This window comes from Dysidea avara, chromosome 9 (assembly GCF_963678975.1).
Source record: "Dysidea avara chromosome 9, odDysAvar1.4, whole genome shotgun sequence".
Lineage (NCBI taxonomy): Eukaryota > Metazoa > Porifera > Demospongiae > Dictyoceratida > Dysideidae > Dysidea > Dysidea avara.
In genome coordinates, this window is record NC_089280.1 from 20,632,689 (window position 1) to 20,776,867 (window position 144,179).

General features: G+C 37.8%; 9 protein-coding genes, 1 long non-coding RNA gene and 1 pseudogene across 15 annotated transcripts; 6 read left to right on the forward strand and 5 right to left on the reverse strand.

Moving 5' to 3' along the window:
- Positions 1-8,221: 8,221 nt before the first annotated feature.
- Positions 8,222-9,037, reverse strand: LOC136265893 (uncharacterized). The gene is made up of 2 exons (XR_010705792.1): positions 8,935-9,037; positions 8,222-8,885 (listed from the first exon to the last, which is right to left on the reverse strand). It is a non-coding gene; the product is annotated as an uncharacterized lncRNA (long non-coding RNA).
- An 11,133-nt stretch (positions 9,038-20,170) lies between these two features.
- On the reverse strand, positions 20,171-40,480 carry LOC136265433 (uncharacterized; annotated as a pseudogene).
- A 31-nt stretch (positions 40,481-40,511) lies between these two features.
- LOC136265434 (gamma-tubulin complex component 5-like) lies at positions 40,512-70,887 on the forward strand. 2 transcript variants are annotated; one of them, XM_066060278.1, is made up of 31 exons: positions 40,512-40,644; positions 40,694-40,746; positions 40,796-40,849; positions 40,901-41,006; positions 41,059-41,161; positions 41,466-41,542; positions 41,826-41,888; positions 41,937-42,026; positions 42,958-43,097; positions 43,936-44,025; positions 53,444-53,543; positions 53,659-53,826; positions 58,888-58,936; positions 59,009-59,127; positions 59,362-59,442; positions 59,497-59,606; positions 62,514-62,628; positions 62,680-62,727; positions 62,895-63,184; positions 68,759-68,879; positions 69,037-69,105; positions 69,216-69,278; positions 69,353-69,444; positions 69,633-69,720; positions 69,773-69,893; positions 69,949-70,064; positions 70,110-70,154; positions 70,213-70,293; positions 70,344-70,432; positions 70,483-70,583; positions 70,634-70,887. In XM_066060278.1, exons 1-31 carry the CDS (start codon positions 40,579-40,581, stop codon positions 70,699-70,701), a joined length of 2,976 nt encoding a protein of 991 aa, XP_065916350.1. In that variant the 5' UTR covers positions 40,512-40,578; the 3' UTR covers positions 70,702-70,887. The 2 variants fall into 2 exon arrangements, with proteins under 2 accessions (XP_065916350.1, XP_065916351.1); XM_066060279.1 differs by lacking the exons at positions 40,512-40,644; positions 40,694-40,746; positions 40,796-40,849; positions 40,901-41,006 and having other exon boundaries at positions 41,096-41,161; positions 41,826-41,883.
- LOC136265435 (integrase/recombinase xerD homolog) lies at positions 46,524-51,896 on the forward strand. 3 transcript variants are annotated; one of them, XM_066060282.1, is made up of 2 exons: positions 46,524-47,225; positions 51,568-51,896. In XM_066060282.1, exons 1-2 carry the CDS (start codon positions 46,570-46,572, stop codon positions 51,569-51,571), a joined length of 660 nt encoding a protein of 219 aa, XP_065916354.1. In that variant the 5' UTR covers positions 46,524-46,569; the 3' UTR covers positions 51,572-51,896. The 3 variants fall into 3 exon arrangements, with proteins under 3 accessions (XP_065916354.1, XP_065916353.1, XP_065916352.1); XM_066060281.1 differs by having other exon boundaries at positions 51,572-51,896; XM_066060280.1 differs by lacking the exon at positions 46,524-47,225 and adding an exon at positions 49,874-51,186.
- A 23,811-nt stretch (positions 70,888-94,698) lies between the features above and the next one.
- Positions 94,699-100,709, forward strand: LOC136267202 (alpha-L-fucosidase-like). 2 transcript variants are annotated; one of them, XM_066062282.1, is made up of 10 exons: positions 94,699-95,035; positions 96,389-96,495; positions 98,236-98,366; positions 98,421-98,554; positions 98,625-98,722; positions 98,928-99,072; positions 99,186-99,271; positions 99,346-99,430; positions 100,084-100,217; positions 100,508-100,709. In XM_066062282.1, exons 1-10 carry the CDS (start codon positions 94,701-94,703, stop codon positions 100,615-100,617), a joined length of 1,365 nt encoding a protein of 454 aa, XP_065918354.1. In that variant the 5' UTR covers positions 94,699-94,700; the 3' UTR covers positions 100,618-100,709. The 2 variants fall into 2 exon arrangements, with proteins under 2 accessions (XP_065918354.1, XP_065918355.1); XM_066062283.1 differs by having other exon boundaries at positions 98,928-99,057.
- Positions 100,710-101,757: 1,048 nt separating this feature from the next.
- LOC136267203 (alpha-L-fucosidase-like) lies at positions 101,758-109,321 on the forward strand. Its single transcript, XM_066062284.1, has 10 exons — positions 101,758-102,113; positions 102,254-102,360; positions 106,773-106,906; positions 107,377-107,510; positions 107,581-107,678; positions 107,858-107,987; positions 108,039-108,124; positions 108,232-108,316; positions 108,689-108,819; positions 109,081-109,321. The coding sequence occupies exons 1-10, from the start codon at positions 101,776-101,778 to the stop codon at positions 109,185-109,187; spliced, it is 1,350 nt and encodes a 449-aa protein (XP_065918356.1). The 5' UTR covers positions 101,758-101,775; the 3' UTR covers positions 109,188-109,321.
- A 1,145-nt stretch (positions 109,322-110,466) lies between these two features.
- Positions 110,467-125,132, reverse strand: LOC136267201 (tyrosine-protein kinase-like). Its single transcript, XM_066062281.1, has 8 exons — positions 124,860-125,132; positions 124,532-124,661; positions 123,599-124,362; positions 122,635-122,897; positions 116,543-116,727; positions 113,443-113,595; positions 111,667-111,747; positions 110,467-111,616 (listed from the first exon to the last, which is right to left on the reverse strand). The coding sequence occupies exons 2-8, from the start codon at positions 124,653-124,655 to the stop codon at positions 110,661-110,663; spliced, it is 2,526 nt and encodes an 841-aa protein (XP_065918353.1). The 5' UTR covers positions 124,656-124,661; positions 124,860-125,132; the 3' UTR covers positions 110,467-110,660.
- On the forward strand, positions 124,946-128,790 carry LOC136267205 (phosphatidylinositol N-acetylglucosaminyltransferase subunit C-like). Its single transcript, XM_066062286.1, has 8 exons — positions 124,946-125,107; positions 125,159-125,228; positions 126,595-126,740; positions 127,456-127,568; positions 127,624-127,685; positions 127,749-127,896; positions 127,994-128,160; positions 128,225-128,790. The coding sequence occupies exons 1-8, from the start codon at positions 125,014-125,016 to the stop codon at positions 128,304-128,306; spliced, it is 882 nt and encodes a 293-aa protein (XP_065918358.1). The 5' UTR covers positions 124,946-125,013; the 3' UTR covers positions 128,307-128,790.
- Positions 128,436-130,703, reverse strand: LOC136267206 (probable peptidyl-tRNA hydrolase). The gene is made up of 5 exons (XM_066062287.1): positions 130,533-130,703; positions 130,170-130,386; positions 129,306-129,405; positions 129,207-129,252; positions 128,436-128,700 (listed from the first exon to the last, which is right to left on the reverse strand). The coding sequence occupies exons 1-5, from the start codon at positions 130,542-130,544 to the stop codon at positions 128,491-128,493; spliced, it is 585 nt and encodes a 194-aa protein (XP_065918359.1). The 5' UTR covers positions 130,545-130,703; the 3' UTR covers positions 128,436-128,490.
- On the forward strand, positions 130,122-134,020 carry LOC136267204 (deoxynucleotidyltransferase terminal-interacting protein 2-like). The gene is made up of 6 exons (XM_066062285.1): positions 130,122-131,100; positions 132,468-132,609; positions 132,672-132,767; positions 132,821-132,985; positions 133,677-133,786; positions 133,838-134,020. Exons 1-6 carry the CDS (start codon positions 130,739-130,741, stop codon positions 133,950-133,952), a joined length of 990 nt encoding a protein of 329 aa, XP_065918357.1. The 5' UTR covers positions 130,122-130,738; the 3' UTR covers positions 133,953-134,020.
- Positions 134,021-138,765: 4,745 nt separating this feature from the next.
- On the reverse strand, positions 138,766-142,380 carry LOC136266509 (uncharacterized). Of its 2 annotated transcripts, none has more exons than XM_066061524.1 (2): positions 142,293-142,380; positions 138,766-141,634 (listed from the first exon to the last, which is right to left on the reverse strand). In XM_066061524.1, the coding sequence occupies exons 1-2, from the start codon at positions 142,355-142,357 to the stop codon at positions 138,961-138,963; spliced, it is 2,739 nt and encodes a 912-aa protein (XP_065917596.1). In that variant the 5' UTR covers positions 142,358-142,380; the 3' UTR covers positions 138,766-138,960. The 2 variants fall into 2 exon arrangements, with proteins under 2 accessions (XP_065917596.1, XP_065917597.1); XM_066061525.1 differs by having other exon boundaries at positions 138,766-141,254; positions 142,293-142,356.
- Between the last annotated feature and the right edge of the window lie 1,799 nt (positions 142,381-144,179).

Genomic DNA, 144,179 nt, shown 5'->3' on the forward strand with positions numbered 1-144,179 from the left:
TAATCTGTGTAGTTGTCGTAAGGTGCTCACTTAAAGCTAGCGACGTGGAGTAATGATGGATCATGACTCTGAACGGCTCGGAGTGGCAGGAAAGAGATGTACCCGAGTCTTGACAGCCGTATAGTTCGTCTGCAGTGTATAGTCTAATTACGCTAGCCATGTGGCTGGCTCAGTGTATTGGTTGTTTACTGCATGTAATGTCTACGCGTATGTGGGAAAGCTAGTTAATTACAAACTTTCTGAGCCGTTTACTATGCTTCGTCGTAGCTGTAAACAATGTCTGACCTGGATGACATACAGGGCTTGCTAACTGGTTATTTTTTCCTACGTGTGTAGCTGCATTGTGTGCTTTCCATAACTACTGCATGTGATGCCATCAGCTGTATAGCTACTAACTTGCTGCAAGCCCATACAGTGTTTGATGGGTTCATTCTGTGCTGGCTAACTGCTGGAGTAACCAACCAAGAGCTATAGTGTATAACCCAATAAGTTATATTATAGGCTTTAATGTTTCATGCATCCCCAGAGGTTGCAAATTTAATGTTTTTATAAATTACTTACAGCATTGTGTTGCATTTTACTATGCATGCATGTAAATCAAATTACCTTATGAGTCATGGTTAAGAAAACTTGGACTATATTCTCTTTACTGTTGACGACAACGAGGGGATCCAATTGAAGTTTACAAGCTTTTACACGGTAATTATGATATCAACTGGTCAAGGTACTTTGTACCTTGACCAGTTGATTGGATCCCTCGTTGTCGTCAACAGTAAAGAGAATAGAGTCCAAGTTTTCTTAACCATGACTCAAGGTAATTTGACTAGTTCGTTCACAAGTTTATTTATCAGTAATAATTTTCATTGGTATACTGGTAGCTATATGAGCTATTATGACATGTACATTTGTAACTACACAATTCAGTAACGTTATGCATGGTGTGTGATTAAAACTAAATGGAGCTTCATATTCAAAGTGTTGCAGGTTTAATAGTGTATTATAATTAGTAGCTAATGGTTAGTTCTTACATGCACAGCCAATACAACTAATCCTATTCATCAGTGATCTCTTTGATACTGTTATATGGAGATGTTGTTGAATAGCAAAGTAAATTTATTTCCAATGGTATAATTTTATGGCTAGGTGGGTTGGGTTTGGTTCCACCCATGGGTGCCAGAGGTGTTGCTACTACCCATGAGAATACATGAAATTTATATCAACAAATGCACTCTCACCCTCCACCATGCAGCTATAGGGATATGTTTGACAGGTTTTAACCTAAATAATGTTGACTTGTGTATTGTGCATGCATGTGATCAAGGTAGCTATTATTGCATTCTTTTCTCTGGCATCATCAGTGTATTTATAAGCTGTATTGCCAGTGTACTTATTTTTAGTATTGTTTTGGGGATGTAAAGTTGCACATCAATGTTAATGAGTGTTGGTTATGTTTGTGTACCTGTGTTATGTATATATCATACAGGTGTGGATGCATGGCTACAATAGACGATTGTGGAGTGTTTCTTTTACAACATGGTTTAACACCAGCAATGTTGCTGTCAGATAATTCATCTATTTCTGCTACAAATGTTACTAATGGACTTGTTTTAGATCTATATGAATTCATGAACAAACATCGTAGTTGTAATTATGATTCTTTTAGAAGATGGCTGGCTCTTTTAATGGGCTATGAATGGCCTGTTAAAACTTTCCCAACAAGTAAATCACTCAGACAAAGTGTGATCCGTCTTTCTAGCAGATTAACCAAAATTAAAAAAGAACGCAATTCTCAAGTAAAGGATGCACTTATCAAAGGATTTTTATGTGAAAGTTATTGCTTGCCCAAATACATGATTCATGGCAAGTTGCACACATTATCCAGCTCAAGTTCTAATGCCAACTCCAGTTCTACATCCCACTCATGTAGTGAATTAGTAAGTGACAATGAACTTTTGAAATCACAAAATACCCAATTATTATTACAGATTGAAACAGACTCAAAGATAATAAAGGAAACTAGAGAAAAATGTAAAGAATCTAAGCAAAGGCTGTATTCAATACATAGAAATACTAGAAAAAAAGTTTTACGTAGGAAAGAAGAAATCAAAAATAAAAAGATGGAACTTACAGAAAAATGTAAATTAGTAAACCATCTAGAGAAAAGGCTGATTGAAGCTGAAATGACAATTGAAGAATTGAAACAAAACGTTGATAGAGTTTGCCGCAGAGTTTCATATTGGAAAGTAAAATGTAGCACCCTACAAATATTAAATGAAGGAAAAGAACTTGAACTAGAATTTGACAAGGAAAAAGAACAGTTATGTTTGCAAGAGGAAATCACTCGTTTAGAGCAAGAAAATTCCGAGTTACGTGACACAGTTGAAGAACTGGTTTCAGAGGAAGACATTAATGCTTACCAGGATGGCAAATATACAGATGATGTACGAGTATGTTGTTATGAGTTACTGTCACTCAATGTTGGTATACAAAACATCAGGGCTGTAATAACATCAGTACTAAAAAATATTGCTCATAAATCTATTGACCGCTTGCCCCGTAACACAGCATTATGTGATGTGATGGTTGAATCTTTGACAATTGCTCAAGCTCAACTAGCAGATCAACTGACCAAAGAAGAATGTGATTACCTAACTCTACAGACTGATGGCACAACAAAGTATGGCCAACATTTTTCTACTTATGACATAGCCACTGACAGTGCTGTTTACCATTTGGGTTTACGACATATTTTTTCCGGATCAGCTCAAAGCACATTGGATGTTTTCACTGAAATTCTTGATGATTTAAACATAGTAAGCAAAGAATTAGGAAGTAATGGTGTTTCTCAAAAACTGGTAATGAAGCTCAAAAACACAATGTCTGACAGGCACTCTGCAGAAAAGTTATTTTCACAACTATTGCAGGAGTATAGGAAAGATATACTACCAGATGTTGTTTCTGGGTGGGATGAGATGTCCCAAGATGAAAAACATGTACTAACTAGAATGAATAACTTTTATTGTGGCTTGCATTTTATTGTTGGGCTTGCTGACACTGCTGAATCTGTGCTTAAGGCATGGGAATCTACCATTTGTGAGGTTGGAGACCAGGGAAGAACATCAGGCACGCAACGCTTGATCCGAACAGCCTGTAAGGCTTTCCATCATAAAGGATCAGAACAAGCGGGTTGCTCTGTGCGTTTTCGTACCTATTGTAGAAGTAATGGTGTGACAAAAATTCCATTAGCTGCATTTCGTGGCAATCGATTTAATATCATATTTTATGATGCTGCTGGGATTTATTACTTGAAGTCGCACATGGAAATATATTTACTTCAACACCATCATTCTGCTCTGAATCGGCTTTTGCAAGCAGTTCTTTCTGATTTAAAAGTTCCTCAGTATATTGCAGGAGTAAAAGCACTTGGAATTATTGATAAAGTAGTAACTGGGCCATTTTGGAGGTACCTTGAGTCTTCTTCCGTGTCAATCCTGAAAATGAGTGAAACATACAGCAAAATGAAGGAAAAATTTGAAAGTTGGAGTATGGATGCTCAAGTTGTTATGGAAGCAAATGAGCTATTGTTTCCTGACTACACCAATTTAGATGATCCAGTTTTCAAGGTTTTGTCACAACAATCATCTGATGATGTAATGGTTGAGGAAATACTCCAGTTGTTATTCAAGTCATTTGCATTAACTCTACAAAGGTTAGTAATAGACCATTTACCTGGTGGTGTATATAATTCTGTCCAAGACCCTCAAATAGTTGTAGAAACAAAATCAGTACCTGTTACTAACGTTACACCAGAACGTGACTTTGCTGTGTTGGACAGGTTAATGTCCCAGAAGCCCAATGCTTCTTACATTGCAATTGAATCACTACTTCTTTTTTCTCACAACAAAACATCTGAATGGCTGGAGAATAAAGCAAGTGAAGAGAAAAAAAGACTGTTGAATGCAGCCCGTACACTGACATCTGTTCACAAAGCAAATTTTCACAAACGCAGACAAGAAATTGAAGTGAAGAGGAAAGAAATTTTTGAAAGTAAAGAAAGAGATCGAAGAAAAAAGAAAGAGAAAGAAATAAAAGAGAAAGAAAGTTTGACTAAACAGATCAGCAGTGCAGGACTATGGACAACAAAGGAAGAAGTTCACAAAGGATTGGATAAGATGAGGACTAAAAAGGAGAAGCAAGATGCCTTGAAATTGCAGATAAAATTTCGTAAAAGGGTTTTGTGTCAGTCTACAGATGATCAAGCTGTTTTTCATTTCTCACATAACCACAAACCGTTTACAAATTCTGAACTTTTGCACAATCTTTTTAAATTGTTGTCCTTAGACAACGGTCAAAGTGTCTTGACCAGCAGAGATATTAAGGAGGATCCAGAGTTGCTTATTTACCGCCGAGTAGAACACAGATTTAACTGTGATGGAAAGCTTTTATGGTATAAAGGAACAGTTTTGGGTTTCAATAAGGTCACAAATGAATTTAGAATTTTATATGATGATGAAGAAGAAGAATGCACCTTTCAACTGTTGGAAGACTTAGAGAGAGATGACTTGCGAATAGTGGGATGACATATGAATTTAGAGTGGGTACGTATAGTGATATTTATAACTACTTTTGTAAACCTAACACCTTTTTCAGTGATTGATGGTCTATATTATGTAGTTCAGTTTTGTAACTCATTCAGTAGTTGTATGTGTTTCTATTACATTTTGTATGAAAGTGGCTTGCTGCATGCATACTTGCACTGATTTTGTTTGACAAACATGAACTATGCATGGTCTTAATACAAAGGTGGTCTTAATTACAGAGGTGGTCTTATTCAGAGTGTCAGCGGCCTCGAGTGTAGGCTTCCAGGGATGTCTGTCATGAGTATTGAAAATATTGATCCAACACTGTAACATGACCATTTGCACCGTTGTGCCATATTTTGGGGCTATTATAATACAAAAAAAAGGAGAAAATTTAACCATTTAAAAAAAATTCAATTGCCGATAACTCCGTGAATTTGTAACGGATTCTTAAAAACTAAATGTTGCTGAGATCCTTGAAGAGTACTGAATAAGGCTATACTAAATAGATGTTATTTGCTGCAATTATAAAATTCGTCCGAAATCGCTAATTTAATAGATACTTAGTGGCACGGCGCTGGATTTGCTCGAGAGTTAAAATGTCTTTCATCAGGTGTGGACGCCATAGTTGGGTGCAATAGAGCAGCTGAGATCGAACCATTGAAATATATAATGTGACCAATGTAGAAGCAGAATGGGTAGAAGCAATAGTACGACGTCACTAGTATTAGTCCCAATACCTTGTATGCACGAGCAGAGATTGATTTGTAGTGTTTGTCCCAACTTAGATTCTCAGATAATATGAGCCCTAAGTCCTTGTGTGAGTCATTATGTGGTATAGTAATATCCGAAATGGTGTAGGTGGTTTCAAACTTGCATTTAAATGATAAATGTACGATTTTTTTTAGAATAAAATTCAGATCTGTCTCTCTGGACCAAGTAAATAAAGCGATGATATCTTCTTGCAGAGCGATGTAGTCAGATGTAGTACAGATGTGCATGAAACATTTGGTATCATCGGCAAATTTTAGGAGTTGGCTTTGGTGTATATATGATGTCATGTCATTTATATAAATTAGAAATAGCACGGGGCCAAGTATGCTGCCCTGGGGCACACCTGAGAGAACTGGCAGTAAATCGGAGTAACAGTTGTTAATGCAAACACGTTGATATCGATCAGTCAGATATTCCCTGAACCAAGCCCAGAGTGTACCAGTTATTCCAGCAGACCAAAGCTTGTTGAGCAAGATGGCATGAGATATGGTATCGAAGGCTTTACTGATATCGAAGTACACCACATCAGTTTGTGAGGGGCTGTTAATTATGTAGTCTAGGAAAATTAGCATTTGTTGTAAGGTTGAACAGTTTTTAGTGAAACCAAACTGAGAACAACTAATATATTTACTAATGTGAGTGATAATTTTGTTGTAGATTAGTCTTTCAAGAACTTTAGATGTGTTGGATAGGAGCGAGATGGGACGATAATTTCTTACAGAACAATGGTCGCCAGCTTTGAAGATAGGTATTACTTTGTGAATTTTCCAGCTAGAAGGTAAGGTGGCATGACGTAGTGACATGGAAAACAGATGATGTAGTGGCTCACACAGAGGTCCAGCACAGCTGTGAAGTACTTTAGGAGCAATTCTGTCAATGCCGCAAGATTTCTCAACATCTAATGAAATGAGAGCTTCAAAAACATCAGTGACAGTAATAGTTATGGAGTTTAAGGATTCATGTGTGGCTGGGTAATTGTCATGGTTTGCTGGTGAAGATGAATTGTGAAAAACAGAGTGGAAGTATTGATTAAACAAATTGGCCTTGCTGGTTTGTCTTTGCTATGGCTGGCAGCCCTCTTCCCTGCCTTCTAGTTGTGTTTGCGGGAAACCAATGACTGTTGAGCATGCTTTTAGTTTTAGCTGTTGTTTTCAATTGGTGGTAATGAACTGTGGGATATGATATCACTGCTACCTTGCTGTCAGAAGTCTTCCACAATGTTAGCACTGAACCAATAGTACAACCTTCATTGGGAGAACAATTCCACTACAGATCTGCTAACGGTGCATGGCTTGATGTGAGTGCTGAGAGATTTGGGAATAAGATATGAAGATGGCCTTTTTGATTTAATCCTTTGGCTACCTCTTATGCCTCCCCTTTGGCCCAATGCTGTAATATATATCGTCGAGCTAAACTAGATAAGAAGAGAATGTATAATGAACTCGAGTGAGTGTTTTCCTGCTCTGGTGGGCAGGGCCGCCCAGAGAAATTAAGGGGCCCAGGGCAAAGAGTTAAAGTGGGGCCCTTCACCCAAGCTGTATATTGAAGACAAAAAAAAAAAAAAAAAAAAGTCACAACCTACTAACAATGACAATAACTACCCATCACCAACCATATCTCCTTATCTATAAGCTTGCTACACTGCTCCTCTGAAGAATACTGTGACTGCTCTATTAGAGTATTTAGATCTGACTGTTCTATTAGAGTATATCGATCTTTTAAACAGGTATTCAGGGGGCCCTTCACGGGGCCTCCTGGGGCCCCTCTCAGGCTGGGGCCCGGGGCAAAATGCCCCAGTTTTGCCCCCCCTGTGGGCGGCCCTGCTGGTGGGATTGGTCCAGCTGCAACTGTTGTCTACAAAAGGCTTGCAACACTGATCTCTGAGAAACATGGTCATCCTTATAGTCATGCAGATACTGTTTTGGTAAATTTTCTTATTCATTACTTCGTTCTGCAGTGATGTGTATAAGAGGATCCAGATCAAACCATCACAGGTGTAAGTTACAAGATCCAGCTATTGACTTGGCCTGTTTGGAATTGGAATAATTTTGCGATGTAATTCTTTTTTATTTGTAATGGTCAATAATAATAATACTTATAAAAAACTGTACACCTTTTCCAGCAGAAAGCATGTGATTATCAATGATGAAGTTACATGGGTCTTTTCAAACTCAGAACATTGGTACACATAGAATCAACAACGACAAAGAGTACTTTTCACAAATCCAGTCCGGTGGAATACCAGAGTTCAAATGAGGGACCTTCATACTAAACACCCAAATCCTTAATCACCAAGCCACCATCATCATGGTTGTTCGTCTTGTTTAATTTCTACTTTGTAAATGAAAACATTAGCTTAATGGTAAGTTTATATTTTATAATTTCCAATGGAAATTCTAGAATATTCTTTGTATGTTCCATTAGAATTCCTCAAAAATGTGCTCTTTATCAACATGCAATGCAATTATAACTTCTGTCTAATAATCATCATTGTGTCTGTAGAAATGTGCAAACCCAAAGCCATCTGAGCACAAAAAATCACAAAAGCAGTCAAGCTGTAAGGAAGAGTGCAGCCTTCAAAAGCCTAGTGAAAGAATAACAGTGGTGGCAAAGAAATGACTGCAATGATGTTAATGCTATAATTTATCATAAATGTTGTGGGATATACCTATATTATAAATGTTATTAGGTAAAGTATTTACCCACTGTTGGTGAATACAAATGGTTGAATTACAATGTATTGTCAATCATAGTCTTCAATGTATGTGGTGCTGCCTGCCAAACTAACGATGTATCAATTGTATATCAGTACCCAATTGATTGTAATTCATAACAATCTACTATACACTGTATGATTTCACCATTACTTAACTAATGAGACACATTGTATGACTTTTTGTTAAATCAAATGAATACAGAGTACATGAAACCTGAAGAAAATATACAAGTGTACAAAATGTTGTGTAGAATGAAGTCCATATCAAATCAATGCCACACTGAGCTGTTCTTATTATTTTAGCATTTCCAATAACATTTTCCTTGTTTCCTACAGCTGTACTGGCTGCTGTAGGAGCTACACACATTGTAGTAATAACTGAAATAAGATGAACAGCAAGACTTCCTTTCTCTCTGTGCTACACAGTAACACCGGCTCCTATCCAGATATGTGCCATAGGGACATTGACGACTGCAAACACACTGACACTTGTAGGGATCAAGCTTGTAATAACGAGGACACTTGCGATCACATGAACATGAACATTTGCCATAGTCAAGGCTGTAATACTGGGGACACCTACGGTCACACACACATTGACATTTGTATGGATCTAGCCTGTAATAAGGAGGACACTTGCGGTTGCAGGTACACGAGCACTTGCCATAATCAAGACTGTAGTACTGAGGGCATTTACGAGCACATATGCATTTGCAGCTGTCCCAATCATAATAGTATGGACTTTTGCATCTGGAGTAACTGCTGTATTTACATTTTCTTCCATAGTCATCTTTATAAGTAGCTTCTGAAACCTGCTGAAGAACAATAATATAGGCTTAGGTTAAAGTATAGGATAATACTTACCCAAATGCAGCAGAAGACAGCAACAATCATCACCGCAGCTTGCATTGCACCAGCCATATTGCACTGTACCAACAAGAGTTATAAACCCTTTTACCAGTGTACATGCATTCTACACAGAGCATACGGCTTTTATAGATCACAAGAGATGGGGCTTCATAACAAACCATAGATATGCAGGAAATATTTGTTGCTAAACAGTCACTCCATTTAGGACTGTGATATTACATGACAACATGTTGTGTTCAGGTGTGTACATGGTTTTATTTACTATAAGACAACTCCTTGATTTCAAAATCCTAATGTGATTTCTGTGTTTCACTGAAATGTTCCTATCCTTCCAGCTCTTTAACCACTAGTAGCCAGTGCTATAACATGATGTCATGTTTGTTGGTGTTGTGAGTGCATTAGGTTTATAAATTTGATTTGGTGTCAGGCAACTCCTTGATTTCAACATCATTATTGTGATACTGGCTGGTTTCATTAAAGTGCCCCTAACCCTTGCAATTGGCAGTCCCGACAGGGTACTAACTACCAATCTAATCACTGTAAAGCTGAGTAGAAGTTTCTAATGCCTTATTTTAATTATAATTATTCCAGTTGTAATATGGCTGATTTTCTGACATCCAGTCACATGACTCACATTTCTTATAGTGATGAAAATGTTTGGGATGCGTATGTATGTATGTATGTGTATGTATGTACAGACAGAGGCAAGAGATCATAACTGACATATTGAGGTTTCTATACATAATATATGTCACACTATCTAATAAGCCTTTCAATATAATATCTGCTAGGACCAAGCTCATTACATTCTATAGTTTTGCCATTTTGTGGCACTTTAGCTATAAGTGTGTAGTGAATGTGTGAATCTATGTGCATAATGCCATTGGTATACAGTTGTGTACTTAAACACATTGACATTGCTCAATGCTTTTGTCAGGGAATATTGTGTTTAGTTTTCTTAACTGCACCTGTTGTTTTTGTTTTGGTTCAAGGATTGGCATATTGAACTAAACTAATAATATAATTATGTAGTTATAATAAAATTGGCATATAAACTCAGACTAATATGATTATATACACTCAGTTTAATAGTGTATAGAAACCTTATATGCTTTTCAAAGGTAATAACAGAACAATTATATATAATAGAAGATAATAAATGAATTCAGGTTTCATCTGGTATGAGTAAAGCTAGAATTTCAACATCTAGTGGTATTCTGCAGGTATCCTTATAATAGAATAACAATTTTGAAACTGCCTACAAGTAGCTATACGTATACATAGATTTTAAGTAGCTACACCAGGCAATCAATCAAATAACATGGATAGTTACTCACATGTAAATTCTTTAATAGTATTAGTTCAGATTTAAGATATTTTCATACTGCATGGCTACAGCTGATTATAATGTACAAAATAATAATAATTACCGGCTTAGTTAGGTCACTGCAGTATTAAGATAAATAAAAGTCTAGTTGACTTTTACTGAAATAGTCCAATAACTTGTGGAGGGAGGTCATTCCATTCTCTTATTGTTCTAGGGAAGAAACTATATTAATGCAGGCATCATTCTGACATGTGTGAAGTGTTAGGGATTGATGGTGATTTGTGGAATGGGGATAAAGTAACTAGGAAATTTTAGAGCCATAATACCTTTTACAAAGATGTTTTAGCATGGGGGCATGGGCCAATTAAGAGTACACTATATAGCATGATGGTACGTAACACTATGACTGTAATGATAGTCATTGAATATTAGAGCTCTCCTGTGAATATGTTTCTAATTTTGTATGTGTTTAGCCAATATAAAAGCAGAGTTTGATATCAAACAGCTGTAGCTTGTAGTTATATTTGATAAGGGATTTCTTTAAGCTTAAGGGGGCAAGCAACCATGTCCTATGGCTTCCATGAATAAAGTTATGTGTTTTATATGAAGCTGTAAAACCGCCACAGATATTGTTCTCCACCTGATGAATAACACATGTTGTAGTTGAGACATTAAACATCTGTTTAGAGCAAATCTGATTGAAATCCTATAAATTATGTGCAAATTATGGCATGGTTACAAAACAATGGAATTTTAGCACTAAAATCAATTCTCCTCCAACAGCTAATTGTGAAACTCCCCAAAAATTCTTATAGTAACATTATCTTTAAAAGTATGGAAACAAATTTTTAGGAATGACTGCTATGGCTTCAACAGAGAAGAGTACTGTTTTTCATAGAAAATTTAGAGAGTTCAATAGCTCAATTGATAAAATACTTCGAAAACTTACTTCCGTACTTTTGTTACAAACATACTTGGGTAGCAGCTAGATGACAAAGTTTAAGAAGCGTAGAATTAAAACTGTGAGACTAGATCCAAAATTTGTGGAATTATCATTCTTTAGGTCTAAAATACTAAACTGAGTCTTAAAGTTAGTACTTCTAACTGGAGATGGTGATTTTAATTATCACAAACACATCTGATACAAAAGGGGACGGAAAGCAAGCACAGATCAATGAAACTAAGACTTTACATGTGAAGCCATAGGAATTAGTAGTGTGCCCCCTCAATTGACAATAGAACAATTATTATTTTGTTAATTTGATTGCTCTATACCAAATTAACAAATTATATGATTAAACAACTTGTTTTGTTTCTGTACATGACACATTTTCAGATAATTTTGTTTATAATAACACAATTAGCTAGTGGGGTCATGTATTGAAATTGTTATAGGTGTACATGTAATTCGGACTTGTTGTAAATAAAAATTATTACGAGGACTAAAGGAGCCAGGTCAAATGGTCATGCATATGCTTGACCTGAGTTTCTTAAGAGTATGATACACAATAATATTGGTGAACTTCCTCACTAGCATGCATGTCTGTATCAAATGTACATTAATTTTCAAGAGCTATAGGACAATATATACAAAAGCAATAATAAACGTATACATTTATGTATGCACACATGCATAACTTCTATTTAGGTAACTCTTTGAAATTCATATCTCTGTCATATTACTCTACCATGGCATAGGATAGGATCAGACAAATGCAACTGCTTGAAGTTTCTTAGTTTACTAGAGTGGTATATCCCCAGTATATGGAACAGTTAATTGTTTGTTATTTTAGTAGTTTTTCAGTAAACCTGCATTCACTGATGTTTTACTGAGAGTTTAAAACTTAGTAAAACAATTATGTTCCATATACTTAAAGTTACTGACATTTTACTATCAGTATAACTGGATACAACTACAGTAAAGCAGCTTAACAACTTAGTAAACTAAGAACTTTCAAGCAGTGTGCATGCTCACATGCGTGCTCACACACACACTCATTCTTTCATGTGTGCATATGCATTATGTACAGATCAAGTACCATTAAAAATGTGTGGCTAATCTATTGTCTAGCTATGGTCAAATGCATAGATGGAGTTGTGTGTTTGTGTTTGTTTGTGTAGACTGATTGGTATGAAGAGTGGACACGTGTGCTTTGATTCCAGAGGGTCGAGTATAGCTACAAAGATGCCAAATTTCAAAATGGTTTGTAGGCTAGCTAATTTCATTTCTGAGATATGGTTTTTGAGGAATCAGTTCCCAAAATGGTTTAACAGGAACGTACTATAGCACCATGATCATGAGTTACATGTTTGTGACTCCCTATAGTCACAGGCTTCTCACAGGTCCCTAGTGGGCCGGGTAGCATTTACAGAATTAAGAATGAGTAGTGCACAGGTGTCCCACTGTTGCAGCATGGATAGGTGTGACCATGCATAATTATGACAGTTGAAGGTTTATCTTTTAGAGAGTGTGTGTATTCATGTTTGTAACACATAATAATAATAGTTGAAGGCCTGTCTACTATCATGTTCGGTGCATGGAGCCAGATCAGGTCTGTACCACACATCAATGCATTGTAGATATGTACACTGTGACTTTTCTGCTATTGTGGGTATACACTAGCCACATATATGAAGCTGCAGTGTAAGGTGAAGCTAGTACAGGTAAATAAATAAATGCCATTACACTTTGAGTAATCTATGCACTCTAAAAGAGCTGTTACAATATATTTGGATCCCCCCCCCCCAAAAAAAAAAAAATTGGACCCCCTGGTCCACTTTTTCTTGAAATAGTTGAACCCCTCTGAAATATTTGAACCCCTCTGAAATATTTTAGCCCCTACAAAATTTATTATTAACATGATTTGCATGCATTCCAAGGGGGATCCAGATATTTTCAGCTGAAATAATTGATCTCCCCATCTATATTATCCTTGCCCTTAACTGTTGCATTCAGCTAACCATACCAGTTTCTTTTATTATGAAAAGTGACAATCATAAAGTGTCTAACTATACTATTTCTCTTATGGGCTGCCTCTGCATGCCGACACTTTGCCCACTGCTGTCAGTTTTCAACATTGATCCATGCAATGTGATGCAAAGTGCTTACTATGTAATTCCACCTGTCTTACTACAGCAAAATTAATGTTTAAAATGGTTGTTTGAAGTCAGCAGAGATACACTTACCATCACAATAAAGTGCTACATATATTCTAGCTACAAAACTCATTAAAATGTTTGTTAATTTTTTAATAAATGCAGACCTACAGAACTTCTGAGCTAGTTATATTGAAGCACCTTAAGCAACAATTCCAATATCCATACTAACAACGTGCTATTGCCCAAATATTATTCAGTTCACTGCTATGAAAATGTGATGGTAGAATTGACTTGTCCTCTGGACTTTGTACATCATATACAATCAGCCCTTTCCAGAAAATAATTCAAAGTAGAGTACTTGCAATTGCTGCAGAGATTCTAATTCAAAAATAGCTATTAAGTTATAATTACTATGAGGCAATTGGAATTACATTGGCCACTATCACCCAGTCTCCTTGAACAATCTGCTGGATTAACAGCTTCTTTCATGTTGTTTGTCAAGAAGATGTTGAATGATGCTGCCTATATAATAGATTTCATCTTCTGAAAGAATTTTCATCGCTAAATTATGCAAAGAGTGGGTGGACTCAGCCAACCATACTGCAGGGGCGGATATAGGATTTTTAAAAGGGGAGGCTAAGCTTAACAGGGATATAGGCAACTAGCCAGACGTTAAAAGATACCAAGCCTTCTCACAAGGCCCTATAGTGTTAAGATTCGGCATGTGTATATAGTATCCATGGTCAACTTAACTATTTGGAATATTGACTAGCACACTAGGCAATCTAGACATGCTCCCAGGAAATTTTTGAAAATTAGGCCCTCTAAAGGTATTGTTTTTAGCAGTTTTTCAGTGGAAAATAATGGTTTTTATATCATTAAAAATTACTTTTCCATTAAACCAAGACTGATTGCAATATGCATTGAGTAGCTATCATGCATGCATGATAATCTTTTCATTTGTAGCTACCAAGCTTTTAGATAAAGCTATATAGCTATATGCCATAATGCATCAGCTACTCTTAGCCTTGCTCTAATCAGCTAAATCTGTGAGGTAGAAACATGTGTAGCTAATAGTAGTGTTGTTGAACGTCACGATTATCAGTATGCATGCTCCTTAGCCTATAAACTTTGTTAGCCATACCACCAATAAAGTGTACTGAAAAGCAGAATGCAGTAAAGGGTACTAGTACCTATTAGCTAGTCCACTGGCAATCCTTAGCAAAGTGCAACTATATTTGCATTTATGGGCTTTCTGAATTTGCTGTCGTGATAGTCACTTATTTCTAGATCTGCCAGGTTAGAAAGACTGATCTATAGCTAGCAACAATTGCCAGCACCATAACCCACAACATGGGGTCATATCAGAAGGTAACTGTTACATATTTTACATTCATAGACAAAAGTGGGTGAATATGCTATATAGCTGCCTTATGAGACTGTAAATTACCAAAAGACTACAGTTTGCTAAATGGCTGAGTTGGTAGCTAAATATTATACTGAAGCTGATAACTCTAACCAATTAAACCAACTAACCTTTTGAATCATATAATTCATTTTAAAATATAAAAACCACACTAATCACCTCTTATAGCTACAGTGGAAGACACTGCTAATTATCGAAATAAAACAAAACTCACAATTAAACTTGACACAATCAAAACCTGTTTCATAGAAGAACTCTTGAGGAAAAAGAAGCTATACTCTCCTGGAACAGAGATGAATAATAGATATAGTTACTTAGACATTATTTAATTGGTAGCGATGCATAGTTCCTGAAATAAGTCTGCTTTTGATACACATAGAAGATTTAAGGTTTTATTAGCCAAGTACTAACTTGGAAAGGAAAGGGGGGCTACAGCCCCCTTAGCCCTCCTAAAGTTATTATCATATCAAGCTTAAACTTTGCCAGAACATGCATTTGGTCAAGTAGATTATAAACAGGAGTTCAAAAAAATGCACAATTGTGTCAGGTCATCACTGATCTGGTTACAAAATAATGTAAACAACCAAGTATAAGTTTGAAGTAGTACAGTGGTCCTCTCCATTATCCAGTCACTGATTATCCGAATGATCTGTTATCCAAACTGTATAAGTGACTGTTCTATTACACCATTTTGCCTAAAGTGTATGTTCTGTTAGAGTATTTTAATTCTGTATACAAATCCGCCCCTAAATTACTTAATATAATAACTGTATTTTACTGATGTATCGAAATTTTATTCTAACCACACCATGCCCACACAGGTCCTTTACATTGTGGTCCTGTTTGGTCACATGCATCCAAAAATTTACCCGTTATTTAATTCTTTTTTTTGTATTTGTACACATTCAGCATCATTAATTGTGACCGGATTTGTGAATGGTACCTTTTCCACACATTTTACATGTAAGCAAACAAAATCTTATAGTTCAAAACAACAGGTCAAAATTTGTGTGTGAAAAAGGTATCGTATTTGCAATGATGGCATCATTTATCAATGATGGTTTATTCCCTTATATGTGCTGTGGGAGTATGGGAAACAAATAATTTCTTATGAAATGTTTTATTCCCCCTTCTATTGACTTCATTGACTGTAGGGGATTTCATTTAAATCCCCTTTTAAAGGTAAGGTTATTCAAGTGATATAAGCTACACAAAATGTAATTGTTATTGAAATCATGATCAGACAAACGTACACTCATGTAAATAAAAGATATACTCCAACCCCATGCATGCAAAAGCAGCCAATTAATAATAATAGTGAATTTTTGATATAACTAAAAGTACATATCCCAGTGTAGTGGTCATACATCAGTATATAGGTATAGCAACAGCTAGCTATATGTTATGAAACTTAAATGAATTTTGAATTCTTGTATGTGGTATAAATAGTGAAGAGCAACAATATATAGTGCTTGAGGTGACTGTGATTTTATACAATAATCATTAGTATACACTACTTGAAGGTTCTTTGTTTACCAGGGGTGGATCCAGGAGCTGGCAAGGGGAGGGGCACAAATAGGCTAAGTTGTAGGTGGTTGGGGAGAGCCAGATTAGTTGCTGCATTTTTGAAGCAGCAAATAATCACCTCTTAGTAGTGCCATTTTGGCCTTTGCAGATGGTTGTGAAGTCTTAAAAGCTGTTTTAAAGGCTCTGAATGTCTTAAGCAACAGCAATACGATAATTATTTTAGAGGCGCTTAATATGCACAAAAGCCGTGCTGGGTGACTTTCACTGTGACAGCTAGCTTGACTTTAATGCTTTAGTTTCAGACAAATTTGTAATAAATGCTAGTAAAATGTGCATATTTTCATGAGTTTTATAAAAAACTGATCTTGGCCTGACAAAGTTTCCACCAGGGGTGAGGGGGGGGGGGGGGGGGATTTGCCCCAAATGCCCGATCCTGGATCCGCCATTGGTTTACTATGTTGCTTTACTGTAGTTGTACCCAGTTATAGCTATCGTAAAATATCAGTATATGTATGGAACATATTGTTTCACTAAGTTTAAACTCTCAGTAAAATATCAGTGAATGTAGGTTTACTGAAAAGCTACTAAAAGAGTAAACTATAAACTGTTCCCTATACTGGGGATATACCATTCTAGTAAACTAAGAAATTAAACATTAAGCAGTGATACCAGGAACAAAGAGCTGAGCTTTGATGTTCACCAGTTCTGCAGTATAGACACTATAATATTATATTGGTACAGTTTTAGCTAAGAGTGTATTATTGTCGATTCTTTGTTAAATGAAAATGAATACAGGCCATAATGTGAAATGTGCAAAGGTGGTGTATAACAAAGTCCATATTAAATCAATCCCATAATGAGCTGCAATCAGCTGTTCTTATTTAGCATTCCCAATAACAATTGCCTTGTTTCCTTTAGCTGTACTGACTGCTGTAGGAGCTGCACACCTTGTAATAACTGAGATAAGATGAACAGCAAGACTTCCTTTCTCCCTGTGCTATGCAGTAAAATCAGCTTCTGTCCTGATATGTACCATAATGACATTGACGATTGCAAACACACTGACACTTGTAGGGATCAAGCTTGTAATAAGGAGGACACTTTAGATCACATGAACATTTGCCATAATCAAGGCTGTAATACTGGGGACACCTGCAGTCACATGGCATTTGTATGGATCTAGCCTGTAATAAAGAGGACACTTGTGGTTGCACATGTACAATCAAGTCTGTAGTATTGATGTACAATCAAGTCCGCTGTAGTTTTGAGAGTATTTTCAATCACAAATAGTAAAGTCTTTTGTTTATTTTATTAAGGCTTTACAGCACAAGTGCTGAAGGTCTGTAGGACACCTGGTTCTATGGGTGTTACATAAAGTATGTTTGAAAAGATGCAGAAAGGAGAAAAAAATACATGACTGGACCTGGGCAGCCTCAAACCTGCAGCCATCTGATTTCTATAGTATAACCTTGGGACTAATCAGTACATCATTGTGTACTATACAACTGTATGCTACATAGCACAGTAGTATAATGTATACGTAGGTATTTTTACACTATATAACAGACTCTTTTGCTATGTGAGTAAACAATACGAGTGGCTATAAAATTTCCCTCTTGGGTGCACCAGCACTATTAGTGTTGCCAGTGAGGTGTATCATCAGGATATATAAAACAACTAAATGGTAAGATTAATACCATAATAGCTTCTTTGTTGTAAAATAATTTCTTATGCAAAAATCATATGAAAATTTCCTCAATAATTTCTGATACGAAAATAATTATTATGGAATGCTCTAATAGAGCAGTCATTCACGTAAATCATAATATGAAAGTTAAAATGTCATAACAGACCTAAATATTCCTGGGGAGTATGACCCCAAACCCCAGAATGGCATCCAAATCTGCACTGTGTAATTTCATTTCCAAAGTTACCCATCCCCCACTCAGGCTTGCTGCATGTTAACAGCATAAGGGTGAGGAAATCAACAATTTTTTGGCTTCTTTTATAGTTGTTTATTTAGAGAAAGTCTAATTTTTGACCTGTTTGCTCGCCAATCTCATATATGGTAGTACAGCATAGTGTAAATATTGTAACAGTTTACATATTTGGTGTACTCCCAATTAACATGTGACAAAATTATATTGATGATAAACCTATTATGCTGGGGAGTCTAGTTTCTAAGCATTTGCTTGAGTTTTTAAAAGTACGTTCAGTTACTGCATGTCATGGATAGTGTAGTATTTGATTGCAATCTTATGGACTTGGTCCACCCTGTTATGTCTACACAGAATGCAATTTTAGATGACACGATAGTGTCACATGAATAGACAATTGCAAGATTCAAAAAGACGCGTGCAGAAACACACAGTATATCACAGCAAACAAATCTACGTACCCGGTTGTAAGATCATGAAATATATAGTAAACAGACTGAAACAGTGAATTGTCCATGTGGTTACTTCAGAGCTTATGATCCTCCATGCAAACTATAGTTTACTACTGATATTGTATCAAGATAATCTATTTTAAAGTGCATGGTGGTATAGCTCTGTGGTGCAGCTGTATTTGTAAGAAATGATGTACTTTACTTCTTGAGATCCACAACCAATTCCTACATGTTTGAGAAGCCTTAAACCATATTCCGACATTTTAATATGCCACATAGTGATATTACAGCATGCAGATGTTTGTACCCAGGAAAGGTTTGCAGACAAATGCAAAGCAAATGCTTGAAAAGCCACAGCCATCTTGTTGTAAAGTAGCACATCTCCTTGTGGCTCAAACATTATTAGTTTGCTTAGGTGCTGGTATTGAACACATTTTCTAAAATATTGAGGCAATTTTGAAAAAAAGATTATGTTACCAACTCTTTTCCAATATTCTAGCCTAACTTGCTTTCAAGGGGAAAAAGCAAGAATGTGTGTTTGGTGGCAATTGTAGTCATCCAAGAAAACTGTCTAGATTCTAGACAATTTCATAGTTTCCAGCATGTGAAAGATTAATTTTAGTATTGCCTTTTTGATGACCTGGAAGGGTAGGTTGTTCAGCAAATTAACTGCATTTGCTGAGTAACCTGACCTTGTATCTTTAAATTAACTTGTCACAAAACAATAACTAAATCTTTCACATTAGTCGAAACTTTAAAGGTGCTTGGAAAGATGTATAAAACCTGGTTGAAAACAAAAAGGCAATCAAGTAGCCCCAGCATAGTACATTTACGGTATACCATACACTTGAATATGGAGTTAGTTTCCCTATTTCAATTGAATATTTGACATTCAATAATTATGTACAAACTTGTCAAATGAATCAATAAATTGTACTGCAAGTTAACTTTTACATGTACAAGTCATTACTAAACTGCACTGTTTGCATGAGCTACACACCCTGTAGAAATTTGTGTATTATTAACTAGTCCAAATGCCTGTTAATGCATTGACCACAGCAGCGGTTGTGAACATGCATCTTAAACATTGGTATTAACTGCCACTAACTGGTCTAAGAAGACTACTCAAATTGCATGCATGCACAAGTTAACTTACAGTGCCATTTGCTAATTCATTTGACAAGTTTGTACATAAAATAGAAAAACTATGTAAGTGCATTTCACTCCATATTCAAGTGTATGATATACTGTGAATGTACTATTCTGGGGCTACATGATGGCCATTTTGTTTTCAGCCCACACATAATCAGGATTGGTGGGCATCCATTTTATAATATTGATAAGTGCACCATAAAGAACTTGCGTCCAAAATGGTGCTTTTATCCACCCTGCAACAATACTTTTGCTAAGCTACCCTGCTACTATTGGTACTTGGTCTGTATAATTATATTCAGTACTATACTAGTAGTATAAGATATGATCAGATTCAATAAAATCAATAATTATGCAACAGTAATTAGTCTCTAATCATACATTTTAGTGGCATCAGTCTTGTCTCCTAAAACTTGTCTGTGATGAGTTCTTGTTAATTTCCTCCTCAATGGCTGACTCAAGGTCAGTATGGTTGATAGTTCTCTTGTCTTCCTCCCTTAGAGCAGCTCTGGATGCTGCCCTGAACACAGCACTCTTAACACTACCACCAGTAACCTCATAAGAGGCCAGTCGGGTAAAATCAACATCATCAGCTACGGGAGCTTCAGGTGGTAATATCAACTAGATAATAGAACAAGTATTACATTATGATAAGTATATATATTTGGTCAAATGGTAGAACATTACAAGAACTATATGCCTTTTATTCTATCTAGTATGCTATGCTGCAGTGCTCAAAATTTTTGCATGTTATACTCAAATTATGCCTGATATTTATGTGTCTTAGTTCCCATATTTTGGTAGTAAAATGGGAAATAATAAGTAGCTGAAGCACAGATTGCTTGTCAAAATGTGTGATATAGAAAAAGGTTGACTTACTCTAATAGAACAGTCAGCTATTGAATGTCTTGGAGTTACTGACTGTTCTATTAGAGTATATTGATCTTTATTTCTTTATCTGTGGTACATATTTTGAAAAGCAAATATTTACAGTATGGCACAAGTATTCTGCTCAATGCTTTCAGGCATCTATGGTGTTTGCAGTATAAATGGCAGGTCCCTAAACATAATAGTTAACTAGAAAATTACACATTCACAATAAAAATGTTGACTATATAGCTAAAAGTACATCTATATACACAAAAATGTGCAAAGAGTGTATGACCAGTCTCACAATACTTTCATTGTGGCTTGGCAGTACTCCGGTTAGAAGTCTAAAGTGCTTTCAGTGCAACCTAAAATACTTCCACTAGGCTGTTACAAAATTTTAAATTCTTGTATAAATATTAAATTCTTGTATAAATATTAATGGAAAAAAACACAAAGCACAACAAAGACTTTGAAGATATGCATCTTAGAGATATGACCAGACAATAAAATTAGCAAAATTTGACATCCTAAATAACAAGCGTAGGAAAAATTGTACTAGTGGACAATTAACTCCTACTTTAGTCCTTACGTTTTTGTAATAACACAACTTATTACTGGTAAACCAGTGAATACCAAAACACAAGGAAAAATGGTTTCACATACAAAATAAAAGTAACGTGTGATTGAATGCGTATCCCAACTATCAATTACTGAAAAAGTAACATTGCAATTCTGCTTAATTTCCAGCTATCTTCTACCTGTTATAGAGTTACAAGTGAAGAGCAGTACAAGAAGCACCTCTGCAACCATTTCATTCACTATGGAAATTATGAGACAATTCTTCATTGTGATAGCCAAATAAAGAAACTATTAAGTGCTAACCACGAACCAACAACTTAGCGGTAGTGAAGAAATAGAAACAGGACAGAGATAAATCCATGATTTATTACATTGCAGTCGGTGTGGTGCACATTTTGGTCCCTAGCAACATAGAACAGTGAAGAATCAAGCTCGTAACATTATATACTTGGCTGAAGGCATCAATTAGTCAGGTTATTAGAAAATATAGTTAAATAAAATAATCATATAAATTTGCTGGAAGGGTTTTGGTTCACTCTGAAGGTATTCCCACAGCCGGCCTTCAGCAGGCTGTGGGTGCATGCCTGGTTTTCTGAAAGTGTTTACTGAAAAGTGTATGCTTGTATATTTGTTTGTCTTTGCACACCCATGTGAACAAAAACTTTATACACTAAAAGCAGCCTGTATGTGAGAAATGAAGGCCATATAGCACCTGCATTAAACTTCCAGGCAGGTAAACTTTGGTTTAATGCGACCTGTTTGAAATACAGGTGAAGTGAGATTATAAGGATGTTGTGAAAGCCATTCCCAATGGACATCAAACAGCCAAAAAAACAATGAGCTAGCCTCCTAGGCTACCATATCTAATGAATTCCTTAGAGTTGAAAGGGGATGTAGCCCATACATACGTGAACAAAAATTAAGAGCAGCTTTGAGGCTTTGCCTGGTGAATTCGCATAAGAAAACACTATAAAATAGATAAGAAGATACTTCTGTGCATCACTATTGCTTTAACATGACTTTTCCGAGGTATGCTTCATAGCAACATAATTACAGAATTACAAAATATTTAGTGAAGTACAAAATACAAATTTACAATGATTTATCAATTGATAATTTTGTATGTAGTACTGCATTGATTCCAGCTAGCTGCATGGTGCCCAGATTTTAGAAGTTGCACAACATCAACTTATTTGGTTTGATTATGTCTAACCAATACTGCCAAGTTTGTTGTGGGAGTAATCTGAGGCTGGTTTTTGACCGATATTTTAAAACCCAAACCTTTTTGATCCTTAATATACGATGCTACCATACTGTATGATACATGCTTCAGCTTTCCTTGAGCTGCACAGCATACTACAGTGTGACTTGATATATTGCAAATCAAGGTGGAAATTAATACCTTCCATAGCCTCTCCCTAAGTGCATGAGATGGGACTTCAAACAGCAACACAAATTTAAGTCTCCTAAAGAATGCCTTGTCGATGTTATCAATGAGGTTAGTGGTGAGGATGACAATTCCTGGGAATCGTTCAATGTGATAGAGTAGCACACCAACATCAACATTAGCATAGCGATCAGCTGAAGTACTACAGAAATATGTATACTAGATAGATGCTAACATCATCGAGGGGTGAGCCTGAGTGGCCACATATAACAATCATGCATGACAACAATCACATATGACACTGTGCACAGAAGGCATAAATGTTTACTATTTATAAATGTGTTATTGTATTTGATAGCTCTGTTCGATAGCTAGGCTACGCTAATTATGCTAAGCAGGCCTTAAATTAACGGTCAGTCAATGCCGCACAAATAGCACAATGTCTGCCCATAATGAGTTTTGGGTGGACACAAATGTCCTTGCAAAACGGGTAAGTAGAATTTGAGGAAAACGGAAACAGAAAGCGGGAACGGAAACGACCCATGGAAAATACCTGATAAAGATCATCATGCAATATACAGGTTAGATTTTACAGTGCTTTGTGTCTATGCAGCATTGTTTGGATCCTTTTGCTAAAACAATTGGAACACTTTAATAGAATAGTCACTTGCAATAAAATACTCTAATAGAGCAGTCAGGACTGTTTTGTTAACTATCTCACCAAGGACTTACATTGATGGCCTGTGAATTGATGGACTATAGCTGTCATAGCTAAGTCATCAATATAAACATTGAAAGTTAGTTACCATAAACATTTATAACTACTCAACTAAATACTGATGAAAACTGAGATTCACAAAGTATCCTGTAGTTAACCGACAGTGCCCCTCATAGAATTTGGGAGAATGCAGCAGCACTGGTATATGCTTTGTCAAGCTGAAGTGTCTTCAAGAGGAGTCCTCATGACCACTTAGCCTCCTCATTGGAGACATGCACCTACATTATACTGCAGCTACCATATACCCATAATGTGACTTTTCTGAGGTTGCAGGTATAACTTCCCAAATCTATATGCAGGCACTGCATGTGAGTTAATTAGAATCCTTTATAGTGGCCTATGATGTTTTAAATTTTATGGTTTCAAGGTAATAACTAACTTTCAATATTGATGACTTAGCTAGTCTATATATACCTAATGTATGACAACCATAGCCCATCAATTCAATGTAAGTCCCAGGTGGGGTAGTTGACATAACATTCTTGACTGCTCTATTAGAGTGTTGTTATCATTTTAGTGAAAGGATCTTTGCTAAAATCCTACCTACTCCAACATGTATATTGCATGATGACCTTTATCAGGCATTTTCCATAGGTCGCCCTGTTCCCACTTTCCGTTCCCATCCCATTCCCGCTTTCCTTGAATTCTACTTACCCTTGCAAAACCAATAGTGATACCATAAAGGCTGATGTGTGCATGATTGTTTGTAGTGCTAACAATAACTGTCACTTGGTTGCTAGGAGATACCAACTAAAGGATTTACCAATGCCATCTCCTCTTAGTGTACTGCTGTAATGACCACTGCCTGTTGATATGTTGCAGCTATGTGGTTGTAGTTAACCTCAAAACCTTCAATCATAGTAATGAAAGCAGTACAATGGAAACTCCCTATTCCAATTTCAGCAATGTAAAGTATTCCTTATAGCTCATGTCTGTACAATTTAAGTCTACGTCCTCACTGAATATGTAAGGATATTTGTCCTTGACACCTCAAGAATTAAATTAAGCTCTGCTTAGAAATAGAGTTACTGGTGAGAGATGGAACAGCATTTATACACAAGTTAAAGGTAAAATTAGAAATTTTAAGTTCAATTAGGGATCATAGAAAAAAAAGTAGAGAAACAAGGGAGGTTTCCTACACCTCCAGATATAATAGCGAACATTTAATCCCTAATCCAGTCTATACCCAAGACTGAGACTGAATTAGGGATTAAATGTTCACTAGTATATCTGGAGGTGTAGGCAACCTCCCTTGTTTCTCTACCTTTTTTCTATGATCCCTAATCGAACTTAAAATTTCTAATTTTTCCTTTAACTTGTTTGTGTACTTTTTTTGTAACATTATTATGACTGGTGAACCAACGCATACCGCATCAAAAGAAAGGATGGCGCCAGAATTGATGTTTTCGTCTGAACGCGCACTGCAGCTATCACAAACTACTTCAAAAGTACAGTGGCCATTACGCTTCGATTTCAGCTATGTTCAACCCGTTACACAGCACTACAGACGAAAAACAGTAAAAGAAGTCCCCCTGCAACAATCCAGTCACCACGAAAATACGATTCGCGCGCCCCCAACTATCAATTACTGCCTCGAAAGTGCAACGGCTATATTACGCTTCACTTTTAGCTATGTTCAGCCCGTTACACAGCGTTACAAATGAAGAACAGTGTTAGAATCATCTCTGCAATCAGTCCAGTCACCATGGAAAATACGGACGATTCTCGTTTACAAATGTACTGTAGGGAAGCCATGCATCGCGCTACCACGAATCAACACCTTTGGCTGTCAGCAAAAAGAAATGAGACACAAAGGAGGACAAAGGTAACTCCATGATGCGTGCATTGTACGTACTGCGGTATGCCAAAAGGCATGTCTCGGGACGAAGCGACGTTGAACAGTGAAAAAATCAAGCCCGTAGCCTTAGCCGTTATCAAGTTACACTTGCCTGAAGGCAGGCAGGCAGGCAGGCAGGCAGGCAGGCAAGCAGGCAGGCAGGCAGGCAGGCAGGCAGGCAGGCAGGCAGGCAGGCAGGCAGGCAGGCAGGCAGGCAGGCAGGCAGGCAGGCAGGCAGGCAGGCAGGCAGGCAGGCAGGCAGGCAGGCAGGCAGTTAGTCAGTAGAAAATTCCATTGTATAATTTTTTTTTTAAATTACTTAACAATTTATTGGAAGCCTTTAGGATCGTACTGAAGGTACTTTTGGGCTTGGTTATACCTAACCAATACTGCCAAGGTGCCAGGATGGAGTTGTGAAGCTGGTTTTTGGGTGAATTTTTTGGCTAGGAAAACCCAAATCTCCATGATCCCTAATATACAGTACTACCGTACTGTATGATACACGTAGTTACAAAACTTTACTTTAAATAAAAATTGGTTGCACACAGTATGGCCTGTTCAGCTGTTGTTTTGATAGAACCTGAACGGATACTGAGTATGCAAGAAGCGTTAGTAATTGACCATGTAAATCAACGTGTGATGTTTACCAAATTTATCATTTACAACTACGACACAGATGGATGCATACATATATACATGTGTACATACTTATATACACATAAACCGCATGTACTTCTAGTCTATGTAGGACTCACTCAGGCTCACCCCAATGAATAGTTAAGTAAGTAGGTACATAAACCAAACAGCTACAATTACCAGACACATTACTTTCTTACCTCATGTCAGTTCTAGTTCCAAACAATCCTTCAGCCTCGTCAAACACAAGGATGGCATCAGTTCCACGTGCCTCCTCAAAGATGCTGTCAATATTCTTAGTACTCTCACCAACCCACTTGCTCAACAATTCACCACAGTTGATCACCTTATAAGGTAGTGTGTACTACATTAACAACCTGGATTATCATATCTGCTATACCTTTAATGGCTTTCCTACTTCATAGCCTATTGCTTCAGCTGCCAGTGTCTTCCCAGTACCAGGTGCACCATGGAGTAGAACTGTAAGTCCCTACAGAAATGTGCAAGAGCATTAGCTTGGATGTTATATATGTACAAAAGCATCATATGTACTATAACAAAGGAGGCACAAAATACTGTGCTGAACTCATACATACCTCAGTCATCCTCTTACCAAATCCCCATTGTCCAAAGAGTACTGAACTGTACAAGTGATACATGTACATCATACATGTGACACCTTATTATAGTAACATACCGAGCCTTCTCAAACTGAACAATCTCCTTTAGTTGTTTCATCAACCTCTCCTCTACTACCACCTCATCCAGTCCACCAGCAGGAACCACACGACGATGGAAGTCCTACAAGTATGGAGTAGACCATAGCAAACTGGAATAAGAGGTGTACAAAAATGCCTCTTTGGCTGTTCTATATACTTTCTGTATTGTTGTAACATTCTCTGGTCAAAGATTTCTAGATTTCCCATTGCTGTTTCACAGGGACTACTGATGATCACTATATTAGAGTGTTTATGGATTAAAGACATGCTCTTTGCATTAACTGTTGTAACTTATAAATGTAAAGAGGTACTTGGTTAGAAACCTTTTCTTAACATTTTCATACAGTTTTTGGCGACTGTTATATTAAAGCACTTTTACCCTGCAATCTGATACCAGGTTGGCTTCCTCTTTATAACTCTGTCCATCACTGCAATTGATTTCTTTAAGCTACACAAAAGGATATGATGGTTAACCTATACATAGACCACTTCTGTAGCTATTCCCATAAGTGGTTTACCTTGTAGACATGGTGGACTTTTTAACGTAAATAATTGTTCATAAACCTGTGAACTAGCACCAAACCGGTTGTATGCAATCACTGGACTGGACTAGTGGACTGAACTGGTGGACTGGACTGGTGGACTGGACTGGTGGACTGGACTGGTGGACTGGACTGGTGGACTGGACTGGTGGACTGGACTAGTGGACTGAACTGGTGGACTGGACTGGTGGACTGGACTGGTGGACTGGACTACTGGACTCAGGTATTTTCCTTTTTTTACCAAATATTTGGGCAACTGCTTGTAAGTATGCTAGTAAGATCACTCCCCTGCACATAAAGAAACTCACACACACATATACAAAAGAAAGGTGTCGCTAGACTTAATTGTCAATATCGTCCAGCTGCAGCTATGTATCAGCTTTGGAATAGCAAGAAAGTTAACTAGATCTCCACTTAACTTAGCTAACTTGATGACTATAACTTGTATTTAGGATGCATATTACACACTGTATGGTTTGTACTTCATGACAAGACAAATGGTAGCCATACAAGAGAGATTATGCCAAGAGAGAGAATTGCACACAATGCTAAGATTTAGAACAGGTGGTAAAATGTCAGGTTCACCTACATATTTCACATTCAATGTTAGTGTTGTGACACATTACCAACTAAACCAGTTATTCCGGTTATCAGTTATTTTTCTACAAAATTGAATACCGTATAGCGGAAAATATTGGCGGGAGAAATTTTTGGCGAATTGATCATTGGCAGAAATTGGCGAATAATATTTTGGCGAATGTATGACATCACTTTGCCTACGCAATTTTGATCTGACTGCGTAGGCGACGAAGTTTACTACAGTTCAATGCCTCTCATTCGAATCGACGCGCTCTTATGCAAATAGCTAGCTCGAGAGCTAGCTGTAATTAAAACAGCATGCACTAGCTCGCTAAGTCATTGGGACACGCGTGGCAAGCGAGGTGAGGGCACTGAGCTGAATCGCTTGAGCTGAATTGCCCATCTGCCTGAGCTATTAGTAGTCTAAAACCATACTGTATTCAATGGGATAGGAAGACTAACCACTCACCGCTGTAACAATATTCACCCACTAATGAACAGCGTCTACTATACTTTCAGTGTTTAGAAAAATGGCGAGTAAAATTTTGGCGAATCAATGCACGCTCGCCAAATTCGCCAAAATTTTCTCCCGCCAAAATTTTCCGCTATAGGGTAAATGATTTCTAAGATATTTTCTCAATTGTGCATTTTGGGTGCTTTTCTTGTGCTTTAACGTTGATATATAGCACACTTGTAGTAGCTTATGTATAATGTCTTGGTGCCTATTGCTTTGGCCACTTACAATGACAATCTAGCAAACTGTACTACAGATTTTAAGGGCATGTAGCTTAAACGCTAGTGCAGTATAAAAACTATAGGAAATGTCATTCTGGTTACCCGAATAACTGACAGTTATGATCTGCTTAGTAACTGGTTATGATACTCTGTCCAGTTTCACAGCTCTGTTCACCAGTTGCCCAAAACACGTGCTAAAAAAAAAACTGAGTTCAGTAGTCCAGACCACCAGTCCAGTCCAGTGATTGTATACAACTCACTAAACCTAATGAAAAAGATAGATTAACTCAAGCCCTGGCCCTAAAACAAAGAAAAGATAAACCAAGTAGAACTTTAAGGAGTTGCACTTTATGAATGCATAAGACGATCTTACTAAGATTTTGGTAGGTGGGGTGGTGAAGATGAAGGGCATTTTCAGCACGCAAGTCATTTCATTTGGAGAAAGGAACACAGTGTTATGTATGCATGAACATTGCATTTTCTTCCCATACCCACAGTGTGGCTTGCCAGCTTTCCTGGTTGCACGACACACTACTGTACACATTTATAAATACCTTCATACGTAGTTTTCCTCTTAGTTGAAGGCTAGCTCCCTTCAACAGATCATCTTGTGTGATTATAGGAGCTTCTCCATCACGTGATACTGCAATACTTAGAGCTGACAGAATAGCATTCTTAATAAAGCCTCCTGTTAGTTCATACCGCAATGACAACTCGTGCTAAGGGAGTAGAGCATATTAAAATGATATTCCTGGTGGATGGAGCCTTACAAGATCAACATCTTCAGCCATCTTCATTTCATCTGGCATATGAGACTCCCATATTGCCTTCCTCAACAAGTGGTCTGGCTGATGGAACTCTAATGTTATGGTGATACGGCGGTGCATGGCTTCATCCAAATCAAAGGGACGATTAGTGGCCATAATGATTAGACCATCATGTCTGCATGGAAAATAATTAACAACTGCAATTAGCAACCAAGGGATATAGGGGTACACACACACACACACACACACACACACACACACACACACACACACACACACACACACACACACACACACACACACACACACACACACACACACACACACACACACACACACGTACACACACGTACACACACACGTACACACACACGTACACACACGTACACACACACACACACACACACACACACACGCGTGCACACATTCATATCTAACTCTCCTCACCTCTCAATTTCAGTCAACAACAAGTTCACATTGTGTCCTCCATGTTCTCTTGTTTCAAAGATGGCCTCACATTCATCAAAGAACAAGATCGCATCATTGATCTTAGCCTCTCTGAAAATGAACTTGAAATTTTCTCCAGCTGTCATTCCACCCAGAGATGGAAAGTTTATTAACAAAACCTAAAACAAGAACTAGAAATAACAAAACTATTTTACCTACATACAGTACAAATATACTTTACACACCTTTTTACTGAGCTTGTTGGCCAGAGCATTAGCCACCATAGTTTTGCCAGTACCAGATGGTCCATGGAACAACAATACCATTCCTGCACCGTAAGTGATCACATCATCCAACCCCAACTTCTTACAGCATCGTTTGTATGCCTCAAAGTTACTGACAGTGCTATAAATCAACTGCTTTTGTTCTTTACTAAGTATAACCTGAAAGTGAATTAGAATATTGCAAGCTTTGTTGGGATGCTATATATAAGGCGTGGTCTGGCAAAAAAGGTGCTACGGCTTCAGATTTCACAATATATAGTTTACGGTAAAAGTAAGGGCAAAAGTACCAAGTGTTCTATTGCAATTTGCAAAACCTTTCCCAAGCGGAATAACTCACCACGGCACAAGTATGTTATATACTTTTACCTAGTATTGTATCTTTCAGTATAATTTCTTACTTTAGCATTAAAAAATTTCCTAGCATAGAATTTGTGCGTTTTGCCCGTAAAAACGATGGATACGTTATTTTGATGATGTAATAAAGTGCCACGCCTTAGATCGTACATGATCTATAAAGAATCAATTAGTTGTATGTACAGTTTACATGGTTTGGGTTGTGTTGCCAATGTTAGAAATTAAAACATTAATTTTGTACAGATGTGTGGATACGTACCTGCTCAAATTTTGTCTTAGGGAAGTACAAGTGTGATCCTTCCACCACTTCTGAGAACTCTGTGTGTCCAGTCCAACACAGAAGTCAAGCATACGACGATCTATCTCAACCTGTTATGAACATCAAATATAGTTATGCTCATCAATGAACTCTAGAATGTGAGGTTAATCCCATAAAGTAACTATCACCATCTTAATAATATAACACACAACCACTTACAGTGGCGTTGTTGGTGTCACCAGTAAGACCAGAGTTGTGTACGATGATCATTCCCTCCCTCACTAATGTGGCTGACTTATAGAAATACTTGCGATGAGCAATTTCCTCCTCCAGGTCAGTACAGTAAAGACGAAGCAGCTCACCAACTGTAGTGCCCTGAGCTGACACTCCAGCTCCATGTGACTGAAACTAAAGAACAGACATAGCAAAATGCTGTTTCTGAGTGGATTGTGGCTAACAGTAGAGAAATTTTTGATGGTAAAAATTACAGTACAATAGTACTGTACATTAGAGATCATAAAGATTTGGGCTTTTCTTGCCAAACAATTGCCCCCAAACCAGCCTCACAATACCTTCATGGTGTCTTGGCAGTATTGGGTAGGTACAATCAAGCCCAAGTGTGTCTTCAGAATGGCTAAAAATGCTTATTAAAATTTTGTATTTTGCAAAAGTTTTAATATATACATTTAACAAGATCAATGCAAAAAAATTTTCCTTTCACCATAAAACTACCTAACATACCATAAAATGACCTAATGTTCATAAATTTCTCATCCACACAGATGTATAATAAATTCAAAAGCAATTTTATATATCGCTCTAGTAATGTTGCAAGTGGTCCATTGCATACTATAAGGCAAGGAAATTTTTGTGGATTGCCAAAATGTGGTAAAATTAGTAATTTTCATGGAAAAATTTTTGTGGTTTAAGCATTAATCTCTATCTAGATTGCTCCACACCAACTTGTAAACTGGGCTGTAAAATACTAGCATTTCAATTTATAGGTATCCAAGTGGTAAAAAGCTCTGAAACAAGAGATTAATGATGGTATTATAACATAGCTTGGTGAGAAACTCTTTACATTGGCATGTCATAACAATTATTTGTTTTGATCAATGCCAAAGTAGGGATTTTCTCACCCAGCTATGTTACAATACCATCTTGTTTCAGTACTTTTTATCGCTTGGATCCCTACTTCATTTTTAATTTGATAATTCTTAAAATACTAGTTTGTTAAGTTCTTTTGTTATAGCATACAGCTATACATGTGTGACTGTTCTATTAGGGTGACTGCTGTATTAGAATACCTCAAGTCAACCTATATAGCTAGCCTATCAAGGGGTACCGATGATCAGGTGCTATCATTATAATACAGCTAGACCAATTAAGTGTTAGAGTAACTGATAGATTGGTCAAACTGGGTGTGACAGTGGTCTCTATGCAGCCTACAGGCATCTACCAGATTTCTTAGTAACAGTAGCATAAATGCTTTAAATAATTTAGTGGCGTCTAAATAATTATGCTCTCAAGGAAAAAGTGCGTAAGATGTCTCTAGAATGATTTTTATAAAAGCAGCATTTTTGGTAGCGTGTGTCAATTTTGGTGCAATCCCTACTTAAACAGTACTACTGTACCGTTTGATTAAAATTTATACTCACAAAATCCACGAAAATATGTATCCCATGAAAATTTCTTACCTACAGTACTGAAACTAACTTTGTTTGGTTGAATGACAGCTCCAATGAGAAGCAAAATGATGTTCTTTTCAAAACTTGTCAGGTTACGAGAATGAACCATCCGCTCTAGTCGAGGTACCCAGTTGGTGGACTGACGTGTGATCTGTAAACAACAACAAACAACACTTTATACAACTACATAATATTAACACATCATTTCTGTCATCGGCATATAACCACAAAATATTTTCAAACTATAGAGTGAAATTAAACAAAGTGTTTGTTTGTGCTTTGAAACCTCATGACTAGATCTTACAAAGTTTATAATTTACTTAAACTACATCACTCAAACAAGTGTATTATTGCAATGTAATGCTGGAAGGATACTATCCTATTTCTCAATGTGTACAGTGATCATGAGCAACCATGTGTGCCTGCTCATCTACCTACAATACAAGTAATAGTTGTAACACAGGTATGAGGGCTTTGCCTGATAATGTACACTTAAGAGCCCGTACATATCAGGCAAAGCCCGAATGCCCCCGTGTTATAGCTAATATGTAACACCTATCAGGCTAATAGCCTGAAAATAGCCTGCACTGGGTGATCAATCACCCAAACTAATACAAGTGTAAACACTGGATAGTTTATATATACCTGCCTGAAAAATTTGATTATGGGTCAGCAGCTAGTACATTCTGGCTACGTTGAACGGACAAATCTTAGAGACATCACAGAGAATTTCAGTTACGTCAGTTTAATGTTTTAATCAGTGCTATTGAATCATTTATGGAATAATTACAAAGTTTACAAAAGGCCTAGATGAGTAAGCTTGCTTGTAGAGTGGTTAAATCATGTAGAGTGGTAATTTTGTGCTATCAGTAACGGGGGTGTGGTTCGTATTTGAAAATGTGTGGAAACCCTTACTGAATAAGCTATAGCCCTACTTCTCACCTTAGCCAAATGTTTTCAACTCGTAGGATAGCGAGGACAACAAAATGCTCTCCGTCTGAGTGGCTTATGGTTTTCAGGGCTAAATTCCAGTCGTGCATACTAATCACGTGAGTATTAGTTGCTTCCCACAATCGATTATAGCCTAAACATCTATTATAATTGCTTCCCAGTTGTAACTCAGGCTACATTATGTCTGGGCTATATATGAAATGTAGCCCGGGTGGCTCCTTTGACCTGAGGTGTCAGTGAAAGTGTTACATAACTTCATGTACATGTACCTACTGTACAATTACGTGACATAATAACTGGTTTATTTCAGTCACCGTGAAGTACTTACTGCTAATCTCTTTTCACATTTCTTTTGCTGAACTTTGCACTTGGTCTCGGCTTCTCTCTATAAGGACAAGTCCAATATGGTTATCCAATCTTATTGTACACTATATATATAACACTACTTTATACTACAGACAGTTTCTGCAGCTGTAAACTCAAGATGTATGATGATGATCATTATCAAATTGTAAAATATGTAACCTCCACAATAAAAAGTATAGCTTGCAAACAGAAACAAAATTACAAAAAGATCTAGTTTATTCAAACCCCTAGGGACCACTTAGTATTTTGCAAAGAACAGAAGTCACATAAAGATGTACACATTACATGATGGCTTGTCGGAGCAATCACTAATGAAGTGTGGATAAAAGATACACAGGGTTGTTTTGTGCAGTGTTTAAAGTGGTTTGGTACTGTTTACCTGGTTGACCAACTGACCAGCCTGACCCAACAGAAGTCTGGATGGGATATGTGCATCAAGTGCTGAATCTTGGCATTATAAATTATGTAGTATGATTATGGCACAATGCCATACACATGCAAGACCCCTACATTAATAGCATAGATTATGGAGGTTACTCAACTATAGGTACAAGAGAACATGTTAAACAAGTAACCACCAAAACAGGTGATAATAATCAATTGGTGTGCGTGACTCCACATAATAGGTACACACACAGTTCCAATAAGTGCACATGGTTCCATAAATGCCAACAGACAGTAATATACAATCTCAATAAGTCTGTGTGGCTCCAAGCTAAATGTTTACAGATAAATGGGTGTGGCTCTATATAAGTTTTGTACACTGGCATTTCCATCAGCACAATCAAACTTGCTAAATTACTATAAATCAGTGATCTCATACAGGTGGATATTCTATAAGCAGATGAGACCCACGTGACACAGACAAAACGTAACCCAACTGATCCAGCAGACAACCTCAACCCTGGTACTGTATATAGGTGTACATTAAAATACAGGGAAGTCTCATATGATAACAGTACTATTACCTTTTGTCTCATGCAGCGAGCATCTCTGTGGCCATCATCATATAGTTTCTATAAATATTCCATCAGTAAAATATCAGCACTCTTGATGGTGATACAGTATAACTAACAGCTGTGCAGTTACTGTCACATGTACATAGAGTCTAAACATGTTATTGTTTAGCTATTGCTCCGTTTAATGGTCTATGGAACAGGTAAACAAGCCAGTTATTTTACAAAATCAGACAACCATAATTCTGTGACTGTGCAATCAAAATACCGATATGTGAAAATAGGATTGGGAGGTATTTAGGTGTTAGTACTTAAAAGTAATTTTCAGCTCGTTTTTCAAATGTCGATGTGCTTCTCTAAAAATACTTAATACCAAATTTGATGAAGTAAGTAAATTTTTGGTGTTTCAGTGGTGGACATATACATGAAGTCAAATGCGTTTACACTGTGGGCAAGCACAGACCTATGTGTTACTTTAGGGATACTTCAAACCTTTCTTTGTGGTACAATTGTCCTTTCATTTGTCCTAAACTTTTACTACTACTAACACAATGTGGGTATAAGTGTAATTCATAAAAACTTACCACATGTTTATAAGAGTGCAAGGTTTTCAGCATACTTTTCCTAATAAAATACCTAATATCATACCGTTCTTCAAAAATGCACATCCTATGTGAAAATGTACTATTGCATCATAATGTAGCTGGTGTATCACAAAAATTTAACATAATGACTGCATTAAGTATCACTGGTATATGGTACTTACATAAATTAAATGTAATACAGAAGGATGAAATTTTCTCCTACGTGTGGTACAGTACTTACCTCCAACTCAATCATCACTTTACACTGCTTGACTTTCAGCACATGACAAACATACTACAAGTAAGAATGTCTGGCCTAAAGGACAACCATGCCATATTACACACCAACCTGAAAATGATCGTCAAGATATTCTAAGTCCTTCTTGTAAGGCTTAAATTTGTTAGGATCTGCATCTTCCTAAATCACAGTAATAAATGGTACAACCTCACAGAATAAGCTTATACATAACAAAGTATCTTAAAGAGACCAAACTATGTGGCTCTTTTATAAACCCAGTACACTTAAAGGACCTGTGCTTCTTTTTCCACTTCAACTGGTTCAGCTTCTTCTTTTTTCTCTTGTTCCTTTAGTCTCTCTGTCCTCAATAACTGGTCTAAGTCCTGAATATCTTCCTCCTTCTCCTCTTTTTCCTTTTCTAGAGAATAGCAAGTGAAAATGAAGTTGTTGATCTTCAATTACAAAGTTACTGAAACTACCTACACTATTTAATCCCATACACTATATGCCTTAGATACAGAAAAAATCTTTTTCCATTTACACTAGACTTCGAAAAAGCAAATAATTTAACAAGGTGTTATTGATGTTAAGCTTACCATCTTCAGCTCGGCCCCCTCTTGACTTGCTAGATTAGGATACTACGTTGACAATATGTGGCATCTACTATATAGCCACACCTACCATGATAACTCACTTCAGCATCCAATGACTGCTGGGGACTGAACAATTTAACAAAAGAGGGAAACATTTTTTTACAAGGTACTCTCTTCCAAATCAATTTTTTACAGAAAATACTGTATAAGTAACATTAGCACCTACCAGGTTATAGAAAGACATCACAAAAAAAACAAAACTTAAGTCTGACTAACGCTAACTTACAGTAAGTGTATGTTCATTTTACAGTAAACTACTAAAAAGTAGGTTAAAGAAATCAACAGTAGCTACATATACTACATGATTTACTGCCAACCTTCCCCAGGAGCACCTCCTTCATCAGACTTCTTGGATTGATCCTCAATTGTTTGGTCCCGAAGGTGTTGATGTTCAGGTTCCTCAGCAATTACATCTGCTAAGTAGGTTTGATCAATCTTCAGGAAATCACTCTGTTTTAATTCTACCCCCATCAATGCCTTGCAGACATCAGGGTCATAGCTTAGAGCTGAAGACAATATGTAACCATGTTGGACATCAGGGAAGAAGCCCTCCTGCATGTGTAAGCGATCTGGATCCAAAAAGTCAAGCACCTCTTGCAACGGTATATCCAAGAACGAACACAAGGAGATGGGATCAGTCCTGTAGCCACCATCAATCCCGTAGCCACCATATCTGTCTTCCTTCCCAATGCCAGCTTGCGTGGTAAACGTGAACCATGTTATCTCAGTCTCATTCTTTGAGAAGTTGAACTTGCGACACAAACGCACTACTCTTGGCAGCCTAACTTCACCGTGCTTCTCCTCGGTAGTCTTCAGCCGTAAATTTATAATCTTCTTTAACCTCTCTTCAACCTAGCAAGAGCAAAAAGCCAATATTAAACTTTTGGGCTTGGGAAACAAAGGAATACTGTCTAAAAGACCAATAGAATATACTTTACATAGTCAGAGGAATGCATGCATGCAGTCATGTGGTTGCAGAGGCCATTGCATATCATGAACTGCGGTAGTGGTCCATCATAGGGATCACCTTGGAATTTTTGCAATTTCCTTAATACTGTAGTCACCTAAAAACCATCTTAGAAAGCAGACTTGCTTATTTTACAACACTCAGAAGACCAATTATCAATCAGTGGTGTTACTATGATAAAGAAGAGCTGGGTGATGACAAAATAGTTCATCTTCACATGTAGCTGGATCTGCCAAAACCCAACACAATCATGAATTTTTCAAATTCCTGTTTATTAAATATTTATAATGTACTTAGACAAGTATATGCTCTGGCTACGTTTCAGCTTCATGTGCCAATAACTTTGTGAGTTGCTGCCCTATAAAGTAGCAAAAGTAGAAAAATTAATTTGTATAGCAAGTATAGAGAAAATAAATTACAGGCGATTACTAAACAGTTGTAACGTCTGAGCAAAATGACATGCAATTTGCACCATTGTGTTTACCATGAATGGGATATAGATCACTGGGTACGTTTTTCGTTGTATTACCTTTCTTCACTATATATGTACAAAGGCGAAATATGTACAGAACAATTGATCGCATACTATCATTTCGGCATGATGTAAACAAACACCCATAACTTGCATATCCTAGGGTCTACTGCAACAAAACAAAGATTTTATAACTTCTCTTAAGTGGGGGAATAAGATGATATCCTGGATTTTGTTGTTAGGCCGTTTGTTCACTACGAACAAGATGTCAAAATTCATGGAATTTTTTTAATAATACACAAGTATTTCACCCATTGTATTCAATGCTTTATACTGGAAATATTTAGGCTTGTGCAATTGTGTCAGGTTTTCGCAGATCCAGTTACATATTATGAACCATGATATATAGTGGGTTTATAATAGGAATCGCCCATGTTTTATTACAAAGATCCTCACCTAAATACCACCTTGAAAAACATTCAAAACAACCCTCTGGTGGTTCTTCACAAGAAGCATAGGTACACTAGTGACTATCAAGTGAAAAAACAGTAACTGTAGACAAAATTGAAATTTGCCATTTTATTCATCTTTACATTCTTGTTTCACTGATGTACAGCAAGTTATCAACTTTTTTGCATAAAAACTATATACAATTGCTATTATCACTTACTGAGTTGTCCCGCACTTCCACGACCTATTAATAAATGCACATTCAACAGATTACCAACCACCCTTCACCTCAATAAATTTCTAAGTTTCTCTAGGCTATTCACTACCAGCAGTTCTTATTATATAAAGAAGCCATTTAGCAATAAAAATATGGGAATCCATTATTTGCATTTAGAACTATGTTGTAGTGTTGTAGTAGCACTATTCTTCATCTTTATCCTTTGTTAACTAACCAAATAGCAAGTGGGGCCACTGTACACAAGTATTTTGAGACAAACAGTGTTGGCTGGAAAGCAATAGCTTTAAACCATCGAAATGATAATCAATTTTAGAGACGCTTATTTCATATGAAGATGCTGGGATAGCAATTTCAAGTGATTTTGCACTAAAGAAAGGTAAAATGAGTGTTTTTCACTAGTAATTTATCATGGTTTTTTAGTATTCGAGTACTCTCTAGAGTTAACAATTGAGTACTCACAAATACTAGTTACTTGTAGTCATAGTCATTTGACATGTTTTGTACCAACCTTAAATAGTTTACAGCTTTTCCAGTAACAACAATGACACACACTGTATTAAAGTAGTGATGTTAGTGTCCCTGACAAGAAATTATGCCAATCAAACCCTATAGCCTTTATTGCGTCATTCACTAATGGCAAATGCATCATGTGAGCTGGGTCACGTGATCTTAACAAGTACTCGATTATATACCAATTTTACTAACCAAACACCAAAGTCCTTAACAATTACTCACTGAGTATTAGTATTTGTTTCAGCCCTACTAGTAATGTATGCAATGAGTACCATAACTTTACTAATAAACTGATTTTGGTGTACTGAATTAGAGAAAACTTGGCAGTACATAGCCCATTAAGGTTCTTACAAAAGGGATGGGGGGGGGGGTCCATGGAACCCTTTGAACACCCCCCATGAATAGGTTATTATTATTATTATTAATAGGCTTTATAGCATTACTAACATAATAGGTTTAAAAAATGGCCTACTTTATTCCATGGACTGGACTGGACTCGCGGACTGAGCTGGAAACAGCTTTTAAGCAATAATCCAGGAATTATCCATCTCTTGCAACACTGGAAACACCACTATCGAGCTACAACTGTGTTGCTGCTGGCTCTTACAAGTCATGACACTAGCATGCACTAATTAATTAGAATACACTTACGATATATGTGTACTAGCAGTGATACAGCGTGATAGAGGCTATTCTTGTAGCGTAGATGTTGCTTTAGCACTAGTGTTACAACTGTAGAGATGAGCCAGTAATTATTCTTAGCAGGTAGCTAGGTGGTACCACCAGGCAAGGTGATGGGGCTATGCAAATAGTCTGACTCATCACTATACAACCCTAACGCTAGTGTTAAGTACTGAAGCAACAAAGGAAAACATGTATGCTACAACAATAGCCTCTGTCACACTTTATCATTGCGAGTACACGTGTATCGTAAGTATATTCTAATTGATTAGTGCATGCGCTAGCGTCATCTGACTTGTACGCCTTAAAAAACTGCAAAACAAGAAGGGATCGCTGGGCCAACCTTGCACTTTGTTAAGTGGTTTTCAGTAGGTTGATTCTTTATTGTAGACACATCGAGCACTGTTTTAGTGAAAACTGAAGTACAACAAATCACCAAGTGTATTTTGTAGAGCACCTCATCCCGCATGTATTTTTGAGGTGGGAAACAAAGAATTTTCTTGGAGTGGCCTAAACTAGGGGTTAATTTTTTTCATTAATTGCCAACCCTAAATTACATCACCCTATTGGGGAATATGAAACAGCACAAATTCTTGTACTTTGGTGCAAATAACCTTGTAGCTACACGTACCATGAATCTACACGTATAAGAAAACCGCATATCCCTTGTATTTCCTCCAGGATCCTGTTCTATTGTGTTTTCCCTACACTTGGCATGTTACATACCTCGTTTAGCACTTCCGTTTGCTTCAAGAAATCTTCTGCAGCAATTGGCTCGTTAACGTTGCGTGGAGTCGACATATCCTTCCTCAAGCTCTGCCTGCTCTGGTCCACTAGTTGCTTCATGTTTCCCCAAGCACTGTAGTCGTTCAAGAACTCCTGGTTCACGTCGTTAGGGTCGTATGGGTCATTTTCGGTTTGCGACAACAGCTTCGCTTGTCTTGTCGTGAAGATGTAGACAACATCAGGACATCTTTCTTTGGTCGTTTTCAAGTACTCTAAGGGGTCTGATAACTTCTCCTCCTCAGCCATCTTCGTGTATTTGCTTAGTCACAACGTGTAAGCACGTCACCACGTGTAAGCACGTCACCACGTGTAAGCTCGTGCTGTCGACCCTCGATATTAATTACCAGTAAGCGCCTGCGCGGAAGTAGTACCTAACTGGTGCGTAGTGTATCTTCATGTCAAATGGCTTACAGGGAAAATTGGAAAGATTTAGCCAGTCAGTTGATTACCTCACTAGTGGGATTTGAAGTGAGTTATGTGTAGTAGCTGTAGTCGTTGAGCAAAGTTGTGTCTGCAGCCCAAGTCCGAAAGTCATCGTATTTCATTGCAATACGTACTCTCACACTTTCAGTAAGCAACTAAAGCACTTTTGAAATGCTTAGTACATCCAATTCCATAGTTATCATCGCTTTTTGGAAACGGACAGCTTAAAAGTTGGAAGAACCATTTCTGGGTAGGACCCTAAATTTGAGACAGCTCACTGAATGGTTTCTAATTTCTGCAGGTTACGAGACAAGTTCGTTGTTCACGCACAGGATGATAAGGCTAATGGATTGGTGAACTATACTGAGAGATTCCTCGACTGTCAGCTTGACTCATTTTATTCAAAGGTGCGTGTTGTACAGTGTATATGGTGATGTCACCCCATCATTGGTCTGATAGTCTGATGTGCATTATTCAGTGTTGTCACTGTTGTTGTGTTTGGCTGAGTCACCAACTAATACACAATACTCTCCTGTTGATTTGGATGGATCTAAACTAGATGGTAAAATACTTGTACACGTGTGTGTGTGTGCATACATGTCATGTTAAGTCATTTGAAAATATTGACCAAAGTTTTGTAAGCAGGTGGCTACATTGGTTAGGTGACCTTGCTGACTAGACATTGGGTGACCTGCAGCTCAAATCCTGTCAGACCTTCAGTGCTAGACACTAAGGCTCTGATAATTTTATTACATATAACACAAGTCCCATGTGCATTTACCATGTAGCAGTGTACATAATCAATAATAATCCTCGTGTATGTAATTAACTTTATGAGTATTATCTTATACCTATTCCACTTGTAGACCTACCAGATAATTTTGATTGGACAGCATATTTAATGGAGGGAATCACGTTGCCTAGTTACGAGATGGATGATGAGGTAAAAAGCTACTTTTTAATTATTAAATTTTATGGAAAACATCCCTTGTAAAGAATATTTGTCTGAAATATTATGAGTGTTACTATATCAGCATTATGTACATATCACGTATACATGGAACCTCCTTGTTTTGGATGTCCTTATATTCAGGGTTATTTTAAAAGTGGGGTCTTGGTATAAATATACGTATGCACCAATGCAAATAAGACCATGGACAAGTGTCCTGATCATCAAGGTGCCCACATTCCAAGTATTTGTCCAGTCATCCATTTGTTTTCATCAGCTTTCAGACTGGAGCAATGATGAAGATGATGATGTTGATGGAAATGTTAACAGATCTCGTAAGGTTTGGCACCCTCTCATGTCATACTCACCTCACGTGCACACACTACAGCTTAGTAGAGTACCTGCTGGCACTGACACTATCAGTGATGATGATGATGATGATGACGATGATCCTGCATCGTGGGACAGGGATGGAAAGGTTGTGCTTGGTTTGTATTCAAATCTATACAATACATATAGTACAGTTCTGTGTATGGGACAGTTTAAGTAAGTGTGCTAAGTGAGGCTTCACTGTGCTTAACATCATACTGTATTGTAGTACTGTATAGTAAGGTCCCCCCCAAGCCCCTTCCAAAATATAAAAAGTGTATCCAAAATATGTTTAACTTTAAAATTGTCGTAGAGATAAAATATCTTCATGGGAGACTTTTGTTTAATAGAGCACCAATGTTGAATTTTAAATGCATTATTGGTCTGCCTGCCTGTCTGCCGGTCCACCAGCCTGACCACAGCTGAAACTAAACGAAATATTGCATAAATTCCATTTTACATGGCAATAAAAACTCAAGTGTGGCATGTGCTTTTTGGGATTACCACAGTTTTCCACTCTACACTTTTTGTCCAACAGAGGCTCACTCGTTTCAAACAGCATAATCCAAGATACTCTAATAAAGCAGTCACCTTAATACAACACTCATGTGTGGTACTAACATGTGAATTTTAAAAGAAAGTAGGGATCCAAGTGTTGAAGTTATACATCTTAACATATAGCTAGTCATCAACTCGTAACTGATGTTCGGTGACTTAATAAAAGTGTTAATGAGATTCTTATGGGTGCAATTGTCTAGTGAAATAAGCCACTTGACTTTTCCAGATTTCAACTCCCGCAGTAACGTCTACTTTCAGGAGATTTCGCATAGCTTAAATATTTCGAGGTTGAGCAATGTTACCTAATTTATATTTTTCATGGATTTATAAACAATCCCGAAATGTATTAGGCTATATGGAGGTTTAATATTTAAAGGGTAAAATTTTTCCTGTTAACTTCCAAAACCTCAAAATCAGCAAAATTTTCTCCCTCAAAATATTTAGGTTATATGGTTGCATATTTGTTTTGTGGTACTCCTCAGGTTGCCATGACAGCAAGTATGATGTGGTTACGTGATCATCTTATCCCACTATACTGGAGTAGTCAATATCGTGATGGTGTGGTAGTGGGTGATCAACCATCAGCAGCAGCTAATAGATATTGTACCTTAGTGAATGATTGGTATGTGTGTAGTGCACACACACATTACATGTGGGCTACACACTCATCTCACTACACACACATACAGTGCACACACACACATTACATGTGGGCTACACACACATTGCATGTGGGCTACACACACAGTACATGCACGCACACACACGCGCACACACACACACACACACACACACACACACACACACACACACACACACACACACACACACACACACACATGCATGCACATACACACACACTCTCTCACTGTAGTGTATTGTATGTTAGTGATGCACCGATACCGATACTAGTATCGGTATCGGCCCTATTTTGGTGGTATCGGACTTGTATCGGTAAAGCTATAAATGCCCGATACCAACCGATACTTTAAATGACGTGATTTAATTACTTATCAAGATGGCGGCGTACATAGCGCATTGAACGGAGTTGAGCAAAAGCTGATATAAGCTATGAATTCCTTAAAAGAAGCCAGCTACTAGCATTATTAGTACAGTGGAAACTGAAGTAAGCCACGAAATAAGATTCATTGAAGCCATAAGCCTATCTTCGTACGTAATTGATAGCCACAAATCCAGCAAACTGCAGTTGATGGGATTAGCAAATGGGTTTAGTAAGCTAAATCACTAGCTGTTTCTTGTGAGAAATGCCTGTGGGGCAAAGTATCGGTATCGGATCGGTATTGGCCATTTCTGGCCTCAAATGTATCGGTATCGGATCGGTAGTGAAAAAGTGGTATCGTACATCACTACTGTATGTGTTTGTGGTATGTGCATGTCACTGTGGTACCTATCCACCTATTATAGAACTATATACTGTATCCTTGTATGTCTTTCTACAGGACAGCTTATGCCAAAGGTATTGGTCACAGTGATGTAAAGGAGGACATGGTGACAATGACAGAGTTCCAGGTTGTTCGGGAGACCATTTGGTGAGGACAAATATACCCCAGTTGTTAGTCTGATGTGTAATGTGGTCATACAGTACCGCCCAAATGCAACATTGTGAGCACTAATTGTGCACGATTAAAAACCTTGCTCATAAAGGGGTGTGGCAGCCATTTCATTGCTTGGAAACGAAAAGGCTGTAATGCCCTTCATTAGCAATTTTTTTTTTTAATTGTGCACAATTAGTGCTCACAATGTTGCGTTCGGGTGGTACCATACTTGTATACCATATCTCTTCATATATATAAGCCCAAATTTCTGTTTCCTTCCCAGGCCTGTAAACGAATAGGTCCTTTATTTGAAGCCGGGCATTTAGTTTGGATATGTCCTGGTGTTTAATTGAATTTGAGTTGTGGTAGAGCATCATAATTGGAATGGTAAGCATAGAGAACCTTTAATGATTAAAAAACAGTTGTATGATGCATATCTACATGCACGTGGACTCACATGAACTACTCACGTGGTTATTTTTAGTACCTTTGTCCCTCAGAGTGTTCTAAACTTAACGTTAGTAAGTTTGAAGAAACAGCAGCAAGGGAAAAGATTAAAGTCACCAACAGTAAATGCCATTAATAGCGCAGGCCTCTATTTGAGACCAGGGATTTATTTTCCAAATATGCTGGAAACTCCCTGGTTTGTAAATGAGACAGGCGTTTATTCAAATCCAGCTTTTGTACTAGTAGTATGTAAGACGTTTAATTTAGCTGAACCTTACAAGTCCATGTATAATGAAACGTCATCTGTGGGACTAAAATATGTTATATGGCTCAATAAATATGAGGTGGTCTTATTAATGAGGTTATGAAGTACATTTTAGTTATCTTTGAGTAATGATTACTACAATGAGGTGGTCTTGTTGATGAGGTCATAAAGCACACCTTAGCTATATTTGGAACATGGTCACTATAATGAGGTGGTCTTGTTGATAAGGTTGTGGACATGGTCACTATAATGAGGTGGTCTTGTTGATGAGGTCATGGAGCATACCTTTTGACATGGTCACTATAATGAGGTGGTCTTATTAATGAGGTCATGAAGTATACCTTAGCTATGTTTAGGACATGGTCACTATAATGAGGTGGTGTATACTTTTTGGCTATGTTTTGGAATGCTTGACATGGTTGTAGATAGAGCGTACCGGTAAACAGTTACTCTAATTGAACAGTCGTAGCTTTCATCAATGAACTACTAAAAGGTTGATGTTGACTATTTATAGCTAGAAGTTTAATCCATAGTGTTTAATTTCTTTGCTAAAGCAGTTACTTCAATGTGTAATGTACTAGATCCCTAGTAAATCTTCTAACCTGTATTAGTTTTAACGCTTATGATAACATCCCAAACACTGGACAAAATCCGGTCAAATTCTGGTCAGATAGATGTCTGACAATAATGTAATTTGTCATGACACAAAGCACAAGGGGTGCTGTTCTTCCTGTCTAGCTGTTGAGTCTTGTCAAGCTGGACAGTGAGCAGCTGTACCACAGATTTGTTGTGTTGTCTAGTTTTTGGATCTTGTCAAGCTCAGCAATGCGCAGCTGTGTCTTGTCGTTGTTCCTTTCATCTTCTGTCAGGATCAAGACAGGCAAAGTGATGAGCTTTTGCATTACGCTGTCTTCTTTTTGTCTACTGGATGTCTTCATATATTTCTGCAGTCAGTTCAAGGGAAGCACTGGCACTAGTAGAAGCCAGCTGGCATTGTTCACATCGCTGTTCTTCCTCTTGTTGTCGTCTAACAGGATCTTGTCTCTGAATCCACTTGAATCTCTTTGTTTGAGAAGCACGAAAAGATGAAGAATGCTTTTGCTTTGGCATTTTCACACTTGAGCATAGATTTGAAGTAGCTGGAGATCACATCTGCAAAAGTGCACCAAAAAGGTAGCACAGTAAAAAACCAAGTTTCTATCAGCCGGGATCAAACTCGCAACCTCATGGTTGGTAGAAGTGTGCACTAACCACTACACCAAATGACTGTAACTGGTTTTAAAGTTGTTTATAAAGGAATACATAAATTGAATGGGACAAGTGTTTACTCACGGTTTCCATGTGGTTTATAGAAATATTCAAGTGAGTTTTGCTCTATGCCCTTGCATTCAATCCACTGTAAATGACAAACAACAGCAGTTGGAAGCTTCAGCATGGTATTTCTTAAATGATGAGTGCTTCATTTGGTTCATCTTATATAGATGTGCAGAGTTCTAGAGGTGTACCAATATGGGTTTTTGGCATGTACCGATATCCGATATTGATGCCACAAAAAGAAGCCGATAACCGATAGCCGATCCGATATTTGCATTATAATTTTAAGCATACAAAAGTGTACATTTATCCCAACATGTGTATTTTCTGTCGGTTGAATGTAATGAATTAGACAGAAAATAAGCTCCCGCATGAATACTATTGGTGGTCACGTGAGCCTCTCTCACGTGACGTAAAGGTTTATAAGGCTAAGTTAGGTGGGGTTATTCATTCTACGCCACGTGTTAAGGCTAGTGGGGTACTGTTCTTCGAGTTTCCTACGAACCGTAGCGATGTCTCTAGAAGCTGATCAATTCACACGACTGATGAATGCTATAACCGCCACGAAGGATGGCATTGAGGCGAATTTCACGGCCAAACTGGACAAACTCCAGCGCAAAGTAGAAGCAAGCCAGGCCAGCACATCGCAAGAAGTAATGGCGAAGATGAACAAGAAGGCCTATCACTTCAAGAAGAAGGGCAATGAGGCACAGTTTATTTTTAATTCAACGGTGGAGGATCACATCGATGCGGCGAAGAAGACCCTGGGGAAGATGGCCCCTAACAGTGACGCAGACAAGGCTGCCCTAGAAAAAGCGACCACAGAGCTCGATCAGGGTAAGGAGGCCATCAGGGTCCGGCAGAAACACATCCGCATCGCGGACCGTTCGGACTGGGGGGTGGTGGCGGAGTACGAAGCCGGCGAACTGGCAGACAACTCCGAAGATGAAAAGAAGCTGTACAAGGCTAAAAAGGAGCGGTACAGCAAAAAGAGGAGAGCCACGTTAGACAATGGGCCAGTTAGAAAGCGGGGTAAGGCAGAACCGGCCAATAGACCTGTGGATGTACAGCCCAGACCGCCACCCCTGAAGACAAGACCACTGGGCCCTTGTTACACTTGTGGAGAGTATGGCCACCTTGCAAGATCCTGCAACAAATCCCAGCGACCGTATCCTTTTATGAATAAGTCATATGATGTGTGTCACAATGGGGTAAGGTGCCCTGGTAGTGCAATAGGGCCAAGTGTGCTCAGTATCGAGCAAGGGGCTATTGGTGATGGTCTGGAGCAAGTATTGAATAGTCACCTACATGGTGTTGACAAGGCTTACAGACAAGAAAAACCTGTTAATGGAGCTTCAGAGTATGCTCCTGATGAGGGTGCACTGGGTGTTGATAATACAAAGGTAGGGAAGCCCACTGGTGGCCAGGAGGTCATCCCAACCAAGCCAGGTAGTCCAAATAAATATCCCAGCCAGGGGAAAGGTGTAACATGCTCAAGTGAGGCATACTCGACCTCTCCCGAGCCTGACCCATATGAAATTTGGGATTTAGAATTCAGTAGATCCTGGGAGGCTGAGGAACAAGGGGTCACTATTCAACAGATAGTTGATGTCCAGGGACGGCTTAAAGAATGTATTGGGTTTTGGACAGAAGTCCTGCAGGCCCCAGCTACAGTGCTGGGTTGGATACAAAACGGTTATAAGCTTCCCCTGATGTACGCACCAGCTCCATTTGAGCAGCGTAACCATGCCTCAGCTTTTAACCATCAAAAATTTGTCACTGATAGTGTCAAGGAACTCCTAGCTAATAGGTGCATAAAAGAAGTCAAGGAGAAGCCCTTTGTTTGTAGTCCCTTATCAGTAGTAACTAACCAGGAGGGAAAATGTAGACTGGTGCTCAACCTTAGATATTTAAACCAATACTTACGTAAGGACCGGTTCAAGTACGAGGACCTAAGGATTGCCATGCTAATGCTAAACAAAAACGATTTCCTATTCAAGTTTGACCTAAAATCTGGATACCACCACCTGGATATATTTGAGCCTCACCAGTCCTACCTTGGGTTTACTTGGGAGTGGAATAGTACACAGTCCTATTTTGTATTTACTGTCTTGCCTTTTGGGTTATCCACAGCCTGCTATGCTTTTACAAAGTTATTAAGGCCATTAGTAGGATACTGGAGGGGCCAAGGGTTAAGAGTAGTCCTGTACCTGGATGATGGAATAGTGGCCATCGAAGGTCTAGACAAAGCTATCGAAGCTAGCAAGAAGGTAAAGGTAGATCTAGCCAGCGCGGGTCTAATAGCTAATGAGCAAAAATCTCAGTGGGAGCCTGAGCAGAGGTTAATATGGCTGGGTTTTGAGATTAACCTGCATGAAGGTCAACTTTTCATCCCTCAGACAAAGTTGACAGATACCTGTGAATTACTAAAATCGTTATGTCACAAACAAGTTATACCAGCAAGGCTTTTGGCTAGCATGATTGGTAAAATAGTTTCAATGTCACTGGCCCTTGGGCCAATTACCCGTCTGATGAGTATGCTGTCCTGAATACAAGGGTGTCATAGTGTCAACAGTTGGCATTGTCGGCAGAGGCAAAATCCGAAATGCTGTTCTGGCAGAACAAAATGAACCTGTTCAATGGACAGGACCTATGGCCAAAACCATCAGCAGTAAGGGTGGTATACTCAGATGCCAGTAATACGGGGTATGGTGGCTACACTGTGGAACATGGTGGTCAAATTGCAAATGGCCAGTGGTCAAAAGAGGAGGCAGCGCAAAGTTCAACATGGAGAGAATTGAGGGCAGTCAGAATGGTCCTAGAGTCCTTTGAATCTAAATTACAGAACGAAAGGGTGCGTTGGTTTACCGATAACCAAAATGTAGTGAGAATCGTATTGAATGGGAGCAAGAAGCCTGCCCTCCAACAAGAGGCCCTGGCAATCTTTGACACCTCAGTAAAGGAAAGAATCCATGTGGAGCCCGAGTGGATCCCCAGGGAAGAGAACCAAATAGCTGACTATATCAGTAGGATAGTTGACCACGACGACTGGATGCTGAATCCACTGGTGTTTGGGGAATTGAATGCCTTATGGGGACCACATACAGTAGACAGGTTTGCTGATGGGTACAACAGCCAAATTCCCCGTTTTAACTCCCGCTATTGGTGTCCAGACTCAGAAGCTATCGACACATTCACATGCAATTGGGGCAATGAAAACAACTGGTGGTGCCCCCCTATGTTCTTGATCCCCCGACTGCTTAAACATGCAAGCATATGTAAGGCCTCAGGTACTCTGATTGCCCCAAAGTGGCCGTCGGCCCCATTTTGGCCCTTGTTGTTCCCCAATGGAACCCACCCAGCAAGTTTTGTAGTAAGGATACGGGAGCTTCCTAGAATGGAGTACTTAATCATGCCAGGTCACTCGGGGTCCACGCTATTCAAGGGGGTCCCAAACACAATGGTACTAGCTTTGCGCCTAAACTTCCAGACATCCAAGGATACCTAGTGATGGTTGCAGCCCAGAGAGCTGTCGGTATGACCCCGGAGTGGTCACAGTCTAGAGGGCTGTTGCGTATGACCCAAGAGTGGTCACAGTCTAGAGGACTGTTGTGTATGACCCAAGAGTGGTCACAGTCTAGAGAGCTGTTGTGTATGACCCAAGAGTGGTTACAGTCTAGAGGACTGTCGTGTATGACCCAAGAGTGGTCACAGTCTAGAGGACTGTTGTGTATGACCCAAGAGTGGTCACAGTCTAGAGAGCTGTTGTGTATGACCCAAGAGTGGTTACAGTCTAGAGGACTGTTGTGTATGACCCAAGAGTGGTCACAGTCTGGAGGACTGTTGTGTATGACCCAAAAGTGGTCACAGCCTAGAGGGCTGTTGTGTATGACCCAAGAGTGGTCACAGTCTAGAGGACTGTTGTGTATGACCCAAAAGTGGTCACAGCCTAGAGGGCTGTTGTGTATGACCCAAGAGTGGTCACAGTCTAGAGGACTGTTGTGTATGACCCAAGAGTGGTCACAGTCTAGAAGACAGTGGGGTATGACCCAACAGCTTGGACCATGGTGATGGGACTAGCTGGTGAGCCTAGTTTCTCTCTTACTGTATGGCTTGTCATTCTGTAGATATATATTCGCAAGGCGTGTGGGCAGCAGTGAAGGAGGTCGAAGACCCAGAGCTTCGGGAACTGGCGGACAAGCTCCCAAACACTATCCTGCATAGTAGAGCAAACTCCACAGTGAAGAAATACCTTGCAGCATACAAACGGTGGAAGAGCTGGGCTAAGAGGTATGGAATGCCAGCAATCCCTGCCAAAGAGCACCATGTTGGCCTCTACTTGCAACACCTTGCTGATACAGTTGGCTCAAAATCGGCAGTGGAGGAAGCATGCAATTCCCTGGCATGGGTACACTCTACTGCAGGCTTAGTCTCTCCATCTGCCTCCCCCTTCGTTAAAGCTATCCTAGAGGGTCTTCAGAGATCTTTGGCTAAACCTGTTGTCAAGAAAGCTCCCATGACGGTAGCTATGCTGCAGCGGATGGTGGAAGATGCAAAGATGAGTGGCACCCTAACTGATTTAAGACTTACCACTGCTTGCCTGTTATCTTTTGCAGGGTTTTTGAGGTTCAGCGAACTGGTGAATATTCGGCCCTGTGATATCTCTGTCTATGAAGAGTACATAGTGCTACATATTCCACATAGTAAGGGAGACCAGTTGAGAAAAGGAGAGGAAGTAGTGATTGCCAGATGTGGCTCAGCCACCTGTCCAGTCAGCAAGCTGGAAGAATACATAAGGAGAACACAGATCTCATGGAGGGATCAAAGGTTTTTGTTCCGCCCAATATGTAAGACCAAGCTGGGAGACAGGTTGCGTGAGTCGGGCAGCATAAGTTACACCTGCCTTCACAGGCTTTTTAAAAATAAGCTTAGAAATCTGGGCTATGATCCAAAAGATTTTGGGCTACACAGTATGAGAGTTGGTGGAGCTACCAAGGCGGCTAATGCTGGAGTCCCCGACAGGTTATTCAAGCGCCATGGTAGATGGAAATCAGAAAATGCGAAGGATGGATACATAGAGGATTCATTGGAGCACAGATTATCCGTAACCAAACAGCTTGGCTTATAATGTAAAGCTCAGTTTGTAGTACAGTCCTATCTTTGTCACCCTAGAGTTGGTTAACAGTTTGAAAAACAGTAGCCCACGTTTGGTGGCGCACAACCCAGTGTTAGTGTGTTGTGGGTGGTAAGGGCAATAGTATGGTGAGGGAGGTGTATTTTCTGTCGGTTGAATGTAATGAATTAGACAGAAAATAAGCTCCCACATGAATACTATTGGTGGTCACGTGAGCCTCTCTCATGTGACGTAAAGGTTTATAAGGCTAAGTTAGGTGTGGTTATTCATTCTACGCCACGTGTTAAGGCTAGTGGGGTACACCCACCCACCCTCCCTAGTGTGATGGTGTTTAAAATGAAAAGATTTTTTATATATTTTCTTTGACTATCTTTAGATAGATTTGCTGATGATAATGGACAAGAGACATGCTGGAATTTTAAACTGATTTGTTGGTGCATACACATACATGAGAGTGGAGCAAATTTAGGGTTTTTCCTGGTAGGCAAAAAAAAAAAAAATGCCTGCCAGGTTTTTTCCTGAGGCTGTTTTGGGCTGGGCAGTCTCAAATTTATTATTTCTCTCTTATCATTAGTTGTTGCTAAGCCCCCACTCTCCAGTTGTACATGCATAGGTAGTTGTTGTATGCAGTTGTAAGTGTGCAGTTAACAGTTTGAAAAACAGTAGCCCACGTTTGGTGGCGCACAACCCAGTGTTAGTGTGTTGTGGGTGGTAAGGGCAATAGTATGGTGAGGGAGGTGCATGTACTCTGCCTGTGGTGGTATACTGCACTTGGGTTTCTATTGTGCAATCCAGACAATTAGGTACCCACAAACATTTTTATGTATACTCCCATGAAGCCCTATATGGATATTTCTGCATTACTCTGCATTCTAATGGCTTGTGAGAAAGCTGGTACAGCAAGGTTCCTTGGTTATCCTGTGACCCTTCTTTTTATTACAAAGGTACTCTATAACTGCTTCATTTATAAAGACTATATGATAAGCTTTCCAGAGACACAAACACTAAAATTGTATGTATTTGCATGGCTTCTTGTAGCATAGCACTTGTTACAGAGTGAACAATAAGCCACTGGCACTAAAGAGCCACATGGATAACGTAGAAAACCAATGCATAATCTGTTTATGTACAAACTATTGCTAGCTACTGTATAAATATCAGTAGCAATATCGGTCCTACTGCTGTTCTGTACCGATACCGATATTGGTAAAAATTACCATATCGGTGGCCGATATTTTAGCCAATCCGATTATCGGTACACCTCTACAGAGTTCTGTTCAAATATTCTGATAGAACATACATGTAATAGTTGTAACACGGGCATGAGGGCATACATATCAGGCAAAGCCTGAATGCCCTGTGTTACAGCTAATATGTAATACTTATCAGGCTGATAGCCTGTACAAGACAATCAATCACCCAAGCCAATACGAGTGCAACCACTGGATGTATTATATATGCATACCTAAAATTTTTGATTATGGGCCAGCAGCTAGTACATTCTGGTTATGTTCTAGTTATGTTCAGGTACGATGAACAGACATATCCTAGAGATATCATAGAGAGTTTCAGTTACGCGAGTTTAATGTTTTAATCAGTGCTTTGAATCATTTATAGAAAATTATGAAGCTCACTAACGGCCTAGATAGGTAAGCTTGCTTGTAGAGTGGTTACTCTGTGCAGAGTGGTAGCTTCATGATGGGGGCGTGTCCATATTCGAAAACGTGTGGAAACGATCTGTAAATAAGCTATAGCACTCGTACTCACCTTAACCCAACGTTTTTCAACTCTTAGGATGGCGAGGACAACAAAATGCTCTCTGCCTGAGTGGTTTTCATGGTGAAATCCAAGTCGTGCATCCTAATCACATGAGTATTAATTGATTCCCACAATCAATTTCGGTCTCAACGTCTATATAATCACTGCCTAGTTGTAGCCCGGGTTACACATTTCGTATGTAGCCCAGCCAGGCACCTCCTTTGATCTGAGGTGTGAAAGTGTTACATTTACTCTAATAAAACATACAGCTACACTTTAAATACTCAGTTATAGCATCAAACCTTCAACAGATGCATGAATAAGCAAAAGCAAAAAAATATGTGTCACTGAGGCATATACTGTATCTAGTTGACTGACACTGGGATTAATGGCTAATACAAACTCCCAGACCTTCATTTGACTGTGTACTACACCATCATTCTTTCACTATATATAACACTACCAGTGAATCGTATGTGTACACTTTCCTACAGGTTGTTAGTTGGTGTGAGGTCTAGTTTTGTATACAACTATTGTGAGGATGATGGTAGTGTGACTCCAAATAGTACACTACAAGTGACTCACTTGACACCGGTTAGTGTGTGATACAAGCACAGACACCTGGACACATGCACACATGCACACATGCCATAATATGTGTGTGCTGTAATAGAACAGGTCATTGTTATGGCTGTATTGATATTGTTAGGGTGCCCTGCGACAGTTATTGTTGAGATTTTGTGAAGCTGCAACCATTTTGTGTCATCTGAGAGAATTTGTTGATGAAGTGTTAATGTCAAGTAGAGGTGAAGGTGGCTGTTATGTCACTTGTCAAACATACCAAGCTTTTGCTGGGTGTTTACATGACTACCTGAAGGTGTGTATATGTTATAGTGTGTAAGGCGTCACACATATGTACAGTATGTGTAGCTCTTGTTTGTTAATTCAATCACAAAAAAGCCAAGCTGTGAAAAAAAAGAATACAGATTTCTAGATTGAATTTATTGCCTAGAAATTTTATTGCCTAGAAATTACATTATTATCACTTCAGCCATTTACAGGTGGGTCCCAAGGGGTACTATAAACACGACCACATTATAGTGACTGTTCTATTAGAGCAGGTACCTATGTATTGGCTGTTTTAGATTGGATATAATTTATTCTTATACTTGTACACACAAGCCCCAAAGCAGGACATAGGCCAGCTTTGGAGCTTGCTTTTCACTTGTTATATTTTCTTTTTACAGGTGTGTGACAGAATATGTTACATGATAGTATATACCATGTTTACTTGGTTAAATGCCGCAGCATTTATTGCTGTAGTGCAAAAATTGATACGGAAACTTGACCACCACTCAGTGCTTGAAAATGATGTTTATGCCCTTATTTTCAAATCAATTGTAGCACTACTTAAGTGCAGCTACTATCGAAGGTGTGGTGTTTAACCAAGGAAATACAGTATGTGCCTTCAAAGCTACATATCTGCATGCTTACCTTATCCATTTGTTTGCCCCATTTTTCCACTGCCACATGGATATTGATTCATGGGCATGGCCTAAAACGCATCAAATCCTATGGACAAGGGAGCATGTAACTCTGTAAACAGCGAAATTCAAACATGGCTGCCATGTGCTATAAAAGTAATTTATAAAATTCCTTATTCATGCTCAAATACATCACGTTACCAGCATCACTGAAATGAAGCTATTGAAATGAGGTCGAATGGCACGATGGAAGAATAGTAGTACGGGAATAACAGGGTAGCCTTTCTGTATTCACAAGCAATTTATAATTACTTGACTCTACCACTGCAAAGTCATCCTTCGACTTGACGGCCGCCTGTCGAGGCCTGCTTGGCTGCCTTCACAGAATACGATGAAGTGGCTGCATAAACCTGTTGCATGTAAAGATGATTCACCAATGATATACATAGTAACACTGGATGCCATGTTTGAATTTTCCTGTAGTTTATTTATTTATTACTGTGAAGGACTCAACAACACACAGATGGAAAAAAGGGGAGGTAATCAAAGCGACATTAAATAATTTAATAATACGTCTTTGAAACAGTTTATACACTGTAGATGGCTGATCGACAATATCTTCTGGTCAATTGTAATAGTGGATGGCAAAAGGAGAATAAGTAAGAGTTAATTCTGCTTTGTGGGATTCTGAAACATTGGTAGTGTACGGAGTTACACGCTCTTTTGTCCACAGGATTCGATGCACTCCTGGTGCTGCATCAATGGCTTCTTTGCACACTGAGTGGAAATCATTGTAATTTCAGAAGTAACTGAATTGATTGCAGAGGCTGTTTTGTTCAGCCATGAAATTATTTTTCCATGGTGTGGTATACATGGGTTCACCAATCATAAATTGTTACAAAAAATCAACAAGGAAAAATTAAATTTGAGTAGAGATCGTAGGAGTAGTAGTTATGAAAGAATGGAGGTCACTTACATTGTACCCGAAGCTATACTATTGACACATTATTTCCTGCTCATGTAGTACAGCCATGACTTAAGTAGTATATTAAATGTCAGGTACAGATATAGGCAACCTCCCTTTTTTCATAACTTTTATATTTCTATGATCCTTACTCACATTTTAAGATCCCTAACTTTTGTTCTTCTTAACACTTGCTGCATCTACTACAACTGTGGAATGATGTTAGGGAATTTTCCCACCATTCCTGAATGATTCACAGGATCTATCTCAACCCATTATAAAGACTGTTATGACTAACTGTACAATAAACTAGTGCTCTAATGTAAAACATTTATATTCGTGTGCAATGTCTGCAAACAATGAATAGTTAGTAAAGTCATTGAATAATGCATTCACAAGGACGTATTTCTATTAAGCAAAAGTAGTGATTTGCAGAGTTGAGTGTTAGTCTTGGTGTTTGGTGGTTTGGATGGAGGCGTGAACACGATTTATTCCACCATGGACCAAAACGAGAATCCATCACTGCGCTCATCATTGTTGTTTTCATATGTGGGAAAACATTTTCAATTGATTGGGTTGGTCATGAAAGGGTCAGTAGGAGTAATACTGGTAAATCCTCCAATAGTCAGAGGATTTTCTTGTCTAGCACTTCCTACACTGAAAGTGTTGTAGTGGAAATGGGACCAGGTGTGGTTGTCAAATTGAAAGTCAATCCTTAACTCCCAATTGCCAGTCTGTGTAAAGCAATATAGTGCTTTTAGTCCATACCACAGTTTGTCACCATCAAGGTCTCCAAATCCTTCTTCATATTCTTCCCATGTCTTGTTGAAGGTGTTCACTCCATCTTTAATGTTCCTTTGTATAACAATCCATCCCCATCACTGGTGTCCATGTCACAGTAGACATCAGCAGTAGTAAAGCGACCTCCACACTTACACTTCATCTGGTAGACAGCAGAAGGAGCTTTGCTAAGTGGAAAGTTGGTCAGATCACAACAGCTTTTGATGGTTATCTTGTCTGGACTGCACTTGGTCTTTAACTGGTTACACTGCCGGAGAAGGTAATCACATTGTTGATCAGCATTCGTAGCCAGTAGAGAACTGACTAGTATGAGCAGTATGACTAGTTGACTCTTCATATCTACTATACAGTGGAACCTCTCTATTCTGGACAATTTGGGACCAAACATATTTGTCCTTATTATAGAGGTTTCCTTAATTCAGAGGATTTCTTATTATAGAGGTTTCCTTAATTCAGAGGATTTCTTTTTTTTGGTATTATACATCATTGTAGTACTTCTTAAAGCATACACAATAGTTCAGTATAACAATTATTTTGTTCACACACTATACAGACAGTTATCCATTGCAGATAAGAGTGTTACATAGAAGTGATATCACACACCAGTGAGAGAAGTTAACCAATACATAAGCATGTGGAATAGCTAGCTAATATAGTCTCACAAAGAGTCATTCACTGTTGAAAAGCATACACACTAGTTCAATATAGTCACACACTAGAAAAGTCATCCAATGTGGATTGCTTTGTGCTTTGTAGTACAGAACAGTGGAGACGTACAACTTCATTACTGAGCTTAGATGTTTCTATAGCCATGTCTGGATGACCTTTTCTCTCCAAGAAGAAAGTAACATCTTCTAATGCTTGAACTGCTTATATTTCGTTTTACAGCATTACAAATAAAGAACAGTATGGGAAGCAATCCACTCGCTACGAAAATTACGGGAGCCTGTATTCCGCGGAATAAGGAATAGCAGAATTACGGAATAAGCGAAAATCACATTCTAAATATTTTGTTATTGTTATAGCCTCTATAAAATTTTAATATACATTCCTCACCTCGTAGAGAACACAATCACGATGGTACCAATCCTCGGGGCGATCTTTAAATAGGATATGTACAAAGATATTCACTCTAGAGCAATCTAACTAAGCTAAACTACTGTTAAATACACTTCACTACTTAATCGCTAGAAAACTAGAAGTTCTTTGTGCCATACTTGCTCATACCAGCTGTCACATACGAGCAGCTAGCTAACTGGCTAAAGAGTTTAGGACAAAACAATCCACCCCCTAGGTAGCTACCCTGCATGCATGGAATAATCTGACCTTTCTCAGTTATAACTCTGTTACCATTTCCTAAAGTGTTTCAAATAAATTCGGAGAATAATACTGCGTTCAGCTCCCAACATCAGAGCTCCAACCTCAGCTCAAACACTTCGTATATAACTCTAATAAATTTGGGCGGTTACTCGTGTGTGACAGCTGGTATGAGTAAGTATATCACAAAGAACTTCTAGTTTTCTAGCGATTATGTAGTGAAGTGTAGTTAGATTGTTATATCTTTGTACATATCCTTTTTAAAGATCGCCCCGAGAATCGGTGCCATCGTGATTGTGTTCTCTACGAGGTGAGGAATGTATATTAAAACGTTATAGAGGCTATAAACAATAATAAAATATTTAGAATGTGATTTTCGCTTATTCCGTAATTCTGCTATTCTGCTATTCCGTATTCCGCGGAATACAGGCTCCCGAAAATTACAGATGATTCTTGTTGTAACAACCAGCTTGCACTGAAGCCAATGCATGTTGCCACAAATCAACACCTTCGAGGAAGTGGAGAAAGAAATACATGTAGGACACAAAGGAGGACAAAGGCAAGTCCATGATGTATGCACTGTACAGTAGTTGCTGCAGTTGGTGAAAAGGCACGTCTTGAGCTGAAGTGATGTCAAATACTGAAGAAATCAAGCCAGTTAGTAGAAATTTCAGTTAAATAGAAAATTATTTTGTTGGAAAGGTTTGCATGGGGTCGCTCTGAAGGAATTTTGGGCTTGGTTATGCTTGCCATTACACTTCATTTTCAGCTATGTTCAGCTCATTACACAGCATTACAGTTGAAGGACACTACAAGAAGGACCTCTACAATCAATCCAGTCACAATGGAAAACTTGGATGATTCCCATTACAAACGTAGGGAAGCCATCACACAGTGCTACAGCAATCAACACCTTGTGCTGTCAACAAAGATAAACACAAAGGAGGATCACAGGTAAGTCCATGAAGCATGCATTGTACATACTGTGGTGTGCCAAAGGGCAACTGTCGAGTTAAAGCAATGTCAAACAGTGAAAAATCAAGCCTGTAGCCTTAGCCATTATTAATTAAGTTATGTTTGTCTGAAGGCATAAGTCAGGCAGGCAGGCAAGCAGTCACTGGAAAATTCCACTGATACAAAAATTGTAGCAGCCTATTGGAAGCGTTGTACTGAACTAACCAATGCTCCCAAGATGCCATGAAGGTATGTGTTGTGAGGCTGATTTTAGGGTGAAATTTTTGGCCAGAAAGCCCAAACCTTCATGATCCCTGATATACAGTACTATCATATGTATGATTATGTTTGTGAGTGTCTTTATGTGATTTTATGTATTGTACGTTATACATGCACTTAACTACACAATATCTTTCAGGAGTTTCACAGTACTCTCTTAGGAATAGAGAAGAACCTTGTCAGCAACAGTAAGTTAATAGTAGTAATTTACACTTTTCAAATAGTTGTGTTATGTTATGACTAATTCTTGTTTTCATCAGATGAGTTTGTTTCACTCTCTCAACTGGAGTACAAACTACATGCAAAAATTATAGAACAACGTGTCCTCTACCATGTACACACTAAAGGGATCCTGACTAAATGTGATGATCCTGCCCAGGTAATAGATCTATCATCATGAGAGTTGAGCACTTTTATAAGAAGAGCACCTCTTCTTGTGATTCCATAATCTGTGGTACTTATTATAAGCATTAAAATTTAACTACTTTTTTTGGTTTTCCTTGTGAATGTTGTTAATTAACTACACACTATAGTGATAGTTTATACTCTGAAGTGATTCCATGGTAGCTGGAATAAGGAAGTTATTCTATTACATTCACTTTCATTGTTGTAGTGTGTGTGTCACTTGTTGGACGCAATTTGGCGGGAACTACTTTATTATGATTGTGCTGGTCACCAATCAGCAGTACATGAAGTATGACCAGTAAAACTGGTGTGTGTTTTGTTGTTATCAAAGTTTGAAACACAGGTTCTACTGGTATTGTGGCTAAAGACAGTTCGTCCTTATCTTGAGATCTTGGGCAACTGGATTACTAGTGGGATCCTGTATGACTATCACGATGAGATCTGTATTAAAATGTTAGTAAAGCTGTACACTAATGACTTCATATTTAATAACTGAGGGAATTTTAAAAGTTTAATAGTATTTACAGAGGACCCTCAGTTATCTGAGCTCCTGGGAACAACCTGGTGTTCAGATAGCCAGAGAATTTCTATCTCTGAAGTTGTGTGCAAACTCACCTTAAACGATGTACTGTGCTGCCTCAAATTAAGGCTTGCCCTGTAGAAATAAATGCCTTGTGGTATAGAGAATTACAACAGAAATTGTTGGGTTTGAATAAACACAAGGTTTCAAATGATGCCTGGTGATCATAATTTTAAAACATTCTATACAGTACCATAAACAACAAGGTAAGCAATGAAACGAAATGTAAGGGTTGTCGCCAGCTGGGGAAGAACTGGCTCAACACTAAGCAACCCTTGCTTAGTTGTTGAGAACATGTTTTCACTCTGCTATTGACTTAGTATGGGAATAACATTTAAAGTCAATACAGCTATAAAACATAAGAACACAGTCACAAGCCACACTTTCTAAATGTTCCGCAATTTTTTTTCAGTCACGTGCGAGGTCACAGGTCCCTTCTGGCATCTCATGATTCTACAACTTCCTTCTCCCAGAGAAGCTGACCCATCAGGGAAGTTGTGCTACAGACAGAAGTGTTTGAGTTTCCTGATTACTCTAGTACGAGTACACTCACATTAGTTACTCTGCTGAATGTTGTTTCATTGCTGACTAGTACTTGTCAGCAATGACTCAGCTTCCCTTGGCCAAACCAGGGCTTGACTAAATCCAGACTTGTACCTTGCAACGTGACAGACGTTGTAAAGAGACACAAACTACCTCAGCATCGGGATTGTTATTTGGCTGGATTCTAGCACTAGTTGATATCACTCCATGTACTCAAACAAAAAGTCTTGTCCAATTTAAACTTGGGTCTACTTTAGCATCACTAAATCACCAGCTCTTATCTTTGATTCCTTGGCGCTTCTCTGTCATATTGGTTTTTCTGACGGTGTTGTGATTTCCTAATTTTCTGTTTAGCCAATTTCCCGTTTCTCTTCAATTCACTAAACGGTTCTCTTCCATATTCTGACTCCAATGTCAAAGACTCTTCAATCTAGGACTTTAAAAGTCTAATACAGATAGTATCCTTAGATCTCTGCCATATAACAAAAAGAATGGCGGCTTCCCACTCGAAGCATGTGATGTAGTTCGGTAAGCCATCTCAAGTATTTAATTCTCTAATTCAGTTGGAGCATATTTCATCTCAGCATTGTTTGTCGGCCTACTATCATATACCACTGGATATTTTACATTATCTGGCCCCTCTTGCTCTAGAACTGTTCCAAATCCCTTCCCATTGGCACCTGTCCACAGGAATAACTCTTTCTCCATATTAGGTGGATGTAAAAGTGAAGCCGTAACAAAAAGATGTTTGATCTTTTCTAAGGCTTCATCACACTCAGAACTCTACACAAACCCTTTCTTCTCTTTCTGAGTCAAAGCTGTCAATGGTCTACACCATGTTGTGGACATGCCTCCTATAAAAATTAACTAGGCCCAAGAAATTCCATACCTCCTTGACCAACTGAGGTTTGGGAAACTGTTTGACAGCAGCAATCTTAGACTCATTTTGGCTTGACTTCATCAGTGGTCAATGTGTGGCCCAAGTACTCTACTTGGCTTGTAGCAAACTTACACTTCCCAATTTAAGACGTAATTCTGCACCCTCTGGCCTGTCTAAAACTTGTTCCACATGAATCAGATGTTCCTCCATGCTACAAGAAGCAATTAAAATATCCAAACATGTAAGCCCACCTTAAGCTTGGTCCTGGGACATTAACCGTTGAAAGGTTACTGGGGTGTTCGTCAACCTGAATGGCATTCATCTGTACTGATAAAGCCCCAGTAAATGCTGTCTTAGGTTTTGAGTCCTCGGACATTTTAACCTGATGATATCCTCTCATCAAGTCAAGACAGGTAAACCATTTAGGCTGTGTTTGTCCTACTATATCAACAAGTTCATCAATCCAAGGCATTGGAAATCAATCAGGGATAGTGTCCTTATTTACATTGTGATAACCCACATACACCTGAAGTCTTCCTTCCTTCTTCCTCACTAGGACTAATAGCGAGGCATAAGGTCTATTACTTGGGCTCTATACATCAACTTCTGCATTTCTGATCCTAACTCTTGCTGCAAAACATATGGCAACCTGCTTGGTACAGCCTTAACTGGTGCAGAATCTATGCTGTGTGTGAGTTTCCCCAAGCTCATACTTTGTGAGAGCAAACACTTTATGTTGGGCTAGCAGCAATTCCTCCAAGTACTGCCTTTCTTGAGGGGTCAAGTGGTCTCCAAATACGTACCAATTGCTTTTGGAGCTTGTAGCTGCTACCTCAGGCCTTTCATCCTCACATAGCTGAATTTGAGCACTGCACTCCTTCCAAATGTACAATAATACCCACCCGTTAATCCCTCTGTAAAATGAGTGCCTCTATGCCCCAGTTGTTCAGTACCACACTAGCATTTGCTACTTCATGCCACAGGCAATTTATGCCTGACCTGCCAAGGTACTCTCTATTGGAGTGATTACCATCAGGACTACTCTCACTGTTCCACTTTGACCTTGACCCACCATGACTTGCAGGTACCAACTGAGCTCTTTCACTGAGTAACACACTTTAAACAATGTACTCACCTGAGATATAAAGTTAATTCCAAGTGCTTGTCTTGTATATTATAAACACGAGCCTCGTATCTTATGTAGCAGCCTGGGTGCAAAGAAATAGATGCCTAGGCCATAATTCGAAGCAATGCAATACTGTATACCTTTGCAATAACTGTTACTGTAGCTAATAGATCACTCAATAACTTAAGAATCCACTGTACCATTCCTGTTATTCAAACTTTATGTATGTAGCATTGATGTGGGACCAGACACACATCGAATGTGGTCTGACAAAGTTGAGATTCGGACAAGCAAAACAGACAACTCCAAATTGGTACCTGCATTTCTAGCTCCTGTTATAGAAAAGGTAAAACAATCCAATGTAGTTTATTACAGTTAATGTTCTGTTTACCACAAGACTGTTTTGGCTGGGAAGTCAATGGAGATAGCCAAGGACCTTGTGAAGGTGAGGATGTATGTTCTATTAGAGTGTTTTGTGGATACTGTAATGCTTAGCACATTAAAGTGCATGTGCTATTTAAGTACTTGAAAAACAATGAGCGTTTCATAGGATATAATTGCAGTCCATCTGCATTTATCTGTCTTGACAACAAATCATATTTATTGACCTAGGCAAATCCAACTGTACCTTCGGAGTGTTCATCAGATCTCTATTCTGAGTTGACTCAATCATTACATAGTGTATCATATGACACTCGTGCTGATCAGTTGGATGGGACACAGTCATCCTTACAGAGTCCACTACAATTACTTACAGTCAAGACTGATCCTAAAGGTGTAACAAGTCCTTCATCTGTGACTGAAGTCCCTCCCATTATGGAGGTGTGGGGTGTAGACTCTCTGATGGATCAGTTCTTCAAGTCAATTTATCCTGACAATTCTACTGAAACTTCAGTCCAACGGTAAGTATTTTGTAGGGAAATGTAAGCATCTATGCAGACAAAGCAGCTGAGGGAAAGAAATCAAGGAGTATAGTAGTTACATGTTGTGTTCAGAAGGGATGAAAGTTGTTCATTACTGCTAACTTTTTTTATTTGTGTATTTAGGCTTTACAGCACAAATGCTGAAACTCTGTAGGACTCCTAGTCCTATATAGCATGTTTAAAGATGTTATATTAAGATAATACTTTTATGTTAACGAGCAAAAGGAACAATCAGGAAGATTTTGGATCAAAGAAAAAAAGTAGTGAAGCAAGGGAATAGCTAAAAACTAGTTAAACAAGAGACTATACCTGCAGATATACTAATGAACATTATCCTAATCCCTAAACTTCGGTCTATAACCATGACTGAATTAGGGTTTAAATGTCCATTATAGTATATTGCAGGTATAAACAGTTGACCTATCTTGTTTCACTACTTTTGTTGTCCCTAATCCAACTTGAATTTTTTTCTTTCAAAATTTCCTTCTACTTGTTTGTTTAACATAGTGACTTGTAGTGTTCCACCAATAATCAGATTGGTATCTAATCGGAGCTAATATTAAGCATTTTAATATCGATCGGTATTGGTTATTTAGGTATCCGATACCGATTAATAGCCTCTTGCACCAATCGTCATCATCACAACTATAATCGTAAGTGCTATGCTAGCAAAACTTGGGGTGTAACAGGTTGGAAATAGTGTTGAGCATTATTCTAGCATAAAAGGTGCAGGAATTGCTTTGTTAAACGTTGAGCAACTCCTACTTACTATGTTTGCATGAAAAAGATCGAAATACTCTAATATAACAGTCACTGCACAATAAAATAGAGCAGTCACACATAGCTAACTTGAGAGGTGTGGAAATTATTGGTATCTGTATCAGTGAAAATTTACTGCTAAGTATCGGTATCAGATCATTAGGTATTTTTCTGGAACCCTAATGACTACCGAACCTCTCACATACCACATCAAAGTAAAGAATGACACCAGGCATGCCATAAAATTAATTTTGGGTCTGAACATGAACCCAAACAATCAATTACTGAAAAATGAAGTGGCCAGTGTGCTTCATTTTCAGCCAACTTCCACCCGTTACACAGCGTTACAAGCGAAAAACAGTACAAGAAGCGTCAATTCAGTCACAGTGGAAAATACAGACAATAAGCATGATAGGGAACCTGTATCACACTACCGGGACACAAAGGAGAACAAAAGGAAATCCATTATCCATTGTCAGGTTATGCTTGACTGTAGGTATCAGTTAGTCAGCCAGTGTTAAATATAAAATTTTGTAGAATTTGTTATAAGGGTTAAGGGTTGCTCTGAAGACATTTTATGGGCTTGCCTATGCCTAACCATTACCAATACTGTCAAGCTCTTACAAAGGAAAAGTGTGGATGATAGCAAGAAAGCCCAAATTACCATGATCCCTAATACCATACAGGGGGTATTTAACTTATGGGTGCCCAGTGGTGAAGCTGAAGGCCCCAAAAAAAAGGTCCAGTCATTGACTGCTCTATTAGAATACCTCGATCGTTTCAGTAATATATAGTACAGTGTGCTGACACCCATTAGTTACGCCACTGGAAATATTTATGGGTGCCTAAGCACCCATGGCACCCATGCTTCCTACACCCCTGCTGTAAAATCGGGTGGTTAAACGCATGTGTCTATTAAGCGCATACACATTTCTTGTGATTAACCATGGCTGATAAGCGCACATGGCCCAATGCAAGGCTCAACACACAACAAAGCCCTACACTGGAAGAAAAGCTGGAAATACTAGAAAATTAATGTCTCCTCGAGCACTTACGTCTCCTTTGAGGTCTTCCTTCACTATGTATACAGCAAATGAGCCATCTGGATAGTGATAATATTCTTGTTTATCATGAAGGATTTCATCCAGATATGGAGTCTAATATCCTTATACACTGGCATGATGACCACAAACTTCTCTACTACAACGTAGTGATTCCATGATAAACACACCATAATGAGCGTATGCGCCTAACAGATAGTATTATTTTTACAAAACTTTTCTCCAAAAATTATAAGAGCATGAGTTTAGCAACCCAACTCTACAGTATCATACAGTACAGTAGTACTGTTTATTAAGGATCATGGAGATTTGGGTTTTCCTAGCCAAAAATTTCATCCCAAAATCAGCTTCACAACTCCATCCTGGCACCTTGACAGTATTGGTTAGGTATAACCAAGCCCAAAAGTGCCTTCGGTACGATCCCAATAAATGGCTTCCCTACAGTACATTTGTAAACGGGAATTATCTGTATTTTCCGTGGTGACCAGATTGATTGCAGATACAATTCTAACACTGTTCTTTTGTTTGTGATGCTTTGTAACAGGCTGAATATAGCTGAAAGCGAAGCGTAATGGCCGCTGCACTTTTGAGGCAGTAATTGATAGTTGGGGGTGCGCGAATCGTCGTATTTTTGTGGTGGCTGAATTGTTGCAGAGGCACTTCTTGAAGTCTCCTTTTACTGTTTTTCGTCTGTATCGCTGTGTAACAGGCTGAACGCAGCTGAAAGCAAACCGTAGTGACCACTGCACTTTTGAAGCAGTATTTGATAGCTGGGGCGCGCGTTCAGATGAAAACATTAATTCTGGCGCCAACCTTTCTTTTGATGCGGTAGATGCATGGGTTCACCAGTCTTAATAATGTATCAAAAAAAAGTAAACAAACAAGTTTAAGGAAAATTAGGAATTTTAAGTTTGATTAGGGATCATAAGAAAAAAAAGTAGGGAAACAAGGGAGGTCGCCTATACCTGCAGATATACTAGTGAACTTTTAATCCCTTATTCAGTCTGGTATTAACTTAAAATTCCTAATTTTCCTTAAATTTGTATTGTATACTACCATACTGTATGATATAGTGAAACATCTACAATTTTGTAGTGGTGTAACTACGTACATATACAGTAGATTACAAGCATGGTTAATTTTTAGGATTAGTTAATTAAGTAACTGCATTGTTTAATCTGTCTTTGAACCCAAGGGATACAAAACTGTACATATGGTATTTTTACAAAACTTCTAGGAGCGTACAGTGTAGTGTGTGAACAGCTATAGCATTATTAGCTATGCTCTTCATTGTTTATTTGAGCACACATGACCTCTAATATTCCAGCTATGCATATCAAAACTTCTGTCAGATTTCCACGTAGGCTTTGCCCATTTTATATAACAATACACTGTCTTCTAAATAAAGTGCAATAACATTCGGTTACTTTGGTTAATGGACACGAGGTTTGGTTCATCAAATCCCTTGATGAATGGTAATTTGATTGATGTGCAAGTTTCTGCATAGTAGTGAAGAGAAAGCTAGAAAGGGACTTTATATCGCTAAATGTATGCCTGTAAAAGTATATGTTTTAAATTTGGTTGAGGGTAGTTTGGGGTTTCCCACCAAGGTAACCAAATTTTCCCATTAGGTTATTGATGTATGGAGCACATGTTATGTCATCATCAGTAGTGAATAGCTATCACTATTATATTATTAACATTATCACGGCTGTACGGTCGGCATTGGATAGAGAAATTCAAGAGCTTTCTTTTGTTTTTTGGGTTGCTGTAGAGATTTTGTGAGTTAGAGGCTGTAAATCATTGTACATTTCTATGTATAGTGTAAAAAATTTTATTCATTAATTAAAGATTTACAGCACAAATGGTAAAAGTCTGTAGGAAACCTGGTCCTACAGCCTGTTTAAGGATGTTATGTTACATGTACATGTATTTTGCATTGGATGAGGACTACCAAGAAATGATGAGGCTTTTTTGATCAGCTTGTTTGGCCAAGCTGAGGTTGCAAAGGATTTATTTAATTCTCAAAGATTAAGGCTAAAAATTGGTGTTTTGAGAAATTTTTTATTTGGACCACCTGAAAATGCTTGATTTGACAAATCCCATGCATATGTTGCCACTATGTACATGGTAAATGTTTATATTACAAGTACACAAAAACTTGGAATTTTCAAATAGAGCAGGAACCATAGCACATCGATAAAAAGTATAAGGCTCAAACGATTAGCCGAATATTCGGATTAATATTCGTTTGCTTTGTAGCCGGATAATAAAATTAACAAACGATTATTCGCACGTGACCATTATATGGTGACACGTGATTAGCTGTCAGTAATTAACGAAGCGGAAGGCGATGCTAATGAAAGCAACAAAAAGGAAAGGACTATGGCGATAAAGCGAAGAGTAGTAATAGAATTAGGCAGCCACTAATTGGTGAAGTGTATCTACTAATTCCACGGTGAATCGCCGTAAGCGCAAGATTTGTGGCTTACTTCAGGTAGCTACTTCTACTTTGTTACAATCACAGTATCGCTGTGATAATCCTTTCAGAAAGGGAATTATGGCATCTCTTTCTTAGTAAAGTTATTCATACGAAGCCACAAAGCTGTTTGTGGTTATTTCAACTTATTTGTAGGCTTCTTGGTCTAGTGGCAATGAAACCTTACACCAATTATTTGACTAATTTCATTAAAGCTGAGCGAATATTCGAATACAGTAAACCAGTATTCGTTTGAGCCTTTAAAAAGTACTGAAACAAGCTGGAGTATAGTGCACGATATTAAATCACAGTAAAGCAATAAGAAGTGTTATATTCCTACTGTGCTCAAGATACCATAATGGAAATGCACAGTAGGGATATAACACTTCTTATTGTTGTATTGTGGTTTAATATCATGCACTGCTCCAGCTCGTTTCAGTACTTTTTATCGATGTGCTATGGTCCCTACTCTATTTGAAAATTATTTGTGGACTTGTTTGTTAACTTTTTTGTAAAATAAAATTATTATGACTGGTGAACCCATACATACCGCATCAAAAAAAGAAATGGCACCACACGTCCCCAGCTACCGATACCATCTGAAAAGTGAAGTATCTATTGCACTTCATTGTCAGCTATGTTCAACCCATTACACAGCATTACAAATCAAGAACTGTTCGAAAAGCACCTCTACAATAAAAGTAGCCACTATGAAAATACGGACAATTTCCATTACGAAGGGAAGTCATCACGTGCTACCACCAAATCGACACTTTTCGCTGTCAGCAAAGATGAATGGGACACAAAGGAGGACACTGGTAAGTCCATGAAGAATGCATTGTACGTACTGCAGTATGCCCAAAGGCACCTCTCGGGCTAAAGCGATGTCGAACAGTGAAAAGCTCAAGCCCACATCTTTAGCCATTATCAAGTTACGCTTGTCTGAAGGCATCAATCAGTCAGTCAGTTCTCAGTCAGTCAGTTGTTAGAAAATTCTGTTTAATAATTTTTTTTTAAATTTCATAGTAACTTGTTGAAAGCATTTCGGGTCAATCTGAGGCTTGTTTGGACTTAGTTTTACCTGACCAATACTGCTTCATCATCGTCAGGGAAAATTGAGGCTGGTGTTTGGGAGATGATTTTTCATGGGCCACGCCTGTGGTCCTTGCTATACAGTACTATCCTACTGTATGATAGTGCATTGCATGTGTACGTACTTATATGTCAAAGTTGAACTGTTTGTTTCTATTACAGATCTACCCATAGCATGTCTGATCTATCACTTGATAACATCATCACCACCAACCCAATGGTGCCAGTGTCACAGACAATACAGAACTGTCTCCTCCCTATAATCTGTCGCAAGTGTGCACACGTGAGTGGTAGTATAAGGTGAAACCACACCTATTCCAGACACGCTCAGGTATCCTAAGTAGAGTGATATTCTAAATATACCATTATCACTACAAGTGACAGGGTTCCAATATAGCAACTATTGAAGTAGTGCATTCTACTGTATTGTGTATACACAGGCTGGTTCTCTGTTAGTGGAACTGATCAAGTCCAACTATCACCTTGAGGATCATTTCAAACACATTCAGGTATGTGGGCGTGCTACATTTAGTAACTTTCTAGCCTTTGTTAAGCTATTTGTAGAATTGTGTAAATTATAGTAATATTTTTTTACAAATTTTGTTCTACGTATTTACAGTTGATCTTTCTGATGGAAGCAGGAGATGTTATTCATCAGTTTTGTGAGGAGATATTTCATCGTGTAAGATTACTTTGCTGTTTAACACTTTGCGTTACTGCAAAACTAATGTTAGTCTCTTTTACTGTATCATACAGATCAGTATTGGGGAGGTGTGGCAGGAATCATTTGTCCTAGATACCATCCTGTATGAGGCTATGCAACCTTGTCATCCTGATCTTGAGAAGTAGTAAGTTAGTGTGTATCTTAGTGGTAGGAATTTACAAGGAACAAACATTTCACTATTCTCTGAACCCATAACGGTAGAGCCAATGGCCCAGTAATCTCTTCTGTTCTTGAAACATAAATTCAAAAATTTCTACAGTATATGTATTCATGTGGCATTGTGTGTTTTTGCAAATATATTATTTCTTTTAGCATTCGAACCTCTCTGAAAGAACTCCCAGTAGCCTCAACCACTACATTATCTATCCATGCCATGACAGCACTAACACTTTGCTACAAGGTGAACACAGTGGTATACCATCACACTATAATGATTACACAATCATCAACAGGTTCCCTGGCCAGTTGACTCTATCATCGACTCAGATTCTTTGAAAATTTACAATCGTGTGTTTCAGTTTCTAATGCAAGTAAAATGGGCCAAGTGGAACTTGGAAGAATGCAAATGTAGAGGTACTATTTGTACACACAGAGTATAGGAAAGATTATTTACTGTCTTTCTATAAAGCTGTGAATCTTCTCGACTTATCAGCTGACCAAGCTGCCAATGTACACCATATGCACCTACTAAGAGCACGAATGCTTCATTTTGTCATCAACCTCAATAACTATCTGATGACCAGGGTGAGAGTTTTTTACATAGTGAAATATAATTATATTTCCACTTAGATTTTGCACAGTGTTGGAATTGAGTTTGAGAAGTCAATTTCGAAGGTTCAAGTTATTTACTGTAGTACATGAATATACCCGTACTACTATTTCTGTACAATAGGCAAAAGATTTCAGTGAAATTATAGAACTCCATAAAGAGTATGTGACTAAAATCCATGACCGGTGTCTGCTCAATGAAAAGGTGACACTATATAGTTTATAAGAAATGCAACTATCCTATACATCATACAGGCTTCTTATGTCAAAGAAGCTATTCTTCGGATACTTGGTCTGGCATTGAGCTTTGGAAAGAAATGGAGACAAGCATTAACCACTACAACGTAAGCAGGTCTAGCACAATTGTATGTGACATGAGATATTCTTTGAGCAGTTCTAGGGAAATTGATTCTATTAATTCAGAGTTCACCAAGTGTACTCATTTCTTGGTCACTTTACTTAACAAAGTTATCAAAAGAGGATCTTTTCCACATTGTAAGAATTAGTTATGTATGAATAACACATGTCATATTATCCATTTATAGTGGAGTCCTTGGCCTTCTCTATTGCCTCATTGGAAGTTGGTATCCATAAACAGACAATACAATTATAAGCCATTTTGTACATGAGGTGATCTTAATTCCTATCTGCCAATATGCAATTCATCCATATAAGCAACACTTGTATGTACCACATATTAAAATGAACAAATACAATCCAATTTGCATATTGAAGCACTATTGAACCTGCTTATAACTTTGTAATGAAAATAATTATTGTATCTCGCTCGTATGGTTAATGCCTACCTATTAACCTTATACCTATTAACTAGTACCTATTGCCTACCTAGTACCTATTAACTAGAACAGTTTAACATAATTATTAGTTGGCATTTTTTTATGGGAGTATGTATTAAAATGTTTGTGGATTCTTATTGTCTGAGTTAAGAAATAGGGGCCTGTTGACCACTACACAAAAAATCACATAATAAATATGTCATAATCGGCTGGCAGGAAACAGCTTCCTTTAGATATTTTTAAATGTCTGGGAATCTACAAAATGGTTAGAGTCTAAGTCGTTTCAATTTCAAGCTTGAAGGAATTTGTTTCAAGCTGCTAGCCAATTTAGTATCAATTGTACTTCTATCTACTCTATTGATGCTTTGGGGCTTCAGCTAGGTGCGTTATTGCCTACCATTGTCAGTTTTTTCCAAGCTTGTTATCTTGCCTATCCTTTCACCCAAGTTACAACATCCTGTACTACTCTCCAGTGAGAAAGGTTCATCTAGCTGGCTTACTACCCTTTCTCCTTCAAATCATGGCTACACCTTACATTAAAGAGCCTTTCATGATGCCCTTTATCTTAGTTATGATTGGCAGCCCTCTTCCTTGTCTTCTAGGTGTGTTGTGGGAAGCCAATGACTGTTGAGCATGCTTTTAGCTGTTCTTCCTTCAATAAGGCATAATGAATTACGGGATAACACTGCTGCCTTGCTGTCAGAAGTCTGCCACGATGTTCACACTGAACCACTATTACAGCCTTTGTCAGGAGAACAATTCCACTACAGATCTGCTAATGTTGAGGATGGTGCCCGGTTTGATGTGAGTGCTGAGAGTTTTTTAGGGATGAGATAAGAAGATAACATTTTTGATGTAAAAGTGTTTAACCTTTTGGCCACCTCTTATGCCTCCTCCTCTTCAGCCCAATGCTATTGTCAAGCTGAACTAGATAAGATGAGAATGTATGATAAGCGAGTATGTGAGGTAAAGAGTTCTCTCTGTCTCCATTGGTGTTTTTCTGCTCTGGTGGGATATGTCCAGCTGCAACTACAATATGCTTGCAACACTGATCTCTGAGAAACATGGTCATCGTTATACAGACACTGTTTTGGATCAGATGTAAACTATCTTATTTGTTACTTCGTTCTGCAGTGATGTGTATAGGAGGATCCAGATCAAGTCATCACAGGTGTAATTTACAAGATCCAGCTATTGACTTGGCCTGTTCCAACAGTTTGGAATTAAAGTATAATTCTTTTTTATGTGTAATGGTCAAAAGTTAATACTTGCATGTAAAAAATTGTATTCCTTTTCCCAGCAGAAAGCTTGTGAATATTAACAAGAGTACATAATGGGAAGAGATTAATGATAAAGTTATAATGGGTCTTTTCAAGCTCAGGACATTGGTATACACATAGAATCAACAATGACAAAAAGTCCTTTTCACGAATCCGGTCCAGTAGAATACCAGAGTTTGAATGAGGGACCTTCATACAAAACACTTCATCTTGTAATTTCTACTTCATAAATAAAAATATTTGCTTAAATCTACTTAATAGTAAGTTTATAATAATTAATTTCCAAAGGAAATTCTAGAACATTCTATTTATGTTCCATTAGAATTCCTCAAAAATGTGCTCTTTATTGGAGTATTACATGTGTATTATGCACTTGTCAATTTCATGCCCCACACCCCAGATGGGGATTTGACATTGCTTCTTGTCCCCACCCCTGGGGCAATTGACATTTGTCCAATTCACTGACAGGTTTAGTTGCATTTCTAAACAATAAAATTGCACTTGCTATAGCTATACAGGGCAAGTTTATTACTAGTTACATGCATGAAATATGTGCTTAGTCACCCTTGAGGTGTCGTCAAATCCCCTACTATAGGGGTGGGGACATAGTGGGGATTTGACAACCGATTTTGCCCCAGTAGTGGGGAATTTGACACCACGATTTGTCAAATCCCCTGTATTCCCCCACCCTCCCCGGGGGTGGGGCATGAAATTGACAAGTGCATTACAACCATGCAATACAGTTATAACTTCTGTCTAATAAATAATTGTGTCTGAAGAAATGTGCAAACTGCAATATGGCTGGCTTTGGGGCCATATAGAGTACAAAAAGAAATGAAATCCGCACAAAAACGGCCAAGCTGTAAAAAAACTGTACAACTTTAAAAGGCCTGGTGAAAGAGTCTTGAAGTTAACAGTACCTACTACAGTGGAACCTCAGTTATCTGTACCCCACTTATACACTGTTAAAATTTAGTAGTGAATTGCTCTGCCACAATACTCACTACTTTTAAGTAGTGACGTTCACTACTTTTTGTAGTGAACGTCACTACATTTTGTAGTGAACGTCACTACTTGGTGGTCAATGTAGTGACGTTCACTACCAAAATTAGTAATGAACGTCACTACACAAAAATAGTGAGTATTGTGGCAGACATTAGTAGTGACGTTCACTACATTTAGTAGTGACGTTCACTAGTTTGTTTTTACTGTGTATGTGACTGAATTTGACAAAACAAGGCTTCGACGCACAAAGCTTTGTTAGGAGATATGGCGATTTTAAGGAATCATTGTGTAATAACTTCCCAGTGCCTACAGCTGTGCAAACAAAATTTGCACCAATTGTTCATCTGTTCACTAGCTATCACTGAGTGGGTGTATACATTTCTGATACCCAAAATTTGCCCTGTTTTGAGCAGCTTTTTTCGAGCGGGTAATCAGGTGGTAGTAATGCACTTGTCAATTTCATGCCCCACCCCCCCCCCCCCCCCCACCCCCGGGCGTCCCCACACCCCAGGTGGGGATTTGACATTGCTTCTCGTCCCCACCCCTGGGGCAATTGACAGTTGTCCAATTCACTGACCGATTTTCGGTAGTTGCATTTCTAAACAATAAAATCGCACTTGCTATAATTTTTACTAGCTACAGGGCAGGTTTATTACTATGAAATATGCGCTTAGTCATCCTTGAGGTGTTGTCAAATCCCCTACTATGTGGGTGGGGACATAGTGGGGATTTGACAGCCGATTTTGCCCCAGTAGTGGGGAATTTGACACCACGATTTGTCAAATCTCCTGTATTCCCCCACCCTCCCCGGGGGTGGGGGGGGGGGGGGTGGGGTATGAAATTGACAAGTGCATAATAGGGTGGGAGACGGGTATAAAATGAAGTAAGAAGACGATTGGAATCCAGAGGTCAAGTTTGGGCTCTCCATGGCCCTCAAATTACTCCAAATTGACTGAGAACACTATTGGCGAGCTCTCTGTGAAGTCCCAGCTCACTACACACCATTATCACAAAGCCATGGCCATTTAATGGTGCCAATCTCACACTCGTGGCTTTGACAGGGTCGGAAGAAAGCTGCTACAGAAACCAGACTTGCCAGTGCTGAAGGAATTACAGTGTGAAATATGATAGTGTATTAGACCAGCAATTCATTTCTGGTAAAATCGTAAGTTTGATTTTGTGTGTGTGGAAGCCTTATTATATGAAGTCCGGTCACATATAGATTCTTGGTTAACCAAACTACGGAATGACTGCTCTATTAGAGTAGTGACTGTTCTATTAGGGTAGTTGAAATAATTTTAATTTTTTTTCTTAATGGTTATTTATACACAGTTTCAGAGATACGGACTTTTCAGACTTATGAACCACCCCTGGTCTCAAGGGGTTCAGATAACTAAGGTTCCACTGTACCTAGTGGTGGAAAATAAATGGCTACAATGATGTTAGTACTAATAAATATTGTGGTATATAGCTATATAAGTTTTGTTAGGTAAATTGTTTACTCACTGTTGGTGAACATGAATACAACGCATTGTCAATCATAGTGTTCAATGTGTGTAGTATTGCCTGCCAAACTTACATGTGTATACAATGTATATCATTATTTGTATATCAGTACCAGCTAGATAATTGGTTGTAATTCATAGCAATCTACTATACAACGTATGATTTCACCATTACTTAACTAATGAGACACATTGTTGTATGACTTTTTATTAAATCAAATGAATACAGCATGAAACCTGAAGAAAATATACAAAAGTGTACAAAATGTTGTGTAGAATGAAGTCCATATCAAATCAATGCCATAATGAGCTGTGCATGTTCTTTTTTAGCATTTCCAATAACATTTTCCTTGTTTCCTACAGCTGTACTGGCTGCTGTAGGAGCTGCACACCTTGTAGTAATAACTGGAATAAGATGAACAGCAAGACTTCCTTTCTCTCTGTGCTACACAGTAACATCGGCTCCTATCCAGGTATGTGCCATAGGGACATTGACGACTGCAAACACACTGACACTTGTAGGGATCAAGCTTGTAATAACGAGGACACTTGCGATCACATGAACATGAACATTTGCCATAATCAAGGCTGTAATACTGGGGACACCTACGGTCACACACACATTGACATTTGTATGGATCTAGCCTGTAATAAGGAGGACACTTGCGGTTGCAGGTACATGAGCACTTGCTATAATCAAGACTGTAGTATTGGGGGCATTTACGAGCACATATGCATTTGCAGCTGTCCCAATCATAATAGTATGGACTTTTACATCTGGAGTAACTGCTGTATTCACATTTTTTTCCATAGTCATCTTTATAAGTAGCTTCTGAAACCTGCTGAAGAACAATAATATAGGCTTAGGTTAAAGTATAGGATAATACTTACCCAAATGCAGCAGAAGACTGCAACAATCATCACCGTAGCTTGCATTGCACCAGCCATATTGCACTGTACCAACAAGAGTTATAAACCCTTTTACCAGTGTACATACATTCTACACAAAGCATACTGCTTTTATAGATCACAAGAAGATGGGGCTTCATAACAAACCATAGATCTGCAGGAAATATTTGTTGTTAAACAGTCACTCCATTTAGGACTGTGATATTGTGGGGTGATGACAACATGTTATGTTCAGGTGTGTATATGGTTTTATTTACTACAAGACAACTCCTTGATTTCAAAATATTAATGTGATTTCTGTGTTTCACTGAAATGTCCCTATCCTTCCAACTCCTTAACCACTAGTAACCAGTGCTATAACATGACGACATGTTTGTTGGTGTTGTGTGGTTTATAAATTTGATTTGGTGTTAGGTAACTCCTTGATTTCAACATCATTATTGTGATACTGGCTGGTTTCATTAAAGTGTCCCTAACTCTTGCAATTTCCAGCCCCGACAGGGTACTGACTACCAATCTAATCACTGTAAAGCTGGGTAGAAGTTTTTAATGCCTTATTTTAATCATAAATATTCCAGTTGTAAAATGTGACATTATGGCTGATTTTCCAACATCTGGTCACGTTTATTATAGTGATGAAAATGTTCAGGATGTGTCAAGAGATCATAACTGACATATTGAGGTTTCTATATACATAATTATTCTGTTATTACCTTGAAAAGCACTTAATAATGTCACACTATCTACTAAGCCTTTCAATATAATGTCTGCCAGGACCAAGCTCGTTATATTCTATAGTTTGCCATTTTGTGGCACTTTAGCTATAAGTGTGTAGTGAATTTGTGAATCTATGTGCATTGGTGCACAGTTGTGTACTTATGCACATTGACCTTGCTCATTGCTTTTGTCAGGGAATATTGTGCTTAGTTTTCTTGCACCTGTTGTTTTTGTTTTGGTTCAAGGATTAGCATATTGAATAAACTTGACTAAACTAATAATATAATTATGTAGTTATAATAAAATTTGCATATAAACTCAGACTAATATGATTATATACACTCAGTTTAATAGTGTATAATAAAAGATAATAAAATGAATTCAAAGATTTCATTTGGTATGAGCAAAGCTAGAATTTCAACATCTAGTGGTACTCTGCAGGTATTCTCATTATAATAGAATAACAGTTTTGAAACTGCCTAAAAGTAGCTATACGTATACATGGATTTTAAGTAGCTACACCAGGCAATCAATCAAATAACATGTATGGTTACTTGCATGTAAATTCTTTAGTTCAAATTCAAGTTTGAAAGATATTTTCATAAATTATTATACTGGGCTGGCAGCTACAGCTGATTATGCTCAGGTAACTAAACTTGTCCCAACAGTTACAAAATAATAATAATTACCGGCTTAGTTAGGTCAGTATTGAGATAAATAAAAGTCTAGTTGTCTTTTACTGAAATAGTTCAATAACTTGTGGAGGAGGTCATTCTATTCTAAGGGAGAAACTATATTCATGCAGGCATCATTCTGACATGTGTGAAGTAATAGGGATTGATGGTGATCTGTGGAATGGGGATAAAGTAATTAGGAAATTTTAGAGCCATAAGGCCTTTTACAAAGATGTTGTAGCATGGGGGCATGGGCCAATTAAGAGTATATAACATGATGGTACGTAACACTGTGACTGTAATGATAGTCATTGAATATTAACTGAATTAGAGCTCTCCTGTGAATATTTTTCTAATTTTGTGTGTGTTTAACTAATATAAAAGCAGAGTTTGATATCAAACAGCTGTAGCTAGTAGTTATATGTGATAAGGAATTTCTTTAAGGTTGACAATACAACAATTATTTTTTTGTTAATTTGATCACTCTATACCAAATTAACAAGTTATATGATTAAACAACTTTGTTTTGTTTCTGTACATGACACATTTTCAGATAATTTTGTTTATAATAACACAATTAGCTAGTGAGGTCATGTACTGAAATTGTTATAGGTGCACATGTGATTCAGATTTGTTGTAAATAAAAATTATTATGAATGCATAACTTCCACTTAGCTAACTCTTTGAAATTCATATTTCCATCATATTACTCTACCATGGCATGGATAGGACCAGACAAGTGCATGCGCACATGCGTGCATGCAAACACACTCTTTCATGTGTGTATATGCATTGTGCACGGATCATGTACCATTAAAAATGTGTGGCTAATCTATATATTATCTAGCTATGGTTAAATGCATGGATGGAGTTGCATGTATGTGTTTGTATTTGTTTGTGTGTACATCATCATGTGTACTTTATCCCATGTATTTACCCAACTGTAAGTGGGTACCTGGTGTTGACTGGGGAAGTATTAAAGTACCATTTGTCTGAGTCACTTACAGAATGGATGAAGTTTGTGTGGGACTTTGGCTGCCATGACCTGTGAGGTATACAGTCCTCATGTAGGGTACTATAGTCTTGAGGATTGAGACTACTGTAATTCGCTTTATTTTTGTGCAAAAAAAACTTTTTGTGATAAAAATTTTCATGTAAAATATTTTTGTATGATTTATGTGAATGACTGCTCTATTAGTCCTATGTAAAAAATTTCATACAAGTTTTGCATACAAAAATTATTTTACAATGAAATAAAAAAAGAAGCAAATTACAGTAGTACCCTACTGAGATTGAGCTGATAGCTACTTCAGAAAATCATTGAAAAAGAAAGGTAATTTATTTCTCAAGAGAAGTAACATTTCAGCTTATTTGGATGACAGTATTGGTATGAAGAGTGGACATGTGTGATTTGTTTCCAAGAGGGTTGAGTAGCTACAAAGATTCTAAATTTCAAAATGGTTTGTAGCTAATTTCATTTCTGAGATATGGTTTTTGAGGAATCGGTTCCCAAATTGGTTTAACAGGAATGTACTATAGCACCATGAGTTACATGTTTCTTACTCCCTGTAGTCACAGGCTTCTCACAGGTCCCTAGTGGGATAGCATTTACAGAATTAAGAATGAGTAGTGCACAGGTGTCCCATTGTTGCTGCATGGATAGGTGTGACCATGTATAATTATGGAAGTTGAAGGTTTAGATTTGAGAGTGTGTGTATTCATGTTTGTAACGCATAATAATAATAGTTGAAGGCCTGTCTACTATCATGTTTGGTGCATGAAGCCAGATCAGGTCTGTACCACACATCAATGACTATAGATATGTATACTGTGACTTCTGCTATTAGGGGTATATACCAGACACATGAAGCTGCAGTGTAAGATGAAGCTGCAGTGTAAGGTGAAGCTAGTACAGGTAAATAAATAAACATACTTTACATCATTACACTTTGAGTAATCTATGCACTCTAAAAGAGTTGTCACAATATATTTGGACCCCAAAAAAGTGTCCACTATTTCTTGAAATATTTGGACCCCTCTGAATTATTTTATCCTCCCTACAAAATTTATTATTAACGCCATTTGCACGCATTCAAAGGGGGTCCAGATATTTCAGCTGAAATAATCGATCTCCCCATGTACATATATTATCCTTGCCTTAACTGTTGCATTCAGCTAACCACACCAGTTTCTTTTATTATGAAAAGTGACAATCGTGAAGTGTCTAACTATACTATTTCTCTTATGGGCTGCCTCTGCCAACACTTTGTCCACTGCTGTCAGTTTTCAACATTGGTCCATGCAATGTGATGCAAAGTACTTATTATATAATTCCACCTGCCTTAATGTTTAAAATGGTTGTTTAAAGTCAGCAGAGATAGACTTATCATCACAATAAGGTGCTAGATACTCAACTCATCGAAATGTTTGTTACTTTTTTAGTATATGCTGACCTATAGAACTTCCAAGCTAGCTATATTGAAGCACCTTAAGCAACAATTCCAATATCCATATAACAACATGCTATCACCCAAATATATTCACTACTATGAAAATGTGATGGTGGAATTGACTTGTCCTCTGGACTTTGTACATCATATACAATCAACCCTTTCCAGGAAATAATTCAAAGTAACTTTCAATTGCTGCAGAGATTCTAATTCTAATTTAAAAGTAGCTACTAAGTTACTATGAGACAATTGGAATTACAGTGCTTGGTCACTGAATTAACAACACTTTTCATGTTGTTTGTCAGGAAGATGTTGAATGATGCTGCCGGTATATAATAGATTTCATCTTCTGAAAGAAATTTCATAGCTCAATCATGCAAAGAGTGGGTGGACTCAGCCACCCATACTGCAGAGGTGAATCTAGGATTTTTTGAAAGGGGGGCTAAGCTGGATAGGGATATAGGCAACTAGCCAGACATTAGAAGATATCAAGCCTTCCCACAAGGCCCTATAGTGTTAAGATTCATGTAGTATCCTTGGTCAAATTAACTATTTGGAATATTGACTAGCATGCAAAGCATGCCAATCTAGGCATGCCCCCAGGAAATTTTTGAACATTAGGCCCTCTAAAGGTAGTGTTTTTAGCAGTTTTTCAGTGGAAAATAATGGTTTTTATATCATTAAAAATTACTTTTCCATTAAACCGAGACTGATTGTAATATGCATTGAGTAGCTATCATGCATGCATGATAATCTTTTCATTTGTAGCTACCAAGCTTTTAGATAAAGCTAGCTATATGCCATAATGCATCAGCTACTCTTAGCCATGTTCTAATCAGCTAAATCTGTGAGGCAGAAACATGTGTAGATAAGTAGTAGTGGTGTTGAGCATCACAATTATTAGTATGCATGCTCCTTAACTTATATACCTTGTTAGCCATACCACCAATAAAGTGTCAGTGCTGAAAAGCAGAATGCAGTAGCTATTAGCTAGTCCACTGGCAATCCTTAGCAAAGAAATTTTACATTTATGGGCTTTCTGAATTTGCTGTTGTGATAGTCAACTTATTTCTAGATCTGCTGGGTTAGAAAGACTGATCTATAGCTAGCAACAAATGCCAGTACCATAACCCACAGCATGGGGTCATATCAGAGGGTAACTGTTATAGATTTTACATTCATAGACAGAAGTGGGTGAATATGCTATATAGCTGCCCTATAGCTAGACTGTAAATTACCAAAAGACTACAGTTTGCTAAATGGCTGAGTTGGTAGCTACATATTATACTGAAGCTGATAACTCTAACCAATTAAACCAACTAACACTTTTTGAATCATATAGTTTATTTTAAAATATAAAAACCACACTAATCACCTCTTATAGCCATAGTGGAAAACACTGCTAACTATCGAAATAAAACAATACCCACAATTAAACTGGACACAATCAAAACTTGTTTCATGGAAGAACTCTTGAGGAAAAGGAAGCTATACTCTCCTGGAACGGAGATGAACAATAGGTATAGTTACATAGACATTATTTGTGTTGGTAGTGATGCTTAGTTCCTGAAATAAGTCTGCTTTTGATACACATAGAAGATTTAACGTTTTATTGGCCAAGTACAAACTGAGAAAGGAAAGGGGGTACAGCCACCTTAGCCCTCCTAAAGTTATTGTCATATCAAGCTTAAACTTTGCCAGAGCATGCATTTGGTCAAGTAGATTATAAACAGGAGTTCAAAATGCACAATTGTGTTGGGTTTTCGCTGATCTGGTCATAAATGTAAACAAACAATTTTAAGTTTGAAGTAGTACAGTGGTCCCTCTATTATCCGGTCACTGATTATCCAAATGTTCTCTTATCCCAACTGTATAAGTGACTGTTCTATTAGAGCATTTTGCCTAAAGTGTATGTTCTGTTAGAGAATTTTAACATGCTCTGTATACAAATCTGCCCCTAAATTACTTAATATAATAACTGTATTTTACTGATGTAGCTAAATTTTATTCTTTTAACCACACCATACCCACACAGGTCCTTTATATTGTGGTCCTGTTTGGTCACATACGTCCAAAAATTTACCCGTTATTTAATTCTTTTTTTTGTATTTGTACACATTCAGCATCATTAATTGTGACCAGATTTGCAAAAAGGTACCTTTTCCACACATTTTACATGTGAGCAAACAAAATCTTATAGTTCAAAGCAACAGGTCAAAATTTGTGTGTGAAAAGGTACCTTTTTGCAAATCTGATCACAATTTATCAATGATGGCATCATTTATCAATTATGGTTTATTCTCTTATATGTGCTGTGGGAGTGTGGGAAACAAATAATTTCATTTGAAATGTTTTATTCCTCCTTCTATTGACTTTATTGACTGTAGGGAATTTCCCTTAAATCCCCTTTTAAAGGTAAGGTTGTGTTGCAAGGGAGCAAATGGCTAGTTCATTTGAAATATTATAGCTACCCTCCTAATCAGTCCACTACATTTTTACTACTAACTACAACGTACACATGACTGGGCTAAAATACTTGACAATTGTCTATGCTCTCACTGTGTTTTCATTGACTATGTGAAAGCATTTGATTCTGTACCCCATGAAAGACTATATTGTTAAAACTGGAAGCTTATCGAATCCATGGATCATTGTTAGAATGCATGGTTCTGTTCATTCCTCACTACCTGCAGACAAAGGGTTGCAAATTGTCATCAATGGCCATTAATTATTCTGAGTTGTCTGAAGTAATATAGTTAGACACTTAGCTAATACAGTATACAGAGACTGGGGTGGTTAGCTGAATGCAACAGATAAGGGCAAGGATATAATATAGACAGGGGGGTTGATTATTTCAGCTGAAATATCTGGATTCCCCTTTGAATGCGTGCAAATAATGTTAATAATAAAATTTGTAGGGAGGATAAAATATTTCAGAGGGGTCCATATATTTCAAACATTTTTGTTCCGGGCGTCCAAATTTTTGATATATTTGGACCAGGGGGACCAAAATAGGGGGTCCAAATGTTTCGTAACAGCAATCACTAATGAAAACATCCATTTCTAATTACATACTTGTAGCGCATGCGCTTTTGCATGATGGTCGAGGTAACAGTTTTCGAGCAGTTGCTGTTTAGAGTGTTTGCCGTTCTCTTTGTGAGTAGTTTGGCAACCTACACTCCGGATTGGACATATTTGGATGTCAGACCGATACCTAGCTGGTATGAGGATGCAAAATTTGGCATCTTCATACACTGGGGTTTTTGGGTGATTTTTTTGTGGGTCACACCTACATCTTTGTGGTCCCTACTATACAGTACACTGTATGATTAGAGTGACTGTATGATTAGAGTGACTGTTGTATAACTTGTGTTAGAGTCTCTTGAGTCAGCCAAGGGGTGTGCAGCTAGCCAGACCAATAAGGGGTGAGGTCATCTTGTTTACTGTTAAATAAATAGCTAGATTGTTAAGAGGTGTGGTCTCCATTCTCTATCGCTATTAGTCCAACTAGATCTTATTTTAGTAGGGCAGCTTAGCTGGTGGAAGTGGACACTCTGGACAAAAGCACCAATATTTTTTTACATACTACCCAGGTCGGTAGCTTTCCATTTTTGATAGGAACCAATTCATCCAATCACCCTGAGGCAGTTTGCTAAAGCATTTTAAGATGGCTGCTATGTTAGTAAAATGGCTTTTTGTTTATTTCTTCCTTAGACATTATTTAAATTGCTACTATTTTGCATCAAAGTATAGGGCTTACTTTGTGAAACAACTTGCTTTTTATTTGAAGTCAATAACTTGTTCCATTGCAGAGTTGTGATCATTTATGTAAACCAGAAACCCATCAAATTGGTTCTGCCCACGCATTTGATTACAAATGCATTGAAGTCTGCCTAACTCCTGATCAGTTCATTATTAAGACATGTTAGGGTTATTGTAGGCATATAATTATTCCATGTAGAATGTTACCATAGAAACTAAACACTCATCTGTTACCATAGAAACCGAAAAGAAACATTGAAAACACTCAGTATAGTGTTTTTAATAGCCTTGTAATCTATATGTAAAATTGCACAAGTTATAAGCTCTTTATTCATTATCATGATAACTCAGCAAATATCAGAAAACAGTTGATGATACCTGTATTGTTTACAAAACAGAACACAATGAATCAAAATCCAACTAAATACGTACAATCAAGAATGATAATTTACTAAATTTTACTGTATTAGTGATCTATCAAGTATCGTCACGCTCAGTATTAGGTATTGTGTGTTTCTCAATCTAAGCAGTGACAGTTACAGAGCTCTGTGCGCTACCAACCAGCTTTTCTGCATGAACATCTGCCACTCTTACATTTACACTTAACTAGTTCACTACAAGCTTTAGCAGCTATAGGAATTGTGCTCCACACTCACTGAACACATCAAGTGTCTACCCCCAGCCTTCTGGAGGTGAGTTCTGTTGCTCATTTTGCTTACTGGAGCACCATATTGCAGCTTGATATGCCACTCATTTGGTATGCTGCAACAGTGCTTCCTGTGTTGGGGCAGCATCTCCATCACCCTACCCTTGTTGCAAAATAAATCCTTTCTAGCTTTATTCACATATTGTAGCTCACTTGTTTTGTCATACATTAGTACTATAAAATGTTCTAGCAACCTGAAATGTGCAGAATCAATATCTATAATAGATAAGGGTGGAGTGCCACATAGGCCACCCATTCTGATATCTTACCTTTACCATAAAGCGAAGATGAGTGTCACAACCTGTGAAACTACAGTATGTATATGAAACGCTGGTATATAGAGCAATAGATTTCTCTGTACCAAGCTTTTGATAGATAGCACTTAATTACGTGATAAAGTGTTTGTCAGCACAAAAGGCTGACAAAAAGTTACAAGATGGTGGAACTTTCCAATTGAAATTTGTATCAACAGTGCAGTTGCTGTAGCCATTCATAAAAGCTTCAGATAATCAGCTTTGTGTCAGCTTCTATTTTGATTGTTGAAAGAGAACTTCCATGAAATGGCCTTTGGCTGTGGTACTTGAGGGATTGTGATCAAGGTTGTCAAGTGCATCAACAGTAAACAGACAATTTACAACTCCCTTCTCTTCATATATATTCCTTACAAACAGCAGTTGTTAACTGGCTTTCTATTTCAAGAACCCTGTCTTGGCTTGTGCACCTAGACCTAAGTCATATAGATGATTTACTATCTACTTTCTCTGTGAATTTTCATAGAGAACAATGGAGGTTGTCTCTCCCATAAATGACGAGACTAAACAGTAGCTGGTGTGTGCTTACTGAAATTAAAAAAGAGTGTTTGTGAGATTGTGAGGCTTACCTGTGAATCGGCAGAATCTTGACATTATAAGTCAAGACCATTATTTTAGTATCATGGATACTAGGGTCTGTTGCTGACAACCAGGTGGAAACTTACCATGAAAAGAAAAACCTTTGTAACATGTAATGTCTTTTCACACAATCTTGCCAACAATACCATTTAATCTTGTGTGGTGCAACCTGTTTTAATATCTCCTGTATATATACCTTGCATAATTTTATTATTGTCATCATTTTGTTCTTGCTCTTGTGGAAAATGTGATAGAACTTTCTCCCCATATCAAACTCTATTTATCTCCTTCTAAACACCTAGGTCATATGGTGACTGGATTTGACAAAACCTGGCTTCGATGCACAAAGTTTTGTTAGGAGATATGGCGATTTTAAGTAATCACTGTGTAGTAACTTCCCAGTGCCTACAGCTATGCAAACAAAATTTGTACCAATTATTCATCTATTTACTAGCTATCACTGTGTGGGTGTATAAGTTTCTGATACCCAAAATATGCCCTGTTTTGGGCAGCTTTTTTTGAGCGGGTAATGATATCACAGGTGGTAGTAATAGGGGCAGTGGGTGAGCTTAATATATGTAGGAGTATAAAATGGAGCAAGAAGACGAATGGAATCCAGATGCCATGCTTGGGCCCTCATGGCCTCAAATCATTCCAAATTGATTGAGAACACTATTGGTGAGCTCTCTGTGAAGTCCCAGCTCACTACACACCATTACAACAAAGCCATGGCCATTTAATGGCACCAATCTTCCACTCATGGCTTTGACAGGGTCGGAAGAAAGCTTCTGCAGAAACCAGACTTGCCAGTCCTGAAGGAAATACAGAGTGGAATATGATAGTGTATTATACCAGCAATCTATTTCTGGTAAAAACATAAGTTTGATTTTTTGTGTGTGGAAGCCGGGTTATATGAAATCCGGTCACATATAACCTCGAGCTTTTTCCATACAATTGGTAAGATAAGTAAGACAAGACATAACGAGCCATCTTTTCTGTTGACCGGCATCAGACTTCACACCTGAAATCGAAAATACTGCTTCCTACAGTAGCTTGAATTTGGTATGCTCTCGTTAATTTCTCATTGCTAAGTTTAAATAACAAGACTAACTTATGCCAAGCTGCCTTGCTTTGCACTAGTTCTTCAGTTGTAATATCATTACTGAACATTAGGACAACTAGCAAAGTTCCAAGCAAATGAGAAATGAGTTGTATACTACTAACAGGTCCTGTCTCCTTTTTGTATTGGGTTGGCATGTCAGTGATTCCTTTGTCTTTTGCTGACAGATCAGACACATACTCCAATCCATATTTAAAACTTTAGTTTAACTACATCTGTTTATTTAACAGCACTTAATGTCAACATACAGATAGGTTATTTATCTTAGAAAGTACTCAAAATCTCAATCCCACAAGCAAAAGGTAGTTGTCAATGGTAACCATATGTGTGAATGCTTTACTACAACTGGTTTTTACCATTGTGTAATATAATATTGATGCTATGATGAGAAAACGCATGGGAACACATGTATGACTTCATGTTAACTTGATTTCATTACATCAAGTACTTTAAATGCATAAACAAATGGGAAACCATAAAAGTACAATCTGGTTCCTATCAAAAATTGAAAGGTGATAGGGTAGACAACATTTGGAGAAAGTTTGGTGCTTTTGTCCAGAATGTCCACATCCACTCAAAATTTGCCATTAAGCTGCCCTACTATTTGATGGATGTGGTTGCAAAGGGGATCCCAATTGCGAAGTTGCAGATATCTACTAAGCTGGTATTATTATATAATAGCAGGGGAGGGACTGAAGCACTTCTGAAATCAAGCTCTGAAATAATTCTGTAGCGTCTAAATATGCTGCTGAAAGAAAGTGTTGATATGGAAAATTAACGCCTCAAGAAAAGACAAGGTGCAGAGGGCCAACACTCGTCGGAACCCCAAAGGCACATCCCACTGATGAGTTTGTTATTGTGGCATAAAATGGTGATCGTGTGCTGCTTCATTTGGCCTCTAGTCTTGTGACTGTGGTCAGACAGTCAGACAGTTAGGCTATATTCGAGTTGGCGATTTTTAAAATTCTATATCCTGTCACCTGTAAGTGCTTTCTTATATTTAATGCTGTATTATATATTATATGGACTAGTACTATTTCATAAAGGTGATTTTTGTCGCGTAAGATGTCTCTTGGATGATTTTCAAAGGAGGAATTTTGGGAGGTATGCAAAAATGTTGCCTACTTAAACAGTACTACCGTACCATTTGATAGGCCAGTATTCAAATGCAATTTCCAAGCAGTGACGTAACACCCATTTTGTTCTTGCTTGGTCAGACTAATCTGTTTAATGTAATGTATAACTGGCTTTCCTGTATTAAAATCTGTGTATCGAACAAGAAGCATGTGGTCTTACCTTGGAGTATGTGGTGATGTCACATACCATTTTATAGTGTTCTGTGCTTGATTAATTGAAAGAGTAAGTTGATAGAAGCTTTGTTAATATTGACTCTGTGATAAAATACTGATATTTTTAGTATAGCTACAGTATGTCTAAGAAGGTGGTTACTAGGTGAGGTTCCACTGTATAATTTTAATTTGTATTTTGGTTTATAGGAGAGTTAGCTGAAGCAATCATAGACATACACTTTGCTTTACTACTCATTGTTTGAATTCTTTTATCTTGAAGACCAGGGGAACAACTTCACAACACAAAATTATGTGTTTGTATAATTTGAGATTATTAATTGGAGAATTGAGGAAACAATCAACTTGATTTTTACGGGGAGCATGTATTAAAATGTTTGTAGATTCTTGTCGTTTGAGTTAAGTAATAGGGGCCAGTTGACTACTACACAGAAAATCACATAACGACCGAATTATCGTTTATACATCTAGTGATTTAATATGTTGTACTGGCAGTATAAATAGCTTCCTTTTGTTCTCAGATATTTTTTAATGTAAAAAGGTTTGGGGATCTACAAAATGATTGAAATAAAATGATTGGTGCTGTAAAATTAAACTAGATTTTAGATCGTTTCAAGCTTGAAGGCATTCATTTCAAGTAGCTAGCTAATTTAGTATCAATTGTACCTTCTATCTGTTCTATTGATGTTTTGGAGCTTCAGCTAGGTGCTTAGTAGCAGGCTATCATCAGTTTTTGCCAAGCTTGTATAATCAGCTCTTGCCTATCCTTTCACCGTAGTTACAACATTCTGTACAACTCTCCAGTGAGAAAAGTTCATCTAGCAGGCTTACTACCCGTCCTCTTTCAGGCAGCTACACCTTACATAAAAGAACCTTTCGTGATGCCCTTTGTCTTTGATATGGTTGGCAGCCCTCTTCCCTGCCTTGTAGTTGTGTTTGTGGGAAGCCAATGACTGTTGAGCATGCTTTCAGCTGTTCTTTTGGTGGCTTTCCTTCAAAAAAAACATAATGAATTGTAGGATATCACAGTTGCCTTGGTGTCAGAAGTCTACCACAATGTTTGCACTGAACCACCATTACAGCCTTTGTCAGGAGAAAAATTCCACTACAGATCTGCTAATTTGAGGATGGTTCCCAGCTTGATGTGAGTGCTGAGAGTTTTTGGGGACAAGATAAGAAGATACAGTAGCCTTTTTCGATGTAAAAGTCTGTAATTAACCCTTTGGCCACCTCTTATGCCTCCTCCCCTTTGGCCCAATGCTGTCGTCCAGCTGAACTAGATAAGAAGAGAATATAAAATGAGCAAGTGTTTTCCTGCTTTGGTACAGCTGCAACTGTTGTCTGCAAAAAGTTCACAACACTGATCTCTGAGAAACATGGTCATCCTTATAGTCATGCAGAGATCCAGCTATTGACTTGGCCTGTTCCAACAGTTTGGAATTGAAGTATATAATGTAATTCTTTTTTATGTGTGATGGTCAATAATAATACTTATGTAAAAACAATTGTACTCCTTTTCCCAGCAGAAAGTTTGCGATTAATAATTATATGGTTATGTGGGTCCTTTCAAGCTCAGGACATTGGTGCACATAGAATCAACAATGACGAACACAAATCTGGTCTGGTAGAATAACAGAGTTCATTGTGTCCGTATAGGCAAGATGAAATGTGCAAACCCTAAAGCCTATGGCTGGCTTTGGAGGCCATATAGAGCGGGTGGCAAAGAAATTATGGCTGCAGTGATGTTAATACCAATAATGTGTGTAGTGCTGCCTGCCAAACTTACATGTACATATGTGCAATCACCCTCCCCATTATATACTCTTGGTGCAATGTATATCATCATTAATATCAGTACAGTGGAACCTTGACTATCTGAACTAATTGGGGGGAGGAAAGAGTGTTCATATAATTGAATAGTACATAAAATTGAACATCCATACATTTATATACAGAGCTACTCTAATAAAACATGCACATGTTGACAAAATATCCTAATTGAGCAGTCAATTTGGTGTTCAGATAATCAAGTGTTCAGTTAATTAATGTTCAGATAATCAAGGTTCCACTGTACCAGATAATTGGTTGTAATTCATAACAATCTACTATACACTGTATGATTTCACCATTGCTTAACTAATGAGACGCATTGTTGTATGACTTTTTGTTAAATCAAATGAATACAGCATGAAACCTGAAGAAAATATACAAAAGTGTACAAAATGTTGTGTAGAACGAAGTCCATATCAAATCAATACCATAAGGAACTGTGCATGTTCTTATTTAGCATATCCAATAACATTCTCCTTGTTTCCTACAGCTGTACTGGCTGCTGTAGGAGCTACACACGTTGTAGTAATAACTGAAATAAGATGAACAGCAAGACTTCCTTTCTCTCTGTGCTACACAGTAACATCGGCTCCTATCCAGGTATGTGCCATAGGAACATCGACGATTGCAAATACACTGACACTTGTAGGGATCAAGCTTGTAATAACGGGGACATTTGCGATCACATGAACATGAACATTTGCCATAGTCAAGGCTGTAATACCGGGGACACCTGCGGTCACACACACATTGACATTTGTATGGATCTAGCCTGTAATAAAGAGGACACTTGCGGTTGCAGGTACACAAGCACTTGCCATAATCAAGACTGTAGTATTGGGGGCATTTACGAGCACACAAGCATTTGCAGCTGTCCCAATCATAATAGTATGGACTATTGCATCTGGAGTAACTGCTGTATTCGCATATACTTCCAGATCCATCTTCATAAGTAGCTTCTGAAACCTGCTGAATAGCAATAATATAGGCTTACGTTAAAGTATTGGTTAAGACTTACCCAAATGCAGCAGAAGACTGCAACAATCATCACCACAGCTTGCATTGCACCAGCCATACTACACTGTACCAACAAGAGTTATAAACCCTTTTACCAGTGTACATACATTCTACACAAAGCATACTGCTTTTATAGATCACAAGAAGATGGGGCTTCATAACAAACCATAGATCTGCACTAAATGTTTGTTGTTAAACAGTCACTCCATTTAGGACTGTGATATTATGATGACCAACATGTTGTGTTCAGGTGTGTATATGGTTTTATTTACTATAAGACAACTCCTTGATTTCAAAATATTAATGTGATTTCTGTGTTCCACTGAAATATCCTTATCACTTGCCAGCTCCTTAACCACTAGTAACCACCACTAATAGTAAGTTCTTAGTTACCTGACTATTGACAATGATATTTCAAAGTCTTCTGGAATTCTGAGCAACATCACAGAGTTCCCTCTTCCCTATTTTCTTTCTCTACCAGCCATATGCATCTACCAATGAACACACATCATAAATAAATATCACTTTAAGTTAGTAAAATGGCTACTGTAATAACAATTTTGGTAACAACAATGACGATTTTGACAACAATCTCCTGAAGTACTCCACAGATCTAATCAATGAGACCCCGAAAAGGCCAGCTTCTCCACAGTCCTTTGCCAAGGATGTTATACAACGCCTTGGTATTGTAACACCCTCTCCAGGTAGAGTCAACACCGCTGGACCCTCATTTTCACAAGCAGTGCTATAACATGATAACATGTTTGTTGGTGTCGTGTGGTTTATAATTTGATTTGGTGTCAGACAACTCCTTGATTTCAACATTATTATTGTGATACTGGCTGGTTTCATTAAAGTGCATGTCCCTAACCCTTGCAATTGGCAGTCCCAACAAGGTACTGACTACTGATCTAATCACTGTAAAACTGAGTAGAAGTTTCTAATGCCTTATTTCAATCATAAATATTCCAGTTGTAAAATGTGACATTAAGACAAAATCCAGTCACATTTTATATAATGATGAACATGTTCAGGATATATATGTATGTGTGTATGTATAGACAGAGGCAAGAGATCATATCAGTGACATATTGAGGTTGCTATATATTCTGTTATTACCTTGAAAATTATGCCACACTATCTAATTAAGCCTTTCAATATAATACCTGCCAAGACCAAGCTGTTACATTGTATAGTTTGCCATATTGTGTGGCACTTTAGCTATAAGTGTGTAGTGTATGTGTGAATCCGTGTGCATTGGTGGACGGTTGTGTACTTATGCACATTGGCTCGTTTTTGTCAGGGAATATTATACTTACTTTTCTTGCATGTGTCATTTTTGTTTTGGTTCAAGCATTAACATACTGAAATAATTTTAACTACTGATAGTATAATTATGTAGCTATAATAAAATTTGCATATAAACTCAGACTAATGTGATTATATACACCTACTCAGTATAATAATAAAATGAATTCAAAGATTTCATCTGGTATGAATAAGGTTAGAATTTCAACATCTAGTGGTACTCTGCAAGTATCCTCATTATAATAGAATAACAGTTTTGAAACTGCCTAAAAGTAGCTATACGTATACATGGATTTTAAGTAGCCGGAGGCTACATCAGGCAATCAATCAAACTTGATAACATACATATATGTAAATTCTTATTAGTTCAGATTCAAGTTTGAAAGATATTTGGATGGTTAGAAAAATATGATACATATAATTGTAATACACAATAATATTATATTGATCAACTTCCTCACTAGCATGCGTGTATCAAATGTATATACATTAATTTTAATATTAAATTTCAAGAGCTATAGGACAACACACAAAAGCAATATACCTATAAACATATAATATACATTTATGTGTACACACATGCATAAATTCTACATACTTAGCTAACTCTTTGAAATTCATATAATATTTCTGCCATATTAATCTACCATGGCATGGAATAGGATCAGACAAATGACACGCACATGTGTGCACACACACATACACACACACTTTCATGTGTGTATATGCATTGTGCACAGATCAAATACCATTAAAAATGCATGGCTGATCTATTATCTAACTATGGTTAAATGCATGAATGGAGTTGTGTGTATGTGTTTGTGTTTGTTTGTGTGTACATGTCATGTGCTTTGTCCCATTTATCCAACTGTAATTATAAGTGGGTACCTGGTGTTGACTGGGGAAATAAATGCCAATTGTATGTATATACAGCCCTCATGTATACGGTATTAGTCCTTGAGGATTTGCCTATTGAGATTGTTCATGTTAAGCTGATACTTCAGAAAATCATTGAAAAAAGAAAGGTAAATTATTTCTCAAGAGAAATTTCGGGTTATTTGGATGACAAGTGTTGGTATGAAGAGTGGAAATGTGTGTTAGAGGGTCAAGTAGTGCTACAAAGATGCCAAATTTCAAAATCATTACGTATTTTTGGTAATTTCATTTCCATATGGTTTTTGAGGAATCGGTTTAACAGGAATATATACTATAGTACCATGAGTTTCTGACTCCCTGTATTCACAAGCTTTAAGCCTTCTCACAGGTCCCTAGTAGAATAGCTTTACAGAATTAGAAATGAGTGGTGCACACTGCAGGGGCTAAAAAAAGCGGCTAGTTGTGGCCAAAAAGCTAGTTGTAAATGACTTTTGGCTAGTTGTAAATGGTGATTTGGTTAGTTGTAAAAGTCAGACTAAACAGAAAGCTGTACCATAAAGTCAAAAATTACATACATGTGCTGTGCATGTTTACAGGGATTTGACTAAAATTATTTTCAAGATCCAGTCTTGAGATTGCCATTTTAAAAAAATTTTCCACTTGTGGTCCACTAAAATTGTACCTTATAGTTATGGTCACTTTACAGTCCACTATTGATGTAAAATAATTGCCTTAAAATCTTATAAAACAATAGTTTGATCTAAAGAATTGGTATGTACGTCATTGTAAGTTTGTTTGCTATTTCCTAGTTCCAGGTCTCAGTCACTTATTTCAAATTGCTTCCAGATTTAATCTTGCCACAATTATAGATAAATATGCTCCCACACTCTGCTGAAATCCCTTCAATCATTCCCTTCACTGACATTTGCTACACAACAATTGTGACAATATAGAATACAAAATAGGTAATTCAAACACTAATGAAAATTTTGTTCATATGTACTACTATCCCCCCCGGTTTCAGGTGGCTAGTTGTGAAAAATAGTTTTTTTAGCTACTGGTGCACGGGTGTCCCATTGTTGCTTTGTGACCATGCACATATAGTTATGGCAGTTGAAAACTTGAAGGCTTTGCTTTGAGAGAGTGTGTGTATATGCATGTTTATAACACATATTAATAATCAAAGGCCTACTTTCATGTTTGGTGCATGAAGCCAGCTCAGGTCTTTACCACACATCTTCAATGCATTGTAGATTATGTATACTTCTGCCATTGGGGGTACAGGTGGGGTATGAAGCTGCAGTCTAGGGTGTAGCTACACTGTAAATTCGAAAGCATGAACTTTACACCTATGAGGATCATACTCATGTACTCAGTAGGCCTGAGCCTATTATGCTCAAAATTTTACCTATTATTCTTTCCAGAATTTCCCAAAAAATCCCCCTATTATTCTTTTTGTTATTCTTGTATCCAGCCTATTATTCCATAATTATTCTCATTCAGTATATATCTGTGGCTAGTCGCTTAGTTTTCAAGATGCTGCTATAAGTAGTTTTGTCCAAATTATTAATAACCATATATGTAGCATTCCACGTTACACATCATTTTTCTATCCATAATAGTTACAGCAGACTTAGAATAGCTATCTACAGTAATAATTCAAGTGTATTTAATTATTAGTGTATTATAATAATATGCTGTAACTACTGTATAGCTACTAAGTTACGTAGATAATAATGCTCAAAGATTTGAAGAAGATACACTGGTATAAGATGTACAAGTTTCAGAATTGCAGATAATCATGCAGTTAAATCCCTGATGCTGGCTGCAGATTGTTAACATGAAACAATCTGACTGCTCTATTAGAGTATTTGAGCGTTCTATTAGAGTATATCGATCTTTTAGCTCCTTTCAGCAAGCACTCCTGTCAGCTTTATATCATTTGTAGTAGCTTAACTCTTTCTTCTAGGTAATCAAGAAGAGACACGCCCCCTAATTCCACCGATTATTCCGTGGTCATCCGATTATTTTAAAATTATGCCTGTAACCATCCTATTATTCCGGAATTATTCTCACGAAATTGGTGACCCATTATTCTCAAGATTATGCCGGCATAATAGGCGCAGGCCTAGTACTCAGTTGCCACACGAATCTTCCCTTCAGTACAGAAATTTCCAATTTACAGTGTAGTAGCTACACCCCACACTGCAGCTTCATAAAGGGTTTAGGAAATCCAGCCGAATATCACATGTATAAAGTGGCCCATACTAGAGCTGTTTGAGTTTGAGACGTACCTCAAGCCTCCAAACTCGCCAAACACATATAATAAGACATGATTGATTGGCTGCATTACATCATTACACTTAGAGTAATGAACAAATCACAATGAAAGTATCCGTAAATTTACTAACTGCATAATTGTAGCGCATGTGCTTTTTATGATGGTGAAGGTGAAGGTGATGGTTTTCAAGCAGTTACTGTTTGTCGTTCTCTTTGTGAGTAGTTTGGCGACTTACACTCCGGATTGGTCATCTTTGGATGCCAGACCGATACCTAGCTGGTATGAGGACGCGAAATTTGGCATCTTCATACACTGGGGTGTGTTCTCTGTCCCGAGTTATGGCTCGGAACATTTCTGGTACTTGTGGAAACACGACAACGATTCTCGTTACGTCAGATTCATGAAGAATAACTGTCCACCTAATTTCCAGTACCAAGACTTCGCTCCAATGCTCAAAGCGGAGCTGTGGGATCCTGTGAAGTGGGCCACTCTGTTCAAAAAATCTGGAGCAAGGTAACAGGGCCACCCACAGAGGAGGGGGGGCAACTGGGGCATTTTTCCCCGGGCCCCAGCCTGAAAGGGGCCCCTTGAATACCTGTTTAAAAGATCGATATACTCTAATAGAGCAGTCAGATCTATATACTCTAATAAAGCAGTCACAGTGTTCTTAAGAGGAGCAGTGTAGTAAGCTATGTATGTAGTTATATAAGGAGATATGGTTGGTTAGGGGCAGCTATTGTCATTCAGTGGCGGATCTAGAGGGGTTTCTGGGGTTTCGACAGAAACCCCCTTTTAATTTAGCTTAGTGGCACATAAACATTGTTGCACTGACAATTTGTCATAGCAAACAACTATATACCACTGTGACACCATTTATAGGTATTAAACCCTCAGCAACACTTCACTTTTCATCTCTCGCTGCATTAAAAAGATCGAGATACTCTAATAGAGTAGTCATGTAACTACTCTAATAGAGCAATCAAAGCTACAAATTGCAGTCACCATCTTCGCCCTATAGTTAGCTATAGTGTTTGTTTAAAGCATTCAATTAGTAACTAAAAATAGCCTAAGATCCAATCTCAGAACTTCTAAAGTCTCAAAAGTTTCCAGAGAAATGTCATCAGATGCCTTATTCAGCTATACCAACTTTTAGAAACCCCCTTTTAAAAATCCTAGATCCGCCACTGTCATTGTTAGCATGTAATGACCTTTTTTTTTTGGTCTTTGACTTACAGTTAGGCTAAAGTTGTGATTACCCTCCTTGCCCCTGGGGCCCCTCTTTAACTCTTTGACCTGGGCCCCTACTTTCTCTAGGCGGCTCTGCAAGGTAACATCATAGTACATTGGCTAGTTGTGGAAGGCTTTATGTTTCGAGCTATGGTTATAGCTAGTGAATAGCTATATATGTGACCAGATTTGCGAAAAGGGGTCTCACACACACATCCAATTTACCAACTTTGACGATTAATAACTTACGATTGGAAAAAGATATTGACTTGAAATTTGGTCAGTAGTGAGTACTAACATAGCTTAATGGATGAAGAAAATGTCAAGTTTATATGTTAACTGAACACTAAGTTATCGTCTCCCAAGTTCAGAGAATTGGATGTGTGTGGAAGACCCCTTTTCACAAATCCAGTCACATATGATGTTGTGTCATAATGTAACTGTAAGGTTGTGTAATGCATTATACGAGGGGTCGCTGACTGCCACGCAAATTTCTAAAATGTGTACGAGAGTCCCAATATTTAAATATTTCAAAATGTATTTCTGCATTATTTCAATAAATATTTCATGGATTTATAATTGGATTTCTCAGATAGTGTATGAGAGTCCCAAGACGTTAGCTACCCCTTGGCATTATAGGTACATCACCTTCACGAGTAAACATCACGAGGGTTGGACTAACTGGCCATCCAAGTACTCCTGGAACTGGAACAGTGTTGACCTGGGTCCTCACAGAGATATAGTGGGTAGGTAGTGTTTTGTCTGTTCGCAAATGTATATGGAATTTTTAGGCTGAGGTGATTTATTCTGAATTCCCAGATTCTGGGGATCATTTATTAAAAGGGTTGCTAGTTGCTAACAAGCCACAAACAAGGTGTTTTCTTGCTCCTTGCACCTGTTGCAGCTACTTGAATAATTTCTGTGACAGTACGAAAATATAACTTGTTCACGACTTGTTTGCTACCTTTCAAATGATCCCTAGTCAGATACTGGAGGTGCACCAGACCCCTTTTTGCCCCACTCAAGGAAATAGGAGTCTGGATACAAAACAATAGTATAGAGGCTATTGACACCGATTGCTAAAACTTAGAAAAAAAAACTCTACCTTCTAAATGCATGTTGAAAAGGGTGCTATAATTATTAACAATAAGGAATCACACCTGATAAAGAAAAAGCCAAAGCTGAATCCAACCCTAACGGCTAATGCCAACTGAGGTTTTCCTGTTAGGCATCATGATCATGATGTCTTTCATAGTTTGCCTCAAACTCATGTGCTTGATACTTTAGTTGTTCTGGTTGGTGTCAATAACTTTTGGTGACACCAACGGTTGGTGTTACTGCAATCTTTTTAATAGTGCATATTTTGAATGAAAATCTTCGTATAGCCCACACTATTATGCACTCATACAATTTACACCTGATCTTGAGTCATCCAGGGCATAATTCTCAAGACGTATAGAAACATATCGTATATTCTGCAGTTTTTAATTGGTTAAGTGACTGCTCTATTAGAGTTTTGACTGTTCAATTAGAGTATTTTGATTGGATAACAGTAACCTTGTAAGTATGGAGTAGACAAGCATCTAATATACAATTCAATGTTTAATCCTCATTAAATTGTAGGATGAAATGTGCGAATAGCCAAGTCTAGTCTGTGTACTTGTACATGCCTGTATTACTGTTCCTACATTTTTATCTAAAGTTCTTTTTTATAAGTTCTTTGTTATGACACAGAACTAATTAATAGTGTAGGCTTTAGCACACTCCTCTGCTTTGTTAAAATCCAAGTTATGAGTCAATGAGTCATCCGATTCAGCTAGTTTCAACCTTAGTTGGCAAGTCTTCTCCAAGTACACCAGTTTCATTTTGGCTCTTACAGTTGGTTCATGTTTGCTCCCCACTATATCAGAGAGGTGAACATGTGTTCACTCCCAATATTTTTGGACTGGAACAAGCACATGTTTCATATTGTAAACACATTGGAATTCCCTGTACTAAATGTATGAGATACTTTCAAAACTCCTTTAAAAAATTAAAGGACTTCACAGCACTATCAAATGTTTGGGCAGCTGGTTCATATAACAAGAGTTATTAATAAAAAACAAAGATTTAGGTGAATGCAAACTGACTATAGTTACTCCTTCGTCCATTTAATTACTACAGTGCACAAGGAAGATCATTACATAGGCCAGTATTCAAAGTTCTACACTGCAATTTCCAAGCAGTGACATAACCATTTTGTTCTTGCTTGGTTTAATGTAAAATCAGTCTATTGAACAAGAAGCATGTGGTATTACCCTGGAATATGTGGTAATGTCACGTACCATTTAGTGTTCTGTGCTTGATTGATTGAAAGAGTAAGTTGATAGAAGGTTTGTTAATATTGACTCTGTTATAAAATACTGATATTTTAGTTTAGCTACAGTATGTCTAAGAAGGTGGTTACTAGGCGAGGTTCAACTCTATAATTTTTATTTGTTTTATAGGAGAGTTAGCTGAAGCAATCAGGAACAACACTGATATACACTTTGGTCTTTACTACTCATTGTTTGAATTCTTCCATCCATTGTATCTTAAAGACCAGGAGAACAACTTCACAACACAAAATTATGTGTCTGTAAGTGTTAGTAGTTTAGTAGTTATTGAGTTGATGATGGTGTGTCACTTTTAGGAGGTGATGATACCTCAACTACAAGAGATCATCATTGGTTACCATCCAGAGCTGATATGGAGTGATGGTGACTGGACTGCTAATGATACCTACTGGAACAGTAAACAATTCTTAACTTGGCTCTACAATGACAGGTTTGTTTACAAATACAGCAGTGTAATTACAAATACAGCAGTGTAATTACAAATACAATTGCAATTACAGTCCAGTGAAGGATACAGTAGTGGTCAATGACAGATGGGGTATTGGTAGTAAGTGTGCTCATGGTGGATACTACACTTGTAGGAACAGGACAAACCCATGTGAGTTATATGTACATCTTTATTTACTCTGACCTCATTTATCTGTTATACAAATGTCATACAAATTTGTCTGTGCATGCACTAGGGTAAATGTGACTGTACTCACATCTCACATGCTTTGTTACAAAAAAACAACAACCAGTGGTTTGATTATAATTGTGGTGTTACACTGTATATAGCACATTATTTTATTTGTTTTATGTAGCATATCAAGCTCACAAGTGGGAGAACTACTATCACATACAAAAAGACTGCTGGGGATATAATCGGAACTTGAGTGCAAAGCAGTATGCGACCACAAAGGAATTAGTTTCAATTCTTGTGCAAACTGTTAGGTATAACATACACGTGTGCGTGCGTGTGTGCGTGTGTGTGTGTGTGTGTTGTGACTTGTATAAATGATTTTACATTGACTCGAGTGAGTCACAACAGATTAGACATTTGAATTTCTATCTCACTACAGTTGTAATGGTAATTTACTACTAAATGTTGCTCCTACTCATGATGGTAGAATAACACCAATCTTTGAAGAGAGACTATTACAGATAGGTACCATGCAGTTGTGTGTATGTGTGTAGTAACATATTATGTAACCATGTGTTAAAATATATGGTAACTTACAGGTTCATGGTTAAACATAAATGGAGAGGCAATTTATGGCTCAAGACCATGGAAACATCAAAATGACACCACAACACCATTTCTATGGTTAGTTGTATTGTATAATGTCATCCTCCACACCATAGTGACCCACTGAGCAAAACCTGACTTGTTAGCATTTTCCTTGAACTTTGTTTTATAACTTTTATGATGTTTAGAGGGAAAAACCAATTAGCTGTTAAAGTTCAACCTTATCTGGTAAGTGCTTTCGAAGTTATAGTAATAGACAACAACAAGAACAATCGATTTGTACACTACCTATATGGGGAAAAATTACAGGCACTTGTTTAATTGATCATAAGTCTTGAGTGCAACAGGCTACAGAGTTGGGACTTGTGTCATTCTATCCACCATGAACTGGGGCATGCGTCAAGCTAATAAGTGAGAAGGTTGTTCAAGCTTAGCCGGAAACAGTTACAATAAAGTTATAACCGCTTTACTGCACTGTAACCAAACACACGTAACACTGAGCATAACTTGCATTTGCTTCATGTTACAGAAGCTATTCATACTTTCCATGAAGAGGTGAAACCATTGGTATATTAGATTGTTCAATTCTAGCCTTCCTTCACTGTTTACTGAAGCAATTAAAACATGCGTAAAATTATTTATAGCAAGTATTTTTACCCAGTGTATTTCGTGGCATACAGAATTGTGCAAACAAGTCGGGTTTTTGCTAAGCTTGTCACATATCATTACAGGTACACAGTTAGTGGTGATGGTACTAACAATGTGTATGCTATATTGGTGGAGTGGCCTAAGGATGGGTCAGTGATACTGGGTGCCTACAAGGGTACCAGTAAACCTCATTCAGTAAAGATGCTTGGATATGATGGTGAGTGATCGTGAGTATAGTTCTATATTTTTCAGTGACACGTTTTACATTTCTTTCTATATTTAGTGCATGGACATTAATAAAATGCATATGATACACAGAGCCATAGAATTCTATAGGTATACAAATCCTCTTGATAAGAAATGTGACGTTTCTTTATCATGATGGTGGTACGTTTTAGTATCCTCCAGTTACTGATCAGATAATATACTAAAAGTGATGTATTTTGCATTTGTGTACATGGGTTTGGCAGAGACTTTATTCACACTCAGTGCTACTTAACATTTCAGGTCCTATTTCATACAATGTTCAGTCAGAAGGTCTCTATATTACACTACCTGTGTTACCACCAGATACTGAGTTACAGTGGGCTTGGAGTCTGAAGATCTCATCAACATAACTTGCCTGTTTATAGCTAAGAATAAAATCATTAACCATTACAACATAAATCTGACGTGTTTAATGTGTATACATATATTCTACAAACATGAATTTGTGCAGTACATCAGGGTTTCATTCAGAAGGGGGTGCTCACCCCCCTTGACAAACTCCCCCCTCTTGTGTCCCTTAAATTTTATGTAAATGAAAGTGCATTGGGAACAGGAATAACCTGAGGTCATTCTCAGTACCTGAGAATGTACCAGAAGCAGTCTAAAAGAGTCGCAAATATTTCTGCCTCTACAGTCCCCATGCTGTGCGCGATAAACACACAGCATCTTCCACTATCATAAACCTTTATTTTGTCCCTCCCCCAAATCATTTCCTAGATGAAAGCCTGTGCATAGCATTATAAAGTTTAAATTTTCTTTCATTAATTGTATCACCACCTTTGATTTTAAAGTTGTTAATTAGCTCTGTGTGACATAATGTTCAAATTACTTTTGGACAGTTTTATTTTGTACAATATATTACTGCAGCTGATTTCAGGAGTGGGCCTTATAACTAACTGTATAGACTATCATATTCTTATATGAGTACATTGCATGCATATAGTCAGTCTATCATGCAGTCCAGCATGCAGAGTCCCATGAAGCCATAGAGATGTATGTACGTATGTTTGAGTTTCTGATGGCATTAGGAAACCCTTTATTAAATATACTATAACCAGACCTCACTCTTCTCACCTTAAGAGAATCACTAGCTATACATTCTTCCAGTGGATCCAGCAAAGAGACAGCTCATATATCAACCAGTTCAAATTAGTGGACACACACAACATACACTTCATAGTCAACTTGATGAATGTATGAATTAGGTATAATCCATATGCTCTGATCTGTATACGGTGCATCTTATTCATATGGGATGAAGGTTATATGTTTATTGCTGAGACAAAACTTTATTTTGAGATTCCTAACCTGAACTTGTTGTTGCACCTACATAATTTAGCTAATGATGTAAGTTTCAGACTCCCTGTATTCACAGGCTTTAACCCTCTCACATGTCTCTAGTGGGACAGCAGTTAATGAGTTGATTAGTGAAACAAACCACTTTACTCTAATAGAGCAGTCACAATTAAAGTATCCGTAAATTTACTAGCTATCCGTAGCGCGTCATCATGATGGTTTTCAAGTTGTTGCTGTTTGCCGTTCTCTGTGTGGCCAGTTTGGCGAGTTACACTCCGGATTGGTCATCTTTGGATGCCAGACCGATACCTAGCTGGTATGAGGACGCGAAATTTGGCATCTTCATACACTGGGGTGTGTTCTCTGTCCCGAGTTATGGCTCGGAACATTTCTGGTACTTGTGGAAACACAAACATGATCCTCGTTACGTCGAATTCATGAAGAAGAACTATCCACCTAATTTCCAGTACCAAGACTTCGCTCCAATGTTCAAAGCGGAGCTGTGGGATCCTGTAAAGTGGGCCACTCTGTTCAAGAAATCTGGAGCAAAGTAAGATGGAGTTTTGGTTCAGTTTTTATACGTCTCACTGAAGGCTCTTGTCATTCTTTAACTTGTGAAGTACATACGTAGCTAGGATTAGTGTTTACGTAAGATTACGTAATGTTAGTCTTTTTTCTCTCTTGCTCTAGGTACATCGCCTTCACGAGCAAACATCACGAGGGTTGGACTAACTGGCCATCCAAGTACTCCTGGAACTGGAACAGTGTTGACCTAGGTCCTCACAGAGATATAGTAGGTAAGGTCTTAAGTTAATGCACAACTGTCGAGCAGGACAGCTATTCAGAGCTGTTGGGCTTGATTTGTCACATCATAAAGCCATGAATTCTGGCTCTATGATCTATGGTTTAATTTTAGTAAATTTGGTGTACATATACCTGAAGTTGATTGTGCTGTGAGTGTTTGTAAAGTCACTGAAGTGGTTTGCAAATCAGTAAGGTTTTTAGCTATAGAGCAGTGATGTCACAGGTGAACTGTGACAAAAACATGTGGTATTTGTATAGCCAAGTGCTGGAGTATTTCATTGTCCTGCTGTTTTAAAGTGTGGCAGATTGGCAAATCGGGGAAATTCACCAAACTTTATTCACCAATCATTTATCAGTATATTGTTCTGCATGGTAAATTCACCAAACTTTTGTCACTTGCTGATTCACCAAACTTAAGACATACAGTATCAGAAAACCAGACCAGCTATGCTCTTATTCTTCTGGTATATTAATACCATATGATAGGTATTGTTAAGCTATGCAAAGTGGCAATAGTAAGAATTGAAAATGCTTTTTTATGTATTGTAACAATGGCTGAATATTTGCCACACATTGTAGTTAAGTAGGCAGGGGCAGTTCTAGAAACTCTGCTGACTGGTTTCCAAATCCAACATAGAAAAGAGTACGTAGGCATGCAAGGTTAAAGATAAAATTATACTAATTAGTTTCGCACTCCCATATATATAGGAGTAAATTTGCATACCCCTATGCAATATTTGTCCTATATAATATAGGAGTACCTATGCTAAAATAGTGTACCCCTACACCAAGCTGCATCCCTCTGTATTATAGAAGAAATTTTGTGTACCCTTCACAAAATGTCTCCCATATAGTTAGTATAGGAGATATTTTGTATAAAAATCCTGTTAGTGAAGCATATTTACCTCTATGTTCCAAAATGACGTCACTCCTAGAAATGGCTGCCTCTATTAGGGGGACTCTAACATTTTAAAGCATTGGGTCCTATGTGTGATAAAGATCAATTGTTTGTAAATTCATGAAGACAATATCAAGCAAAAACTGACAGGTACGGTGGATATAAAGGCAACGAAAGTAGTTTGCTTATGTGGTTACAAAAGTTTTGACTGGTTTTCTAAGTAGAGTAGAACGGGTATTCTATTATTTACGTACTAACCATACCTGGTCTTTTCCTTTGAAACCATCTTTATTAATTGCAAAATGTTTCATCAAAGTTTGTCGTCATAGGAAGCAATACTTGAAAACATAAGAATACCCCCAAATATAGAAATTTAGTGTGACGTCATTTCGGAAAAGCTTATGGTATAAAAGCTTTACATATTCTTTGATGAAGATATACAAGTTGGCCACTTACTCATGTTTTAATATCAATTTTTTTAATACCCCTTTGGTCTTATTGAATTTCTCTATAGTATGTACATGTTGAGCTGAATCCTCAAAAACATTTAATAACTCATGGATGCAATTACACATGATCTTGAAATTTTGCTCATTTGTAGTACTGCTTGACCCGCTAAAAATATTTCAAAATCTTTTCATTCAAATTCCTGACACAATATATGGTCAATAAAAATTTTTGTAATACAATTCCTATGGGGAAGCCATAAAAGTGCAGTGTCCATTGCAACCCTTTCCCAAACTTATGACGGAGCCAAACCACACATGTCTGCTGATGACACTTGTACCATCACCACTAATCATCTGGTTGGCTGAAATAATCCACTTTTCATTTTTAGCTGTTTTTCAGGATCTAGCTCAACGTTCTGAAGAGGAGGCTAAAACTGTTTAGAAACTGTTAACAACTATGGAGGTGATTTTATTGCAAGTTATTTGGTGTTTTGTCACCTTTTGCTTTAATCTACTTTGTTTACAATTGCTAATCATACAATTATTAAGGGTGGTTTGTGTCCCAAGAGGGAGCTAGGAGGCAACTGCTGCAACGCTTATCAATTACTCTGTGGTGATATATAGCCAGAATGGTTCTCAGGCACTATGCTCTGTGTCCAGAGGATGGTAAAGGCTTTAGGTAAGTGCTGTTTCTGTTTTTTTTTAAAGCAGTTATTGTAGTTCTAGTTGCTTGTAAGTTTAGTACTGTAGTTTTTGTAACTTACTGCTGTTATTCTCCACTTTCTTATTATATACATCACAGCATTGTTACCCAACATTAAGGTGATGTATTTTATTTGTAAACATTAATTTTAGCACTATTTTGCGCATAGTACATAGTCTAGCACTAACTAGGTCATCAAACAAGACAGTGAATGCCTCACTTTGTTGCACCATCCATGAATTTTAGTTCACCTAAAAACATGAGGATCTTACAAAATTCATTTTGAGCTACCATGTAAGAGTAAAACCCACAATAATGCAAGAAAGATATGTGGTGTGGATTCTACTGTGTAATTAAACTTGAGTGAATAGATTTAATTAGATTATGTATTACAGGTAGATTAGGAATTTTACATTGGATTAGAGATCAAAGAGAAGAAAATTGTGAAACAAGGGAATACTAAAAAGTAGTGAACCTGCGGATATACTAAAATTCCTATACTTCAGTCTATAACCGTGACTAAATTAGGGATTAATTGTCCATTAGTATATCTGCAGCAGGGGCATACACAGGAATTTTGAAAAGGGGTTTCCACTACATGCAGCTAAGTGACTGTTATATTAGAGTATTTACATTGCCACTGCTTTATTAGAGTATCTCGATCTTTTCACCTATGTTATTGGCCAGAACAATGCTACAAGTGTTGCTATCATGTGAGAAACTATTACTTAACCAAGATAAAGGTTTAAAATGTGTCCTGTTTCGTGATAGATTACAGATTCTGGTTTCAGTTTCTCAGTATGTGTGTAGTAGACTCCAAAGAGTTTCCTGAATTCCCTGGAAACCCGCCTAGACTCTTGTTTCAATATTTTTTTACTGTTCCCTTGTTGCACTACTTTTTTCCCATTGATCCGTAATCCAATGTAAAATTCCTAAATTTTGTTTACTTATTATTATGACTGCTGAATCCACAAGTAATGCATCAAAAGAAAGAATGGTGCCAGATATGCCATAAAATTGGAACAACCTCCCAAATTGTGTAGTGACAGCCAACAATCTTAATGATTTTAAGAATAGACTTGATAATTATTGGACTATAACACAGGATATGAACAAACTCAAAGGCCTTGAGCCTATAATTCTATAAATAATGTCCGTTAATAATACTAATACTAAAATATTAATTTCGTGCCTGAACGTGTATCCCAACAATCAATTACTGATTTATTGTTTCATACTCACCACTACAATGCCGTTCCTCCTTGTTGAAGTGATACAAGAAAAAAGACAACAGCAACGGAACTAAACATACATGCACAACTATAGACACAAAGCAAGAGAACAGCAAACATTACACCACGCCTGCGCGTACACACACACACACAAACACACACACAAAAATCAACACTAAATTACATAGATGATGAAAAGTGAAGTGGCCATTATGCTTCATTTTCAGCTATGTTCACTCCGTTATGCAATGTTACAAATGAAGAACAATACGAGAAGTGTCACTGTGATCAATCCACTCAATACTTGACACCTTGCATTGTCAGCGAAAAGAAATGAGACACAAAGGAGGATAAAGGTAAATCCATGATGCATGCACTGTAGCTGCTGCTGTGGTTGGTGAAAAGGCATGTGTTGCAATGAAGCAGCATCCAGAAATCCTTATCCATTATGGAGTTATGCTTGGCTGGAGGCATTAGGCAGTCAGTTAGTAGGAAATTCAGTTAGGTTATGTAAAAACGTTTAAAATTTCACAAAAACTTGTTGGAAGGATTTAGGGTCATTCTGAAGACATTTTTGGCCTCGATTACACCTAACCAATGCTGCCATGCTGTCATGGAAGAAAAATTAAGCTGGTTTTAGAGTGATATATTAAGCTAGAAAAGCCCAAACCTTCATGATCTAATATACAATACTGCCGTGCTGTATGGTAAGCTTATCATTTTGTACACAGTACATAATGTACAGAGTATGTACATGTTCTTTACTGCAGTAATAATTCATAACAAGAATCGAAAAGATGAAAACCACATTATGAACATTACCCATCCCTAAACAATAGCACGTAATTTATGACAACTGATAAATGGCAAATCTTAAAGAATATTGCATAGGGCATGCAAGATCACTCCCTGTACAGTATGGGAGACATTTTGTGTAGGGTACACAATTTCTCCTAGGCGTGCAGCTTGGCATAGGGGTATGCTATTTTAGCACAGGCACTCCTCTATTACATAGGAGAAATTTTGCGTACCCTAACACAAAATTTCTCCTATATACAGGGGAGTACACATCTAATTAGTGTAACTTGTACATTGCCTATACATATCTTACTATTGTTTACAGGAGAATTAGCTGAAGCAATCAGAAAAAATACTGACATTCACTTTGGTCTTTACTACTCACTACTTGATTTTTTTCATCCACTATATCTTGAAGATCATGACGAAAATAACTGTACTACTCAAAATTATGTGAACGTAAGTATTGCAGATTAAGTTGACAGTTGTGTATAATGGACTATAAATGTTGTATAGTACATGCATGTGTGTGTGTGTGCATGTGTTCGTACATGCGTGCGTGTGGATATACAGGTATGCTCTGGTCTACCTACGTAGTTGTTTAAATGGGGACCTGGTGGCCTGGTGTCAACTAGGAAGGCAGCTCACCCAGCTGTAACATGAATGGGTACCTCAGGAAAGTAAATGCCCAGCTATCCATGATTCATGAAGATTCAGGTGGTGCCCACACCTTACATGGTACGGCCTCCTGCAGGTTACAAGTCCTGTCCCAAGAGGATTGCCTGCATTGACTGTGCTTGTGTGTGGAGTGTGTGTTACTGAATTACCTAATCGTGTTTACTGCACGTTGAATGTAATATACATAGCTCAGTCTCTTTAATTAATGCAAGATTCTTTTTGTTTTGTTAAACTTTCCATCTCACTTTTAGGAGGTGATGATACCTCAACTACAAGAGATCATTGATGGTTACCATCCAGAGCTGATATGGAGTGATGGTGACTGGACTGCTAATGATACCTACTGGAACAGTAAACAATTCTTAACATGGCTCTACAATGACAGGTTTGTTTACAAATACAGCAGTGTAATTACAAATACAGCAGTGTAATTACAAATACAATTGCAATTACAGTCCAGTGAAGGATACAGTAGTGGTCAATGACAGATGGGGTATTGGTAGTAAGTGTGCTCATGGTGGATACTACACTTGTAGAAACTTGCATGATCCTTGTAAGTAACAAAAATAGAACCTGTCTAAGGCCATTACTTTTGTTAGACATCTACGAGTAGTAAAGGAATTTAAAATTGGAGAGATAGTCTTTCTATATATACAAGTGCAATTGCTACTTAGACAGGTTTCACAACCCATTGTATTTCTTTTGGGTTAATTGTTCTGTTTTTCTATTCAGCATATCAGGCTCACAAGTGGGAGAATTACTATCCCATGCAAGGTCATGTTTGGGGATATGATCGTAACATGAGCATTGATGACTATGCTACTGCCCAAACACTAGTATCAATTCTTGTACAAACTGTTAGGTAAAGTGTGTGTAGTGCATGTGATTTGTGTGTCAGTAATTCTCTTTACAGTTGTAATGGTAATTTACTGCTAAATGTGGGTCCTACTCATGATGGTAGAATTACACCGATCTTTGAAGAGAGACTGTTACAGATAGGTACCCCATGTAATTATGTGTGTGTATGTGTAGTGTGTGTAGTGTTATGTGTGTACTATGTGGTACGTATGTCATCAAGTACATGTATGATGTATTGTAATACCCAGGTTCATGGCTTGAAATTAATGGAGAGGCAATTTATGGCTCAAGACCTTGGACACATCAGAATGACACCACAACATCATCTCTCTGGTTTGTTGTACCATGTTCTCCCTAATAGATGTGAACAGCAATCTTCTTAGTTATAACAGTGGTGTCTTCATTGTATTTGTCAGTGTATTGTCTAATACAATGTCCGTAACAAAATAATTATAGCAGTTACAAAGCTAAAGGTGTTTATTAGTTTATTATGATGAGTCTAAACCATTGAGAATTTGGTACATATTCTTGCTTACCCAATTTCCAATGGTCTCGGACAATGACAAAAAAATGTTCAAACACAGACCTTAATTTCCTCAAATACTCTAATAGAACATACACCTTCAAACTGAGCTAATTGAACAGTCATAATCAATTTTGAATTTAACTGCTGTACTGTACATCTTCCACACCATATCATTACAGGTATACTGTTAGTGGTGATGGTAAAAATGTATATGCTATATTGGTGGAGTGGCCTAAGGATGGGGCAGTGATACTGGGTGCCTTCAAGGGTACCAGTAAACCTCATTCAGTAAAGATGCTTGGATACGATGGTGAGTGATCCTGTAAGTTTAGCGTACAGTGAAACTCTTTGAGGGCCCACAATAGGAAATCTCTCCATATTTGCAAAAAGAATTTTTTTCCCAACAGATTTGGCTCCATACAATTTCACCTCTTTTAAAAGAGGGAAACATTATATTGCAGCAACAAATTTTTTGGTTCCAAAATATCTGTTATAGTAAGGTTCCACTGCATAATTTTTTTCAGCTGGTAAAATTATTGTTTATTGCTTTCAAATAACTTTTTCATTCCAGGTTCCATTTCATACACTGTTCAGTCAGAAGGTCTCCATATTACACTACCTGTGTTACTACCAGATACCGAGTTACAGTGGGCTTGGAGTCTGAAGATCTCAATGTGATGAACTTTCATTTGAGCAATGCCTATACACTCTCATATTATTTTCATCATTCAGTGCATTTCTAGTAGTTTTCTTCCCACAGTACAAAGTAACTTGCAACAATTTGTTAAATTCAGTATACTTGCAAAACAGGATGCAGAGTGTAGCAAACACCTATTCTAATAGAACACTCAGAGTATTCACAAAATGCATTGTTGGTTTATTAGGGTAGAATATTCACTTCAGGATTGATGAGATCCTTTACCAAACAGCACCCCATAAATTTATAACATGCAGATTTTAAAATAAATACTGCTTATATTAAATCTGTCCATATAGTCATTCATTGATACAGGTCAATTGTTTCAATCATAGCTTAATAAGTTATACATCTCTAACAAACGTGTGATGGCCTTACAATAAGGGTATACACAATTAATATGTAAAGTGCTGATGTAGCAGTGCTTAGCAGTTAAGCCAGGCAAACTTGATTACTTGTTTCTCATCCACAAAAATTCAGATTTCCATGTGGGCGGGAGATAAATTTTCATTATTAAAGAAAATACTAGCTCCAAATCAAGCCGTCTTACTATAAAGGTTAGCTAAAGCCTTACAAGAACTATATGCCACTGTTTCTGATGTGAAAGTGACATTTGCTGTGCTGTAAAATGATCTTAGCACCAAAATAAGTGTGCACATGATTGATAACAGCAATAATGAAATTAGAGGCGGTGGGGTAAAAAGGAATGAGAAACAATCAATCAAGTTTGCCTGGTCTTAGTGATGCCTATTGTGATGAATTAAATGCTGCATGTGAGCTGGATCACAGTTGTCCAGTGCTCTGAAGTTCCTGTATCAAATAGTCCTTCCATTATTCACTACAAACCAAGAGATTTAATCAAGAAATCATGTGCATCACGACAAACCACTCCAATCAGAAACGCCTCTAGATTTGCCCAGCAGTACTGGCCACTTTATCATAAAAAGCACACACCACGTTGTAATCAATACTTTCCAATATGTTCACGAAGTAGTTACGTTGTTCTGTAGACCAGCCAGCAAAACAGTACTCAAAATACTTCAGTTGGTCATTAAACGTTGTACAGCTATCCGCGGTAATCTGCTCGGATTCTGACAAGTTGACAGACTGTGTTAACGCGAAAAGTTTATCTGGGGTCACTTTAGCAACAAGTCGGTCCAGAAAATGCGCCCTTTTTGTGACATCCCAAGAGGAAAACCAACTGCAAATCAAGTGTACTTGACTGCCAACTTCGTCCATGTTCACGTATTTACTACATACTTATGATTTTAATATTTTAATGCGTGATATTTGTGTATTTACATTCAACAACTACAAATTACATAAGATTTCGCAATACCTTAAATACAAGTTGAAAAGTGTATATAATATAAGAAACTTACAAGGACACAAAACAATTCAAAAAGCACACACACCAATACTTCGGTTGTGTGCAAGTACATGCACTAAAATGGTTATTTATTTGAGTACAATTTACCATATAAATCTCTGCAGGATTTACAAATACCATTCACAGATACTTCAAGCTGACTGGTATAATCACACGATGGATTGGAATTTATCTGTGTCAGTAGATTTCTGAAATCCCCTATCTTTTCTCTCAACTTGCCAATAGCAATCCTCGTGGAAACTAAATGGCTGGTGTTCTGAGTTTGTACTAGTTGTAACATCTTTTCCGACAGTTGGGCAAAGTGCTCCAAGGATCTGTTGAAAACACTGAAACTCTCTGAGGCAATGTCTATTAAATTAGCAGAGATTCTTGTGATCTCGTCCATGATATTGCTAGGGTCTTCACTAATCGGCTGCAGAGAGCTGAAATCAGTCGAATCATGAGATGCATTGCTTCCAATTGATGATGATGCTTCAACAGACCCATGCCTTATCTGCCTCGGCCGGCCAGGAGGTAAAGGCTTACTGTTCTTTTGAATCACTCTACTGGTCTGTGATGGAACCAGTGGAACTCTGTCTTTATTCTGCGGCCTTAATGAGGCTGATTTCCTCGGTTCTGGTTGGTACTTGGGTTCCATTGGACTTGTGCTAGAGACAGACCGATCACGGGCAGGAGAACTGGAAATTTTATTCTTTATTTGATTGGAGAATTGGGGTGGCCGATGTGGTAAAGCAGGTCTTTCTGGTTTCTTATCTTTAGTAGGACTTACTGGCAGGTCAATTGAATGTTGTGAGCAGGAAGAGGTGACAGGAGGTCTCTTGCTCGGTATCGTAGCAACAGGGGGCAAAGGAGGAGGCATACCTTGATGACGTCCACCACCTGCACCGCCACCTGGACGTCTCTGAGGGGGTAACTCGGGTGGGCCATTCTCTGATGGTCTGTTTCGTCGTGAGTGTGGCGACGCATTTGCAATTGTAGGTGATGGGTGTGCCTGAGACCTGCGTAACTCATCTTCCACAACTATAGAAAACAGGAGCTATATGCGACAATTTACCTTACACACAACTAACCTTCGTTAATGTTAGACAGCTGACACAGCTCCTGATAAAGTGCCTTAAATGTTGGTCTATCGTTCTCTTTCCATGTCCAGCCTAAACAATAAATTAAAAACATATACCAATATTGCAAAATACTGTCTCAGGTCTGGCTTTCCATTGGAGTCAAAATTGTATAAATGAAACTAAAAATCATGGAAAGGTAGATTTGCCATTTTGACTCGGCCAATTTTGAAATAATTATTTCGTTTAATATATCCAGTAGGGCATTACAGGTTTAACCACAAATAATTTTTTTGGTGAAACACTTAGGCCTATTGAATGAAACAATGTGTGTAAACATGCTATAAACATGTTTGCACACTAGTCTAGATTTAATGGGGCGTACCACACAAACACATGTAGAATATCAACTAGTAGTCTTCACTATGAAAACGTTGAACGTTACACAGAATATCTATTGATTTTTATTGATTTTAATCATGAAAGAACGCATACACTTAACACGCAAACTACATCACCATGGTTATTGTGCATAACAGTGTTGACAATAATCAGTCTCAGATTAAAAGTTCTGCAATGCTAAGGTCGTTTGGTGACCTTAAGGCCATACTTAAAATTCTCATGCTAGGTTGACCCATGCGGAATATACACACTGCACACAGCTCAATGTAACACTGTCATTTTCGACCCAAAAGCCACAATGACTAACCAAATTAAAAATGGTGACATTACGACCTACTAAAATAACCAAGCATTTAATAAAAGGACATTGTGTATGTAAAACTGGTACTATTATTATTATTATTATTATTACTGTACTGTTACGTACCAGTGGCCAACCATGTTACATGTTGATCTGTCATACAGATCAAGTAAGATACTTTATATATTGAGCACTGCGCACTAGTGTTGCGAACCGGTATTGAAAAACCGGTTATTGTCTAGGTCAAGCCAATAAGCCTTTTCCATAATGACGTCACATAGATTTTCTATTTGGGGTACTCTTATATTTTCGAGTATTGCGTCCTATGACAAGTTTTTCATGAACCATTTAGTTGTTAATAAAGGATGATATTGAAGCGAAGTTACTAGGTATGGTTACAACGTATATAAAGGAATGTTATTTCTACTCAACCTTCAAAACCAACCGAAATTTTCAAAACCCACATAAACGATTCTATTCCGCTGCGTTATACCCATACCTGTTAGTTTTAGCTCGATATCTTCTTCATGAATCACACAAACGATCGATCTTCATTTGTCACCCAATATCACCTGTACTTGAAAACATTAGAGTCCCCCAAATAGAGATCACCATTTTTTGCTCTGACGTCATTATGGAAATGCTTATTATTGGCTTTAAACTGGTTTTGCCCACCCACTTGGTAAACCATAAATTACCACTGTTGACAAGTGCTAGCATCATAACATAACCTCAAAGAATGTGTAAATATGTGATTGTAATAGCTGTTATTGTAAGACAGGATGTTGATGGTCACTTTGGTACCACCCTAAAGGCTTCCATACAGGCATGTTGAGTACCACTATGTCTGCTAATATATAATCAGACAATAACCTGGAAAATACCCAATTATTCACCTTCCAATAACTGGTTTTAGTAAACTCTGCAGGTTCACAGCACTACTACACACAACGCACATAGACAAACAACACAAAAGTGCACATATAATGCAACACATGAACACCTGCACGCACGCACGTACGCACACACACACACAACACACAAACCATTCAAGGTGGAAACTGGTTTGACTTTCATGTACTCACATTTTCTCATCATAGAGTAGATGTTTTCAGGGCAGCCATCAGGACGATCCATCCGATGGCCTTTCTCCAACATCTCGTATACTTGTGATAACTCCACACCGGGATATGGAGACATACCCTGTGTTGCTAGCTCCCATAGTAACACTCCAAAGGCTAAATGACATTATGACAAGGACATTACAAATAAAAAAAATATGTATATATTGTGTGTGTGTGTGTGGGGGGGGGGGGGGGGGGGAATAGCCAAGTGGTTAGGCCATCTGCCTGGTGATCGAAAGGTCACAGGTTCAATTCCCAGATACGCCACTTTGGTGTTGTTGCTGTTTCCTTGAGCAAGAAACTTTACTCACATTGCTCCAATCTATACCCAGCTGTTAATTTTTTTTATTATTTTTTATATTAAATAATGCTTTACAGCACAAGTGCTGAAGGTCTGTAGGACAACTGGTCCTACAGCCTGCTCAAAGACTTTAGCTACTTAAGGTGTGTTTGAAAAGTTGGTTAATGGGGACCTGGTGTCAACTGGGGAAGCAGCCTACCCAGCTGTAACATGAATGGGTACTTGGTATTAACTGGGAAAGCAAATGCCCAACTATCCTTCGCTTAGTGGTGTTGAGGTCGTTGTGGAGCTTTGGGTTCCACAACCTCTCCGTGAGACCTGAACAGTCCTCCTGTGAGTTACTAGCCCTGCCCCAGGAGGATTTTCCTGCACAAGCGCCTGAGTATTCCAGTGCTGGTTTGCTGGGCGGTAATAGCTATGTTTCATATAGCTGCCGTAGACTTTTTGCTTTTGTTTTTTTGCGTGTGGGTGTGCACGTGGAAGCACCAACATAAAAAGCTATCACAATAAACACAATCTACATTAAACCCTACTGGCTAGTATGCACAAAGTAGAGGTGTACCGATATATTGATACATATCGTACCGGTGGCCGATATAGACATTTCTACTATATCAGTACTATATCAGTGGGAGCCGATATTGCTGCTAAAAACCGATACGATACACCGATATACATCTTGAGGACACTGTTCAATGATCAAGCCACATTATTTAGCTAACAAGGACGGGAAACAGTAGTTATCTTCCTTGTCTAAAAGCAGTACGCTACGCAAAGCCATCTAAGCGCGTTGATAATTACTGTTTTGTTGTCACAAAGCTTACCAATCATACAACAAACACTCATAGTGGTGGTCCTGGGGAAACAGCAAATATATGAACCAAGAGCACAGCATAAAACAACCAGCCATCTCTACAAGCCATTAAAATGCGGAGTAATCCGGACTAATCTTGGCAGGGGCATGTATTAAAATATTTGTGGGTGCCTTATAGTCTGAGCTGTCAATAGAGGCCACACCACCATGGGTAACCAAGCATAGCCAATAATCTTAAGACTGTCTTCAGTAGTTTCTTCAGTAGTTCAAATAAAGTTGAACATGGAATATGTGGTTCCTCAAATATAAATAGCTACACTCAGTTATATCGGTTTATATCGGATCGGTTCAAAATTTCCCTATCGGTACACCTCTAGCACAAAGTGTTCCCCATATGGCTACACAATCAATGCCAAATACTGTAACAAAAAGCCACTGAGAAACCAACCTATAAACACAAAAAGCGACAGATAACTCACAGCTCCTCACTATCTTGGCAGTATACAAACACCAACCCATCTATTATTAATTTCACTTTAGCGTGGGTGCTAAGAGGCACCACTTGGGATTTAACTCAGATATTGTCCGGACAATATTTTGATGGGAACACGGTTTGCTCATTGCTTGATGCCCAACCAATCACTACCAAGATTCACTTTTTGCATTGATATGTTTTGACATGTTATAGTGAGTGACAGAGAGTGTTTAATCGTGGGCTCGGGTTTACAGGTTAGGCTAGGCTCAGTGTAGTTGCTAAGTTTCGACTTGATAGTTACTAAACGACGAATGATCAGTAAATAATCGTTTGGGCAATGCGTGGATGCTAAGGCTTAATAGGCCATTATTATTATATTCTTGTTTCCCGTCACCGCCTGCATCAATTTTTAGGTAGCTGCACCAAATTTTAATTATTTGATTATAGATCTCGTGAATGCACTATTTCATGATAGAAGGAGGTACAGAGTGAAAGGTAAATGCATTGGTTGTGCATATAAAGATAGCAGAAAGTTGGAAGTCCCTCCTATCCACTCTTGTGTCATGGGTGTACATTCCTGACAGCCTTCAAGATCGAGATACTCTAATAGAGCAGCCAGAGACTGAAATAACAATAGTCAAATGTATAATTAAAAATCATTAATCACCTCCCACCCGCACCACTTTTTGTTCCATTGGTGATAGGAAACAAGCAATATAATAATGATGGCCGTATTTCTACCCACCACGTGTCAGCCATTGAGCAGACCACGGAACGAGGACAACTAGGTAGTCCTAAGTACTTAATATATATAATTAACTTACTGTCCCAATAGCCAAGTTAGTAGGCTTAATGTACTACAAAATGGTAAAACTGAAATTTAGATTCCACAATCGCAATTTTTCTGATGTTGTGTGTTAAGCATAATGATTTATGAATAACATTCTGAAGGCTACTATTAAACCACAATTGATCACGACATACTGATGTATAAAAGAAACAGGATGAGTGCTCTGTAGTTTTCACCTATCAAGTGGGTGTGCCTAGAGTGATATATATCACTTATAACACGACTGTCAGGTTTTGCTGAGTGCCTACCATAGTATTCATGGGTTGAGTAATTTGAGTCACATGATTTTGTGTAATAGTTATAGCATGGTTGCGAGGGATTTTGCCGATATATACACCTGAGGGCCGCAGGCCCAAAAGCTAATGGTATACATACCCAAGGAAAGATGCTAAACGTCTTCTTCATAAAAAAACATGCACGTACAGTGGTTATTTAGCATCCCAGAATAGGCAATTAACTTGCTCTGAACACACATTGGCTTAATAAACTCTATAAGAATTTGTCATATACATATACTGGTACACAATATTACACACTCAATACAATAAACTTAAACGATCTGACACACAATATAATGCACACAACATGTGACAAAGTTGTAGACAGCTCTAGACAACTCACCCCAAACATCTGACTTAATTGAGAATTTATTGTATGCCAGTGCTTCAGGTGCAGTCCATTTGATAGGGAATTTAGTGCCAGCACGAGCATCATATATTTCAGCATCTAACAGACGTGACAGACCAAAGTCAGCAACTTTCACAAGATGATTTTCTGCAACCAAGCAATTACGTGCTGCCAAATCTCTGTAGAAAACATTCATAATAAAATTATGATTTACAAAAAATACAGGTAGTCTAACTTTGCAACATAAAAGACCAGCTACAATACCAGCCAACTTCACAGGTTATTTTATAAATAAAATGCAATATAACAGGGCATTAAATAGAGTATGGTTCCACATACTACTGTACCACACTGGTACCACCTGTAACTATGCTAAAAAAATTTTAGAGCTCTGAACTAATGAGTTATATACTGAAAATTGATAGCCAATTGTTTCACGCGCTGAGAAGATTGGACAACAGTGTCAGCATAGTGACGTTAACTATTTACACTAGCAGCTGAGCACAGTACAATACATTCTAGGTGTGCATGTAGATTAGAAAAAAATCCACTCTGTAGTTAATACACAGCACACGAATACATGTGAACCACTTTGTTAAATGAGTAGATAGCAGTTTCACCATAATTAATACAGAATGTTTCAACAATGACCTAATTTTTATAGGCATAGCAGCTATCATCTACCAGCTAGACAATGGGGAATAGACCATTTGCATGTGACATCTGAAACATGTGGCAAAAATGTGTGGCAAAAATGTGTGGCAAAAATGTGTGGCAAAAATGTGTGGCATTTGTACAGCCAGGTACTGGGAAAATTGCATGCTTCATTTGTCCTGCTATTGTAGTGAGACAAACAGCCAAACTACAGCAGTGTCTGTTATCAGGTACTAACATACTAGAGTAGTAAGAGCATAACTGGTCTGATTTCTGGCTACGTGGTGAAAATAGAGTGCATTCATACACAGACTTTTGAAACAGGGTCACCCGTAAGATGGTGGTACCATGTGGTAAGACTAAACCACCTTTTCCGTCTTCATAACTGCGTCAGAAAAACACAATGGTAAAGGTGTCTGGCTTCAGAAGTGTATCAGAATTTATCACAATTTTAGAAACCAGACCAACTACGCTCTTGTCCTTATGTAACACTGTAGTGGTTAAGCTATATCCATACATGCGCTGTGGCAGTAGATCGAATTCACTATTTTGGCAAAATGGATTCTTGCCACACATTTTGTAAAGCGCTTCTAATGTAATTATTTGCACCATTACTCTAAAACATCTCAAGAGAAAATGTTTTGGCATTAGCCATGTTCAAGGTATTGTTGGCACCACCCTTGTATCACGTCCGATAATATAATAGAGCAGACCTTACAAAAGCTCATACAATGTGTTAAAAATTCTAATTAACTATTGTATCCTGCCATACTGAGCCAGCACAAATGACAAATAAATGCAGCATGGTATGGTATGGGATGTACCTATGTACACGAAGGATAGCACACCTTGCTATACTGTACTCACTGTGTTCAGCTTCTAGCACAAAGCTAACGCACTATTACAACATCAAACAGTCACTAGAATTGGCTGGATGTGTTTGTAACACTGTGTACAATTACAACACCCAACAGCACATGAGATTATAAATCCACAAATTACAGCTGTGATACAAGAGTAAGACAATACATCCTGAAACAACAATGTTATCACCACATAATCAGTAAGTATGGTGTTAATGGATTAGAAAAGGAGAAGACTTGGGCAAAGAACATGTTGACTGTTTTAACAGGTAAATGTGTCAGATATTAAGTCAAATCATAGGTTAGGTATTGTCAACTAGTTGTGGTGCCTGAAACAGAGAGATACAGGAGTATTTCAGTGTGGAATGAGCCACGGTGGAGTGGTTGAATCGTTGCTGCAAGATCCTGTGAGACATCACGTGAGCCTAAATGATTCAACCTACTGTACATCACAACTCCCTGACTTGTCTTGTGTGGAGTAAACAGCTCCCAATGAAGTATATCTGTTTGCATTCCATTTGCATTAGTCTACAGTACTTATACTGTTGACCATAGATTGGTAATTCAAGCGAAGGCATGGTTTTAGCTTTGCAGTCACTTGTGCATACACGTATGAAGGCAGTGGTTTTATAAACGACGACAATCTTGCTTACGTTTACCAAATCATAAACAAACATGTGTGACATGCATCCCATTGGGGCTACAGAAATGCAATTAAGACTTTTGCTCCATGAGAACATGCATGAATAAAATAATATATTATAGGTATACTTGATTTGAGACTGGCTTTCCTGAGAAATGGCTCCATTAAAACTTTCTATGGAGCACGTGAAATTTCTTTCTTTTCTTCAAGGTTGAGTAATGTTACCTAATTAATTTTTTTTTTGCGGATTTGCAAAAACTCCCATAATGTATTAGACTATGGAGGTCTAGACATTTTCAAGGATACTTAAAAGGTTACCATATATGTACAGTATGTCATAAATTTTATGCACATACTAAAATCCTCTATGGAAACAAAGAAACATCTAGAGGAGAGCTGACAACAAGTAAGCATTATCAAAAGATTGTGTTAATTATGCCTACATTAATGTTGTCGATTGTATGGCTTCTTGGAGACATTTAAAATCTGCTTTGGCAGTGCTATCTTCCCTGGTGGATGCATTTCGTGTAGTGAGAGAAAAGCTTTCGATTGACGTATATTTTAGTAATACCTTCAGTTTTCTGTACAAGCTGTATAGCTCAGGTGAACATATCAGCCTTCCTCTGGGTAGTGACTAGGTGGTGAAATTACATCCCTTAAAGCTTACATGCCTAGTAAACACTATCAACACTAAAAGTGCAAATGGTTTCTACAGGCATGAGACACTTTACTCCAACAATAAGACACTATAGCAAGAGTGGATAATAGTAATGAACTCTTGAATATAGCAATACCATTATTTATTGGGGCGAGCCTGAGCGAGCCCCACACTAGCGAGTCGCCCACGTAACTTTCGTCTCAGCGACCATGCCCAAAAAACTACAGAAGAAATCGGAAAGAAACCCTGAAATAAACGGACTTACCGTGAAATAAACGGCGTAAATCACAGCACTTCCATATATGTTCGTCTCATCGACCATGCCACGGAGAAATATACGATGTAGATTACAGCACTTCCATATATGTTCGTCTCATCGACCATGTCACGGAGAAATATACGACGTAGATTACAGCACTTCCATATATGTTCGTCTCATCGACCATGTCACGGAGAAATATACGACGTAGATTACAGCACTTCCATATATGTTCGTCTCATCGGCCATGTCACGGAGAAATATACGACGTAGATTACAGCACTTCCATATATGTTCGTCTCATCGACCATGTCACGGAGAAATATACGCAGTAGATTACAGCACTTCCATATATGTTTGTCTCATCGACCATGTCACGGAGAAATATACGACGTAGATTACAGCATATGAAACACGTGTATCAGCGCGTGAATATGAAAATCACCTAAGGTTGGCTAAATGAATGCAGAAGAACGGCTTAGAAGAAGGAGACAGCTGTACAGATTGAGAAGGGACCGAGAAACACCAGAAGCTGAAGAAAGACGAAGGAGAAACAGAGAATACTCCAGAACAAGATATGCTCGGCAAAGGGACACAATCTTGCAGCAGAGAAGGCAGAATTAGTATGTAAAATAATGAATCAGTCACACAACAATAACATTGATTTATCTACATAATAATTTTGTTTGCTTGCTTATGCTTTACGTTGTGTTATCAGATTTGTATATGACCACTATTGCTGCTATGCATACTCCCATTAAATATGTTCAGGCTCGCCCAACGATGCTGTTTGCATCTGTCTAGTTTATTTATAGTGGCAGTAGTGAAAATAGAAAGGGCTGGCCTGCATGCATTGGTATGAATGTGGTATACGTATTACAAGCAATAAAGATCCTTTACAGGAATAAATTTAACTTTTACAACTTTCAAGTGTCACATGTTACCCGCTGAGCAAAAACCCAACAAATTTGCACAATTCCATTTTTGAATTGAAATACACCAGGTGAAAACATGTGCCATAAAAACTTCAGTATACAGTGAAATAAAACTCAAATTGATATAACCAAGTATTGCCAGGGTTATCTGCTCTTGATATAACTACCATTGTATTTACCAAAAAAGAATAACTTCATGTCTATTCTGTTTGCCATCAAGCAAATGTGAATTCATTTGTGTTGCAGTGAAATGTAACTTTATTGTTGCCATATCTAAAGCTTCAATAGCCCTTCAGCATGGGTGGATATAGGCCAAACACCATACTTTAATGAATTCCCCAGTTCACAGTGAGCACATTTCAACTCAATAGACAGATGAACTCGTGAGCACCTAATTTGATTTCTGTGTTTAGCTACTCCTGCACTCTGTCACTATATGACTATCTACCAGATAAGGCTGAAACTTAAAGCTCATCGGTTTTTCCCTGAGTGGTCACAAAAAGTTCAAGAAAAACGTAAACTAATCAGATTTTTGCTTAGCCTCAGTGGGCCAAATATGTTTTCAGATCACCATGCCACCTAAAGCAGATATGCTTGAGTGTCTCCATAGTATTCATCAATGATACATTGTGAATTATATACTGGTCACCATTTTGTAATGTAAACAGTAGTCTGTTTAGGAAATACAAGTGATGGTAAGACTAGTTAAAGTCTAAATGTTTTGAAAGACAACGCCTCAGATATTTGCAGCTCTATAAGACCAGTGTGGGCATCATGCAGAACTATATAATAGTGCGGTCTACCAGACTGCTTTGCTTATGTGTCAAAGTATATAAAACATTTTGACTGGTGAATGTGCTGATATTTAAGTTTAGAAACACCAGTGCCATAATTTGTATATTGCACTGCTGCAGACCGCAGCGAGTGCATTATAACTTATAACGCACTGGTTGCGGTTTTGTAGACCACAACAAGTGCGTTATAAGTTATAATGCACCGACCGCAGTGCAATATACAGATATTGCACTGGCTGTGGTTTTGTGCAGCATAGCACAAGTGCCGGTGGCGAAGACCACTACTGACACCTCACCTAATAGGTGGAAAGACACTACACAGATCACTCGAATTCTTTTATAGCCTGACATGTAAAGGTCGATTGTGGGCCATAACGTCACCAATACGTATAATGTTTACAAGCAGCCAATGGCGATCAAAAAAGCCAACGTGGGTGGCCACAACTCTAGTCTACATATATATAAACGTACTTATACACCTTACTAGTCTGGTGCCATCTTAGCCCAGATTAAACTGTAGTCCACTTCGACAATGACTCAATAAAACAAATATATTCTAAATAATACTAACCTTTACGTTCGATTGTGGTAACCAGTTTTGTTATGCTACCAGATTCGAGTTTAGCCAGTGTGAATAGTAAGAATTAGACTAGTATCGTTTAGTAGTTAGGTTTTGTTTACTTAAACCGTCTATTTAGCTGATTTTTTTCACTCGAGAGAATCACTATGGCGATTATTAGTCTGGTGCTTAGTCTATATGGCACACTGGCATGCTGAGCACTACATGATGAGAGTGGAACAGCGAATGCAGGTTAGTGATATAACCTATAGCGTACTAGCTTTCAATATCTCAGGTGGCTGCAGTACTGCAGGGGGAACGTCATCGCAACGTCAGGCTTGGTTACCCACAATCAATGTTAGAAACCTGGCCTTTATAAGTGTTACAGCTGTCTTGTGAGACTCTCCCCACCTATTAGGTGAATGGTACATAACAGTTATACAACGTGCACTCGTGCTCTGCCTGTATAAACGCACTTGCCTTCGGGCCTGACGGCCCTCAGGCTCGTGCATTTATATCAGGCAGAGCACTCGTGGCCGTTGTATAACTATATAATATTATGACTCCAACAAAAATAATTTAAAATTGTATAGTGGACCACACGATTACGTGTACGCATGTGTGTTTGTAGTATGCATACCCTCCTTAATGTACAAGCAAGTGGGAGCCATTGAGTATGTTCAATGAATGTGAGAAGAGACAGATACTCAAGTATACTCACCTGTGAATCATATTGTGCTGCTCAAGGTAGGCCATTCCACTGGCAATCTGTTGTCCCATGTACACCAGCGTCACAGGCTGAAGGTCACCCCCCTCAGGTCCCCGGATGAAATCTAACAGGTTTCCCTTCTCCATAAACTCTGTGATGATAAAGAAAGGCATCTGTCGAGTGCAAACACCAAGTAGCTGCACCAAATGAGGGTGCTTTACACGTTTCATCACGGATGCCTCTTTGAGAAATTCTTCTGCCGATGTGGTCTCCTCCTGTAAAAAACAACTATGATTCTACAGCATGAAAAATACACTTATGGATGCTACAATAGATATAATGAAATCCTGACTGAAATGTGGATAACACCACTCGTCCATGGCCCCATGCACCCAAATGACTGGATCAATGAGAATACTTTAATACAGCCCCAAGGCATCTCACACTCCATTACATGTGTGCATTCACTGTGCCAGAACCATTATCATATCTGTACAAAATGGTACCATTAAAATCTATTAATGACTTTATATATTAGTGTCAGGTATATTACAGCATCAAAATTTCCTCTTTTGACATAAATGATGTGGCTAGAAAAGCAATTGGTATCATTAGCTTCAGTGGGATATAGAGTAAAAAAAAGAAAAGAAAGGATTTTATTAAGTATCACCATACCAAAAAAGGTAAAATTGGTGTATAGAACACAGCACAGGTTCTCATACATGTGACAACAACCTGTGTAGGGCTTCCCAGTTTTCACTTGAGGAAAATAATAAGTACAAATGACAATTCCATTTATGGAAACCAGGGACAATTAATGCATAGCTCAAGAAACAATCCTTATATCCTAATACACCACAGTAATACCATACAACTTTCAAAGATGAAATCATATTAGGGTCTGTATGTTGCTCTACTTTCACAAATACAATTTAATGTGGCTGCATTTCACTATTTCTTTTTCATGTTAACATACCTTGAAGGTTTTTACAGCAACTGTCTTTCCCATCAGTTTGAATATTGCCTTATACACTTCACCATACTGGCCAGCACCTAGCTTGGCACCCATCTCTAAATCACTTCTCTCCACTTCCCATTTATCTACTTCATGGGAGAGACTGTATACTGGTGGCTTAGTTGGGTTTACTGCAGGGTAATGTAGAGTTGTGATCAGTCCATCTGAGTGATTTGAGTGATGGTGTACTAACGTTGACAGCATTGTGAACTTAGCATCTGGAGTGATATAATAATCACCATCATCGCCACTAGAAATTCTGTAATGGTAGACACGACCGTCATATCTTAAACTGATCGAGTACTGGCCCGGTTTGCTCTCACTTTCACGCACTAAAAAACTGCCATTTATTCCACTACTAAGTCGGTACTCTGCTTCTGTTCTGGACACTGAGCCATGATACCACGAGTGTTTTTCTAAGCTGTCCAGTTTGGCAACATATGAAGTAGGTATCCATCCTAGAGCTCCACTGTCTGTTTCTCCCTCACACCAATCTCCAACATCATTATAGCTCTTGACATGAATTTTATCACCTCTTTTTAAGGATAACTGGCCAGGACCAGTAGGGGCAAAGTCATGTTTAGCTAGATACATGTGCGGATCATCCGCAAATAAATCAAGAGCTTCTTTTGAGTCCCAACGATTTTCATTAGTCAGATCACCACCTCTGAAGGGTCGGCCCTTGCTGGCAGCACCATCACCAAAACTATTAACCTGGACAGCACCTGAAACACATGAACAGCCAGCCATACACAATGAGTTAGAAGACGACAACAAAGGAGGTATAAAGATTTTTTTTTTTATGACAGCCTAAGTATAAGTAAACAATATAACGAAACTTTTAACGTCTTTATCAAATTGATCTGGTATATCGAAAGATGTTTCCCCGCGTACCATTTTGATGATGAGAGCCGTTGTCCACTGAATCTACAGCTGATACTGTAGCGTGCCTGGACCCCTTCAATGTCCCTCGGCGTTCCTTGCCATCCTTGCCATCCTTGCCCTGGTTTGCCCCCATCGCTAGCTAAGAAAGAGAAAGAGTAGGCTCAGATAAATTAGTACTAATTGCACGTATGTACAACAAAAATACTTTTAAACAGTAAAAAAATTTACTGCAAATGTCTTTAACAACAAGAACAAACGCGAACATTACAGGAACAAACAGAATCACCCTAACGAGTAACTACAAGAATGACTATTACTACAAGCAGACAATTCATACCTTGCTTTAAAATGTAGTTCGCTTCCTACTCCAATGGTTAAAAAAGAAAAACTCTCTCATCCGATATTGTTTACTGATGTGCTCTCCGCCATCTTAATTCATTATAATTCACGCATGCGCGTTTCGCTTGGATGACGGTGGACGAATCAAGAAGATGAGCGGTTGGAAAAAGGTGCTATATTACGACCAGGGATACCCGGATAACTATATTGAACCAGAACTATTCTTGGCGGACCTAAAGAAAAATTGTAAGCAGTGCTACAATAAAATACATGCTATAAATATTGTTCTAATTGCAGTGCACACGAAGCCTTATCGGTATTTCTTTGTGGTACAAGAATCTGGGGCTCTCGTGCAACAATTAAGCTGGTATATGTACTGCCTTATTTATCAGAGTTTAAATGTAATATTAATTGGTAATAATTGTAAATATTTACACCTGTGACCTGTAAACCATGGCCAGAGTATAAGCAGTGTTTCTCTCAGCATAATGTGTTTGTGTTGTCAGGTGTGCTGTGATTGTATGTATAGTTTGTATATATATTCTGAATTTTTGGCTGGAGTAAGAATCTTTTTTCTGCTCAAGCTCTGTATGGTTGTAGCTACTTTGCAGTGTTTCTTACCACAAAATTTCCCACCTTTTTGGTTTCATGCAGCCTCATTTGTGCCAGACATGTTGCATCCTTGAACCCCTTATTCCAACTTTCAAAATTTCAATATGTTCAATGATTTATTTTGTCTGTGTTCGAGTAAATAAGTGAGATTGTATTACATCTATTTTATTGAATGTGCTATGCACTTTCAACTTTGTAATGTGGGATTCAATCCATTACTCCCAATGTGTTCTAGACTTTGTGTATAATTTGACATAGCAGTTGAATATATAGTACATATATGAGACCTGTATTTTATAAACACTTAAGTATACTTTCTAGTTGCCAAAATCGTGCAAGTGATTTACAAGAAGATCCTATAATAGTTTACTGTCTATGTACAGAGATTGCATGTGTGCTAAGTTCATTGTTCCAATCTGCCCACAATGCATATGGTTACAAACAAATTCTAAGCATACGGGTCAACAAGATTTCTACACTATTTAGAGACCCAAGGACAATGTGGACAAGGTTACCCATAAACTTAATTGTGAGTTCGTCCAGAGCTGTAAGTGATACCATATGGCATAGAAGAAAGATGTTATTCTGGGACCTTAATGCTTATTGCCCTTCCAGCTGGTTGTGGTAAAAACAGAAACAAAGAATTTGTAGTGGTAATTTGTAAAAAGCATGTGCTTAGGTACACACAAAACAAGTTACATATTGAGGTTTTCCTAATCTTTGCAACTAAGTGCAATGCGTTCACACGTGACATTTAAAATTCCTGTAACATGTCATGAGACAAGTGAAACACTGATACATGGATATAAAATCTATCAACAAGCGACTTGGTGATCACAACCGTTGGTCCACTGTACACCATTGCAAGAGTGAAAGGCAGGAAGTGATGTATTGGATCATGTTTTTCACTTTGCATTTCAGACGTGTTGCAAAGATTTGGAAATCCTCAGTATCTGTGTCTTGCCCATGTTCCTTACATATCACAATGATGGTGCTTGAGAATGTTAGTGTTGGTCCACACACCCACCTTTGGTTGCTTAGTGGTAGACAATTTGGCATTGGTGTAGACAGTGGTTTTCTGGTTTGCTCCCTCAATGATGTTATGATTGGTGTTGTTACAGTGTTTGCTGTTTCATATGTGTGTTTGTATGGCTGCAACAAGAATGGTTGTCTCCTGTGGTGTTGATGTGCTGTTCTTTTCTGCTCACTTTGTCATCATTTCTGTTGGTTGAAGTGTCTACTAGTAATGGATTATTTTCACTATCAAGTATGTGTAGAGTCTACTCTGTGTGTATGTGCATTGTATGTGTAGTTTATGAGCTGGTGTGTATGTGACTTATATTTTGCTTGTCCTTTAATTTCCTCACGAAAGTAATCTTTGTTTTCATTGTTCCAGTTCATTGAACTGTATAACAATCACTGTACGTTATCTGTGGATGGATGAGGCTACACACTTGTACCAAAATAACCCTCAGCTGACAAATCAAATTTTATATCACCGAGTCACAAGAGTTTGTTGCATGCAATCATATAGTTCCCACAATACATTAACCCTGAGCTGGTATGTATTTCACTGGGGTTAGTTTTTATTTCAAGAACTCTTTGTACTTTTTGATAACTTTAGGTGAAGCATATGTACAGTGATAGCATATTTTCTTTCATGAACTCATTATGCAGCGAATACTTCAAACAATGTATAACATATCACAGTGACTCTTGGTGTTATCATGAAACCCTTTCTAAGTGACTGCCTACATATGTATGTAGTGTGTTCTAGAGATCTTACTTTTTATAGCAGCCAACTTGAAACACAATCATTTGTGAATTCAATATAAGTAATTGTCATGAATGATCAAAATTGTGTGAAATTTAATTACCTACAATAATTCTATAACATCATACACAGGTACACTTTTAAATGTGGTTTAGTGTATTCACCATTCACAGGTGCTTAAAATTAAAATGTTTTTGTTTGTTTTTAGAGACAGGAAATATACAACAGTTTGCTATGGTGATATTCTTCTTGTGCTTACTGTCGCCGATAATGAGAACACTGACTGAGTCTATCAGTACCGATACTATCTGGGCTATGTCCGTAAGTGATGCTGTGTACTAGTGTAGGCTATGTTCCGTATTTATATGTCTTTCAGTTCGGAATGATGTTAGTGCATCTTGCGTTTCACAACTATGGGGTGCCACAGGCTGGTGCCAAGTGAGTGAATGTGTATTGCATACACAAAGTATTTGAAGTACATTTGTATACGTCTCTCTGTAGGGTGTCTGATTCTGTGTCATTAAATGCTGCTGTCTTCGCTGCAGTTTGTTTAGCATCACGACTGACAACTTCCTTGGACACGTTTTCCCTTCTGTCATGTGCCATAGAAATGTTTGTCTTCTTCCCACACTTTAGAAGAACAATAAAGGTAAGTGCTTGCATACTGTAGCCTTATGAACACACAGATTTTTAAAAGTTTTTAAATACTCTCTTTGCATTAGTAACCTTTTTCTTGTTTAAAATAGGAGGCTAGTCCGAAGTTTGCAGTATGTATGACGGCACTGTGGGTAGCTGCATCTATTTCTCTCCTCATCACTATTTCTTCCATTGCATTAACTTTCTATCTACTTACTACCATGATGATCACATTTGTATGTCCTCTGTGGGTGATAAAGTTGCAGCACCTTAAAAAGTCAGACATTAAAGGCTTTCCCTTATTTATGTGTCATTTGTGTGTGGTTCAATATTTGCTATAGTAATATCTATGGACCTTGGGATGAGGCAGTACTAAATAAGGAAGAGAATGAGAGTGTTGGTAATAGTGACCAATCTATTTAGTGAAAACATGATTATATTTATGTACCCACAAAAACAATGAAGTTGTAGATATTTAAGATATATTTATACAAGGCACAGGTTTATTTATGTTGTAATTGAGTATATTTTAGTATTTCTAGAAATTTCAAATATTTTTACATAATTATTTCATTAATGATTTTAAAAAAAAGCAATGCTATTATATTTAGCCTTTTGTTCTATCATCCTTTTGTTCCCTGACCAGTTTATCTGTAGCAGTTACAAGGTTATACCTCTTCACTATGATGTCCACACAATCATCCACTGTGCTCATTACCAGTGGCATCTCTGATTCTATGAAATCATCGAGTACATAAGGTGAAATCTGTGACAGTGTGGTCGGTCTACCAATGCCAACTCTCAACCTGTGCATCACCTAAATACATAGTTATGGAACCAGTGAACACATGTACCATGACGCATGCACACACTGAACTGTAAATACACTGCATACAACATGAATTTTTAAAAAGTTTTTAAAAAACCATCACATGCATGTACACAATATCTGGTGCAAATTTTAGCTAGGTACACAGGAAGGAGAAATTACCAGTGAAACAACATGATTGCTGTATATGGTGGTACTGTTAGATCTCCTTTGAAGTTTGCTAGCACGTGTTAATTTATCACTACATCCTTCATTACTATGTGACACTATATCAGGATACACTATTACACTCGGGATATCCTTAACACGATTGAAAAATGGAATTTCTAAAATTAATAATACATCTACAGGAAGGGCCACAAAATGAATGAAATAAAATCTACCAACATACATGGAAATAGACCTTGTGATATATTAACATGTAAACATATTTTCAATTTTGAAATTATACAAAGAGTACTCATGACAAAAAAAAGTTTGTAACGATTACTTACATCAGAGCGGAGTGAATTGATAGCAGACTTGACCCCATTGTGACCACTGTAGCAAGTACATACAATATTAATCTTTACGACAACTATCTTACTACTCACTTAGCACTACCCCCTTGTTTTATCGACACTTTACCAACGGCATAATCCAGTTCATCGTGAATAACAAAAATGTTATCAGGAGTAACTCGATACAACTGAGCTGGATATGAGTTCAACAAATTATAATTAAAAGGCTAATATGCCTTTTTGAAATACATTACTTATAGAAGTGTCAACTGCTATTTGGGGACTTCATTGTAACACATAATTTTAAGCATCAGCTTTGTGGGATGATAAATAGTTTAGAAGCTAAAACGGGCAGTAGAATAAAAGTATTATTCATTTATTTATGTGGTGAGTACTATAGTAACCACACTTCATTGTTTGGCTTTGATATCATTCTACAAAATTTTGACAATAATTGAATTATAATAGTCTCCCAATAGAGATCAGTGTAATGTCATTCTCAGAAAAGGCTTATTTATTATTATCACATGATTGAAATTGACCTATAAATGAGGTGTAATAATTGCAAAAGGAAATGAAAATGTATGTTACGGAACTTCATAGCATTTACTAACACAATACATTGATTACACGATTATAACTGGTGTACAGAAACTGACATAATGTGAGTGATGTGATGTCCCAGTGAATTAAATTGTTGAAGGCTTTTCAGTAAACAATGTGGCAGCAGTGAGGAAGCCCAGTCATGCCCTGAATCACCAACAGTGGGAGCATGACTAGCTGGTCATGTGGCTAACCAAGTAGTGCAGCTTTAAGTATAAGAAGTCTTAAGGGAACTTCCGGAATAATTTAATGGCCTAAATTGGGAGTATAAAATCCACTCTTTCTAAACACAAAATCCAAGTGTAAAGTTAAGATGAAGAGAAGTTGGATACATACACCAATGTTTATTGTTACCTGTTTTTGCTATGCTTCTTCCATTGACGTTCATGAGAAGACGAGGCTTCAGTAGGATGATCTGCTCTTGTTTCTCGTTTTCTGTTTCACAGATGAAGCCACAACACTGTCGGTCTGACCGCCATGACAGGCCCAGCACTGATGCCAGTGAGTTTACCACCATATTACCAATACTGTGTCTCATTGGCTTCATGCCATGATTACCCAGTCCTACTATCTACACGAAGGGAAGGAACACATGATGGAACACACACAAATTATAAACTACTCAGAATATTTTCAGATTTCAAACATACAAGAATTGATTCGTTGACACAGACTAGGACGGACTAGGACACAAGACACAATTTAAAATCCACTTACTATAGTCGTCATTGTAAAGTCGGAGTAACATTCGCTAAGTTGAAATTAATGAGTCATTATAAAACAAGTAGTATTTATTTAATAATTGTCTGCGAAGTTATTGCGCCATTCGTTGCCAGTTGCACCACAACTTTTCCAAATAATGAGCTTATTTCTACATAACGCACACCGTGGAAGAAACGTGGTAACGTTTTCATTAGTTCACAATGGCGAAGAGGAAAGAATCAATTGTACCTGACACATCAAGAAGAAGGAGCAGACGATTAATGGTTAGGAAGGATGTTGGACCTTCTCAAAACCTCAATAAAGACAGCTCTGAAAGTCAGCCACAAAACACCCCAGCCACAACATCTGCTGACATTACTGATGGTGAAATAGCTACAACTTTGGATGTAGCAGACGACGATATGGACATAGAACAACTTGCAATGGATGTCTTTAACAACATGAAGTCCATGCTTGTGACGGGGAGAAGTAACAAGGAGTCATCTACAGAGGAGACACGGTCTAGTGGTGGTGAAGTGATGTTACTAGAGTCAACTGAAAGACCAACCAAATCAACTAAACAGTTAGTTTTGTTGTTGTTGAATATTTTATCTGCAACTAAGTGCAGCATGAGTGCAACTGAAACTTTCTAATAGGACATTCACCAAAGTTGGAATGGTCTTCCACTTATCCCAACTTTTTCTATTGTTTGCTCACTCTCACTGCTACCTTTTGTGTTTTCTGATTTGCAATCAATCAGATTATATACAGACTTGTAACGATACAGTGTTATCAAAGCCACCTTGTATATAACAGTAGAATTTTATCACAAATTGGATGTCTTAGGTTTCACAACTTTCACTGTATGTGTAGTTTTAGTCCAGTCATTATATACGTGTTTAATTTTTTAATTGACTCTAATAGAACAATCAGTTTGCTCTAGGCATTGGAGCACCTGTATATAGGGACTGTCCAAGGGTGATATTCTTAGTGACTCCTAACATATTACAATACTCTAATAAAGCATACATTTACATGTGCAGACTTCTTGGAAGACATTGTTATCAACTTGAGGTTAAAGTATTGATGGAAGTTGTCCTGTGAGAACATGAGAGTTAACAGCCACTAACGATGTGCTAAGTATACAAAGCCTTTTTCTGTCTCCCCTAGTCAAACTTCTTCCCAAGTTTAGGTTGATTTCCACCGCTATCTGTATTCCTTTCTTTGACGCGTGGTTTCAGTGAGCTAAATTTACACCAACTGGCTAAATGCACAACTTTTTTACTACATCTTAGTGGAGCGTATTTGTCAGTGAAAATGGTAATGCATGCAGAGCCTTCTTAAATACTCTAATAGAACATACAAATACTCTGATAGAATCATGTTGACAACAAAATACTCTAATTGAACAGTCACTTTGAGATACGTTCAGATAATCCAGGGTCCACGGTGTATGCACTTTATCATGGTACTCTGTAATAGAATATGTCTGTAATCTCATAGTATGTTTCCTGCACCAATTAATATGTTGTTGTGGGAATAAGTACTAGTGTTGCGAACCAGTATGGACAAACCAGTAATTAACTGGTGTTGTCTAGGTCAAGCCAATTATTGGCTAAGAAGCCTTCAAACTGGTTTTGCCCACCCACTTGGTAAACCATAAATTACCCTGTGTTAACATCATAACATAACCTCAAAGCATGTGTAAATATGTGATAGTAATAACTATTATTGTAAGGCAGTATGTTGATGGTCACTTTGGTACCATCCTAAGGCTTCCAATAGGGATGTTGAGTACCATTATGTCTGCTAATTTACAATCAGACAATAACCAGTCAATATCCAATTATTCATCTTCCAATAACGGGTTTTAGTAAACTCTGCAGGTTCACAGCACTAATAAATACTGATACTCTGGTTTGTTCTGAAGAGATAATGGCTGTACTACAGGGATTTTCATCGCCTTGCTACTTCACTGCAGCCAGATATGAAGGAAGTGCCATATTTCAGTTTCAGACAAGCTGATATCGTTGCTTCACATCTGAAGAAGACACGAAGCAATGGCAACTATGATGATGATGATGACGATGAAGTAATTTAACTGCTTTATATGCAATTTGTGATGTACATCTTAATGGTTTGCTACTCTTGTAGATTATGTCAAAGAGTATTATCACAAGTGACTTTGAAACACGATCTAAGGCTCCACCAATGAGGATAACAAAGATAGAGAAAAGAAAGCTCAGAAAGGTATACAAACGCATATGCAATATATGGGCATTGTTAAGAATTGATTTTGACAGATGCAAGATGATAAATCAGCTGGGAAGCAGTGGTTTGATTTGCCTGCAACAAATATTACCCCAGAACTAAAAAATGATTTGAGAGTTCTCAAGATGAGAGGTGCCCTTGACCCATCCAGGCATTATAAAAGGAATGACACAAAGGAACTTCCAAAATACTTTCAGGTAAGAAAAAGTAAATGCTTCCAGTTAAAAGTAAACATGTACATGTATGTATGCAAGAGTACATGTGACCGGGCCTGCGAAAATAGAGTAGGTGGGCACATAAAATTTGCCTAATTTTTCAAGCTTTCATGTCTCATAACTTTTGACACCATTAAGCTACAGCCATGAGATTTTTTCAGCACTTCTTACTCGTTCAATTGGCTCTACAATGCAAGTTATAGAAAGCAGATATTCTATTAAGTACAGAGATATAACTCATTGTGTGACAGGGTGTAGTTTGTGCCCACATGCCCTATTTTCACAGGCCTGGTCACATATAATGTTTGTGTATTGCAGTGTTTTCCATAATGGAACTATCTGCTTGACTAAAGTGTTCTGTGAAGCAATTCTTTTGTATTTAAGTATTCTAATAGAACATACACATTTTCTTAAGCAACATTCCTTAGGTTAGGAAATAGAGACAAGAAGGAGTCAGAACTAAGTTGATAGCATATTTTGAAAGGCAGGATAGCAACTGTTGCACACACCCATGCATTGCATTGGAACTGTACATTGTTACAGCTAGATTGGTTGCTAGTTTAAACTCAAGTATAAGATGGCGTCTAAGAACAACAATGCACAGAGCTACATTTACATATGCACTATACTGTATTTCAATAGTGTATGTTAGTATTGTCTTGGAAATCACTAGGTTGGCACCATAATTGAGGGGCCTGGTGAATTCTATTCTGCATGGGTTCCCAAAAAATCTCGGCAATCCACAATTGTTGATGAACTATTAGCAGATGACAAGTTTAGAAGGTTAGTGTGTATTGGATAGGAAACATGTTTCTGACTTGTTTCATTGTTTAGATATAACAAAAAGAAATACCATCAACTTCAAGGTCAATTTCAGAGCGGAACTCAACGCTACAGGAAAGTCAAGTTCAAAAGAAGGTTTAAGAAAAAATCATTTCTTAACTACTAACAGTTTCTACCATTTTGTTGTACCAAATTAATTCATCTCACTATAAATATTAAAATTCTAATCCGAAATGCAAGTAAAAATATTAGTTTCTTCCTGCATATGCTGGGAATGTGCTTACTATAGAAAGTTTCCAGTTTCAGGAGGTCCTCTTTAGATGTATGAATTGCTTGGAATATTGCCCTCTGGTCTCCCAGCTCAGGAATCTACCATGAAATGAGACTATTTTATCTCAGCATACTTGTGTATTATTATATGGCCCTAATTGCACTCCCTTCCACCCTCACATCTCAAGCTAGAAGTAAAAACAACTACAGAGCTTATGCAGACCTGCAAAACACCGTATGGATGAGAGTAAAGTTTAACAACCAAAACACTCTCTAATAAAGCAGTCACTGTAATGGTATTTTACTAATGTGTGACCAACTCAGTGGAAACCCCCCCTTCAAACATCCTGCTATTTATCATGGTTTTACTGCAGTACATATGAATCCATTGTCAGCAGCAACTTCAGCCCAGTGTAAGTTCTTGGATCCTCCTGCATTAATATGCATGGTGTATTCTCACATGAAATATGTTTGTAATGGACTAAGCATTATTACTGGAGGATGCATGCATGGTATGATCATTATTAATTATGTAAAGCTACACTTAGCCAATGCTTTTATCAGGGGCGGATCCAGAGTTTGGAAAGAGGGGGGGGGGGGGGGGCACCTTGCTGAAAAACAGTTGAAGACCAAAAAAAAAAAAAAAAAAGGTCACAACAATAATAGTTAGTTATCCTTTACCAAAATATCACGTCTGTTATGTAAAATAAAATCCTATTTATAGCTTCATATATAGGTAAGCTACACTGCCTCATGAACATTGTGACTGCTTTATTAGAGTAATCGACTGCTCTATTAGAGTATCTCGATCTTGTATGCAATTTCTTGAAGGGAGGGGGAGGGGGGCATTTGCCCCAAATGCCCCATCCTGGATCCGCCATTGTTTATAGGGCAAATAAGTTTTAGACATGGCACATCAAAACTTTACACTCTCTTGTATCAAAAACCCAAAGCATTGACTCATATAGCCATAAAATATGAAAATAATATTTACCTTGCTTGGCAACTTTCAGGTGGCTCTAGAACTTAAATATTTTTTGGACTCGTATGTTTAGTTGTAAAGGTGTTCTTAAACTATTATTTCTATCCTTTGTTTATGAATTGAATAATTTTAAATTTTCCTCAACGTAAGCTACCATATATAGTGGGTTTTTTTGAGGGCTTTCACGGATTGATTACTATCCATAAAACTTTTCCTCTTATAAATTTCAGTAGTGCAGCTTAATAAAAATGGCATTGTAGTACTATAAATGCATATAATAGACCTGAAGAAGTGAAAATTTCCCCCTTGAAATTTTTGATGGTGACAATCCACAAAAACGATAATAATCTGCTATGCAGTATTATAGTGAAAAGTAAGAAATGTTTTATGACAGTACACGCATAACAATTTAAAACAAAGGTATAAGCTCCCATGTATAGTAGTTGTATAGAGTGTCAATAAAAATATGTAAAGAATGATTGGAATGGTGTAAAATGTGCTAGCTACATACTGTCCATATAGTTACTTGAGAGCAGGTATATAACTGCATGCACACTCAATAATTATCATTCGTTCTAATATGACAGATAAAATTAATTATGATAGAGGCACGTACTGCTGTACAAGATTTATTAGCAACCCACACCAGTAATATACCAAGCACAATAATTTTTACACGTGTGTATAGCTTCATCATTCTGTCTCCATACTGAAACAGTGAATTTGTCAGTATATAGGCAGGCGACTCACCAAACTTAATATGAGGTAAATCATCCTGTGCCATTTCCTAGATACATATGTCCAAACAATTTTTTTCTCATTCTCATTGTGTGTGCTTGTATGCAATTATTTATGGCAAAACAATGTACATTTTAGTAACGCACGGTAAGTGTATGTACAGTGGTACATATGTACTACTGGCACACAGGCACTGTATGTAATCAAACTAAAAAAATTGGATGTCAGTCGACTGGACAACTTTACTTCATATATTTAAACATTACACTGTACACAATTGTGTTTGGAATTTGTAAGATACAGCTTGTATTACAAATAATAAAATGTAAAAGGCATATGCAAGATATTAGGCCAGCCAGAACTGATATTTCACAATGCATGTTATGGAATACATACATATTCTTTCAAAATAAAGTTGTTAACTGAGTTGCTAGGGGTAATGCGAGACTAATGTGCATGAGTAGGTCTACAAATAACCACTTATATAGCATCCCCTTCGAGAGAAGGTTAAGGGAATGCTACATAAGGGGATGGGATCAGGGGATGGGGATGCTAGGGGTTGTATGGGGATGGGAATGCGGAGATGCTAGGGGTTCTAAGGGGAAGTTGTGTTACCCATTTTGATCTTGATTGTTGTGGCTTACTTCATTCTGGTCACTTGGAGCAACTAGCTATTACTTGCCCTAATCTCCAGAGACTCAACCTGCATCATGCCTGCTATTGTTTAGAAAATCTACAAGGTTTTAGGCTATTGCAAGTCACTGTCACAGCCTACAAGTACAAGGATTGAGTATACCTGTTTCAAAAGTGAGAATCTTATCCTATTTTGGGAAATACTGCATGAGCAACATGAAGTTGACTCACCTAGCAATTGACGATTGTCTTTTATTACCAGAAACTGCAATGAAAGAAAATTGGCTAGAAGTGTTGGATTGTAAGAGGAATTCAATGTAATGTTTATCGTGTGAATTCTGCCAATAAAAGTGCATCGATGTTATGCTATTTTCCATCACTCAAATACTGTTATTTAACATCTTCACATACATTACCCACTGCTGTTCAAGATGTGATTAATAACTGTAATAAACTAGCAACATCAAAATCATCACTGGTAATATAATATTCGTGAAGCTTCATATCAGTATAATTTACAGCAGTTTTGCATCGATTCGTTTGATACTGATGTTCCTAATGACTTTATAATCTCAGTCTCAGTTCATGGTGGACTGATACATGTAATTATGAAGGTTGGGTCTTTGTCAAGTGAAGGGATAACATTTCTTGTGAAAAACTCCAAAACTGATAACATTACAATTGTGTGCTAGAGCTATACACTTCTATTATGAACTCTTGATAATACAAGTGGGACAATGGCAAGCTTCAATGTGGAGATGCATATACGGAGATGCTATGGGATTGTTTGGTCTCACCTATGAATTTTCTAGCATGACACAATGCAAACTCACTACGATACAAGAAAAATTACAGATAAATGTCTGGTCAAACCAGCATAGTATACTACATGAATATCAATCAGGTGCCTGTATGAGTGAAACAAAAATCTCATAACAAATAATTTATTCACATTAGAAGACAGATCAGGGAGTAGCACAAATTTGTTGTCCATACTGTGTACTTCACTTTAATGCATTAATTGCTATAAATGCTGGCTCACACAGATAAGATTCAGTGCTTTTTATTGCTTTGAATTTGAGTGTGGACCATCATTTAATATTCCTAATGTCATTTATTTCTAAATACATGTTTTGTATAGGGAAGATAGCCACATTATATAATGAGGATTGGAAACTGCATCACTGAGTTTTCATTGCAATGCTCTTACATGCACCTGTGAGAATGTTGAATGCTCTATTAGAGTATAGCTACTCAATCTTGACTGAGAACTATAATCCTTAGTTGAGGTGGGGTTTTTAGTCTATCCTCTCTCCTTATGTTCTATGTCATGATGACATAGGTACCTTGTGTTTGGGTATCAGTTAATGTAACACCCATACATAAAAAAAGCAAATGAATAGACCCTTCAATCTGAGACCAAATATAAAGTATTAAATGATAGTCAACATGCATATAGGTTTTGTGCACAATGATCCTGTGAAACCCAGTCAATTGGTGCCATCACTGACTTCCAGCAATGCCTAAATGATAGAAGGCACATTGATGTATTATTTCTTGATTTCACTAAAGCGTTCGACAAAGTCTCTCATAACAAGCTTTGCCACAAACTATTTTATAATGGAATTAATGGACAACTTCTTTCATGGAATAAACTCATCATAGAACTTGATGGAATATCTAGCAGATCACATAGAGTTACTTCAGGTGTCCCATAAGGGATGGTACTATATAGCCCCACTGCTATTTCTACTATACATCAATGACATAATTAACTACCTATAGACTGTATGCAGACGATGTCTAAATATATAGAGTTATCAATTCGAAAAATAACTGCCTCATCTTGCAAAATAACATCAACAAACTAGAACATTAGGCTGATTTATGGTCAATGAAATTTAATCCTACCAAATGTGTACACTTAACAATAACAAACAAGAGAACTTTACTGGGGAAGCAAATGCCCAACTGTCCTTGTCTCGCTTAGCAGTGTTGGGGTCGTTGTGGAACTTCAGGTTCTGCGACCTCTCTCAGTGAGACCTGGACAGTCCTTCTGTGGGTTACTAGCCCTGCCCCGGGAGGATTTGCCTACTCAAGGCTTAGGTGCCTGAGTGGTGCGGCATCCCAATGCTGGTTTTCTGGGCAACAATACCTGTTCGCATGGCTGCCATAGGCTTTGCTTTGTAATGTGTAAAGATTGTTACTTTTATTTCTTACACTTGCTTGTTAATGAATTTGTAACATAACTAAACTCATACCAGTACATATTATGCATCTCCAAGTAAGTGTTCCTGCATGTTCTGTCCTTCATATAGTTATACCCCCATAGGATGTAGTTAGTAGCTATCACACATGTATTATATTGAAGACAATCAAACATAAAATAAAACCATAATATAATCTCAGTACAAGCCTCAAGTGAATGCTTAAACTATTGCATGCATACATGTTCTATTGCACTGTACTACTTGAAAATAACCACCACAAAGTGTCACAATTGTGTTTCCAGACTTAGGATTAAAATCATTGGCATGAAAAACCTTAATCGCTACAACAATAATATCGAATGAAAAATAAAAAAATAAATGATCACTATCAAACTAACACACAGAATTCCTTGTAGCCATTCCATAACTGTTGATTTTGGTGGATTTTTTCTCCTATTAATGTTTATATCTGGGCAGGAAACCTTAAAGTACACTTTATTGGCTCTAAGATAGCCACCATTTACATCATGTAAAATAGTGCTATGAGATATAAAATGAGGTATTCCCAATCCCGTAGGAGCTTTATCACCATCTATTACTCTATTAGTACACTCACTACAATCAGTGCTGTGAAATGACACAGTGTGACTATGGTGGTTATCATCATTTAGTTGGTTGAGTAGTTCTATTGTACATGTACCTCTCAATGGCCATTGTAAGGCATCATCATATGGACCCTTCATTAGATACAGGTAGACTGATATGTGAGTACCATCACCATGACCGGCAGTATCAACTCTTAGCTGCATTCTGTATCCTCTGTCAAAAGCAAGGAATGGTTTGCTGTATTCCCAATGTTTATTCTTCATCTTCTCAGTAAAGTTAGACACCTTCAAAATAACTGGTAATATTTGATCCTCAACACTGCATGATAGCATGTCTGATACCAACAGTGATAATGGCCATGTGTTGCTACATGATGTCATGTTCTTTGATAGAGTAATGATTGTTTGAAGATCTTGAATAAGTTTATTGTTTGTTGGTGTAACCTGAGAAATGTGTTCATTATGTGAAGATTGTAATGTTAGTTGTTTAGTTTGTGTTAATTTTTCGTGTTGTTGTTTACACATCTCTTTGTGTTGTTTTGGTAAAGTGGTTACCTTGTCAGCATCACAAAATTTTTCAAGAACTTTGGTCACTTTATTCGTAACAATGTTGTAAATATTCTTAGTCAAGTTCACCATCAATAGTGTGGTATGATCGTCCATCAGTTTAGTATTGTGCTGTAATTCTTCTATAAGACTCTGAGGCAACACGTCTGCTCCCAGTTTAGCTTGTAGCACCACAACCACATTACTGGTGATTTGCATGCTGATTTCATGAGTCAGGTTGGTCAGTAATAAAGTGTCTCCAATTACTTGTGATGGTGTTAACTCTAGCTCTACTAGCATGCCATTGAAATGTTGTGAAACATTGTGTGCTAAGTGATTAACCAATGTACTGATGTTATGGGTCAAATTGTACAGTAAAGAAGCTCCAATGGGTTGTATCGAAATTATATCTGATAGCATTGTATTGATGTGTCTGATTTGTTGCAAAACATCTTCAGATGCTACCATAATTGTACTGATGTTGTGGGTCAGGTTGGACAGTAGTGAAGCATCTTCAATGGAAATAAATTCTAGCAGCGTGTTGCTAATGCTTACAATGTATTGCCCCAACATTTCACTTGTTACATTTTTAACCAGTTTAGTTACGTTCTGTGTGAGGAGTTTAATATTTCCAATGGCTTGTGATGGTTCTAGTAGTGCACCGTTGATAAACTGTGAAGTGTTGCACCCTAACTGTTCAACTGTTACACTGATGTTACTGGTAAGGTTGATCAGTGAAGAGGCTCCAATAGGTTGTAATGATATTAGCTCTAGTAGTGCACTATTGATCTGTTCGATTTGTTGTAAAAAATTTTCAAACTGTTCCAACCGTGACACTGCCACTAACTCACTTATGATATAGGTCAGGTTGGTCAATAGTGAATTTGAAGTAGTGTTTGCAGCTGTTATCAGTTGATCATGCTGAACTTTTAATGATGTTAATATTTTGTCTATTCTACTGAATAATTGAGTCACATTACAAATTTCCCTTCTGTCATCTGTCTCTTCAGTATCAGGATGAACTTGTAGCAGTGTGATAATTTGCTTCATTTCTTGTAATTCATTGTTGACTGCTGTGACTTGCATTTGTGTATAAACCAGCATGGCTATCAAAATGACAATTGTGAGGCACAACACTGCTATAACATTGAACAGTAGTTGATTAACTGTTTTCTTTGGTTCATGGACCACCAGTGCATCGACATTTGTGTTAGACTCCTGATTAGCTTTAGCAATAGTTTTCTGTAATGTTGTAACTTGTTTATCAAGTACTAGTTGGGAATGTTCAAGTTTGTTGTTTTTGTTGTGCACTTCCTGATCTTTACGAGCCAGCTCCACTCCGCTTTGAGGACACTCAAGAGGACACACCTGCCTATGTTCATCCATGTCACAACGAGGAATACTGCCTAGTCCACACTTGTTGGGACATGGTAAGAGATAGTTGTGACACTTCTCCTTGTGCTGTGCACTAATCACCTCCCTACCTGCAGTGGTGTCACAATACTGACAGTAACAAGGGCACTCACTACTAGTATGCGTGGACATTGCTGTATTGTGTATCTGCTCTTGACATTTACTGCACGTGATCTCGCATTTGTCTAAGTGTGTGTCTACATGCCCTAATTCTCCAATCCAGTCACAGCCATCTTTCTTGTTTGGACAGTAATCTTGAAGTTCTTTAGTTTCGCGATCTATTGCTTTGTTAGCGTAACTCGTGAACTGCTTGACACGACACATGGGGCAGGCATAACTCAATGCTTTGGTAGCCTTCATCTGTTCAAGGTCGCTCTTACAAAACAAGTGACTGCAACATTCACTCATCTGCACCTCGTGACATGGTAAATTACAAGTTTTACACAGCAACCTATATATCATGAGAGTGTTGATATGGAATAATGATAAGGCTGTAGTTACTGAATCGAAAGACGGTTCAATAAGGTCAGTAGCTACTGGCTATTGAACCGACAGTAAAACTTAGACAAAAAAGGTTACTAAAACGAAAAAAAAAGTTGCAGCACCAGTGTGATCATAGATTTATATACATAGCTACCATTATATAATCTATAGTGTGATAGACCATGCATATAGCGGATATATTATTATCTATGGATAGACCACCTGTGCTGCTAGCTTCCCAGCTCTCTTACTTTTCTATTTTATAAATGTAACTCAAGAAGTAAGCTGTGTAGCTATAGTAAGAAGCTGAACTTAAAGTGAAGAAGAAACCAAAGCTGAACCCGACCATACGCTAACGCTAATACTACTCAGTGTCGCGTGCCCTAGTTAAGTTGCATACTCGGCGCAACTACTAGACGCGTGCCCTGTCGAATACTTGGGGCAACTACTATATATAGACGCGTACCCTAAAGTCGAATATTCGGGGCATACCACTGTCAGTCACACTCGAGGTCACACTAATTTGTGTTATCCGCGAAAAAAAAAACTTTCGGTTCAGTAACCACTTCCTAATAGCTATAGACTAGCTAATATTAAACACGTAAATACAATACTGGCGACCTTACCTATCAGGAGTAGTCTCCACGTATTCATAATCATAACCTCCTTTGGCGGCAGCGGTGTACGCCATTGCTGTACTATACAGGGTGTGACGCCACATTACCATATTAGATGATGCCTGCTATCAGACTAGTACTCTCGTGATACATATATAGCCTAACGGTGACCTTTTTGAACTTGCTGCTGCTGCTGCTGCTTGCTGCTGCTGCTGCTTGCTGCTGTTGCTGCTTGCTGCTGCTGCTTAGCTTGCTGCTGCTGCTTGCTGCTGCTTGTTGCTGCTGCTACTTGTTGCTGCTTGCTGCTGCCGCTGCTTGCTGCTTGCTACTACTGCTGCTTGCTACTACTGCTGCTTGCTGCTGCTTGCTGCTGCTGCTTGCTACTGCTGCTGCTTGCTGTTGCTGTTGCTGCTTGCTGCTGCTGCTGAAAGAAGCATTTCAACCCAAGTATCAAATTGTATCTGCAACTATACTACCCGCTATACATTTAACTGAAAGACGTTATTCACCACTCGGAATAGCCTTTCAAGAGCTGAGAATTGATATCTTACGGTATAAAGTATATAGAATTTTAACTTTTAAACAATTGGTATGGCAGGATATTTGGCACATGCACACTGGTGAGATAGCAGTGCACTGGTCAAGAAGCAGAGGTTTAATTTCAGCATATGCTGGTCTTTGTTCCTTTATATTAAAGAGTTGTTCTATTATTATTATTATTATTATTATCAAATTGTTTAAAGGGATACACAAAAGGCATGTGCCTGTACAAGGTGATACCCTTACATACAATCCTTACAGTTACAAAAATACAATTACAAAAACAGAACAACATACACAATACAAGTACAGAATTAAACAATCACATTAAAATAAACTGGATCTGAAATGTTTAACCTGGCTTCGGGCCAAAATTTACTCAGGAATAGTGTTCCACAAGAATTCCACGGATCTATTTGAGTGGTTGACTTTTTATTAGAGTGTTTTGATTTTTAGAAGCGTTTTAACAATTTTCCCCCTGACATATAATTGGCCCCTCTTAAGAGAGATTAGCTCTTCTCACTCTTTCCATTTTTTCATTGCCCATGTAGCTATATGTATTATGCTCAAAATACAATTACACTGTACTGTAGCTTCTACCATCCAGCACTTATAAAATGTTTGGAGGATTGCACCTCCTCCCCCCCCCCCCAAATCCATCCTTGTTAATATAGATGCTGTAAGCCGCCTACTTGGTAAATGATGCTGTTGGTGGTTGAGTTGTTGCAGATCATCCTCCAGTGGTCAGGGTCCATTACTCTCTGGCATTATATAGTGTCTGAGTCTCCACTGACAACATGCAACTTGACTATTGTTAAAAGATTAATGGTGGCCAACATCACTTTTCAGGAATACTTGCATACTTAATCTTACAAGTAAGTGATCTTCCATTGCATCCAAGAGATGTTGCACATTGAATACTACCAAGATCCAAAATGTTTGAGACAAAATGTCTATAAGATGTGCGTGCGTGCGTGCGTGCGTGCGTGCGTGCGTGCGTGCGTGCGTGCGTGCGTGCGTGCGTGCGTGCGTGCGTGCGTGCGTGCGTGCGTGCGTGCGTGCGTGCGTGCGTGCGTGCGTGCGTGTGTGGGAGAGAGAAGTACATTAGCATAATATACATATACTCCAGGGGCGGATCCAGGGGAGGGGGCGTTGGGGGCTGAAGCCCCCCCTTCATATTTAGGCTTTACTTGATCAATATGCTGAGTATTATAATGAAATTTTGTCTTAGCATAATTATATGATCACTAATAATACAAATACTCATAAAACCACCTTATAAACATTTTTCCAAGGTATTATCAGTGGATTTATGCTAAAGTTTATGCAACAAGGACCCGGATCAGCATTGGAGGT

Coding starts and splice junctions, on each gene's coding strand:
- LOC136265434 (XM_066060278.1), top strand. CDS start 40,579: ATGGCTTACAGGGAAAATTGGAAAGATTTAGCCAGTCAGTTGATTACC. Junction 69,106..69,215: donor ATCATTTCAAACACATTCAG/GTATGTGGGCGT, acceptor ACGTATTTACAG/TTGATCTTTCTGATGGAAGC. Junction 70,584..70,633: donor AAGAGGATCTTTTCCACATT/GTAAGAATTAGT, acceptor ATCCATTTATAG/TGGAGTCCTTGGCCTTCTCT.
- LOC136265435 (XM_066060280.1), top strand. CDS start 50,166: ATGGCTTGTCATTCTGTAGATATATATTCGCAAGGCGTGTGGGCAGCA.
- LOC136267202 (XM_066062282.1), top strand. CDS start 94,701: ATGGTTTTCAAGCAGTTACTGTTTGTCGTTCTCTTTGTGAGTAGTTTG. Junction 98,723..98,927: donor TAGGAACAGGACAAACCCAT/GTGAGTTATATG, acceptor TGTTTTATGTAG/CATATCAAGCTCACAAGTGG. Junction 99,431..100,083: donor ACCACAACACCATTTCTATG/GTTAGTTGTATT, acceptor ATATCATTACAG/GTACACAGTTAGTGGTGATG.
- LOC136267203 (XM_066062284.1), top strand. CDS start 101,776: ATGATGGTTTTCAAGTTGTTGCTGTTTGCCGTTCTCTGTGTGGCCAGT. Junction 102,361..106,772: donor TCCTCACAGAGATATAGTAG/GTAAGGTCTTAA, acceptor TATTGTTTACAG/GAGAATTAGCTGAAGCAATC. Junction 107,988..108,038: donor ATTCTTGTACAAACTGTTAG/GTAAAGTGTGTG, acceptor TTCTCTTTACAG/TTGTAATGGTAATTTACTGC.
- LOC136267201 (XM_066062281.1), bottom strand. CDS start 124,655: ATGGGGGCAAACCAGGGCAAGGATGGCAAGGATGGCAAGGAACGCCGA. Junction 116,728..122,634: donor CAGCACAATATGATTCACAG/GTGAGTATACTT, acceptor TGTTTTCTACAG/AGATTTGGCAGCACGTAATT. Junction 111,748..113,442: donor CTACTCTATGATGAGAAAAT/GTGAGTACATGA, acceptor TTTATTGTTTAG/GCTGGACATGGAAAGAGAAC.
- LOC136267205 (XM_066062286.1), top strand. CDS start 125,014: ATGAGCGGTTGGAAAAAGGTGCTATATTACGACCAGGGATACCCGGAT. Junction 125,229..126,594: donor CTCGTGCAACAATTAAGCTG/GTATATGTACTG, acceptor GTGTTGTTACAG/TGTTTGCTGTTTCATATGTG. Junction 127,569..127,623: donor ATACTATCTGGGCTATGTCC/GTAAGTGATGCT, acceptor TATGTCTTTCAG/TTCGGAATGATGTTAGTGCA.
- LOC136267206 (XM_066062287.1), bottom strand. Junction 129,253..129,305: donor AAACAAGGGGGTAGTGCTAA/GTGAGTAGTAAG, acceptor TACTTGCTACAG/TGGTCACAATGGGGTCAAGT. Junction 128,701..129,206: donor TCAATTCACTCCGCTCTGAT/GTAAGTAATCGT, acceptor CTATGTATTTAG/GTGATGCACAGGTTGAGAGT.
- LOC136267204 (XM_066062285.1), top strand. CDS start 130,739: ATGGCGAAGAGGAAAGAATCAATTGTACCTGACACATCAAGAAGAAGG. Junction 131,101..132,467: donor CCAACCAAATCAACTAAACA/GTTAGTTTTGTT, acceptor GCTGTACTACAG/GGATTTTCATCGCCTTGCTA. Junction 133,787..133,837: donor GCAGATGACAAGTTTAGAAG/GTTAGTGTGTAT, acceptor TTCATTGTTTAG/ATATAACAAAAAGAAATACC.
- LOC136266509 (XM_066061524.1), bottom strand. CDS start 142,357: ATGGCGTACACCGCTGCCGCCAAAGGAGGTTATGATTATGAATACGTG. Junction 141,635..142,292: donor GTGGAGACTACTCCTGATAG/GTAAGGTCGCCA, acceptor CATGATATATAG/GTTGCTGTGTAAAACTTGTA.